We start from the raw sequence: 144,179 nt of genomic DNA on the forward strand, positions 1-144,179 counted from the left end.
TTGTCGCTATCTGCGCGCCATTATGTAATCCCGCGATACGTTTTGTTCAGCAGCGCCTGTGCGCGCCTAGCCATAAGATCGCTTTGTTGTCCGCCATCTGTCGACTGGTATCACCAAATTTTCTCAAGATTTGGTAAAGGGGTCAAGCTGAAACTTATGATACATACCATGGTCTATGGTTCCAGGTGGTGTAAAAGATTTAAGCATCTAAGCCAATGCGATCAAAAGATACGCCATTTATGTCACACATTTCGATACTAGCAAACTCACTCATCAGAAGCTACTGGGTACCCCCCGTTGACCTAGAATCGTAAAGTTTCGCAACAAGCAAAGTATCACAGAAGAAGTAAAGGAAAAAATCCGCAGATTGTCTGTCTATGCCCTTTGTCCTTCGTCTATCTATCTGTCCATCTGTTAAGAACTCTTTTTCTCAGGAACGGTTAGAGCTATCAAGATGAAATTCATGTTAGGTACTAGAGTCATCGGCCCCTTGACGGTGGAAAAATCAAAAGGTACGGCCATCTGTAAAGAAAACTTCTCAGAAATGTTAGAGGTATCACATTCAAATATATGTCAAATGCTAAGTTTAAGATTCCTTGCCAATGTAAATAAATTAAACTTCGAAGTCAATGCAATCGAAAGATATGCCCCATATATGTAGTATATTTTGATATGCACAAACTCATTCTCCAAAATCTGTTGATTAGGTACATGTATACATGTTGGACCTGGTGGTCAAGAGGTGCGCAGTTCCGCTTGGAGCGCCGAATAGGTCGGATGTGTTTACTGTTCTGCCCGTCTCAGCGTTTCGTGTCGTAGCAGTTGCTTGTTTACGTGGCGTTTTGTGAATTTTGTGAATGATTATTCGTCTTTGCATCGTCTCTTGTGTTAATTTAAGTGTGATTTTGGTAGAGGTTCCGACCGCTTCGTTGTCAACGTGTTGTTCAAGTTGATCCCACTTAAAGGCACTATTAGAGTTTTGCTTTTGCCAAGTCTGCGAGTAATATGGAGCCAAGTTCCCTCGAAATTCGCGGTTAGTTAGTGGAATGGTTTGGATTTATTTCAGATCGAGTTCACACCGCTTATTCTGTCACCGAGCTTTGTCTTCTTTATAAAATTCGTGAACTCCCTTCAAATAGATAGGTTGTTAGTTAAAAACGTCAATCAGATTTGTTTCCGTAATAGAGAGGGGTCAGTTAGTGTTTTATTACTTGCCAATAATGATGTTGAATATATCAATGTGTGAGTTTTCAACTTCCACCGGAAGTAAATGATCATTATCTTAAGGATGTTGTGCTCAAATTTGGTGATGTTAAGGACATTCGCTGGGACGATGGCCAAGTCAACACCGCATTCAGTATTATAGCGGTATACGTTTTGTCTAGATGTACATTAAACGGAACATTCCGTCACATCTTCAGATTTGTGGTTATCAGGTCCATGTTACTGGTAATGGTCAGTTTGGAACATGTTTCTTATGTAATGAGAGTGGTCAGTAACTCCTCAGCTGACCGAAGGAGATTTTTGTTCTCTGAGATTCTCTCGCAGTGACATAAACTGACAGTAGTAAACCTGGTGCTGATTCTAGTGGCAGTCCATAGCACGATTTGAGTTTATCCACGGGCAGTTTTGCCTCATTAAAACCGACGACGGATTCTGCGCCGTCGTCTACCCATGCTGAAGTTCAAGTGCTGCAACATAAGTGACCTCGTACCCAAGATACAGATGGTTCCTATGTGGGCTTCCCAGTTCCCAGTGTTGCCCTCTGCTGCAACAAGTAGTATCTTCGTGATACAAACTGGGTAGTAGCCTCCTGACTTCCAGTGGAGGCTGTGGGGGGGTGGGGGGGGGGGACTTTCGTTGGTTGCCTGGCGTGGATCTTATGGAGTCGCGTCAGTGATCAGGTGTGTCTGATCCGGCCCCCTCCCCCTTCCCGACCCTGACGCCCCCCCCCCCCCCCATAGAATCTGGGAGCGTGTGCTTGGGAAGACTGATGGTGGCTGGTGGCTGACTGTAGGAGCGTGTGGTCTCAAGGGTTGAAAGTATGGGACATATGGTGTTGTCTTGGTGCACTAAAGTCAGTTCATTGCCGTCCCTGGGTAGTTTGGAATGAGGCAGCTTCTCGGACTGTGTGTATATATTGCAAGCAACCCCCCCCCCCTGCCCACCCCCCCCCCCCCCCAAGGATCAGTGCGAGCTCTATCCGACCCTCTTGGACCGCGTGGGGTGATTGTCAGGAGCTGAACTGCATAGCAGGCCGGTGAAGGCCAGGAAAAAGCGGCTATCAAAATTAATATATTTGCAACTTATTTATTGGTTTTGCGCCGTGGTAGGGAGCTGTCATGCTCTCACCCAACAGGGGAGGGCAAGTGGTCAGTCATCCTGCAGCTAGAAACCATCTAGGTAGAGGTGGCTGCAGTATGTGCTGGCACTCTGCTGATGTCTGCGATCCGTGCCGGGTCCGCACCTATGTTGCGTGAGCCACAGCACAAACGTCAGTAGCGAGTCCTTGAATATCTTGCAGAGGTAGCCCATCTTCGGCGAATAACCACACCCAAATGACGGAGGCGATGCGGGCAGCAATAAAAGTACCCTCCGAATTGTCAGAAGGCTGCTGCTGTGTCCGGGGTGTGGCCGACTGCCTCCTGGAAGGAGTCTGGCTGCTGGTGAAGCATAATGACAGGCCCACAGCGCTACGGCACCAAGTCCGGTGGGCGGACTTACTGTAGCAAACAGGTACTCCGGTGAGGACTCGAGCCCATGGCCGCAGCTGGCAGCTCCATGTCGTCTGCTCATTCGGAATAGCCCCTGAGTCCTATTGGTACTGCAAGACTCCAAATCAACCTGCTACAAAATCAACAGTTATTTATACCATATAGCAGTGCACTTGTGCCAGCGCGCCACTCCTGGTCACGTACTCCTCAAAAAAAAAATGGTTCAAATGGCTCTGAGCACTATGGGACTTAACATCTGAGGTCATGAGTCCCCTAGAACTTCGAACTACTTAAACCTAACTAATCCGAGGACAACACACACATCTATGTCCGAGGCAGGATTCGAACCTGCGACCGTAGCGGTCACGCGGTTCCAGACTGAAGCACCTAGAACCGCTCGGCCGCACCAGCCGACGGTCACGTACTCTGTCACACCGTCAAAACCCTCATGATGATGGAGACATGGACTTGCCTGTGCCGTGCATTATCGCTGCACTGGCAACTTATGCCAAGCAAGTCTAGACCGTTTCACTCGGGTCCCGAGTTCGAGTCTCGGTCTGGCACACAGTTTTAATCTGCCAGGCAGTTTCATATCAGCGCACACTCCGCTGTAGAGTGAAAATTTCATTCTAGAAACATCCCCCAGGCTGTGGCTAAGCCATGTCTTCGCAATATCCCTTCTTTCAGGAGTGCTAGTTCTGCATGGTTCGCAAGAGAGCTTCTGTAAAGTTTGGAAGGTAGGAGACGAGGTACTGGCGGAATTAAAGCCGTGAGGACGGGGCATGAGTCGTGCTTGGGTAGCTCAGTCGGTAGAGCGCTTGCCCGCGAAGGGCATAGGTCCCGAGTTCGAGTCTCGGTCCGGCACACAGTTTTAATCTGCCAGGAAGTTTCAAAAAAGGATATTGTTTCTTTAGTAAACTGTGTTCCTGTAATCTTCAGATCCTTTAATATTGAAACACGGAGTGCAAATGTAGCGGTTTACACATACGGTGGTCGTTCAATAAGTAATGCCCCACATTTTTCTTTAAAAAAAAGTCATTAATATACAGAGACAAACGTCATTCTCGGTGCTTCAAATGGCTCTGAGCACTATTTGACTTAACATCGGAGGTCATCAGTCCCCTAGAACTTAGAACTACTTAAATCTAACTAACCTAAGGACATCACACACATCCATGCCCGAGGCAGGATTCGAACCTGCGACCGTAGCGGTAGCGCCTAGAACCTCTCGGCCACTCCTGCCGGCTTGGTGCTTCACATTTGATGTTTGTTCTGTGCGCCGGTGAAGTTTCGGACTGTTCTGGCACATGGCAGAGCCGTAATACAGCGTCAAAATAGCGTCTCCAAATGACTCACGTTACAAGCAGCGTGCTGTGTGCAGAAAGAAAAACCGTGGTGAATATCCGTAAACGTTTGTGTGCACTATGTGGCGGTGCTGCACTTGATAGGGGTACAGTTAGGCGATGGGTAAATAAAGTTATAACCTCAGTAAATGCAGAAACAGAGCTCCTCGATCAGCCAAGTTCGGGACGTCCTGTCGCAGCCACTGCTACAGACACGCTGTACCGTGCGGATGCCATTATTCGTGCCGACCGGCGCATCAGAACTCGACAATTCTCTCTATAGTTGTCGGTCAGCATTGCAAGTGCTTCTGCAATGAACGAGACTCTCGGATATTCAAAGAGGTGCTCGCGAAGGGTTCCACGAATGCTCACAGCGGACCACAAGATTCAAAGAAAGCTCATCTCATCTGTATTGCTGGAGCGTTTTGAAACCAACGGAAAAGCGTTTCTGTCTCGGATACTCAAAGACGTGCTCTCGATGGATTTCACGAATGATCACTGCGGACCACAAGACTGAAACAATGGCCATTTCATCTAAATTGCTGGAGCGTTTTGAGACCGACGGAGAGGCCTTTCTGTCACGGACGCAATGAAAACATGGCTACGCCTCCAGGGCAAGAGCTTTTACCAGGTGGGAATACGTGCTCTTCCACAACGCTGGCGCACGCCTTAGAGCGCGATTGAGACTACGTAGAAAAATAGAACATGGACAAGACATGTTGATGTATATTGTCACCAAATTCTGACTCTTAACAATAAACATGTTGTTAGAAAAAAATGTGGGGTGTTACTTATTGAACGACCCTCGCAAATTATGCTGATGTTTCGTAGAACAGACACGCATTCGTATTTTGATATCATTTTTGTTCTGTTTAGAGATGGGCTACTTTCCTTGTAAGGAATATTTCTCAACCTTTTTTATCTAGAGCATTTCTACAGGGGATGGACATAAACGTGAAAATACCGCAGACACAACACACTGTCATGCCTATATACGCTCTAGAAATAGCATTGGCATTCGAAACGGCTTCCAGTCGTCTCGTAATGTACAAACATGGCTTCTGTATGGTTTTCAGGGCAATGTTATAACATTCTTCCTTGACCCGTCAGGATAGCCGAGAGCGCTAACACGCTGCTTCCTGGACTCGGGTAGGCGCACTGGCCTCGGATCGAACGACGAAGGCCGGTGTGCCGGTCAGCCTGAATGTGGTTTTTAGGCGGTTTTCCACATCCCACTAGGTGAATACCGGGCTGGTCCCCACGTCCCGCCTCAGTTACACGACTCACAGACATTTGCAACACATTCACACTATTTCACGATTTACACTAGACGCAGACAGCTGGGGTACACTAATTCCGTCCCGGAGGGTATGGTGTGGGGAGGCGGCAGGAAGGGCATCCGGCCACCCCTTACAATTAACATGCGAATTCCGGTTGACCATGGCCGACCCTGCGTAGTCGCGGGACAAGGCGGAAGCGATACTTAGATCAATGGTTCAAATGGCTATGAGCACTATGGGACTTAACTTCTGAGGTCATCAGTCCCCTAAAACTTCGAACTACTTAAATCTAACTAACCTAAGGACATCACACACATCCATGCCCGAGGCAGGATTCGAACCTGCGACCGTAGCGGTCGCGCGGTTCCAGACGATACATAGATAGATAGTTATAATATTCTTCCTTCAAAATAGCGCCAAGTTCATGTAACGATAATGGTAGTGGATAGCGATCATGCACACTTCTCTCCAAAGTAGACAAGAAACGCTCAATAATATTGAGATCTGGTGACTGTGGTGGTCAGGGTAGATGTGAAGATTCATGCTTGTTGTAACAAAACGAGTCCTGTACGATGCGAGCTATCTGAACAGGCGCCCTTCGTCTAGGAACACAGTATCGCCATTGGGTAAAAAATATTGTACCAGGGGATTCACCTGACCGTCCAAAACGGTCACATAATCGTTGGCTTGAATGCGAGCTTACATAGTAACCATGGCGCGCGTGGAATTCTACGATAAGGCGCCCAGATCATCACCGAACTCCGACATGTTTCACTCTCGGGATGTAGACTCGGCCAGAAGTTGGAAACAGTGGGAACCAAGACTCCTGCGACAAAATTACTTCCTTCCATTGCTCCATAGTCCAGGTTTTATGGCTTCGGCAACATACACTATTGTCCATTAAATTTGCTACACCATGAAGATGACGTGCTACACAGGCGAAATTTAACCGACAGGAAGAAGATGCTGTGATATGCAAATGATTAGCTTTTCACAGCATTCACACAAGGTTGGCGCCGGTGGCGACACCTACAACGTGCTGACATGAGGAACGTTTCTAACCGATTTCTCATACACAAACAGCAGTTGACCGGCATTGCCTGGTGAAACGTTGTTGTGATGCCTCGTGTAAGGAGGAGTAATGCGTACCATCACGTTTCCGATTTTGATAAAGGTAGGATTGTAGCCTATCGCGATTGCGGTTTATCGTATCGCGACATTGTTGCTCGCGTTCCTCGAGAGCCAATGACTGTTAGCAGAATATGGAATCGGTGGGTTCAGGAGGGTAATACGGAACGCCGCGCTGGATCCCAACGGCCTCGTATCAATAGCAGTCGAGATGACAGGCATCTTATCCGCATGGCTGTAACGGATCGTGCAGCCACGTCTCGATCCCTGAGTCAACAGATGGGGACGTTTGCAAGACAACAACCATCTGCACGAACAGTTAGACGACGTTTGCAGCAGCATGGAGTATCAGCTCGCAGACCATGGCTGCGGTTACCACTGACGCTGCATCACAGACAGGAGCGCCTCCTGTGGTGTACTCAACGACGAACCTGGGTGCACGAATGGCACAACGTCATTTTTTTCGGATGAATTCAGGTTCTGTTTACAGCATCGTGATGGTCGCATCCGTGGTTGGCGACATCGAGGTGAACGCACATTGGAAGCGTGTATTCGTCATCGCCATACTGGCGTATCACCCAGCGTGATTGTATGGGGTGCCATTGGTTACACGTCTCGGTCACCTCTTGTTCGCATTGACGGCACTTTGAACAGTGGACGTCACACTTCAGATGTGTTACGACCCGTGGCTCTACCCTTCATTCGATCCCTGCAAAACCCTACATTTCAGCAGGATAATGCACGACCGCATGTTACAGGTCGTGTACGGGCCTTTCTGGATACAGAAAATGTTGAACTGCTTCCCTGGCCAGCACATTCTCCAGATCTCTCACCAACTGAAAACGTCTGGTCAATGGTGGCTGAGCAACTGGCTCGTCACAATACGCCAATCACTACTCTTGATGAACTGTGGTATCGTGTTGAAGCTGCATTGGCAGCTATACCTGTATACGCCATCCACGTTCTGTTTGACTCAATGCCCAGGTTTATCAAGGCCGTTATTACGGCCAGAGGTGGTTGTTCTGGGTACTAATTTCTCAGGATCTATGCACCCAAATTGCGTAAAATGTAATCACATGTCAGTTCTAGTATAATGTATTTGTCCAATGAATTCCCGTTTATCATCTGCATTTCTTCTTGGTGTAGCAGTTTTAATGGCCAGTAGTGTATTATCCTGTTACGGGTATTTGTATCGGCGACGAGTTGTTTATGGAGGTCCCTTCGTGTTCTTTTGCTGCTGACAGTGTTCGCCTGTGAGATATCCAATCTCACAGTGTCCTTTCCGGGGCGGCGCAGGGTGGCCGCGCAGTTCAGGGCACGCTGCCACGGTAGGTCAATGTGTTCGGTCAGAGTGTTAGCTGCCCTCTGTAACAAAAAGACTGAGTAAATGGATCACGATGAACTTGAACGGATGTCATGGGACTTCCACCCTGAACAAATGGAACCAACAATAACGATCCAAAATAGGGTTCGATTCCCGGCTGGGTCGGAGATTTTCTCTGCTCAGTGACTGGGCGTTTTGTTGTCTTCATCATCATTTCGTGCTCATCGACACTCAAGTAGCCGAAATGGCGTCACCTCAAAAAAAGACTTGCCCCATGCGACCGGTCTGCCCTACGGAAGGCCCTCGCCACACGACGTATCATTTCTTTTAGTTACAAGCTTGTTTGCAGTATAGAAAAAAGCGGTTCTTATGCACTAAGAATGATGGGAACTGAGCTTGTCTAATATCTTAGCCGGCACGGTAGCTCAGCGTGTTCGATCAGAGAGCTCGCTGGTCTCTGTAATAAAAAACTGAGCGAAGGAATCAACAACGAACTTCAACGGATGTCATGTGATGTCCGCGACGATCAAAATACAACAAACAATAACGAACAAAATGCAAAACAAAATGTCACGGACTGCGCAGCCCCTGCCGCCGGAGGTTCGAGTCCTTATAGTGTCCCTTTTGAAATATTCAAGTCGATATATTTGAAGTAAATAATATAAGGACTCTGAATAATATTATATGGACATAAAAGACAAATTAATTATGAAAATGTATTAAATTAGCTTCAAAGAAAGACTATATCGATTGCAATGTAATAAAAAGACATTATTTATATCAGATGGGATCGTAGTGCATAACGTTCTCGAAACTAACATTACTATCTTTGTCATTAAACATAAGAGAAAAAAGACATTTAAAATCACTTCGAGTCAGATCATTTCTTCTGCTGCGCATAAGGTACGCTTACTATTGTGAAGCGGCAATTGTTGTTCTATTTGTTCTCGTACTTAGCGAATAATTCAAGTGTGTATTCTGTACTTAGTGGAAATATATTTACAAAAAGTGAGTGCATTGTGCTACTTAAAGAAGCCATGCAAACAATTCTTCATGAATTAATAATTGCAAGAAGTTATTTAGCATTTTTTCAGTCTCTGCGAAGCGAGCAGCGGTGATCTTTTACTGGCAACAACTGGCCGCCATTATGCGGCGTATTTAAATTTATTTTTTTGTGTATCATATCACCACAGCCGGAGCAGAAAGAATCGTTTCAAGTTATTCAATTAACTAAAGTGCAAAGCTTCACTAATTTTATTTCGTCAAAAAATGCATACTTACAAAGAAACGATTATTCTAGGTCAGTGAACTTAGCCTGCATTACATTTTACCGAAAGCATTTTAAATAATTTGTAGGGAGTCTGGCATTCATTTGAAACATAATTTAAAATTTATCTTTGGCCACCTACAAGTCATATATATATATATATATATATATATATATATATATATATATATATATATAGGGTGTTACAAAAAGGTACGGCCAAACTTTCGTTGCGTAGACAAGAGCTTTCAAATGCCCCCATAAATGAAAGTCAAGAGGGTTGAGGTCAGGAGAGCGTGGAGGCCATGGGATTGGTCCGCCTCTACCAATTCATCGGTCACCGAATCTGTCGTTGAGAAGCGTACGAACACTTTGACTGAAATATGCAGGAGCTCCATCGCGCATGAACCACATGTTGTGTCGCACTTGTAAGGGCACATGATCTAGCAGCACAGGTAGAGTATCCCGTATGAAATCATGATAACGTGCTCCATTGAGCGTAGGTGGACGAAACTAAAATGAGCTCTAACATGGAAATTAAGCGTTTCCGGACACATGTCCACATAACATCTTTTCTTTATTTGTGTGTGAGGAATGTTTCCTGAAAGTTTGGCCTTACCTTTTTGTAACACCCTGTATATCCCTTTCATGTGTTTCACTTAATAATAATCATAATTAGTAACCACAGAAAGGAAGGGATAATATATCCTCCCTCGGGCATTGGTGTGTGCGTTGTTCTTAGCATAAGTTAGTTTAAGTAATGCGGAAGAAAAAAAAATGGTTCAAATGGCTCTGAGCACTATGGGACTTAACGTCTGAGGTCATCACCTAGAACTTAGAACTACTTAAACCTAACTAACCTATGGACATCACACACATCCATGCCCGAGGCAGAATTCGAACCTGCGACCGTAGCGGTCGCGCGGTTCCAGACTGTAGCGCCTAGAACCGCTCGGTCAGTTTAGCCGGCGCAATGCGGAAGACTAGCGATGGATGACCTCAGCAGTTTGGTCCCTTAGGAATTCACACATATTTGAGCATTTTTTTGTCCTTTCCGGCTGTTGTCTTATTTTTCGTCACAGTCCTCTTCAAGACCGTTCGTCACGATCACTCAACACACACTTTGGTCCGCATTGTCAGCGCGTGATGTTTCTCGACTTCCGTTGTATCCGATATAAATCTTCGATACAGTGCCTCTTGAAACACGAAACACTTCGGCTATCTTGATGATGGAAGTACCCACGAAACGACCACAAGCACTTAGCTACGACATAACCCACTCACCACTACACAGAACACTGTTGTGTTCACGACTGCCGCTTGCAAAGTATTGACGACATTGCACAGGAGCCGTTCGTAGTCAAACACGGGGTGTTCAAAAAGCCTCTCCGCAGTGCCGTATATTGTTAGCCGCTCGTGCCATATGCCGCAGTGAATATACCGAAATGAAATTCAGTGAAATACAAGTTATTAATTCATTGAATATTCATTTTTTAATTACTAATTTTCACATTAAATGTTGAAAGTGTCCCCCTGTTGTTGAACACACAATTCAATTCGTCTAATCATGTTTCCAAACACAAGCTGTAACATTTCTTCTGTGACGGATGCAGTGGAAGTGGGTATTGCAGTTTTCAATTCATCGATGGATTTTGGACGGTTTTTATAGACAGTTGCTTTCGCTGCAACCCAGAAGAAAAAGTCAGTTGGTGTCAGGTCAGGCGATCGTGAAGGCCAAAGTCCCTGTGAAATTATGCGATCACCAAAAACATCAGCAAGCAGTGACATTCGACCGCGACCTGTATGCGCGGTTCCACCATCTTGTTGTTCACTTAACACAAGTTATCTTATGAATGGGTACAGAATATCACTGCAATATCGTTGTGCGTATATCGTTTCGTTGAAAAATATGGGACCCCCAATCCGAGATCTAGAAACTGCAATCCAAGCTTCTATTTTCACAGAATGAAGTGGTTCCTCATGAATACACAATGGATTTGCAGTACTCCACATACGATAATTTTGCGAGTTCATGTATCCGGATAAATGAAATCACGCCTCATCAATGAAAAACGTTTCATTAAGAATATCCCTTCCATTTCGTTGAACGAAATTTTTGAACCATTGACAATAATGCAGTCTCTGGCCATGATCAGTATTTTTCAGTTCTTGCACGACTGTCACTTTGTATGGGAAAAGTTCTAATTTTTTCCCTACACCTATGTGGGCCGTTCCGACACTAACATCGATTTCCTGGGCGAGTTTTCTTACTGTCATGGTCGGACTCAAGGCCATTTTATGGGAAATATGGAGTAGTTTATCCTCAGAAAAAACGCTAGGACGACCACTTCTCGGTGCATCTGTCACTGAACCCGCACTTCGAAATTTGTTAATCAAATCTGGAACAGTATCGCGATGCGGGAGTGTTGTCTCCTGGAAAACTGAATTAAGTATTTGACGAACTGAAACTGTATATCTACCGCCAGCTTTGAACACGTGTTCGACTAAAAACACACGTCCTTCAATGGTTAGCATTTTAACAGTGACAAAAACGAAACAAACGAACAAAGGAAGCAAACTTAAAAGTTCACATCAACACGTAACGACACCAACGATACTACTGACGCTGGCTGAGATAAACGAAAGAGTGAAATGTTGGGAGAGTCCACTTGAAGGGAAGTAACCCAGGCAGGCGAACAATCATACGGCACGCGCGGCTAACAATCATACGGCACTGCGGAGAGACTTTATGAACACACCGTACAAAATCGCAACCTGCAGGCTTGGCTAGCATCTGCATTTATTTTCAAGCATCCTTTTCTCACATCTTTTCCATATCTTTGTCCAACCGCTGAATAAAGCTCTTAGAGCTTTCGTTGTGTCTCTTTCCTTCTTGTCAGTATGCCGTTCACTTATATATGCCATCTCTTTTACTCCCTAGGTTGAAGGTAAGACACGCCCACGTGTGCTGCACGTGACAATCTGGCTGTGGGCCCTGGCGGTCACATCCAATGGTGAGCGTAAGCCAGCTGGCAACTGTACTGCTGCTCCTGTAGACACGGGCCGACGACGGATTAATAGCGGAGCTGCCTCTGGTAGTGTCTTACATATGTTTTCATAAGGAACTCCGGTGACAAAGATTGCAGCCATCACGAGAATTTCTTTTGAGGTATACTTAATAAAATAACTTTGACAGACTGCAGTGACGAGAGACAGTGTTTCTGGCGCGTAGGCAGCCACTGTGGTCGATGCTCTAGATGTACAGTGGAACCTCGTTCACCGAGATTGGGTAGGGTCGTAGGTCCTGTCGATTATAGAAAATCTGGATAATACATAAATTCAGGAAAAAGTGTAATGACCTTAGTTAGATGCCTCGGTACTTTTATTTCCACGTAAACACACGAATTAGACGTAATGTTCACTAACATTTTCAGCAATAAAGAAAGGAAAAGAAACACAATGAGTTGTATACACTGACATGATCAGTAACTTTATTTCGAGCTAGTCTCATAGGCTGTTTATGTACAGCACGGGCACGCAGTCGTTTCATCTGCGGTAGGTCGAGCATAGCTCTTTCTATCTGGCGTTCCAAATAAATTATTATTTATCTTTTCTGGTGGGCCCGTAACATGCATTAAGCCAGTGAATGACGTAGCGTGTTTTTCGGTTTATGCTCCACAGTGGTTTTATATGCTCGTTATTTCGTGATATTATATGCTCGTTATTAACATACGACGACTATCGTTTCGGCTATTATGTCGTTTTCAAGCGATCTTTTTAGGAAAATGTCAATCTAACATAGGCGCAGATAAAAAAGAAGCACGATGTGTACAGTTCTGACAAAGACAGACAGCACAAAAATTAGGAAAACCTCTGAGTAAAACACTCCAGGGCGCCATATTACGACATCCAAAACGATCACTTGAAAATGGCGTAATAGCAGGGACGAAAATCGTCGTATGTAAATAACGAGCAAATGAGGTCAGTGCACAGGGAGACTGGAAAAATACATAATGTCATAAACTATTATTCTGTATAGCTATGTATTTGCGTATGTAAATGTCGCAACGTCTCCACATTTAGCGCCAATTTCGTCTTCTAATCCATCAACGCTGCCGTTGTTGTATGCAGTTGCCATTTTACCTCCGAAGATACCTCCCGCAGTCGTCGACAAAACGGCGGAAAACTATTTTGTATACTGAACGTGGCCTCTCAGCCCGCAAGTTTAAAAAGAAACAAACACCGGCTGTGAAAACCTGTATTATATGGCAATAGTTCAGTCATCAGAAATACTACTGTAAGCGTCGTTGGCGTTTCGCAGAAAGTTCAATGGCTCTAAGATCTGAGGTTATCAGTCCCCTAGACTTAGAGCTATGTAAACCTAACTAATATAAGGCCATAACACACATCCATGCCCGAGGCAGGATTCGAACCTGCGGTCGTAGCAGCAGCGCGGTTCCGGACTGAAGGGCCTAGAACCGCTCGACCACAGCGGCCGGCTCTCAGAAAGTAATTTACTTCATCAGCAGCCATATTTGAGCATTCTGGAACGCTCACAAATACTTCGGCGAACTTCCCTGTGTTGATGCTGTCACCATCTTCTTTACTCAGTGTGCAGACTGTGTTGGTGGGTTCAAAAATGGATGGCCGTAAGTTATTCTTATAGTCTGGCACCTCTCAAGTTCAAATCAAATACATCATCAACGATTTTCAACAACTCGTTTTTAACCAGTCCTATGCAGGTGCACCTCGCAACAGACGGGGCCAGTTCACTGCTGTACAACTCAGTGTTAACTAACTAACACCGTTCCAGGACCTGTGTACGCTGGTTAGCTGAATTTAAATTTAATGATCGTCGTCGTGGACTGTTATAGCCACAACTTCTGGAGTAAAGCATGCTGTACCGAAGAAAAGAAATCAATCTGGTTCAACCGGAGATCCGAGTTAATGAGGCGAGGATAAGCGAAGCCGCACTTCCACAGCGAGCTCGTGTTGCTCTAGGCACAATTACGGCTGCAGGCAGCTGGCGCATTTTGTGATGCCAACAGCGGCGGTTCATGAAAAATTTTACCAATATTGTACAATTTGGTGGGCTATAGCCTTTTGACATAAAAGGGTAGGGATAGTAGCTAAACTGAATACATTAATTTTACGATAAACAAAGTAAGTATATTGAAATTTTATAATTACTCATTTAACATTCCACAGAATAAAATAAAATGAAAGAAAAGGCGATAGTACCTATGGAAATAGCACCCGAGCCAATGAACTTTTTTTCCCTTGTTCCCTAGTACGGCAGGAAAGAACGGACGCAGTCAGCTTCGGGCTGGATGGAGACAAGGTCGGCAAGAGGTCGAATCCCGAGGTCTGGCCACGATGCCTAACCCCCCAACCTGGCCCCCTCCCCCCCCCCCCCGCCCTGCTGTCCCTGTTCCTGGTTCCTGTGATGGTCCCTTTTTTCCTATTTTATTTGCCTTGAAATCTTACAACATGCTTCTCAAAAACGAAAGAAACAAAATGGGAGTCAATCCTACATGGCTTCCGCCAATGAGAAAAGTAAAAAGTAAAAGAGTTCCAGTCTTTACCTTGTCTTTATTTATTTTTCATTAATTGTTGTTGTTGTTGTGGTCTTCAGTCCAGAGACTGGTTTGATGCAACTCTCCATGCTACTCTATCCTATGCAAGCTTCTTCATCTCCTATTACCTACTGCAACCTACACCCTTCTGAATCTGTTTAGTGTAGGCTATTCATCTCTTGGTCTCCCTCTATGATTTTTACCCTCCACGCTGCCCTCCAGTACTAAATTGGTGATCCCTTGATGCCTCAGAATATGTCCTACCAAACGATCCCTTCTTCTAGTCAAGTTGTGCCACAAATTTCTCTTCTCCCCAATTCTATTCAATACCTCCTCATTAGTTATGTGATCTACCCATCTAATTAATTAATTAATTTAAAAAAGACAAACAGCGCCACAGGAATTAAATACGCTGTGTAGCAATACACCTGAAAAGGGACCATGAGGCCGCGCGGGATTAGCCGAGCGGTCTGAGGCGCTGCAGTCATGGACTGTGCCGCTGGTCCCGACGGAGGTTCGAGTCCTCCCTCGGGCATGAGTGTGTGTGTTTGTCCTTAGGATAATTTAGGTTAAGTTGTGTGTAAGCTTAGGGACTTATGACCTTAGCAGTTAAGTCCCATAAGACTTCACACACATTTGAACATTTTTGAGGGACCATGAGGAAAATACGAGGACCCGTTGACGATTTTCGAAAACTCGCTCGATAGCGTGTCATCCTTTGCCACGTTCAGTGAGCCTAACAACTGATAAAAGGCACAAAGTGCGACAGTGTTAGCAAGCAAAACCGACAAACGGTTATCTATCGCCCATGCTACGATTTTGTAATCAAAGTTGAGTAGCGTTATCGATGGCACCTGATTCACGGACAGACGCTGCGTCTTTTTCGGAATTAAAACAATTTTTCCTGCCTTAAAGAAGGGCGGGATGTGTGCTCCCTGCACCACTTCATTCACCATAAATGTTATCGTATCTTCTATCGGAGGCCAAAAGCGAACATAAAATTCTTTGGGAACCATCCAAACGCGGCGATATGCGGGAAGGGGAGGGAACTACAGTGTCAGATAATCACAGTAGAAAGCTGCCAGAAACTTCTCATGGAGGGTCGGCGTAACAACACTATCAACTACTGAAGTAAAATCGGCAGACGGTACACCGCCTGATTCCGCTCCACTGTAAAGATAGGAAAAATACCGGAAAAGTTCATGCGTTAGGTCAGGTTGGGATCACCACTCACGTCCATCGATAGGACGAATGGGAGTGAGACACGTCCTTTGAGATCTCCTTCGATGCTTCATTAAATGACACAGAGACGCCAACTAATTCTGAAGAATCTAATGTGGTTGGGAACGCAGAGGAAGACCATCTTTTCAGTTGGAGCTGTCTCGCCTTCAAGGGGTGAAAATCCGTAAATCGTAATGGGACGTCGGACGTCTCCAGCACTATCATAAGGATCCATAAAAGACAACATAATAACATTCCCGACTCCTCATCATTTCAGCCTCTTTACCAACTTTAAAACGTAAGAGTGCAGGGCGAATCCGAATTTTGACAATGGCAACCCACCATTCAATAAATGATCGATAATGCACTTGGGAACGGCATGCCCGCCTCCGCGGGGCGGCGAAATCATCCAGAGACGGACGTGCCAGAGGTAAAACATTTAGTTTCCAAATGGGGAGAGGACGGTGGACTATCTGCGGGACGTGGTTAAAAGTAATCGAAACGGTCAGTGGTCAGTGAAGATGGCAAGAATAACATCAGCTGACGAAAGCTGGCTACGTAGAGAAGCATACAAATGAAAACGGCCCAGCCTACTACTCAGACCAGCTGTAAAGTATGTAATCCGCTCTAATGTCGGAAATACGCAGATCCAAGCACCCTGTACACTCAACGCCGCCACCGCGTCATTAAGTTCACAACAAGAATTACAACTGGGAGACTGCTCCAGAAGACGTAAGACGCAGTTAAAATCTGCAGCCATCAAAATTTTCAGCGGATTTTGACGAAGCAAATAAATGCTGTCTTCCTTATGAAAACGCGGGCCGTCATTTGTACGATCAGATCCAGATAGAGCATAAAGAAAAATTAAGGCAAAATCATAAGAACGGCAACCTATATCCCGACCATCGTCCAGTGCTTAAAAATCCGTCAACGGAATACCGTCGCTATAAAGCTCTGCCATGCCAGTAGAACTTTCCGGCGCGACATTAGAAAACGTAGAATACCCAGGGAACACACGACATCAGCTTTCGAATCACAAATAAACCATCGTAACGCAGTAAGCCATAATACTATTGGCCTCCCACACCAGTAAGTGAACTGGTTCTCAATAGTCCTCATACTCTACGTGTAAATCTTTAGCGAGCGTCTTACCTTTTTCTATGCCTCGCTCAGGCGAAATATTATACGAACTTCAAAGGGACATCTACCCGCTTCTACTCACATAGTTTGAGCAAAATTGGTGAGCACCGTACCACGCCCTATTGCTGTTAGATTAGTATTTGGAGTACGGACCTAGTGCTGTGAGCAATGTAACCCTCTTATTGCCAGAAGGGATGTCATCACACCAGAGCATGCACAGCAGGAAACAGACAGCTGCCTTCCTGCCCTGTGCTGGTTGTAGCGCAGTTGACCATCGTGTCAGTTCTTGACACTGGTCACTAGTTACCACAGAGAGAGCGCTACAGAACATGTCTTCGTCCATTTTATTTGCATATTAACACGCTTTCGAAAGGAAACGGCGTAAGTTTAATGAGATATTTACAGTGTGCTGTAGCACAGTAGCACATTATAACCAGCTGCCTCAAAGTTATTTTAATCGAATTATACGAATTGGTGGAATGTGCGTATCAACGTTCTTACCGACCGAACTATCCAGACACGATTGATGACGTGTCCTGACGGGTTTGTTTCCGTCAGCACCTCTGTCCTACCTTCCAACTTCACTCCATACCTCTCGCGACTATAGCCCGCTCGGTCAGGGGGAAAAACCATGTAGTCATAAATTGTTGTACAGTGCTGGAAGGCAGTGTCTTGAACAAGATACTAGAAATCCTCATCGGTGGGGTGTGAGCGTTTGGGTGTGGGTTGGTTTAAAGGTCACTTTTTTCAATTTTTTTCTCGAATAACTCCCAACCGTGTCTCCTAGCAAAAATGTTCCGCACTAAAAAATTAAACTACGTTAAACAGAAAAGATCCTATTTATTTTTCTCTAGGACTTCGCATTCAGTGGACGAAAAAATCCTAAATTATTAAAAATTATGTTCTGATGGCGTAAAATTAATGTTTATCTTGAAAAGAAGTAGGTTAAAAACAGATATTAAACGTGCAGCAGAGCCGTATTAAATGATATATTAACTCCCATGGGTGTAACAGGTTGCAGGGGGCAGATGTGTGTGGTAGAAGCACGAGGGAAGGTAGAACGCTGGATTGCGTTCATGCACTTTCCTCCTTCATAGACCTGCAAACTGGCGGTCGAGACAGGTTATTTCCGAATCTATCTACTCCAGTGTATCAGAAGAAACAACCAGAGGGTGTTTCACAGAACTATATATGCCCAACACCCCTTCCCCGCTCCCCCCCCCCCCCCCCCACCCCTTCCCAACCGCCTGACACACTGGCGATGCACTACGCACACGTGCCGGAGATGTGTTTATTTTGTACAAAATGCATTAGTACTACGTGGAACGCAGATGTCAGTTACAAATTACACTAGTGAAAGGAAGGTATATGAACAGAATCTACACTACAGGCCATTAAAATTGGTACACCACGAAGATGACGTGCTACAGACGCGAAATTTAACCTACAAGAAGAAGATGCTGTCATATGCAAATGATTAGCTTTTCAGAACATTCACACAAGGTTGGCGCCGGTGGTGACACCTACAACGTGCTCACATGAGGAAAGTTTCCAACCGATTTCTCATACACAAACAGCAGTTGACCGGCGATGCCTGGTGAAACGTTGTTGTGATGCCTCGTGCAAGGAGGAGAAAAGCGTACTATCACGTTTCCGACTTTGATAAAGGTCGGATTGTAGCCTATCGCGATTGCGGTTCATCGTATCGCGACATTGCTGCTCGCCTTGGCCGAGATCCAACGACTGTTAGCAGAATATGGAATCGCTGGGTTCAGGAGGGTAATACGTAATGCCGTGCTGGATCCCAACGGCCTTATATCACTAGCAGTCGAGATGACAGGAATCTTATCCGCACGGCTGTAACGGATCGTGCATCCAAGTCTCGATCCCTGAGTTAATAGATGGGCGCCGTGGCCGAGCGGTTCTAGGCGCTTCAGTTTGGAACCGCGCGACCGCTACGGTCGCAGGTTCAAATCCTGCCTCGGGCATGGATGTGTGTGATGTCCTTAGGTTAGTTAGGTTTAAGTAGTTCTAAGTTCTACGGGACTGATGCCCTCAGATGTTAAGTCCCATAGTGCTCAGAGCCATTTGAACCATTTTTTCAATAGATGGGGTCGTTTACAAGACAACAACCATCTGCACGAACAGTTCGACGACATTTGCAGCACCATGGACTATCAGCTCGGAGACCATGGCTGTAGTTACCCTTGATGCTGCATCACTGACAGGTGCGCCTGCGATATTGTACTCAACGACGAAACTGGGCACACGAATGGAAAAACGTCATTTTTTCGGATGAATCAAGGTTCTGTTTACAGCATCATGATGGTCGTATCCGTGTTTGGCGACATCGCGATGAACGCACATTGGAAGCGTGTATTCGTCATCGCCATTCTGGCGTGTCACCCGGCATGATGGTACGGGGTGCCATTGGTTACACGTCTCGGTCACCTCTTGTTCGCATTGACGGCACTTTGAACAGTGGACGTTACATTTCAGATGTGTTACGAGCCGTGGTTCTACCCTTCATTCGATCCCTGCGAAACCCTACATTTCAGCAGGATAATGCACGACCGCATGTTGCAGGTCCGGTACCGGCCTTTCTGGATACAGAAAACGTTCGACTGCTGCCCTGGCCAGTACATTCTCCAGATCTCTCACCAATTGAAAACGTCTGGTCGATGGTGGCCGAGCAACTGGCTCGTCACAATACGCCAGTCACTACTCTTGATGAACTGTGGTATCGTGTTGAAGCAGCATGGGCAGCTGTACCTGTACACGCCATCCAGGCTCTGTTTGACTCAATGCCCAGGCGTATCAAGGCCGTTATTACGGCCAGAGTAGGTTGTTCTGGATACTGATTTCTCAGGATCTATGCACCCAAATTTCGTGAAAATGTAATCACATGTCAGTCCTAGTATAATATATTTGTCCAATGAATGCCCGTTTATCATGTGCATTTCTTCTTGGTGTAGCAATTTTAATGGCCAGTTCTACACTGCTAGAGGTGAAACCGATTCTTCGTCATCCTGTACGGCAACTGCAGTGTTCTTCCAGGAAAGGCAACTTCACCCACCACGAGCACTTCTCTGTTTTCAGGTTACAGACAGCTGTGGGCGGCTCATATGACTTTGTGAATGACCTTGCAGTTGCTTCTTGCGATCCAGTGGAGCAGAGAGTGTGGGGTATCAGCCGCTCGACCTTCAGTTTGCAGACCTATGAAGTAGTAAAGTTCATTAAAAGAATCCGGGATCTTACCTACCCTCACACTCCACACATCTTCCCCCTGCAACCTGTTACACCCCTGGAACGCAATTTATTCCTTAATATGCCTGTACTGCACTTAGATGTGGTGCACGTATCTAATATCTGTTTTTAACCCGCTTCATTTTAAGACAAACGTTAATTTATACCGCTAGAACGGTTTTTTTAATAATCTATGATTGTGTCACGGCATGAACGTGGAAACTATTAGTCCTAGAGAAAAAAATGAGTAAGACCTTTTTTGTTTAATGTGGTGGGGGACGCTTTCGCTAGAAATCTCTGTTTTGGGGTGCTTCAAGTAAACTTAAAAACCTAAACGCTCACACGTCTCCGGTGAGAATACTATCTTGTTCATGACTCTCCCTCCTAGCACTGGGCAAAAATCTGCGACTAGGCCATTTTCCCGCTGATGTTCCTACATTGACTGGAGTACTAGCAATCCAGGAGTGATGCCGACCGCTGTCAGTCGAGCAGCGGTCATGTACCATATAGTTGTATATTGTGACGACAGGTTTACATATCTTATGGAAAAGAATGACCAGGAGAGCAGTTGTTTCTTAATTTTTGTGAGAATGATTTTATTTCAGCTGGTCTGCCTCATGTATCGTTATATCCAAGTGGTTTATAAACGTTAATCTACATTCAGATCCAATGATGGTACCTTTCATTAGTGTGTTGAAACCCTTTATCCAGTAAACAGTATTTAAGGGGAGGTTTGATATCTTTTGGTTCAAAAAAATCGATTTTTTTTTAATTACATTTTTGGATCCATAAAACTGTTTAAAATCCACCGCTGAAACGGTGTTTCCGAATAAGGAACGGAAATGTTTGTTATTCGCGGTTGAACAAAAAAATGAACCTCTTACATCAAGAGTGGGGCCTTTTTCACGCACCAGTTTTTTTGGGGAATTTCGACTTTGTAGCCGCGAAAAATTATTCTATGTGCTTTCCCTGACTAAAACTCGTAAAGTGATCAAGGAGCTTACGACGTACTACTGCTTGGAAATCCGACGGCATTCCAATTCGGTGGAGCAGATGAATAAGGCAATTTGGGCAACGTATTTCCACAAGTGTTCGACGGATGGCCAACCACAACACCAAAATTGTCCGGCTGGGGAAACTAGTTGGTGCAAGTGGAGCATTGCAGAGGCTACCGAATATCTGGACGAATATCAATACGACCAGCCGCTCTCCAAAGAAGTTCAGAAAGTGATTCATCCGATCTACGAGGCCCTTTCAGAGGACCAGTTATTGTACCGGTGCTTGGGAGGAAACACACAAAATTCAAATGAAAGTTTGAATGTGTGTGTTTGGAAGTTAGCCCCCAAGCATTTGCATTCTGGCGCGAAGACTGTGGAGATAGCGACTTTCCTGGCAGTGAGCAGCTTCAACGAAGGGTATTCAGCAATTCTGAAAACCATGACAATGATGGACGTCACCCTGGGACTCTATTCGACGCAGTTCGCTTAGCATTCGGACGACCACCGAATGCAAGCGCCCGAAAACCGCTTGTCACCGGCCGTACGAGCGGCTCTGGAGCAGCGCAGGATGGCCCAGATCGAACAGAACGCCCTCTATGAGGAAGAGGAAGAACTAGTTTATGGCCGTGGAATAGCAGATTCAAAGTAAGTTGCATAATATTGCATTTATACGTGGTCAAAACTTGAAACGCGTTTTTCTCGAAACAACTTTTTTTATGGCTCGGTATGGTAACTTCAAACCTACTGAACCGATTGGCATGATTCTCTGTCTCCGACGGAGCTAACTAAATTGTCTAGGAGATGTACCACTTTCATTCTGATCCATCAACTATAAATGTTTTTACAAGGCCGAAGAATTCGAAAAATCGATGAAAAAATCCCTATTTTTTTCAAATGGTACAACTCCTAAAGAATCTTACATACTTCGCTAACGTCAACTCAATTTTGATTTCAAACGAGCCGGCTGACCTGTGACATACCGCGCGTGGAGGTCTACATCGAAATTTTGCTTCGTTCCGACGGCACTTCCGCCTTTGCTCTTCGACATTTACGGTCAAAAAAATCCAGCTTGTAGAGGAAATATCAATAAACATTTTGACCAAATTTTACTTTGAAATCTATAATACATACTGAGAAAAAAATTCTGAAAGAACATGCTTTTTTCGGGCCAAAGATAGTAAACCTCCCCTTAAGCGATCTCGGCTTTTGAATTATTTCTACAACAGAGTGATCGCCCCAGTACGCACTATGTGTTTACTGCAAAAAGTTACATTATCCTTGGCAAACATCCGACTGCTTCTACTGCTTATCATTTAAGGAGAATATACCGTAAATTTCTGTGAACAGAGGCTGTTGGAGTTGGAAGACAGATTAAATAATATCCGATGGGACACAGCAAGTTTATAAGGACTGCAGCGAAAAAACAAAGGCCATATACAATTAAAATCAGGACATATGGAGTACTACAGAGAAATAGAGAAAACAGGAAATTCTGGTGGAACATAAAAACTAAAAACTATACCGAAGTTTAGTAGGAATCACAGACTGATTACCAAGTTTTGTTTTATATAAAAAAAAAGGCGCAAGATAACGGATGACTGAGAATAGAGTATAAAAACTCTAAAGAATATGACGATTCTATACCATTTTAGGAATTCCAAGCGATCATCGACTAAAAGTATCTACAAAGGAATAAAGAAATGAACACGTAGTCAGAAGGTGCGTAGTATTGCAGTTTATGACTGTATATATATATATATATATTCTTACTTGCAGTGTATGTTGTTGCTGCACTGTATGCGAGTTTACTTTTCTGCTGATGGAGCTGTTTTACTTCCAGCGCTACAAACAAATGTCAGCACTGCGTACAGACTGTATGTGCTCAATTCCACGATGTTGTTATCTTCGACAAGTTTGTTTGGGTGGCCATGATCCGCAGCAAGCACAGGAATATTCGCTTTGTAAACGAATTATTGGCTTTTGCTTGCTGTAGTGTTGCCAACTGCTGAATGTGATTTTGCGGGTGTTAGTTTATTTGGCAGCTATCTTGCAATGGGATGAAGTGAGATATCACTTGTGACGCAAATACACATCTAATTTTTTTAGGTGATCATCTTATTCTGCTAACCTTTTAATAGGACTCAGCGGGAATATATTATAATAGGTTCAATACAAAGCGGTGTTACTTTAGTCTTTCTTTTCACTATCATTTATCTCGTCTAGTGTGGTGTCTGTTTCTTGAGGAATTATATAATTTTTATTTTTTACTTAATTCTGGCACCGAACGCCTGACGCCACAGTCATCAAAAAACTTAAAGGGTGGGAAGTTGTGTGCGCCGTCTGCAAATCGTTAACCTTGTTCTGTGTGTTATCGTATTTTAACTGTTGTTGTAAAAAAATGTTCAAATGTGTGTGAAATCTTATGGGACTTAACTGCTAAGGTCATCAGTCCCTAAGCTTACACACTACTTAACCTAAACTATCCTAAGCACAAACACACACACCCATGCCCGAGGGAGGGCTCGAACCTCCGCCGGGACCAGCCGCACAGTCCATGACTGCAGCGCCTAAGACCGCTCGGCAAATTCCGCGCGGCACTGTTGTTGTATCACATTCTCTGATGCAGAATTTGGGAGCCAGTCCAACGTTTGCCTAAACGAGTATGGGAAACTACTTAAAAACCGCATGCAGGCTGGCCAGCGCTAGGGATGGCGATTATGTCTGAAACAACTGGTTTTCGTTTCTACCGGTTTTTGTTGTCACCAGTTTAACGTGATAAAACCACTCACAATAACCGGTTTCTGAAATAACCGATTTTCGGTTTTTTATTGAGGTTGTATTCAGCAATAAATGGTGACTTTGAACGAAGATTGAAAACCTCTAATGAAGGTGAAAGTGTTGTAGAACTTGATCGATATAAGGTTGAGGATGTGTCAGAAATCGGTCTCACTGCCCACAATATAGATGACGAAGGAGACAGGCCCGGTGACTGTGAGAGCGAAAGATTACAAGTTGACTTCCTTGAATCGTTAGTTTTGGATAATATAAATTTTTCACCCTTAAGCGGCCACAGAATTAAGGGTGAAGTTATTATGCAGCTTTTTTAGCACGCCAGTAAAATTACAGGTCTAGCGATCAAATTCGCCTTCCCTTCCAAGGACATTCTGGATAAATTGTTATATGACGTCGCAAGTTTGTTGTCCCTCGTCCCATTTATAATCATTTAGAGGAAATGGAGCATTGTACTTCATTGCTACCACACTTCGGAAAATACTTCCAAACTTTGCTATTGTGCTATACAACCGATGTTCGAGAGCGTCAGCGAGGAATTACCATGTAGATCGGGCCGAGGCAGGGCTTGCGCACTGCACGTATACACGTGTCATCTATTAAGCCGTGCCAGACGTCGACAGGTGCATTATTGTCTCTGCAGCGCCGTACCACTGCTTATGTCATGTGTTTGTTACTGCTTTGTAAGCGTCATTGTCAAAACTAGCACTGTTACTAAAATAGCTCTGATCGATTTCTGCATTTTCTATAATAACCCAATATTTGAAAGCAATGGAATTGTTGCAAATAAACTAAAATTGAAACAAATGAGCCCTCGGTCATAATTTTTTAGTCTTATTAAACAGGTTTCAACACTTCTAAGAGTGCCTTCGTCAGAATTTAGACATTTAAGGGGGGTAGGACGTCAAAGGGGCCGACTTGGAGCAGGAGAGGCACCACACGACGTTTTAATTTCGACTGTCTTTACTTTTACAAATAAATTCATAAAACCTTGTCAACATGACCAGGAAGGATTCAGGATTCACACTCATAGCAATGGAAGTTCAAAAACATAAGAAAATAAATTTTTTTACGTGTGAAACTTTATCATTTTTCCACTTACTATTAGCAGCATTTGTTGCTATAGGTACACTTTTCTTCATAAGTAAGAGAGATTCTTCGATGAATTTTGCACAGCATACAAACCATACTTACAGGTGTATGAAACTCTAGAATTTATTTAATTAATGAAAAAATGAATGAGCTGTTACATTTTAAACTTCATGTTCAGAAAAATCTCAAGGTTTATAGTTAATTATCTCAGTTTTTACCATAGTTTTTAATAGATGTGGAAAATTCTAGACTTTCATACACCTGTAAGTATGGTTTGTATCTGTGCAAAATTAATCGAAGAATCTCTCTTGCTTACGAAGAAATCTGTACCTATAACAACAAATGCAGCCAATAGTAAGTGAAAAAATGATGACATTTCACATGTAAAAAAAAATTATTTTATTATGTTTTTGAACTTCCACTGCTACGAGCGTGAATCCTGAATCCTTCCTAGTCATGATGACAAAGTTTTATGAATTTATTTGTAAAAGTATAGACAGTGGAAATTAAAATGTCATGTGGTGCCTCTCCTGCTCCAAGTCAGCTTGTTTGACGTCCTACCCCCCTTAAAGTGGCCTATAACATAATTACGAATTTGTGAGAAGAAAAAACTTTTTTGTATAAACCTGTGGCTGTACAGGTATGAGCAGCCCTTAGAGGCTCGCCTTCACACATTCCTTTTAAATATTTTGTGACTGAAGTCCTTCTGTCCTGTTAGTTATTTTACACGTGACATGTAAGTACTGTCTCTATATTGCGTCGTTAGTCAGTACTTATACTTTTTTATATAAATTTTTTTTTCTTCCCACAAATTTGTAACTATCTTATAGACCACTTTAAATGTCTAAATTCTAATGAAGGCACTCTTAGAAGTGTTGAAACCTCGTTAATAAGAGTAAAAATTGTGACCGAGGGCTCATTTGTTTCAATTTTAATTCATAAACGGCCACTCAATCATGCAACCATGTTCAAAACTTTGCAAATAAACATTAATCGTTTGTAAAAAGAAGTTTCATTAAAAACGAAAAAAATATTTTCTCTGCTGCTGTGGCAAATTCATATGAGGGTTTTTAACCAGTTATTAGAAAAAAAATGAAAAACCTGTTATAACCGAGACCAAACAAATATGCAAGGTGGCAACCTATATCGGCCATGCACTGGGACTGCAAGGTCCACAACAAATGCAACTTTGCTTTTATGAATAATTACTTAGGGTAGCAATGGGAAGTAGCAGCAATGCTGTGAACAAATTGTTCATCGTGCTGCGCTAACAGCTGCGGCCAAGTGATGAGCAATTGGATTGTGTTAAGTGCAAATAATTTTTGCAGACATAGTTTAGTGCGGGCCTTTACTCGTGCAGCCCGAGGCATGAAGCCAGCAGCGCGTTAGCCGGAAGGTCGAATTTTACAACCTGCAGCAACCCTGGAGGTGCTGGCCCCGTCAGGCCGGCCTCCAGAGGCAGGACTTTTATGCAGCCCGACGGCAGGCGGACCTTCCGCCAGAGCACTGCGAGGCTAGCAGAATGTCTCCCCAAAGTGAATAACACACGGAGACGCTGCTTCCCCCTCGGCCCTGTCCCCCTGGGCTCACAAAATCGTCGCGGGCGACATTGCCAGCAAGGAATGAACGTCTACCAATCCCCCGCTGCATATTTCTTGAGCGTGGGACGGCAGAGCGGAATGTGTCATTTCAGACACTCGCGCCAAGGAAGCGTCTGGGAAGTTCTTAAGACGAACGGCGACTCCAACAGGCTACCACGATTGGCCAGATCGATGTGACGTAAGCAGTGTTTCCCGTGCACTCATAATCGAGCACGAGCAGCGCTCATTGGTGAAAAATTTGTTAAAACGTTGTGAGTGGACAGACACAGGGCGAGAGTGGCAAGCCGTACTAGATTTTAGTGGAAATCAGACCCTCGTGTTTCAGCGCCTGTCCGCTAAGGACGCAGTATTCTATACCGGGCGGTATGGAGGAATTGCGGAGAAGTTGCGTACCCTACCAGGAACTCCGAATAATTTCGCACAATTGTGTGGTATACGCGCGGCACTGTGGTTGCGGTGACATCATACCTGATCGGCGAAACACCACGATGAGGAAAGCCGGCTGGGGACCGTGTCCTGGAGTAAAAGAGTAGAATAGGTAATATACGCAGCTCCGGCCACAGCAATATCAGCCTTGCAGTTCATAGAAGTTACACTACTGGCCATTAAAATTGCTGCACCACGAAGATGACGTGCTACAGTCGCGAAATTTAACCGGCAGGAAGAAGATGCTGCGATAAGCAAATGATTAGCTTTTCAGAGCATTCACACAAGGTTGGCGCCGGTGGCGACACCTCCAACGTGCTGACATGAGGAAAGTTTCCAACCGATTTCTCATACACAAACAGCAGTTGACCGGCGTTGCCTGGTGAAACGTTGTTGTGATGCCTCGTGTAAGGAGGAGAAATGCGTACCATCACGTTTCAGACTTTGATAAAGGTCGGATTGTAGCCTATCGCGATTGCGGTTTATCGTATCGCGACATTACTGCTCGCGTTGGTCGAGATCCAATGACTGTTTGCAGAATATAGAATCGGTTGGTTCAGGAGGGTAATACGGAACGCCGTGCTGGATCACAACGGCCTCGTATCACTAGCAGTCGATATGGCAGGCATCTTATCCGCATGGCTGTAACGGATCGTGCAACCACGTCTCGATCCCCGATTCAACAGGTGAGAAAGTTTGCAAGACAACAACCATCTGCACGAACAGTTCGGCGATGTTTGCAGCAGCATGGGCTATCAGCTCGGAGACCATGGCTGCGGTTACCCTTGACGCTGCAACACAGACAGGAGCGCCTGCGATGGTGTACTCAACGACGATCTGGGTGCACGAATGGCAAAACGTCATTTTTCCGGATGAATCCAGGTTCTGTTTACAGCATCATGATGGTCGCATCCGTGTTTGGCGACATCGCGGTGAACGCACATTGGAAGCGTATATTCTTCATCGCCATACTGGCGTATCACCCGGCGTGATGGTATGGCGTGCCATTGGTTACACGTCTCGGTCACCTCTTGTTCACATTGACGGCAATTTGAACAGTGGACGTTACATTTCAGATGTGTTACGACCCGTGGCTCTACCCTTCATTCGATCCCTGCGAAACACTACGTTTCAGCAGGATAATGCACGACCGCATGTTGTAGGTCCTGTGCGGGCCTTTCTGGATACAGAAAATGTTCGACTGCTGCCCTGGCCGGCACATTCTCCAGATCTCTCAGCAATTGCAAACGTCTGGTCAATGGTGGACGAGCAACTGGCTCGTCACAAAACGCAAGTCACTATTCTTGATGAACTGTGGTATCGTGTTGAAGCTGCATGTGCAGCTGTACCTGTACACGCCATCCAAGCTCTGTTTGACCCAATGCCCAGGCGTATCAAGGCCTTTATTACGGCCAGAGGTGGTTGTTCTGGGTACTGATTTCTCAGGATATATGCACCCAAATTGCGTAATGTAATCACATGTCAGTTCTAGTATAATATATTTGTTCAATGAATACCCGTTACTCATCTGCATTTCTTCTTGGTGTTGCAATTTTAATGGCCAGTAGTGTAAATGCGTGAGCTTTGATCCATTGAGTATCGCAGCACATTCGCTCATTGTTTCAGTGACTATACTGATGGAAAGCACGCGACCTAGAATCTTATGCTCTCGTTCAGTTAATGATAAGGGCCAATCCGATTTGCTAGGTTTTATAGTTGTAGATATGTGTTCTACTCCTTTCTCTTTCTTAAGATACTAACCTATCCACATTCGAGAGGTATCACCTCATTTATGCGATTTGTGAGTATAAATAGTCAAATGCAATAAATCTGATTATGTTTCCCGATATTTCAGATAACACATTTTGACACACTAACCCTGTCCTACAACCTAGTCAAAAATTGCGGTGGATTGAACCAGATGTTAACAGTTTACAGCATCACTACTTTCTTTGGGGCAAGCGACCTCACCCAATCCGATTCCTTAGCAGAGGCCTGTGCTGCATAGTCAGATGTCATTAAGCGCATAAGAATCGCATTGGGGGAATTTATAATAGAACTCCGAATTCAGTGAATACTTCATTTGATATGGTCTCACGGTAGCAAAGGAAACTCGTAGGTCGCTTCCCAAATGCATGGTATCCACAACTAAAATATCGGTGTCGGTTTTAATCGGTCCTCTTCTTCCCGTCCCTAGTCGACGCACTGCTCACTGTTGGTAATCCGCAGCGCAGAACTCATTCGTTTGTGGTTCGTCTAACAGTACCATAAGATAGCGCAGGTAACTTTACTACACTGCGGAAAAAAATTTCGGAAGCTCGTAATTGTATTCCATTTCGACGCGGTCGTTTGAAATTTCGCTCAAAGGTGCCTCCACCTTTCCTATGCAATGGTGCAAAAGCGTGGCACAAGATCACGTGAGGTGTAACGTGGGTGAATGCTGTCACATTCTCACCAAATTTCACCACATTTGTGCTCAACGCCACAGTGGTAGGGGCCGGCCGTTGTGGCCGAGCGGTTCTAGACGCTTGAGTCCGGTACCACGCGGCTGCTACGGTCGCAGGTTCGAATCCCGCCTGGGGAATGGATGTGTGTGACGTCCTTAGGTTAGTTAGGTTTAAGTAATTCTAAGTCTAGGGGACTGATGACCACAGATGTTAAGTCCCATAATGCTTACAGCCATTTGAATTGTGGAAGCGTCACCGATGGGAAGTTCATAACACCTCCTGTAACGCACATTTCGGCCTTTTTTTACGCCTCTCGGATGGAAGTCAGAACTGCGACGTCCAGCTTTTAAAGCAAGCGGTTTTCGTCTGAGAGGCCTAGGAAAACATTTCAGACAGACCGCCGCTCAGAATAGACACGAAAAGCCCCCAGGGGGTGGCGTAAAGGGAGTCAATGAAACCATCCTTCCGTCTGGTGCGTTGACTCTCTCGCATTTCGCGGTCACCAACGACAGTTCGAAGTGCAATGAGCTACAGCACGACGTTCTTAACAGTTTTTTTAAGGGATATCATAATTGCCGTTGACTGTAGAAATTATTTATTTCACTATTTGCAATTTTGGCTTTTCGGCCATTTTAAAGTGGTACTGCATAAGATTTTGCTTCAGCACATGTCAGACTTTATCATCCTGCTGCGTGTGCTGAAACAAAATCTTTTCCAGTACCACTTGAAAATGGCCCAAAAGCCGAAACTGCAGTAGTGAAATAATTTCTACAGTCAACGGCAAATATACATATACAGGGTGTAAATTTTAAGTAGACAAACCAGAATAACTCGAAAAATAAGCTTCACACGAAAAAAGTGTAGAATCCAAAGTTGATTATTTTCGAGGGGGACATCTGCTGGTGCTGAAATTAGCCCGCCACCCCAGCACCTTGGAAGTGGGGCGGGAGGCACTTTAAAATTTCAAGTGGGAACCCCCATTATTTATTGCAGAATCAGATTCTACATAAAAAAATACGTACATTTTGTCTTAGACATATGTTTTGATTCTTGGTAGTTGTCTCTGAAATTCAAGAAAATGTAAACGACATAAGAGTCACGATATTCCGAGGTTGACTTCTTAGGGCTGCGCGGGATTAGCCGAGCGGTCTGAGGCGTTGCAGTCATGGACTGTGCAGGTAGTCCCGGCGGAGGTTCAAGTCCTCCCTCGGGCATGGGTGTGTGTCTTTGTCCTTTTTAGGTTTGTAAGCATAGGGACTGATGACCTTATCAGTTAAGCCCCATAAGATTTCACACACATTTGAACGTATATGACTTGTTAGGGCGTCACGCTTTTGCAACATTACAGACGAAGCTTGTAAGGGCATTTGAGCCAAATTTCAAACTTCTCCCTCTCAATAGCGAACACTTGCGGTGTTTCGAAAAAGTGACGCTGTAATTGAGTTGCGCTGTCTAGTTACGCCAAATACCACTGATTGCAGCCGGCCGCTGTGGCCAAGCGGTTCTAGGCGCTTCGGTCTGGAACCGCGCGACCGCTACGATCGCAGGTTCGATCCTGCCTCCGGCATGGATGTGTGTGCTGTCCTCAGGTTAGTTAGGTTTAAGTAGTTCTAAGTTCTAGCGGACCTCAGCTGTTAAGTCCCATAGTGCTCAGAGCCATTTGAACCATTTGAACTGATTGCTACCTAAGATACTACAGACAACCCTTCTAACAAGGCAAGTGATATGATGTCGCATGATTACCACGGAACCGATAGAAACACTCGTTTAAAAAAGTAGCTGCAAGCTTCTCCGTAGGATCCCTCTCAGTGGAGCGATTTTTTTGGCTTGCAAATAAGTAGCACTAAATATTAAAACCGCCGACACGTTCATAACTGCTTCCAGAGCTGTGCGACTGGAAATGATATTTCCAGTGAGTCGTTGTCAACCATAGCAACTCTCTCAGAACAATACAGCGCTCTCGAGCGGCCGGAAATTATAGAGTGACGTAAAAGAAAAAAAGAGATAGCGTGAACATCGCACAGTCTCCGTAATCCTTCATCCCTCCGGCCTCGACACATCCTTTAATCCGACAATCCGCACAGTAGCAGAACGATTTTACTGTACGTGCTTTTCCACACTGATGAGTAATCTAATTAATACTATAATCCAACGTTTGTACAAGATGGATTTATTCTTGTAAAACAGTGTTAGTTTTGTGTTGGCCTGAATCACTTAAAAACTGGAACAGGTAAATATATACTATCATGCATTTCGCGCGTTTGTTGAATTACTGTAGTCTATCTAATACTTTTCACCCTGATATTACCACGTAAACAACAAGAGGTCTAACCCTCTCCACGAGGGAGAGAAGAAACTATTTAATTCCTGATCCGAAAATCTTTCTGTAGTCAGAAATGCATCTCCAGCAAAAGCGCTTCCCGCTCCATGTTTGTTTTTGCCCCTCCATTTCGCACGTTGTAGACACATAAACGCCCTTGTGTAAGGCCTTGCCACGTAGTGCGAGGATAGCCCAGAAAGTATTACACCGCATTTCGTTTCTCAGCTGAAAACAAATGCGAAACGTTACGTATGTAATGGTGGTTATGGCGACATGGGAGAAAAAAAAAACAAAATAGAACCCAAGTAGTATAACTCAATACATCCCCTGAAATAATTAAGACAACCACGCTTAACGTGGAACCGTAATACAGTCGGAAATACTTAGGTTCCCGCGCTTAACGCGGATATTAGCAATAAGTCGAATTATATAAGCTTCGTGCCTAACGCGAAATTGAGTGAACAGCTAGGTAACTCATGAAATAATTAAGGAGCGGGCCTAACCCTCTCTACCAATAAAATAGTGAAATACTTAAGTCTCGGGTAGACCAGAATTTGTGTATAGATGTAAGCTTCAACTTAAAATTGTAATGTTTGATTTGTATAACTTGAAATATTTTTATTAAATTTATACTACGTAATTATGTAACTAAGAATTATCTCGATAAATATTTGAAGTCTCCTGAGTGAGCGCGCCAAGTTTCCGTCACTTTCGACAGACAGCGTAGCTGCAAGACAGTTTCAAAATCGCGTCTGTAGAGGATGTTCGTTACAAGCAACGTGCCATCATTGAATTTATCATTCCAGAGAAAGAAACTGTGGGGAATATTGACAAATGCTTGTGCAAAGTCTATGGAGCATTTGCTGTCGACAGATGCACAGTTAGTCGATGGGCACGGAGAAGGCGTTTCGGCGGAGCTCCACGATTTGCAGCGCAGGGGAGACCATCCACGGCTGTCACACCTGATACACGTGAACTAGGCCCCTCGGACTTCCACTTGTTTGGGCCATAAAGGATGCCAATCACGGAAGACATTTTGAGGACGACGAGGAGGTGATTCACACCGTGAAGCACTGGCTACGCCACCAGGATAAGGATACCGACATGTCATACACGCCCTTCTTTCGCGCAGGAGGAAGGCCATACAACTGGATGGAGATTACGTGGAAAAACAGGTTGTGTAGATAAAACACCATTCTTTCGTGTGTGTAATTCTCACTATGTTCTATAAAGAACTGTTGAAGAAAAAAATGCGCTGCATTACTTTCTGGGAAACCCTCGTACAAACAATGTGAATAATTTAAAAGACCTCACAAAAGGCATGTTAACTTTCTTCTGCGGCGCTCAAATTGAAATACGAATTCTTCACTAATGACAGGCACGAAGCAAATAAATTTAGAAATTTTTTGTGTTGATTTTCTTGATGTTGTTATTTATTATGCAAACATATACCAAACACTTCCCAAACTCTCTTCAGCCTTTTGACAAAATAATATGTCTGCCAGCCATCTACTGTCCATAGACGTCACCAAGAGCCAAGAGCCACAACCAAACACAGACTCTGCAACCCTCTTTGGCTTAAGATACAACTATCAAGACGGATATTCATCGAATCTTTAAATAACGTCCTCATACTATCAAAATGTCGATTCCTCTTCGACTCGTCTGCCTACTTTGGTATTCATTAGCGCTGGATGCACAGCTTTAGAGAACTTCAAACGCACCTCATCATTCCTCAGTACTTAAGTAGGGATGACATGGTCACCTTGAAGATAATGGCGATTCAGTGTTTCACAGTACGTAAAAATCAAACGCTATGATAGCTGCTTCATTCGGTGACCGATTTCGATTGTCATGCTCATCATCATGCTGATCTGGCCCCTAGAAGTTAATAAAAGAGGCAAATAAAATTTGTAGCCGTGACTGGCACCGTCACTTATTAGGAAAGCACGATAAAAATGTAATAAACACTCATGGCCTATGACGCAGGTGCAACCGTGCGGTTTCTATGTGCTCATCCTACTGAAATAATGTTTACTTAGCTTGGCATGATTTCCTCTTCTGCATTCTGGTCCATATGTCTCCCCTATTAGTAGAAATAGTAGCATTATGCGAACCCAACAGCTGCAACAAATGTTTTCAGCATCAGGTTAATTGAGCGATTGATTGAAAGGTTGTTTGTGAGTGAAAACTTTGATATATTTGCACTTTTTTTATATAAAAACGCTGCCAAGCCTGCGAAAAACCTAAGTTATAGTTTCAACACTCACACATAATCACAGTTACTTACTCGAAATACCTTGCTTATGGTAACTAGCCGAATCCGTTACCAAAAGGATTACCAAATGGATTACCTGTGACAGAATGTGTGCTCAGACATTCCACAACTTGATCACTGGGAACGTTCAGTTTGCGTTCACCACTTGTATAACCTGCCATGCTAATTTTGGTTATTCAAAATTCACAGTTTACATATTAAAGCCTGAATTCCACGTGTTCGTTTTCTCTCACTCGTTCGTTCTGCAAAATTATCACAGCTATTCACAGCTCCTTATATCCGCATCCGAACATGATGAACTGCAGGCTTCACAAAGCGGTTATTTAGCCCACAAAATTCGCGTGAACGTACTGTCCTCTGATTGGCTGATACACATCACAGCCCATCCAATATTAGTATTAAACCACGCTATCCATCGTCTTTTACATTTGACCAATCATAACTTAACAGCTATTATGAACAATTTACTAAACAAAAAAAGGTTAAAATGGCTCTGAGCACTACGGGACTTAACATCTGAGGTCATCAGTCTCCTAGAACTCAAAACTACTTAAACCCAATTAACCTAAGGACATCACACACATTCATGTCCAAGGCAGGATTCGAACCTGCGACCGTAGCGCTCGCGCAGTTCCAGACTGAAGCGCCTAGAACTGCTAGGCCACAACGGCCCGCAGTTTACTAAAGGAACAAATTTAAAAACTCCAAAAATATCAAAATAACTCCCTCTTTAAATAACGCAATTATTGTAAAATGTTTTTTGTTTCACCAGGCACTTAAATGGGCTAGTTGTACATTACAAAATTCCCCTGAGAATATGATTCACTTTCCTGTACAGTCTCAGTTCTCACGCTGACGTGTTCTCAGTTGATAGACATAACAAAATTCATTTAATATCTTGCTTTCCATTCACATCATCACTCACAGTAGTAAACAAATTATCAGTAATTAATGAGTCATAATACTCGCGATAACTACAGTTTCGTTTCCAAAATACGTTTTAACTACTAGACATATAGCGGAGATACTGAGTCGCAGATAGGCACAACAATAACACCGTCAAACAAAGCTTTCGGCCAAACAGATCTTCATCAGAATTAGACAACACACGCACGCACTCACGCAAACACAACACACACACAAAAGACCACAGCATCTGGTCGCCAAGGCAGTCTTGGCAGACTGGTGAGTTGCGCACGCGCGCATGCGTTGTATGTGTGTGTGTGTGTGTGTGTGTGTGTGTGTGTGTGTGTAAGACTTCGTAAGTAACAGTATGTTGTTCTCAACGGCGAGTGTTCATCAGAGACGAGGGTATCGTCCGGAGTGCCCCAGGGAAGTGTGACAGGACCGCTGTTGTTCTCTATGCACATAAACGATGTGGTAGACAGGATGGGCAGCAATGTGCGGTTGTTTGCTGATGATGCTATGGTGTATGGTAAGGTGTCGAAGTTGAGTGACTGTAGGAAGATACAAGGCGACTTAGACAAAATTTCTAATCAGTGTGATGAATGTCAACTAGCTCTAAATGTAGAAAAATGTAAGTTAATGCGGGTGGGTGGGAAGAACAGACCTGTAATGGTCGAGTACAACATTAGTAGTGTCCCGCTTGACAGTCAAGTCGTTTAAATATCCGGGCGTAAAGCTGCAAAGCAATATGAAATGGAACCAGCGTGTGAGAACTATGGTCGCCTTTGGTTTATTGGGAGAATTTTAGGATAGAGTGGCTCACACATAAAGGATACCGCATATAGGTCGCTGGTGCGACCTACTCTTGAGTACTGATCGAGTGTCTGGGATCCGTACCAGGTCGGATTGAAGAAAGACATCGAAGCAATTCAGAGGTGGGCTGCTAGATTTGTTACTGGTAGGTTCGAACAACACGTAAGTGTTACAGCGACGCGTCGGGAACTCAAATGGGAATCCATGGAGGGAAGGCGACGTTGTTTTCGAGAAACAGTATTGGAAAAACTTAGAGAACCGTCATTTGAAGCCGACTGCTGAACGATTCTGCTGCCGCCAACAAACATTGCTCGTAGCGACCGAGAAAATGTTGTTGTTGTTGTTGTTGTTGTTGTGGTCTTCAGTCCTGAGACTGGTTTGATGCAGCTCTCCATGCTACTCTATCCTGTGCAAGCTTCTTCATCTCCCAGTACCTACTGCAACCTACATCCTTCTGAATCTGCTTAGTGTATTGATCTCTTGGTCTCCCTCTACGATTTTTACCCTCCACGCTGCCCTGCAATGCTAAATTTGTGATCCCTTGATGCCTCAAAACATGTCCTACCAACCGATCCCTTCTTCTAGTCAAGTTGTGCCACAAACTTCTCTTCTCCCCAATCCTATTCAATACCTCCTCATTAGTTACGTGATCTACCCACCGTATCTTCAGCATTCTTCTGTAGCACCACATTAAGAAATCTTCTATTCTCTTCTTGTCCATACTAGTTATCGTCCATGTTTCACTTCCATACATGGCTACACTCCATACAAATACTTTCAGAAACGACTTCCTGACACTTAAATCTATACTCGATGTTAACAAATTTCTCTTCTTGAGAAACGATTTCCTTGCCATTTCCAGTGTACATTTTATATCCTCTCTACTTCAACCATCATCAGTTATTTTGCTCCCCAAATAGCAAAACTCCTTTACTACTTTAAATGTCTCATTTCCTAATCTAATTCTCTCAGCATCACCCGATTTAATTTGACTACATTCCATTATCCTCGTTTTGCTTTTGTTGATGTTCATCTTATATCCTCCTTTCAAGACACTGTCCATTCCGTTCAACTGCTCTTCCAAGTCCTTTGCTGTCTCTGACAGAATTACAATGTCATCGGCGAACGTCAAAGTTTTTACTTCTTCTCCATGAATTTTAATACCTACTCCGAATTTTTCTTTTGTTTCCTTTACTGCTTGCTCAATGTACAGATTGAATAACATCGGGGAGAGGCTACAACCCTGTCTCACTCCTTTCCCAACCACTGCTTCCCTTTCATGCCCCTCGACTCTTATAACTGCCATCTGGTTTCTGTACAAATTGTAAATAGCGTTTCGCTCCCTGTATTTTACCCCTGCCACCTTCAGAATTTGAAAGAGAGTATTCCAGTTAACGTTGTCAAAAGCTTTCTCTAAGTCTACAAATGCTAGAAACGTAGGTTTGCCTTTCCTTAATCTTTCTTCTAAGATAAGTCGTAAGGTTAGAAAATAAGATACGATAAATCAGGGCTCATACAACGCATATAGAAAGTAGTTTTTCCCTCTCTCTATTTGTGAGTGGAACAGGAGAGGGAATGATAGTAGTGGTATATGGTACCCTCCGCCACATCTTGCGGAGTATCTATGTAGATGTTGACGTAGATGTAGACTGAGCATCTCCGCTGTATGGTGAGTAGCAACTATCATTTTCATAATATTGTCATTATTCCATGCTGGATTTTCCACTGTTTAAATTTAACTACTAAATAATTTCATGGTCCGTTAGGAGCTGATACCTGTAGGCCACTGTTTTAACTACTTGCAGCTAGGTACTGGATCAGAGCGCATCTACCACGCAATAACAAATGACTCATTGTCTGAAACTGTGTGCCCGCTACCGTCTGTCACTTAGCATAAGCGCGATATGAAGCGCTACGCCTCACAGGGCCGTAGTTGGCGCACAGTGTGGGATCGGACTAAGCCAGGGTGCTACTGGTATATTGGTGGCGGTTGCAGCCCTATCCTCCCGCTGTCAAATGCCAAGTAATGTAACTCGAGCTGCAGGGCGTCTGATAGGAAATGGAGGTTCTCCGCTCAATCGGCGAGAAGAGGAACAGGTGGCAAACATTAACAACAGGAAGGGACAGGATGTTAAGACTCCAAAGAATAACGTGGATGGTACCTGAGGGATGTGAAGGGGAAGACAGAGATTGAATGGCATCCAACAACAGTAACTGAGGACGTAGGTTGCAAGTGCTACTCTGAGATGAAGAGGTTGGAAGAGGAGAGGAAGTCGTGACGAGCCGCATCAAGCCATTCAGAAGACTGATGAACCTCCCAAAATTAAAAAAAGAGTGGAACACCGCAGATGATTTGTTGTTAATGAAGATATCCTTATTAGTCTGTCGTTTGGAAGCTGAATAGACTACACGCCTTCAGTTTAATGAACTTTCCAATGACAATGTTTTGTCTGGTTCCATAATTTGCGTGAAATAACGTTAAAGTTACTTAACTGTGTAGCAGAAAATATCACTACGAACAATTTTCAAATGACTGTTGTAACACCTTTGTCACGTGCTTAAACTTTACGTATAATATAAACCTAATTTGTGTCGAAAAAGGTTTGCCTAGTGCTGGTTTTCAATATTGCTGTACTGTTTGTTTCGAGGGTATGAATGGACACTTAAATGAACACTTGAGGCTTTTGAAGGGTTTCATCTTATTGTTAAATTTGTCACTAGTTCGTTGCTGCCATAGTGTCATTTGAAGCACCATCTGATGATAAAAGAAATGTGTACTAATGCTGTGTACCAATAGTTGCCAAAAGTACATGGTTCCTCATAAGTACCTCTGTGGTCTCAGAAGACGACTGTGGGAAACATACAATATGTGGTTCTGAGTAGAGAAGACGGGTTCCTAGCCCAACTGCTTGGATCTGAAGATGATCCAGAGTGATCGAAACATGTAATCTAATTAAAAATGTGCAACTGAGACGGACGAATAAATGAGAGCTATCTTAATTATCTAAGCAATTGCTGAATCTCTCAAGATGATTACGTCGACTTTAGCAGACTAAAGTAGTAACATTTAATTTCACTGGAAGGCGGCTAATGTTACAGTCTTGTATATTTGGGCTGTAGGTAGATTTTGTAAATGGGGTCTGTGACTTTGGTGGTTTTCTTATCAAAGGCGGATAACTATGATGTAACACTCATGACGATCGCCACGCGGGATTAGCCGAGCGGTCTCGGCGCTGCAGTCATGGTCTGTGCGGCTGGTCCCGGCGGAGGTTCGAGTCCTCCCTCGGGCTTGGGTGTGTGTGTTTGTCCTTAGTATAATTTAGGTTAAGTAGTGTTTAAGCTTAGGGACTGATGACCTTAGCAGTTAAGTCCCATAAGATTTCACACACATTTGAACATTTTTGAACTCATGACGATCAACAGCGTTGTTCACAAGTATCACTGGGTTCCAAATGGCGACTGCGCGAACTACAAAACATACAAATAAATGACACATACCAGTGGATAAAGCATCTTTCCACATTTTTAACTCACATTGCAAGTACTTGGTACGCATATCGTCTGTTATGCGACAAACGTCAATAAGCGTGTGCAATTCATTGGAATCGCTGACACGAATTGTCTGTGAAGGTACAACAGCGGCAGACCCTCGAAAGCTGTGCATTCGTTTGCCTAGCCACAGATGGGAACTGATTTGATACGACGATGCGGATCGGATGATTTGTCTAAGAATTCTGACGCGCCTGCAGAGGTGATCTATCCATCATGCATGATATATGAATGAAGAAGCGCATATAGAAGAGGTTGAGAGTGCCAGATTCTTCAGATTACAATTTGATAATAACTGCTGAAACACATATAAAATCCATAATTGCAATGCGAATGTTATCAGACATAAGTGACATAAAAATAAGAAAGCTGCTGTATTTTGCTTACTTTCTTTCCGTAATTTCATGTGGTACTCTTCAAGTAAGAAGTTTTCCAAGCCAAAAAGTGGGTAACATGCCTTATTTGCGTGTGTATTCACGAACATCGTATAAAAGTGTGTTCAAGGAACTGGATATACTGACTCTTGCTTCTCAGTATATTTATCCCTCAGCAGAATTTGTTGTAACCAATATATGCCTTCAGAATGAGATTTTCACTCTGCAGTGGAGTGTGCACTGCTGTGAAACTTCCTGGCAGATTAAAGCTGTGTGCCAGACCGAGTCTCGAACTCGAGGCCTTTGCCTTTCGCGGGCAAATGCTCTATCAACTGAGCTATCCAAGCATGACTCACGACCCCTCCTCACAGCCTTACTTCTTCCAGTAACTCGTCTCCTGCCTTCCAAACTTCATAGAAGCACTCCTGCGAACCTTCAGAACTAGCACTAATGGAAGAAAGGATATTGCGGAGACATGGCTTAGCCAGAGCCTGCGAGATCTTTCCAGATAGAGAATTTCACTCTGCGGCGGAGTGTGCGCTGATATGAAACTTCCTGGCGCATTAAAACTGTGTATCGGACCGAGACTCGCCTCGAGACCTTTGCCTTTCACGGGCAAGTGCTCTACCATCGGAGCTACACAAGCGTGCCCCGCTCTCACAGCGCCACTTCTTGGCAAAAGAGCTTCTTCAAATAAACATCTCAGTTCACATTGACACCGTAACCCAGAGAGCTCTCCAGATATTAAATGACCTCATCTCAATAGGTCATAAAAGATTCCATCTCCCACCACATCTGATTAAACTCTATCACAATAGCATTCTAACCTCAGTTGTGGGTTACGGCTCGGGATTCTGGGCGCACAGGCTCACGAGGGTTGTGCCCGCCATGACAGTGAGAAGGGTCCAGAGAAGCATGATATTAAGATCTGTGGGGGCCTACAGAAAATCTCCAGGGGGGGGGGGGGGGCCCTATTAGTCACAATGGAGCTCTGCCCTCTGGACATCAAAATAAGAGAACAAGCGGCTTGTTACTGGGCTAAAAAGGGAAATTATGAGAAGATTGCAGACATCATGGGTATAAGGGTGGGGGATAAAAGGGAAATACGGAAAAGAGGGGAGGAACTGTGGCAGGAGTCTTGGGGGGGGGGGGGGTAGAAGAGGCTGGACGTAGAACTTTCCAGTTCATATCTGATGTAAGGGAACGCCTGGAATTGAAATACTTTGAGCCCACACAAGGACTGATCCATTTTCTCACTGGCCATGGACCCTACCTGACATACTTATTCCGATTTGGGAAGAGGGCTACACCAGCGTGTGACTGTGGCGATCCGGAGGGTACGCCCGACCATGTAGTTTACGAACGTCCCCTCTTCAATGATGTTGCGAACACACTACGACACAGACTACCAAACTATGACACATATCAACATGTCATACGAGAGGAAACTTTCCAGATCTTGGCTATCGAGGTATCGCGAAAAGTTTTAACTGAATACTCGAGAGAGGTAAACTAAATAACCAAGACAACAACCACTGATTGTGTCCAGAGCCCTATTCCCATGCCGCCTGTGCGTGGACTGGCCGACTTTTCATCTTAGTTGGAATCCGCCACGCTCAGGATTAGGGGGAGTAGGGGTCAACACCACCGATAATGTCACGCACCTGAAATGACGTAGGATAAGGTAGTTTGTAGGACTTAGTTTTTAGGAAACTACGTTAGGAACTGCAGCGAATTAACATCGAGGCCTGCCCAGTGCCAGGGGCACGCTCTTCGGGATTAGTTCGAAGAGTAAGGGTATTTAAAGGAGGTTTATATCTGTCACTGGCACACATGTGACGTTGCAGACGTTAGGAATTAGTTATAGGAATTAGATATAAACTGTAGATATTAGAAATTGGATGCCCATTGTAAAATTAACTGTAGCTCACTCAAAAACTGTAACTAGCTGCAAACTAAGTATAAAATGTAAAAGTATTATGACCCACTAATTGAAATAAGGAAGGGGTTAACTTTGTATAATTATAATGGTTTTGTCAATAAAGAATTTAAAAAAATAAAAAATCTCAGTTCGTATGGGGCGGGTGCAAGCTCGCAGTTCCTCGGTCGCTTGACGGTGCGCTTGGTGCGGGCCAGCCCCTCACCGGCGCGCCGTAAGGCACCTAGTCTCGCACTAGGGCGTATCGCTTCTGGTCGGGCGTGCCCACGGCAGACGTAGGATGGGGAAGTGATGCGCCATACACAGCCTCTCTTTCCCAAGTATTTCTTTCCGTCTTCCTATGGTGCCAGACGTCAAGCTCGATATTTCTCAGGCCCACTCAGATGTTGCCTTGCGTCAAAAGGGAGAGCTGTGACACAACCCGATGCGAAATACACTCCTGGAAATGGAAAAAAGAACACATTGACACCGGTGTGTCAGACCCACCATACTTGCTCCGGACACTGCGAGAGGGCTGTACAAGCAATGATCACACGCACGGCACAGCGGACACACCAGGAACCGCGGTGTTGGCCGTCGAATGGCGCTAGCTGCGCAGCATTTGTGCACCGCCGCCGTCAGTGTCAGCCAGTTTGCCGTGGCATACGGAGCTCCATCGCAGTCTTTAACACTGGTAGCATGCCGCGACAGCGTGGACGTGAACCGTATGTGCAGTTGACGGACTTTGAGCGAGGGCGTATAGTGGGCATGCGGGAGGCCGGGTGGACGTACCGCCGAATTGCTCAACACGTGGGGCGTGAGGTCTCCACAGTACATCGATGTTGTCGCCAGTGGTCGGCGGAAGGTGCACGTGCCCGTCGACCTGGGACCGGACCGCAGCGACGCACGGATGCACGCCAAGACCGTAGGATCCTACGCAGTGCCGTAGGGGACCGCACCGCCACTTCCCAGCAAATTAGGGACACTGTTGCTCCTGGGGTATCGGCGAGGACCATTCGCAACCGTCTCCATGAAGCTGGGCTACGGTCCCGCACACCGTTAGGCCGTCTTCCGCTCACGCCCCAACATCGTGCAGCCCGCCTCCAGTGGTGTCGCGACAGGCGTGAATGGAGGGACGAATGGAGACGTGTCGTCTTCAGCGATGAGAGTCGCTTCTGCCTTGGTGCCAATGATGGTCGTATGCGTGTTTGGCGCCGTGCAGGTGAGCGCCACAATCAGGACTGCATACGACCGAGGCACACAGAGCCAACAACTGGCATCATGGTGTGGGGAGCGATCTCCTACACTGGCCGTACACCACTGGTGATCGTCGAGGGGACACTGAATAGTGCACGGTACATCCAAACCGTCATCGAACCCATCGTTCTACCATTCCTAGACCGGCAAGGGAACTTGCTGTTCCAACAGGACAATGCACGTCCGCATGTATCCCGTGCCACCCAACGTGCTCTAGAAGGTGTAAGTCAACTACCCTGGCCAGCAAGATCTCCGGATCTGTCCCCCATTGAGCATGTTTGGGACTGGATGAAGCGTCGTCTCACGCGGTCTGCACGTCCAGCACGAACGCTGGTCCAACTGAGGCGCCAGGTGGAAATGGCATGGCAAGCCGTTCCACAGGACTACATCCAGCATCTCTACGATCGTCTCCATGGGAGAATAGCAGCCTGCATTGCTGCGAAAGGTGGATATACACTGTACTAGTGCCGACATTGTGCATGCTCTGTTGCCTGTGTCTATGTGCCTGTGGTTCTGTCAGTGTGATCATGTGATGTATCTGACCCCAGGAATGTGTCAATAAAGTTTCCCCTTCCTGGGACAATGAATTCACGGTGTTCTTATTTCAATTTCCAGGAGTGTAGAAGGGTGCATGGCACAGGGGGAGCTATGTCCAGGGACCGAAGATCTGTCCCTTGTGGGCGAGGTTTGAGTGGGGCTGCTAGGCCGCGGGGTGTGTTGCTCACTATGTGTGCGACTCCGCTGCGCTGGGCGGCTGCTGCTCCTCTCCCTCTCTGTGCAGAGCACAGAACACCAGTTGCTCTGCATGCCGGCGACCTCGTTTGCCGGTGTGGGATCTCGGCGCGAGTCGGCAAGGACGCTTCGCTGCGCCCGTGGGTAACCGGGGCGTGTTCTGCCAAACCCAGGAGGTGATGGCATCGTCTGGGCCCCAATTCTATTCAATACCTCCTCGTTAGTTATGTGATCTACCCATCTAATCTTCAGCATTCTTCTATAGCCCCACATTTCGAAAGCTTCTATTCTCTTCTTGTCTAAACTATTTATCGTCCGTGTTTCACTTCCCTACATGGCTACACTCCATACAAATACTTTCAGAAACGACTTCCTAACATTTAAATCTATACTCGATGTTAACAAATTTCTCTTCATCAGAAACGCTTTCCTTGCCATTGCCAGTCTACATTTTATATCCTCTCTACTTCGACGATCATCAGTATTTTGCTCCCCAAATAGCAAAACTCCTTTACTACTTTAAGTGTCTCATTTCCTAGTCTAATTCCCTCAGCATCACCCGACTTAATTCGACTACATTCCATTATCCTCGTTTTGCTTTTGTTGATGTTCATCTTATATCCTCCTTTCAAGACACTGTCCATTCCATTCAACTGCTCTTCCAAGTCCTTTGCTGTCTCTGACAGAATCACAATGTCATCGGCGAACCTCAAAGTTTTTATTTCTTCTCCATGGATTTTAATACCTAGTCCGAATTTTTCTTTTGTTTCCTTTACTGCTCGCTCAATGTACAGATTGAATAACATCGGGGAGAGGCTACAACCCTGTCTCACTCCCTTCCCGACCGCTGCTTCCCTTTCATGTCCCTCGACTCATAACTGCCATCTGGTTTCTGTACAAATTGTAAATAGCCTTTCGCTCCCTGTATTTAACCATTGCCACCTTTAGAATTTGAAAGAGAGTATTCCAGTCAACATTGTCAAAAGCTTTCTCTAAGTCTGCAAATGCTAGAACCGTAGGTTTGCCTTTCCTTAATCTATTTTCTAAGGTCAGTATTGCCTCACGTGTTCCAATATTTCTACGGAATGTCTTAGACAGCAAAAATTCCCTAAGATCTGAAAAGTTGCAAATGTTGTAATCATTAAAAAAGATACTGATAAAGACCCGGTTGAAACTAAATAATACAGACTGATCTGCTCGTTCGACTTGTTTGCAGAATTACTAGAGAAACTGTTGGCTGACAGAATGACTGCGCATCGAGTGCTGTGCAGGATGAGTGGCAGACAGATCGGCTTTAGGCCTGTGCGTCGGCATCTCACGCGATCTTGCTGGCGGCCGGGGTCTATGACTCAGCCCCGTGAACTGGGGATTTTTGATTTGAGAGGTCTGTAACGCAGTTCGAGAAGGGTATGTTTCGCCCCGAGTCCCGTCTTCAGGAGCGTGGCCGACAGACTGAGCCCGCTCCGGGCCTGCCCCACGGCGAGACGCTTTGCTTCGCCAACCGGCGGAGCGCCCGCAGCCGACGCCCCCGCCGTTCCGCTATTCTGGGCTGGCTGGCTGCGCAACCTTGTATACAGGTGACCAGAGCCAGGCCCAGACGGGCGGTGTCAGTGGCGCTTATAGCGAAGCCTCAGGCAGATGGCGACCACGAAGGGTAGGTTTACTGGGGACCTGAAAAAAAAGTAACTACCAGCGACGATTGTAAAAATCATAGCACCAACATCAGTAAAAGTGATTGGAGTGAACTTTATGACCGAAGCTAGCTTCTTGGTTGTACGTTGTATGTGCACCAACGATTGTGAAAAATTCATTTGCAGAAAGGTATAGGTGAAGTCGAAAACTTTGTACTATACAGGGTCAGTCACGAAGATATGCGCCGGCCGCAGTGGCCGAGCGGTTCTAGGCGCCACAGTCTGGAACCGCGCGGCCGCTACGGTCGCAGGTTCGAATCCTGTCTCGGCCATGGATGTGTGTGATAGGTTAGTTAGGAGACTGATGACCTCAGCAGGTAAGTCTCATAGTGCTCAGAGCCATTTCAACCATTTTGAACAAAGATATGCAAATATTTTAATATGTTATTCTACAAGTAAAACTAAAGAAAAAAGTTCAGATAAACATAGGTCCGCAAATGTTTAGTTACGGAGTTACGGCTAATAAAAGATTTTGGTTGAAATTTAGCAACTTCGCTAATATGAAGCCAACGCAAAACTGTACGAGGTTAAGCTAAAGCACGATTTCCATTTATTTTGTTATTATTGATCTGGTGAATCCAACAAAACATGTCCCAGACGTGTATCTGCAGTAGTTTTCCAGAACATCCAAGTTTTCCAGAAAATGTAGTCCATCAACAAAGGAGGTGACTTACAAAACACTCGTTCGACCTATACTTGGGTATTGCTCATCAGCGTGGGATTCGTACCAGGTCGCGTTGACAGAGGAGATAGAGAAGATCCAAAGAAGAGCGGCGCGTTTCGTCACAGGGTTATTTGGTAAGCGTGATAGCGTTACGGAGATGTTTAGCAAACTCAAGTGGCAGACTCTGCAAGAGAGGTGCTCTGCATCGCGGTGTAGCTTGCTGTCCAGGTTTCGAGAGGGTGCGTTTCTGGATGAGGTATCGAATATATTGCTTCCCCCTACTTATACCTCCCGAGGAGATCACGAATGTAAAATTAGAGAGATTCGAGCGCGCAGGGAGGCTTTCCCGCAGTCGTTCTTCCCGCGAACCATACGCGACTGGAACAGGAAATGGAGGTAATGACAGTGGCACGTAAAGTGTCCTCCGCCACACACCGTTGGGTGACTTGCGGAGTATAAATGTAGATGTAGATGTAGATGTAGAAGCAAAGAAAGATTTCGTAAAAATTTTAATTTATTAACAACTTTGCCCAATTCGTTTTTTAAATTCCAGAGAACTGCACCAAGTTTTCAACAGGAGTTATAGAAAATTTAATTTCGGAAAAGTTATTGTAATAACGTTAACGGAAATGTATGAATGTGTCAGATAACCCGCTCTTATTAATACCATAGCACACGTGAATTCATGTTAAACCGGAGAAAACAAAGCTCACTGTTAAGGAAGTTGTACAGTGGACATACAATACAGAAAACTAAGTCGTTTCAAGGTTAGGAGACGACTGAAAGAACTCACTAACGGTTGCCAACAATGACATAAACGTTTCTACATTCTTAATGGAAAGTAAACAAATCGACTTTTACAATAATCTTCGCTTCTCTGCATGTTCTGGAAAACTACTGCAGATACACGTCTTGGACATATTTTATTAAATTTACCAGAACAATAACAACAAAATAAATGGAAATCGTGCTTTAATTTAACCTCGTACAGTTTTGCGATGGCTTCATATTAGTGAAGTTGCTAAATTTCGGGCAAAATCTTTTGCTAGCCGTAACTAAACATTTTCGGACTTGTGTTTATATGAACTTTTTTCTTTAGTTTTACTTGTAGAATAACATTTGCATATCTTCGTGAATCACCCTGCATATTAGCTTCATGACTGTACACAGATAAATGAATCTCATGTCGTGTGAAGCGCTTGCTGTTTGATACAACTTCGGCACCTTGTGTATGAGTCTCAAAACTTACTGTCACCGGGATTCACAATTGGCCTCAACAAATTTACAAAAGGAATCTAAGTTGGTTATCGAGAACTGAACCTGGAGTTTCTGTTAAATTACAAGAATACACGTTGAGTATGATTATGGAACTGGCCATTATCTCTAATTTCAAGAATCCAGTGTGGTACGAAATCCAGTCCGTTTAAATTTGGAGTCGACCAGAACGCTGCTTGGTAAAAAAAGGTGAAGCACCCAGAACACATGATCGGATGTGAGTGAAATTTGGTACTTATTCTCACCGTCAGTGGGCATGTGGAGTCGCAGTTCTCTGTGACAGATAGAATGTCCACCAGCATTAAGGTTGTTCGTGTTTAAGATTGTTACCAGGGGTAGTATTGTGCTTAATGATCACTGTGAAAAACACAGCACTCATATGATGTATCATCATCAGCACCTACCTGTTTGAAACGGGGCTGATTGTCGGTTTCCACTTGGCCAGCAAGTCGAATTGTCCAGTATACTAGTTTATGTATAATCAGATATGAGAGTGCCCCGATGGTGGATTGCATGGAAACTTGAGGCCAGGCATACTTGTCGACAAAGTTCTGGTAGCTCAGGACTGACCACTACACGAGTGGACCGCCGTGTAGCGCACCAAGCACAACGCAATCCCTTCACATCCGCGTCTTGCGTCCAAGAGCGAGACGTAATGTACTACTTTCAACATTCTGTGTCATACCGCATCTCTGATCAGAGACGGGCAGCAGCCGGACTAGGGAATTAACTGCCACGCATAGGCTGCCGTTAACAACACAACACAACACAAACGGCTGTGTTTGGAGTGATCCTGTGACTGGGAAGCATAGACTGCTGATCAACAGTGTCGCACTGTGTTCAGCGAAGAATCGTGGTTCTGCACTCCCCAGAATGACTATCGTCAGCGAATATGGTGGCATCCTGGGAGAAATTCTGTTATTCGATGTTTTTGTGAGGCAACAGCAGCGTTACTCCTGTTGTCAAACTGTGGGGAACCATCAAGTGTGACTACAGGCCATGGCTGGTAATGACTGACGGAACTGCTGCCACAACAGAACGTCACAGACATCCAGCGTCCTTTTGTGTTACCTCTTATGTCATATTATAGCAGCGACATTTTTCAGCTTGAGAATGATCATCCACACATGTTTACGAACTGTCTAAATAACAGTCAGCCAACAGCATGTGACGATAACACCGATCGCCTTCAAACGGCAATCGATCCTAACGTTATACCTCTGCGAGGAATTTTTGAAACGTTGACCGTGAGAAAACCTAATGGAAACAGAACAATCAGACCGGGATTCGTTTCCGAAACGCTACAGCAAAGTATAACAGTAAACAGGTGTGTCAGGAACAGTCATTCTCCCAGCACTAAATCCAGTTGTAACATTACATATTAAAACCTGTCGCCAGTCTAATTATACATTTTTGTGTCAAGCAAAATGATAAAGCAGAAGGCAGTGCTACGGCTAACCTAACCTTCCTTGAAACAAACAGAGTAAACTGTTTCCTTATATCTTAACCTAACATTGCAGATAAATGTGCGATTAACATACAAATGGCCAATGAGATAGTAAAAGTAACATACACTTCTCAACAACACGTACTTTAAATGAACTAGGCGTAACAGTTTATAAAACCAGTTATCGATACACATGAAACTAGTAGCTATATTGAACAGTGAAAAGCTTGAAATGATTCTGAATTTAAATCAGGGGGTCTGCTAATCATCATAATCTATAACTTGATTGGTTAGTTGTAACGCCGGAAATGCATATCCTCCTATTTCCATCTATTGTACTATAATTTTTTTTCCTTATTTTTGCTACCTGAATATATGATATTTCTGTGTCTTTACATATTGTAATTGTTTTACTATTTACATTTACATTTACATTTATGCATTTATGTCGATGTATAATTGGTTTGTTGTGTAAAGATTATTTGTATTTTTACGCTGGGTCTTGCCTAGAGAAAACTGCTATCGAACGATTACATCGATGGGTCGTGTGAAGAATCAAAGTGTGTAGGATCTTTGGTAGTGTTAACTCTGTGCGTGCAGCGCGGGCAGAGGAGAGAGAGTCTGGGTGGAGTAGCGAGTGGAGCAGGTGTTGTGTGACGCTCCCGCGAGTTGCCGCGCTTTCGGGGTTTGGCAGCATGTAATTGCGCTCGACTTGCGATGATAGTTTCTGACATGGTGTCGCGGACGGGAAGCATTAGCTGGCGCACATCAAGAGCCCGTTTCGTCTGGTGACCGTGTCGAGAAGAAGGCGCGCCAACATCCAGCTTCTGCAACAGCGACGGCCGACAATGAGTGACTGTCGCCATATCCTCGATCGACGGCTTCAAACCTTCAATCAACCAACAAGGAAGACTGGAAGCACGTAAAGTTTTAGAACTGTATGGCAGACCTCAGCTTTTCAAACTTTTAAAATTGTTGTATCACAAAATTACAGCTACTTAGCATGAACCTTTGTTGCTCATTGTCCCAAGTGCATTACCAAGCAGGGTCCCTTCATTTTCCGAAATGAACCCGAGTGTCGTTGAAATTCAAACGCCAGCATTAAAATAATATAATTCAATTTCACTGCTTTAATCTCAAAGTTCAGTTTAAGTATTCATAGCACAAATTAAGAGTGCGAGTTTTGTTACCGTATTTTAGCTTACCTGTGACTGCAGCTCAGCTTGGTACGTATTAAATCTTACTATTGTTAATTGTTCAGAATCATTTAATTCAAGTTCAAAGCTAAATCACTTATTTCTAAATTGCGTAGATTCAAGTAGCTTTTGAAATGATTGTTGAGGTAGTCCAAGACTAACCGTATTTCACTGAATTTCGATGTGCTTAAGAAAGAAAGCTTCTTATTAACTAAATTAACTTTCGATTTTCCGGTTTTATTAATTCTTTTGCTAAATGAAGTGTAGCGAAATTTATTACTTCTGGCAAACTTTCAGTTTTCACACTACACGTGTCAACCTTCAGTTGCCACGCTTCTAGTGCTAATTATATGTGTAATTACCTTTCTTTTTCAGTTACTATAGTAATTGTCCTTAGGACTGGCGACCGTAATTTTCCCCAAATCTCAAATATCTAATTACCGCTAGTTAATTGTTAACGTAACGGCCGCACATTTACTTTCTTCATTAACTTTACCCCCTTTCAAAATTAATTTCCACCAGTTTCTTTTGCATTTTTCCTTTCATTTAGATGTAACCCTTTCCTCCCTCTTTACCGACAGATTAACTTCGGTGACGATTGCTTTTTCCCAAATTTCCATTAGGTACACGCGGTTTAATTTTTCACTGTCATTAAGGTCGATAAGTGAGGGGGAGGTTACATAGTACAGGGTCTCTATGCCTGTGCATTAACCAACTTGCGTTAGAATAGATAACACTGTAAACAGTTCTTTGTTTATGCCATGTGAAGCTACTAAACAGAATGCAAATCTAACTACACTAGCTCTGATGGAGCCTTTGCACTGCTTCATTAACTGACTAGCCTAGTACATGAGGGCCCTTAAACTTTCATGGTTTGAAGAATCATACTCATTAACAAAAGTACACCAGTTTGTATGAGAAATGGTAGCTATTCTTATCATTATCACCTAAGTAAGGCAAAACAAACTATAATTCTTTGAATAACTAATGTGCTTTCATAAGCAGTCTTTTGACCTACTCGAAAGTGATAATTGGCTGTTCAAATGACAACACAACTTTAAATTCAAGTCCAGCCACTTTCTTTTAGTAATTTAGGACAGTAGGAATTAAATTCCCTGGTTTGTCAATTAGAGGTGGGACTCCTTCACCTCCAAAGCTCCGAGGCATTTTGCTCTGATTGTTGCCAGCATCATATTTAAAGTACCAGGGAAGCAAGTTGCTAGCCTTACTTGCCCCGGGTCCCATTGAGTTTTACCCCTAACGGTCGAGGGACTAATCGGTGGTTTGGTAACCATTGCCGTCTGAGCACAAAGGTGACCACGACTCAGAATATGTCCGAGATGCCCAGCCTTATTCCAAAGTAAATCAAAGAAAAACTGGGAATGAACTCTATAGATGTAGCAGTCAGGGCGAACAGGCTTAGATGGTGGGGTCATGTTACACGCATGGGAGAAGCAAGGTTACCCAAGAGACTCATGGGTTCAGCAGTAGAGGGTAGGAGGAGTCGGGGTAGACCAAGGACAAGGTACCTGGATTCGGTTAAGAATAATTTTGAAGTAATAGGCTTAACATCAGAAGAGGCACCAATGTTAGCACTGAATAGGGGATCATGGAGGAATTTTGTAAGGGGGACTATGCTCCAGGCTGAACGCTGAAACCGAGCGAGGTGGCGTACTGGTTAGCACACTGGACTCGCATTCGGGAGGACGACGGTTCAATCCCAAGACGGGCCATCCTGATTTAGGTTTTCCGTGATTTCCCTAAATCGCTCCAGGCAAATGCCGGGATGGTTCCTCTGAAAGGGCACGGCCGACTTCCTTCCCCGCCCTTCCTTAATCTGATGAGACCGATAACCTCGCTGTTTGGTCTCTTCCCCTAAACAACCCAACCCTGAACGCTGAAAGGGATAATCAGTCTTAAATGATGATGATGAAGAGATGGGATTCCCGTCCATGTTTGTGATTTGGGATAATCGCGGCTATAAGGTAGAGTTTTTAGTAACATCATGATTATTATTAAAATCAAGCGATTTTCACGAATACCTGGTCCATTTACAGAGTGCCAAAGACAAAACAATTTAGTGGAAGGCTGGTGGAGCAGTTTGCAATGGCTATTAACCTGGCGGCGATGCGGTCATGACAGCACTGTTGGCTTGGCCCTGTTACATACCTTCTTCGCGTCGGAATTATATTTACAGGGCCAAAAACCATGTCGTGATAATGGTATCACGAAATGAAGCATCCGAGGGCCATAAATACTGCCCTTAAGCTCTTCTGGCCTCATAACTCCAGGAATATGACCCGCTACTTCTAGCGAGGTGTTAACCACAGCACTGCTCAGCCCAGACTCCTTACCGCTCATGAAGGACGAGTTGCCACTTGCGCGTCAGCCACTCCTTTTCCACTCGTGCAGGCTTCTTCCGTAGCTGTCGGGCTTTCCCACATCTTTTACATTCAACCCTATGTTCCCTAACTATGGACTTAATCATTTACAGTACATTATGTAACAATCATTTAAATAGTTATTTAAATTCACAAGCATATTTTAAACACATACCTGAAGCATATACAGGGTGGTCCGTTGATCGTGACCAGGCCAAATATCTCACGAAATAAGCGTCAAACGAAAAACTACAATGAACGAAACTAGTATAGCTTGAAGGGGGAAACCAGACGGCGCTATGGTTGGCCCGCTAGATGGCACTGCCATAGGTCAAACGGATATCAACTGCGTTTTTTAAAATAGGAACCCCCATTTTTTACTAAATATTCGTGTAGTACGTAAGGAAATATGAATGTTTTAGTTGGACCACTTTTTTCGCTTTGTGATAGATGACGCTGTAATAGTCATAAACATATGGTTCACAATTTTAGACGAACAGTTGGTAACAGGTAGGTTTTTTAAATTAAAATACAGAACGTAGGTACGTTTGAACATTTTATTTCGGTTGTTCCAATGTGATACTTGTAACACTGTAAACTTATCATTTCTGAGAACGCATGCTGTTACAGCGTGATTACCTGTAAATACCACATTAATGCAATAAATGCTCAAATGATCTCATTTGGCAATACGTGTAACGACATTCCTCTCAACAGCGAGCAGTTCGCCTTCCGTAATGTTCGCACATGCACTGACAATGCGCTGACGCACGTTGTCAGACGTTGTCGGTGGATAACGACAGCAAATATCCTTCAACTTTCCTCACAAAAAGATATCCGGGGACGTCAGATCCGGTGAACGTGCGGGCCATGGTATGGTGCTTCGACGACCAATCCACCTGTCATGAAATATGCAATTCAATACCGCTTCAACCGCACGCGAGATATGTGCCGGACATCCTTCATGTTGGAAGTACATCGCCATTTTGTCATGCAGTGAAACATCTTGTAGTAACATCGATAGAACAGTACGTAGGAAACCAGCATACATTGCACCATTTAGATTGCCATCGATAGAATGGGGGCTAGTTATCCTTCCTCCTGTAATGCCGCACCATACATTAACCCGCCAGGGTTGCTGATGTTCCACTTGTCGCAGCCATCGTCGATTTTCCGTTGCCCTATAGCGCATATTATGCCGGTTTACGTTACCGCTGTTGGTGAATGACGCTTCGTCGCTAAATAGAACGCGTGCAAAAAATCTGTCATCGTCCCGTAATTTCTCTAGTGCCCAGTGGCATAACTGTACACGACGTTCAAAGTCGTCGCCAAGTAATTCCTGGTGCATAGAAATATGGTACGGGTGCAATCGATGTTGATGTAGCATTCTCAACACCGACGTTTTTGAGATTCCCGATTCTCGCGCAATTTGTCTGCTGCTGATGTGCGGATTAGCCGCGACAGCAGCTAAAACAACTACTCGGGCATCATCATTTGTTGCAGGTAGTGGTTGACGTTTCACATGTGGCTGAACACTTCCTGTTTCCGGATACTTGGATGATGTCGTCCAGGATACCGAGCAGCATACATTGCACACGCCCGTTGGGTATTTTGATCACAATAGCCACACATCAACACGATATCGACCTTTTCGGCAATTGGTAAACGGTCCATTTTAACACGGGTAATGTATCACGAAGCAAATACTGTCCGCACTGGCGGAATGTTACATGATACCACGTACTTATACAGTTGTAAGTATTACAGCGCCATCTATCACAAAGCGAAAAAAGTGGTCCAACTAAAACATTCATATTTCTTTACGTACTACATGAATATGTAGTAAAAAATGGGGGTTGCTATTTTAAAAAGTACGCAGTTGATATCCGTTTGACCCATGGTAGCGCCATCTAGCGGGCCAACCAATGCGCCTTCTGGTTTCCCCTTTCAAGCTAGACGAGTTTCGTTCTTTGTAGTTTTTTCGTTTGATACTTATTTCGTGAGATATTTGGCCCGGTCACTATCAATGGACCACCCTGCATGCGTAGTCAAAGAATTTCCATGAGAGATACAACATTATAAATAAGTAATGCTACAAATCGACATAGAAATATCGATAAAGATACAAAATAATTAAAAATAGGTGTTACAAGCCTTGCCACAGTGGTGACACCGGTTCCCGTCAGATCACAGAAGTTCAGCATTGTTGGTGTTGGCTAGCACTTGGATGGGCCGCCGTGCGGGTCTTCCGAGTGCTGTTGGAAAGCGAGGTGCGGTCGTCCCTTGTGAGGGGGCAATTAAGGAGATATTTGATTGAGAAGTAGAGGCACCGGTCACGAAAACTGACACCAGTAGGGAGTGTGGTCCGCTGGCTACATTGCCCCTCCATATCCGCATTCGGTGTCGCCTAGGGGCTGAGGATGACACGGCGGCCGGTTCTGTTGGGCCTTCAGGCCTGTTCGGAGGGCAAGAATTTCAAGTCAGTCCCCGCGTACATGAATGTGACCAACATGGGCGTCAACTCCTTCCTGTTCCAGTATCCGAGATAACAAGTTCCAGATCCAATAATCGTGTGCTAGATTGCCTCTGGAATGAGTACAGCGTCTTTATGACCCTTTGCAACAAAATCAGTACGTGCATCCGAGCCGGAGCGTGTGTAAAGTTCACATCTAGCTCCATCTACTATCTACACTCTGCAGACGTCACACCTCAAATGGTGTGCTAAATAAACTGACTCATAATTTCAGACAAGACTGCTTTCATGGATTATGTAATGATATTTACGTCAAACCGTAGTACTAGACTCAGCGCTTTAGTTATTAGTGGCCTCATGTTCATGTTTTACCATGATTTCTTCTGAATACGGATATCTCACGCTCTTTTTCTTACCTGCAGTGTGGATTACGTTTCTATGCAATGCAAGATGGAGGTCCGTTTCTCTAAGCGCGTTTCTATGCAATGCAAGATGGAGGTCCGTTTCACTAAGCGGATCAAAGCTATTCCTATAAGACGAAAAAAAAGTCTTTTTATTTCTGAGAGGCGTTCCCCTCCGGTTGTAGCAGCTCCATACTTACGCAGCCAGATAGCGATGTTTCTTTAACTAGGCAGTGGTTGCGTCTAGCAGGTGGCTGCAGCCAGCTCGGACCAGTACGCACCGGCGCTCCGCGCATGCGCACTAGGCGCCAGCTGCGAATAGCGCAGCCGCAGGGCAGCCTTCGGTAGCGCTACGTCACACGCTGAGGTGGCGGAGTGAGGCACGTGCCAAAAGTACATAGTTCAGTACCTTCATTCCTCATCTGTGTGCTCTACGACCTCTGAAAGTGCCGGCCGAGGTGGCGCTACAGTCTGGAACCGCGCGACCGCTACGGTCGCAGGTTCGAATCCTGCCTCGGGCATGGATGTGTGTGATGTCCTCAGGTTAGTTAGGTTTAAGTAGTTCTAAGTTCTAGGGGACTGATGACCTCACCTGTTAAGTCCCATAGAGCCATTTGAACCTCTGAAAGTGAACCTGTTCCCTATCATCTCTCTGTCGACACAAACACAGGACTTGCTCAAATTATCTTGGGATTCTAAGCGTCACTTTTAAATGTGTGGAGGTTGATTGGAGGGTGGACAGGACGCTGAGTGAGGATGTGAAGTGGATGGGGACATACAAGTCACAGGCGACTGAGAGGCATTAATACAATGAAAACATTATCTACTGTTGTTTTTGCTATGATTCTGTTTTTGTTAGGACATTCCAGGAAAGACGAAGCTGCACCGAATGCCATGCTCATAGACAACAGGAATGGTTGGCAAAAGTTAAAATAAACATTTCAAAAATCCACATCTTTAATTCAGTTAGATATACATAGTGTCGAGGCTAGAGGTACACAAAAACATTTGTTTTTATTTCTGTACCTATTAACTTTATTTGCCCAACATCGCACACAGGAGCTCAAACATTTTTATGCATGTTGGTACAGCTCAATGTGGGCACCATTTGTTCTCGCCACATGATCATAAGCATGATACGTGTTACCGATTCTACTGTGGCGTAATCCGTTATCTCAAATCTACCAGATCTCAAACCTTTGTTCTGTAAAATGTCCCTGAGAAACCCCCACGGCAGGGAAATCCAGCGCAGTCAGAAAGCCAGATCGGGAGACCGAGGGGGTGAGGTGATGGGAGCCCCCTTCCGATCCAACGCTCAGGAAACGTCTCTTGAAGATACGTGGTAATATATCACGTCTTGGAGAGCGTCTCTATCTATTGCGTATTTACCCAACAACATAAAATGTCGAGTTCATTCTTTATAAGGATTTGTTTGTGTATACTTCTAGCCCAGACCCCCTGTAGAGTATCGTGTTTGTTTTTTTGTTTTTTCTTTTTTTTGTGTAAAACGTTCAGCAGCTCTCAGAGTTCCTTTTTTCTGTTATGCCAGAATTCCGATGTGTGCCCCACATGTTGATCGTTGAACATCAAGATGATATTCAAGTTCTGCCCATGTGGAGGTCAGCACGGCAGTATCAACAGTTCTGACTAATTGATTCATGTGGTGGAAATGTCACTGTCTGATGTTGTTTACAAGCGATCCTGTTAACATAATCCCACTAAAAGCAATATAATGGTGTGACATCGGCAGAGCGTCGGGAAGGGGGTGGGGGGGGGGGGGAGGGGGGTAATGCGTTGGGGCATCACGGCCCATTCACCTTTCAGGAAGTGTGTCTCAACACATCCCTCATGTTCAAATGGTTCAAATGGCTCTGAGCAGTATGGGACTTATGTTCTGAGGTACTCAGTCCCCTAGAACTTAGAACTACTTAAACCTAACTAACCTAAGGACATCACATACATCCATGCCCGAGGCAGGATTCGAACCTGCGACCGTAGCGGTCGCGCGGTTCCAGACTGTAGCGCCTAGAGCCGCTCGGCCACTCCGGCCGGCTCCCGCGTGTTCAAACTCCATTGTGGGGTTGCAACATCCCGCTGGAAGATGATGGACTGTTGTAGCTTTTTGATCTGCGGTAGCGGAATGTATAGATAAACATTTCCCGTTTACGGTCTGACTCACATCATTACGGTTGTTTTAATGGTGGCGCCTCCCTATACTTGCTTCGATAATTTCGTAGTACCATTTTCATAAATTTAGATTCTGCGTAGCAGATGACACACTGCCTTCTCCTGGTCTGTCGTCACTGATGCAACTAAGGCTAAAGGAAAAAATGGTAGGTGCTCACACCACGATTCTCTATCTCTAACAGTTTCCTATTTATTATTTTTTGAAATGACAGCGGGACACGTGCATCTTGCATTTGAAACGAACAATGGTATTTCAGGGCGAATGCGGAATAATAGACAGTAGCCAGTTAAAAAGGAGGCAAAACCAACTGACTGGAGAGACGAAGGCGCTGGCGTGAAGCCAGATCACGAGAGAAAGGCACACAGACGTCTGCTCCCTAACAGAAGCAATAAGCAAAGAGCAATATTCACAAATGCGTCTAACAACCAGACATGCGAAGCAGTCACATGATCTTTCTCCCACTCTTCCTGATACTGGGCTGTGCTATTTCTTCATACGGACACTATTCTGCCCTTGCACTTTGGTCCACCAATTCGGCACTTATGCAGCGGCGCATGTACTGGCTATAACGCCTGCGTATGAAGATAAACGAAATAATAATAATTATACATTTGTAGGGAACTGCTTAGAGGCTGGCAACTGGGGTGCACATGAAGTTAAATTACAGAGAGAGCCAACAACATCTGCGAAAACCATGTCATAGCAAAAGTGATATACAGCGTGATTCAAAAAGAATACCACAACTTTAAAACTGTGTATTTAATGAAAGAAACATAATATAACCTTCTGTTATACATCATTACAAAGAGAATTTAAAAAGGTTTATTTCACTCAAAAACAAGTTCAGAGATGTTCAATATGGCCCCCTCCAGACACACGAGCAATATCAACCCGATACTCCAACTCGTTCCACACTCTCTGTAGCATATCAGACGTAACAGTTTGGATAGCTGCTGTTATTTCTCGTTCCAAATCATCAATGGTGGCTGGGAGAGGTGGCCGAAACACCATATCCTTAACATACCCCCATAAGAAAAAATCGCAGGGGGTAAGATCAGGGCTTCTTGGAGGCCAGTGATGACGTGCTCTGTCACGGGCTGCCTGGCGGCCGATCCATCGCCTCGGGTACTTGACGTTCAGGTAGTTACGGACAGATAAGTGCCAATGTGGTGGCGCTCCATCCTGCTGAAATATGAATTGTTGTGCTTCTTGTTCGAGCTGAGGGAACAGCCAATTCTCTAACATCTCCAGATACTGTAGTCCAGTTACAGTAGCACCTTCGAAGAAAAAGGGACCTAAAACTTTATTGGCTGAAATGGCGAACAAATGCACAACTAAATGAAACTTTATAGCTCCCTTAATTCGCCGACAGATAGGGCTTAGCTCTGCCGTTTGTCGTTGCAGAGTTTTAAATTCCTAAAGTTGTGGTATTCTTTTTGAATCACTCTGTATATATAAGTTCGTATTAAGCATTCCGTCTAGAACTTTAACCAGGAGAGGAGTCTGCCTCGGTAGCTGAGTGGTCAGTGCAAAGGGGCCCAGTTTCGAATCCTGGCTGAGTTGGAGATTTTCTCCGCTCAGGAATTGGGTGTTGTGTTGTCTTCATCATCATCATCATCATCATATCATCCCCATCGACATGCAAGCCGCCGAACTGGCGTCAACTAAAAAGACTTGCACCAGGCGACCAGTGTACCCGACGGGAGACCCTAGCCACACGACAACCGGGAGTGGAGCCGGGCACTTTGCTAAAAACAGTGCCATGGGCAACTTTTGGCGAAACCATTTGCTGGGCAGTTCTGATTTTTTACAGACTTGCGGAGAGCAGAAGGAGAACATTTTGCTCAGGAAAAACACTTAGGCTTCTGCTGCAGGTAAGGATACTTTTGTCCAAAAAAACAATTAGCCTTCAGCTTCAAGAGAGACTACTTGGTGTTTGGCTGCAGACAAGAAGCTTCTGACAACAGAGGAAGTCTGTTTCTGCTTCCGCAACGTCCAGCGGCTGATGTGCAGCTGTGGGGAATCAACCATGCCATGCATGCAGCCCACACTCTGCGAATAAATTATGGCGAGGACTCGCAACATCGGCCACTCAGAAATGGGAGTCGGTAGCCGGCGATAGCCGCGTCGTATGGGCAGGTCAAATGGTTCAAATGGCTCTGAGCACTATGGGACTTAACATCTGAGGTCATCAGTCCCCTAGAACTTAGAACTACTTAAACCTAACTAACCTAAGGACATCACACATATCCATGCCCGAGGCAGGATTCGAACCTGCGACCGTAGCAGTCGCGCGGTTCCGGACTGAAGCGCCTAGAACCGCTCGGCCACCACGGCCGGCGGGTAGGTCAGGTTCAAGATTTCTACGTGTAGTTTAGTTGAAGCTGGTCTCATCAGTGACCGAGCTATTTGTATTATTTGCATGTAGTTATCATACACCCTTCTGGCAACATCGTTGCAATCACTGTGCGGTCCTTGCGCTCATGTTTTCTTATGAATGACTTGTGAGTAGGGTCTCAAAACTACCTTAGGCTCACGTAGACTATCTTAAGTAAGTGTGGACTACGATAGTTTCCTAGTAGTCTTGACCAGTTAAGGTCGTAACCGCTTTACATATTGTAACGTTCCGTGGCAGCACACACACTATTAATAAACTAAAATTTAATTGTACTATATACGCCGCTATGAAGCAATTCGTATATACTGTAATTGTTTAACAAAAAATATTATTTAATTTTGTATAAAGGACGTTGGTTATTATTGTAGTATTTTCTGTAATAATATTCTCGATGTATTTATGATTGTAATATTTCTATACTCATAATGTAATTACGAAATATGTTAATATCTGCGAAGAAAAAAATGTAAAACACAGCCACAGAGGAAAATAATGTTGTAAGATTACAAAGAGACATTCACAATCAGCAATAGTATAAATAGGAATACATAATGTGCATTCTTTGTCGTCTTCCTCGAGAGCTGAGAAAGAGAGAGGAACCTGTGACGTAGCATTATATGAATGGGTAGATTTCTTTTGTCTGTATCTATCTTTAGCCGCCATTAGAGGAGAAATTATAAAGGTGTGTAATTTTAATTATTGTTATGGTCTAAATACATTATAATTTATCAAAATTTTGTATTACTAATGTAAATTAGCTTGCCCATGTCATCTATAATATTTCTTTAAAGAATTTTCAGCATTCTTAGCGATTATCGTTGGTGTTGCTGGGCTGTGCCGCGACCGAACGATTTGCAGCGGCGGCACATTTAAAAAATTGTTCCACTATAAAATTAACCAAACCCGTAAATCGGGAGCAGGTAAAATTAGCAGTGAATTACGAAATATTTTTCTTTTACAGCGATCCTGAGACTGACTGAATTTATTACTGGTTTTACATTCGTGCATTCATAGGCGGATAATTAACGTTGAAGTTGTTAATCTGTTGGTTCTTTCAACTTCTAAAGCAAATAACTTAAACGTATAGTGAAGTGTGTTTTGTCAATCATGATTAAACGTTCAGGTCGGCTTGGCAGTATTTAACCATTTTATGCTAACAGAGACAGTCTTGTGTTCCATAGCTAACGCCGGGAAAGAAATCAGTAAATATTTAAAAACCCACTGCATCTAGAAAATGTGTGCCAAGGCCGAGATACGTAAAAAATTTAATTTAAATAATTTTCAAAGTTATAAATATTATTAATCGGTTAGTTTGAATTTATCAGGAGGAGAGGGTTGCTAAGGTTCACGTAATTTTAAATGTGCTTAATTCTGTCTAAATGAATTTTTATTACCACACGTAAATAAGAGGTTCTACAACAAAGTTCGTACTGAAAGAGTAAATAACAAAAATATTTAAAGCCATTTCTTCCCCATTTTCATCCAATGATTTTTTACATAATAAAATTTTTTTTCTCATTAAAATATTCATTATGCGTGTTGCATACTTTTCAGGTTTTACCACATTTCGGTCACTTTTTAGTGTACACGATCAGTGCCTTAGTAGACTCCCATAAAGACTGTAAGCGGTGAACCGCCTAGAAACTGAGTGAAGGTATATAAATGGCCACGTAACCTACGTAACATTTGTTTTTAATCTCAACCACTGATCGAAGCTTAAGCGACCAAAGACACTACTAGCTAGCACAGAACCACCCATGTAGAGCTAACATACACTTACAAGTTACAACATCGGCAAGCCCCTGCAAATCAGCAACATTGACTGGATAGGCTAGCTGCTATTAAAGCCGACCAACAGGCTACAGCAGGGAAGCCGACAAGCTCGCACACTAACGCACAAACAAACCGCCAACACTACCCTACACTGTGCATCCGATATACGACCTATCGGACACTAAACGATGATGAACCCAACGTTACAGGCATGCTGGTGCTGACCGAGAAGCCAACACCGGTACCCAGCTGCAGCTGCCGAGTAACACTGCTACATAACGTCAAAGGTATACGCCTGCATGATACCCACTACTGCAAAGACCTGTCGCAGGCAGCAAGAAAACCGCCACTGCTCTTACAACCCACCCAACTATCGCAGAACTTTTTTCACTGGGCTCTTCTCTTGGCGCCTTTTTTCCCCTTTGCCCTTCAAACCGCCACCCTTCACTCAACTTTCGATCCAATATATCTCCAGATGAGCGCGTATTAATAGTTAATCATAACCAGACGTACCCAAACATCGCAGTACCCACATTCTACGAGACCTCACTTAGTGAAAACTAACCAAATGCAGAGATGGCAGTAGACCTATTGTGTTGGCCATCATGTCGGTGTGGGAGCGGAGGGACTGCATCCGTAATTTTTTTCTTTTTTTTTATGGCACGTTTTAGTTCTACATAGTTATCCTCCTGTTAGTTGCTTAAAAATAAACAGCATTTACGACGAAATTGAAATTGGCAATCTTACATTCTGGTTTTATTCGTAAATTGCTGATTTATGACGTAAAACAGGGGTACCTTGCATTTCAAATAAAAAAATATAGATTTATCATATACAGCTAGAAAATGCAATTTCCCTATGGAAGGCAATACAAATCAAACAAGTTTTGCCTCCCCCCCCCCCCCCCCCCAGTCCCCAGAACTCCTCAAGACAGATGTTGACTGTGGATATTGTATCACAAACACAGTCCCTTTGACTGTTCAGAGACGTCACTAAACCCGCCCAAAGATGTAAACAACTATGCGTGAGCAGCGCCTATTAGACGAAGTGGGTCCGACAGCCGATCAGTTCCAGTCATTCCAGCAGAAAGGAGGTACACGGCTCTTGTTGCCTGTGGTTCAACCACGCCTAGACGGTCAATACTGCGGTTTGATCGCGTCCGCATTGTTACTTTATGCCAGGCAGGTCTCTCAACAAAGAAAGTGTTCAGGCGTCTCGGAGTGAACCAAAGCGATGTTGTTCGGTCACGGAGGAGATACAGAGAGACAGGAAATGTCGATTACATGCCTCGCTCAGGCCGCCCAAGGGATGACCGCTACGTACGGATTATGGCTCGGAGGAATCCTGACAACAACGCCACCATATTCAATAATGCTTTTCGTACAGCCACGGGACGTCGTGCTACGACTCAAAATGTGCGCAGTAGGCTGCATGATGCTCAGCTTCACTCCCGCCGTCCACGGTAAGGTCCGTCTTTGCAACCACGACACCATGCGGAACGGTACAGATGGGCCCAAACATGCCGAACGGACCGCTCAGGGTTGGCATCACGTTCTCTTCACCGATGAGTTTCGCATATGCCTTCAACCAGACAACCGTCGGAGACGTGTTTGGAGGCAACCCGGTCCCGCTGAACGCCTTCGACACACTGTCCAGCGAATGCAGCAAAGTTGAGGTTCCCTGCTGTTTTGGGGTGGAATTATGTGGGGCCGACGTACATCGCTGATGGTCATGGAAGGCGCCGTAACGGCTGTACGATACGTGAATGCCATCCTCCGACCGATAGTGCAACCATATCCGCAGCATATTGGCGAGGCATTCGTCTTCACGGACGACAATTCGCGGCCCCATCGTGCACATCTTGTTATTCACTTACTTCAGGATAACGACATCAAAAAAAAAAAAAAAAAAAGGTTCAAATGGCTCTGAGCACTATGGGACTCAACTGCTGAGGTCATTAGTCCCCTAGAACTTAGAACTAGTTAAACCTAACTAACCTAAGGACATCACACACATCCATGCCTGAGGCAGGATTCGAACCTGCGACCGTAACGGTCTCGCGGTTCCAGACTGCAGCGCCAAAACCGCGCGGCCACTTCGGCCGGCGATAACGACATCACTCGACTAGAGTGGCCAGAATGTTCATCAGACACGAACTCTATCGAACATGCCTGCGATAGATTGAAAAGGGCTGTTTATGGACGACGTGACCCACATAGCAATCTGAAGGATCTACGCCGAATCGCCATTGAGAAATGGGACAATATGGGCCAACAGTGCCTTGATGAACTTGTGGATAGTATGCCACGACGAATACAGACACGCATCAATGCAAGAGGACGTGCTACTGGGTATTAGAGGTACCTGTGTGTACAGCAATCTAGACCACCACCTCCGAAGGTCTCGCTGTATGGTGGTACAAGATGCAATGTGCGGTTTTCATGAGCAATAAAATGGGCGGAAATGATGCTTATGTTGATCTCTATTCCAATTTTCTGTACAGGTTCCCGAATTTTTGGAACGAGGTGATGCAAAAGTTTTTTTTTGATGTGCGTATTGAAAAAACTGCAAAAGAAAACATCAAACATTGCTTTAATACGTCAACGAGCTTACATGAAACGTGTTCCTGTTCTCCGTAAACAACTTTCCCACTTATCAATACTAAGAGAAAACTCTTGCCTTTGATCATGATGAAGAACGTGCCATTGAGGACAAAATAACAACAATAATTGCAAACTTTTTTTTAGTGTTTGTTCATGTTAACTGTTCTTATATTGCAAGTAATTGTTTTGTTTAGCCGGCCGGAGTGGCCGAGTGGTTCTAGGCGCTACAGTCTGGAACCGCGTGACCGCTACGATCGCAGGTTCGAATCCTACCTCGGGCATGGATTCGTGTGATGTCCTTAGGTTAGTTAGGTTTAAGTAGTTCTAAATTCTAGGGGACTGATGACCTCAGAAGTTAAGTCCCATAGTGTTCAGAGCCATTTGAACCATTTTTTTAAATTGTTTTGTTTACATAAAAGCTAAGAAGTTAGACGATAAACTAATTTTTATTACTTATAAACTGGAATTCACGTTTTGTAAGGATATAAAATACGCAAAGTACTAATAGTGAATGACGTGCGATTATAATCATATGCGATACAAACAAACAAAGAGAAGTCGTCGGCTCCCAGCTTTTCTCTCACATATTCATTTATGTTTCTTCCCCTACCAATGCTATCGGTAATCCTACCATTTACTCGTCATTTATGTACTGTACCAAAACTACAGAACCGTGACTTCGGTAAAGCGCCGCTCTTGTTATGAGACTGGGGTCAGTTGGATCGATATTTCATTTCGACAGTTAGCCGATTTCCTATCTATCAGTTCCCTAACGTTTTTTGATAGAACCAGCTGCCAGGATTCACTTACTACTTCCACCCATTCCGTTGCGCGACAGTTTCGTTACAGCATTTGAGCCCGTGGTGAGCGCTCTGCCTCTCCGTTGGCCGAGCCCATGCAAATCATTGTGACATCCAAGTGATATATCGAGCAGGATTGGCGTCTTTCAAAGTTTACTTAGGGACAATAAACTAAATAACATTTGAAACCAAATATAGGTCAAAGCAGTTGAAAGTTCATTGTTCGATTCCAAGAGAGGTGACGCCATAGTGGAAGATGGGTAGATGCTGTTATACTGGTGAGCACAACTTAAGAGCGAAAGTTACATTCGCATGATGTGTCACTGTTAAGTGACATATTTCGATAACAAATGGTTCAAATAGCTCTGAGCACTGTGGGACTTAACTTCTGAGGTCATCAAATGGTTCAAATGGCTCTGAGCACTATGGGACTCAACTGCTGAGGTCATTAGTCCCCTAGAACTTAGAACTAGTTAAACCTAACTAACCTAAGGACATCACAAACATCCATGCCCGAGGCAGGATTCGAACCTGCGACCGTAGCGGTCTTGCGGTTCCAGACTGCAGCGCCTTTAACCGCACGGCCACTTCGGCCGGCTCTGAGGTCATCAGTCCCCTAGAACTTAGAACTACTTAAACGTAACTAACCTAAGAACATCACACACATCCATGCCCGAGGCAGGATTCGAACCTGCGACCGTAGCGATCGCGCGGTTCCAGACTGTAGCACCTAGAACCGCTCGGCTAACCCGGCCGGCCTATTTCGACAACACTTGGACCATACATAGAAAGAACTGCTACAGTAGAGCGCAGAAAGTAACTGAAAGTACGGAATCAGACGAACAGAAAGACACTTTTATTCAGGGTAAGTAATTACACAGAAGTTACCACTGTTCATGATGGCCCCGGTACGTTACAAAAGGTGGGAAATGGTTCTTACGAGGGCAGTTCAATAAGTAATGCAACACATTTTTTTTCTCGGCCAGTTTTGGTTGAAAAAACCGGAAATTTCTTGTGGAATATTTTCAAACATTCCCGCTTCGTCTCATATAGTTTCATTGACTTCCGACAGGTGGCAGCGCTGTACGGAGCTGTTAAAATGGCGTCTGTAACGGATGTGCGTTGCAAACAACGGGCAGTGACCGAGTTTCTTTTGGCGGAAAACCAGGGCATCTCAGATATTCATAGGCGCTTGCAGAATGTCTACGGTGATCTGGCAGTGGACAAAAGCACGGTGAGTCGTTGGGGAAAGCGTGTGTCATCATCGCCGCAAGGTCAAGCAAGACTGTCTGATCTCCCGCGTGCGGGCCGGCCGTGCACAGCTGTGACTCCTGCAATGGCGGAGCGTGCGAACACACTCGTTCGAGATGATCGACGGATCACCATCAAACAACTCAGTGCTCAACTTGACATCTCTGTTGGTAGTGCTGTCACAATTGTTCACCAGTTGGGATATTCAAAGGTTTGTTCCCGCTGGGTCCCTCGTTGTCTAACCGAACACCATAAAGAGCAAAGGAGAACCATCTGTGCGGAATTGCTTGCTCGTCATGTGGCTGAGGCTGACAATTTCTTGTCAAAGATTGTTACAGGCGATGAAACATGGGTTCATCACTTCGAACCTGAAACAAAACGGCAATCAATGGAGTGGCGCCACACCGACTCCCCTACCAAGAAAAAGTTTAAAGCCATACCCTCAGCCGGTAAAGTCATGGTTACAGTCTTCTGGGACGCTGAAGGGGTTATTCTGTTCGATGTCCTTCCCCATGGTCAAACGATTACTCTTCAGAAATTGAAGAAACGACTTCAGCGTGTTCGTAGGCACAAAAATCTGAACGAACTTCTCCTTCTTCATGACAACGCAAGACCTCACACAAGTCTTCGCACCCGAGAAGAGCTCACAAAACTTCAGTGGACTGTTCTTCCTCATGCACCCTACAGCCCCGATCTCGCACCGTCGGACTTCCATATGTTTGGACCAATGAAGGATGCAATCCGTGGGAGGCACTACGCGGATGACGAAGAAGTTATTGATGCAGTACGACATTGGCTCCGACATCGACCAGTGGAATGGTACCGTGCAGGCATACAGGCCCTCATTTCAAGGTGGCATAAGGCCGTAGCATTGAATGGAGATTACGTTGAAAAATAGTGTTGTGTAGCTAAAAGATTGGGGAATAACCTGGTGTATTTCAATGCTGAATAAAACAACCCCTGTTTCAGAAAAAAATGTGTTGCATTACTTATTGAACTGCCCTCGTAATAGGGTGTGCCACCATCACGTACGGCACTGCATGCTCTACAACGCGCTCCCACGATAGCTGTAAGTTTAGTAAGGAGTTGTGGTAGGCCGTTCTATTCCTCCACCAGGGCGTTTGACAGCTGCTGGATGGTCGATGGTGGATGTGGACGTGCAGCAATGCGTCTGCTAATGCAAGCCACACGTTATCAATGGAATTTAAGTCGAGTGAACGGGCAGGCCAATACATCCGTCGAATACACTCTCGTTCCGAGAGCTACTCCACCTGCGTAGTTGGATGCGCTCGCGCATTTTCATACGTAAAAGAAGTAACGATCGAATGCACCGATGAAAAGAAGCACATCGGGGAGGAGTACCGTGTCACACTAACGATCCCGGTGACAGTGCTGTGTTCAAAGATTCGGATTATGCCTCCCCACACAGTAACGCCTGGATGACAAAAACGATCGTCTTCGACAGTGCCAGACGGACCCCCACATGGCGATGTGTAGGAACACGTAATGCACACAGGAACATTGTCCAACATCAGCGCAGTGCAGGTGGAGAGCTCTTGGAACGAGAGGATATTCGGCGAATTGACTTGCCTGCCCCTTTCCCTGGAGTTAAGTCCCATCGAGCACGTGTGGAAAGAGTTAATCCGTCGGAACACGGACCGTGCTGTCGAACGTTAACGTTGAGCGTGCCGAGTTCAACGTGCTGCTGAACGTTGAGGAACGATGCCACTTGTTCATACGATACGTGGGCCCCAACGTGCTATACGCGATCGCGACGCACTCCAGCGGCAGTTGTGGGGTGTTTCTAGTTCGTAAATCGCACTGTTTACTCAACAGGTGCTCGTAAAAATTCCTACGTTAGCTCTATTAAAACGCACATTTCCTCCATTGTTCATATCCTAGACATGTTGTTCTATATGTAATATTCACAAATAAAAACTTCAATGTCGATGTACATGTTTAAAGACAAAAAGTATAGTACCACGTCCAATCAATAAGGACACAGGCTTATAAAAGTTCCATTACAAACAATGCGACGCAAATTTGAAATAGTTCTCCGCATAAGATAAACACTATTTTATCTTTCCCGCATTTTAGTAAAACACTAAGGTCATTCTTACTTGGTCGGCCGCTGTGGCCGAACGGTTCTAGGCGCTTCAGTCTGGTACCGCGCGACCGCTACGGTCGCAGGTTCAAATCCTGCCTCGGACATGGATGTCTGTGATGTCCTTAGGTTAGTTAGGTTTAAGTAGTTCTATGTTCTAGGGGACTGATGACCTCAGCAGGTAAGTCCCATAGTGCTCAGAGCCATTTGAACCATTCTTACTTGATCACTGTTCCTACCCACTAGCAGAATCTTTACAACATGTGAATTGCAAAACTTAAAAGGAAAGGGAACAAAATATCTTTATACAAGTAGCGCAAGCTGTCCTGTAGATTAAGCCAATCGAACAAACTCACTCAAAAAAAAACTTATATTTACATAACATCAAATATTGTAGTATATACTTACATTAAACTAATAATAAAGCATCAGAACCCATTACGTACGAGAATGTTAGCAACAAAATATTAAGGCTTCGCGAGACGTGAACCATCATCAGCACTATACACTACGCTAAAGTGACAACAATTCGGTTATGGCCAATTCTAAGATGTTGCCACTTGCTAAATGCTTTAATCGTAGCTATGTTATTAACTGAATTTTAATTATAACAAATTCTACCTAGAACATGTGTTTTTGGTGGATCCTCAGTGTGTCTCTACCTTCACATGACATACTCTCATAATACGCAAGTTACAATAATTCTTTTGCCACGAATATGATGTCTCTCATTATTTTATTGCAACGAATCACGCAGTCAGCAACGGGTTTTCGAGTGATTCTCAATTTGATGGCGCTCAGAAACGATACATATACGTATAGGCTTGAACTGAATGCCAATATGGTGCCTCACAGCTCAATGCTCAAGAGAGATGGCGTGCATTTGACGTAGGTGGCGTTCTGCCATCTGATTGGTCAACGCTCAGAGGCACGCTCAGAATATCTGACATGCTAGATATTGCTCTGCACGTTCGGAAAGACTCCCGAACGCGCTATTCCACGCTATGGCGTCAGAAACTCGGCACGTTCAACGCTCAACGTTCGGATGCACGGTCCGTGTGCCGACGGCTTTAGGGAGGCGTACAACAGCACGTTGCGCCAACAACCATCCAATAGTTGTCAACCGTACTGGTGGAGGAATGAAGACCATACCACAAGAAATCGTTACCAACATTGTCTAGAGCTTGGGAGCAACTTGCAGACCCTGCACTACCGTCAGTGGTGATCTCACACCATATTAACAACCATGTCCGACCTTTTGTAATGTCACGAATCGCGGTGGCTTCAGTGTAATTATTGACTTTCAATGAAAGATTCATTTCTGTTCGTCTTATTGCGAATTTCTATTGTACTATACTGCAGCATTCCTTTCTATGTATGGCCCAAGTTTCGTCGAGCTATGTGCTTGGTAACGACGCATCGTGTGGAAACTACTTGCGTCCTTAACTCTGCACAACCGTGTATAAAATGCGCACGAAACAGAGTCGTGATGATGTGGTAGAAGTGGTTTAGAGTGACAGGACAAGAACGGCAATTACCTTGATATTGAAATTAGGAGACGGAATAAAAGGAAGTAGGATGACGTTAGATGGATTGTTGGAAGGGGGCAGGGGAGGGGATCATCAAAGTTCTGACTAATTTGAAGCAGTCCGTCACCGCTTCTGGTCCTGGACCAGTTGCTTCATATCAGAGTAGCACTTGCAATTTACGTCTTCAATTATTTGCCGGATGTATTTCAATCTCTGTCTTCCTCTACGGCTTTTACCTTATACAGCTTCCTCAAGTACCACGGACGTTGTTCCTTGATGTCTTAACACATACATGTCTAATCTTCCTACACCTTCTTCTAGTCAGTATCTTCCATATGTTCCTCTCCTCGCGTATTCTCTGCAGAACTGGACGGAAATTATATGTGAGCCACTTGAACTGTGAAGATGAATAAAATGGAAACATTTGAAAGGCGCTGACGAAGGTTTTCAAAAGACGTGTGGGCGCAGGTTAGCAAAACAGCCGTTTCCCTGTGGATGATGCCACTTCGAGGAAAGCGGCGAGCAATTGATATTCGCTTCACGTCCGTGGTAGGAAATCCGTTTATCTGACAGAAGGAAAAATGCATCCCTCCAATTCGGAGAATCCACTCTGTAATCGTTTGTCAGAAAGGCAACTTACTCACCTACGCTAAGGATCCACTGCGTCGTTAACGTGTTCTTCCTATTGTTTCGTCCTCGCCAGTGGTCGAAACTATCTGGAGCAGGGATCATTTGAGCTGTGACGTCGCGGGTGCCCGGCGAATGTGAGGTCATCATCGCTGGCCGTCCGCCAGAAGAGAGTGGACCACTGTACTCGGGGATGGCGTTGATTGGATAATGGATGCTCTGCAGGTTCCGCCTTTGTCGTCACCATATGTGCTAGTTGCCTCTTCATCTGAGGACACGGTTCAAACAGCTAGCACGACACTGTATTAAAATGAGTTACTGCAGACTTCCTGGATTCCTTTAATCTCCCTTTGCTGCCCCAGTTTGAAACACGCATTTTTCATTTCATGTGATGCTGCTAGGAGTGTTTTTTGTTTTACTGTCCTGAACTATGTACTTGCCTGCGCTGTCCTTGTCTCAACAGACGTTTACAATGTTGTTGGATGCATTGTAATCTAGCTACATACAGAGTGCGTGGTTAGAGTTCACGAAGGAGCACGTTGGAGTTAAGAATGGCAAGTATTCTCTCTACGCCTTTACATTTATTGTACTGTTTCCAGGCCCGAGCAGAAAAAGAGGAACGTTCAAACTATGGGAGTCCTTAATACCCAAAGCGCATAAATTGACATGGATTTCTCTCTCTCCTACTTTAGATGGCGCTGGTGGAAATTAAACTGCAATATGACCGATGGAAGCAAGGAAATTAATAAAGTTTAACAGCTCTTTGTGCGTTGCCAGACCACAGAACTTTTCAACTCTGCGTGCTGGAGGATACGGGCTGAACCAGCCCCCGGGAAAAGAATGTGAAGACGCTACACTATCCCTTGGATTTTTTGGTGAAGGCAATCGCCAAAATTAGTCCTGCTATTGCATATCACTCCTGCGTCCAAAACTTAGTCCGCCAGTGTACCAAAGTCTTGGACTCGTAGTCCGACCATACAACTAAATGAAAGGCTGTATTGTGCCAGGCGTAGGATATTTCGCTTCTCTTTATTTATGAAGCACAGACTTACATAATGGTTCCACATGTTGTTGTTGTGGTCTTCAGTCCTGAGACTGGTTTGATGCAGCTCTCCATGCTACTCTATCCTGTGCAAGCTTTTTCATCTCCCAGTACCTACTGCAACCTACATCCTTCTGAATCTGCTTAGTGTATTCATCTCTTGGTCTCCCCCTACGATTTTTACCCTCCACGCTGCCCTCCAATACTAAATTGGTGATCCCTTGATGCCTCAGAACATGTCCTGCCAACCGATCCCTTCTTCTGGTCAAGTTGCGCCACAAACTTCTCTTCTCCCCAATCCTATTCAATACTTCTTCATTAGTTATGTGATCTACCCATCTAATCTTCAGCATTCTTCTGTAGCACCACATTTCGAAAGTTTCTATTCTCTTCTTGTCCAAACTATTTATCGTCCATGTTTCACTTCCATACATGGCTACACTCCATACGAATACTTTCAGAAATGACTTCCTGACACTTAAATCAATACTGGATGTTAACAAATTTCTCTTCTTCACAAACGCTTTCCTTGCCATTGCCAGCCTACATTTTATATCCCCTCTACTTCGACCATCATCAGTGATTTTGCTCCCCAAATAGCAAAACTCCTTTACTACTTTAAGTGCCTCATTTCCTAATCTAATTCCCTCAGCATCACCCGACTTAATTAGACTACATTCCATTATCCTTGTTTTGCTTTTGTTGATGTTCATCTTATATCCTCCTTTCAAGACACTGTCCATTCCGTTCAACTGCTCTTCCAAGTCCTTTGCTGTCTCTGACAGAATTACAATGTCATCGGCGAACCTTAAAGTTTTTATTTCTTCTCCATGAATTTTAATACCTACTCCGAATTTTTCTTTTGTTTCCTTTACTGCTTGCTCAATATACAGATTGAACAACATCGGGGACAGGCTACAACCCTGTCTTACTCCCTTCCCAACCACTGCTTCCCTTTCATGTCCCTCAACTCTTATAACTGATATCTGGTTTCTGTACAAATTGTAAATAGCCTTTCGCTCCCTGTATTTTACCCCGGCCACCTTTAGAATTTGAAAGAGAGTATTACAGTCAACATTGTCAAAAGCTTTCTCTAAGTCTACAAATGCTAGAAACGTAGGTTTGCCTTTCCTTAATCTTTCTTCTAAGATAAGTCGTAAGGTCAGTATTGCCTCACGTGTTCCAGTGTTTCTACGGAATCCAAACTGGTCTTCCCCGAGGTTCCACATAAGTTACTATATTAGCTTTTTTGTTACTATATTCTCGTGACATAACAAATAGTTTTTTGAAGCGCAAGTTTCGTAAGGTTAAACTACTACGTACGGTTTTGTGTTTTATTATTCCATACGTGTCGTTATGAAGTTGCACTTGCTCGGCTTGTATAAAGCAGGATGGCCGATTACTGGCGTTTCTGAATGCACTTCACATTCAATATGTGTCGGTTATTTACTTCTTTATTCATTCGCACCAGATGCAAACAATGACAAAAATGCGAACTGCGTTACCTATCATACATCATACACATTTACAAAAAATGTGAATATGTTCCTGCTTATTTAAAAGACTGTAACTGAAAAGTAGGGTACCAGATGCCCAGCTGCCTCATTCAACCGTACTCAGCACCATCAAAAACTTTCCCAAAAATTTATTCCCGCTTTTTTTAACGAGCAACGCATCTCAAACTCCCACTTCCATACATGGCTACATTGCAGACAAATACCTTCAGAAAATACTTAAATCTCTATCTGATGTTAACAAATTTCCCTTCTTCAGAAATGCTGTTTTTGCCATTGTCAATCTACGCTCTCTATCCTCCTCTCTACTTCGGCCATCACCAGTTATTTTGCTGCTCATATAGCCTCTGCACTTCGGTCACCGTCAGTTATTTTGTTGCTCAAATAGCAAAACTCATTTACTATTTTAAGCCTCTCATTTCCTAATCTAATCTCCTAATCATCACCTGATTTAATTCGACTACATTCCATTATCCTTGTTTAGCTTCTGTTGATGTTCAGCTTATATCCTCCTTTCAAGACACTGTCCTCTCCGCTGAACTGCTCTTCCAAGTCCATTGCTGTCTCTGACAGAATTACAATGTCATTGCCAAACCTTATAGGTTTTATCGCTTCTCCCTGAATTTTAATTTCTGCTCCAAATTTTTCTGTTGTTTCCTTTACTGCTTGTTCAATGTAAAGATTGAACAACATCGTGGATAAGCTACAACCCTCTCATACTCCCGTCTCAACCACCGCTTCTCTTTAATATCCCTTGACTCTTGTAACTATCATCTGGTTGCTGTTAAAGTTATAAATAGCCTTCCGCGCCCTATATTTTACCCCTGCTACCTTGAGAATTTAAAAGAGATTATTAGATAGTTTTGTATTATATGTTAACCGGGGACGTAGAAACGATGGAGAGGCTCCGTCCCCGCCGCAGCCGCAGTGGTCCACAACCCCACGACGACTACCGCAGTCCACTTCACCCCTCCACCGCGCCACATCGAACCCAGGGTTATTGTGCAGTTCGGCCCCCGATGGAGCCCCCCCCCCCCCCCCCCCCCCAGGGAACGTCTCACACCAGACGAGTGTAACCCCGATGTTTGCGTGGTAGAGTAATGGTGGTGTACACGTACGTGGAAAACTTTGCGCAGCAATCGCCGACATAGTGTAACTGAGGCAGAATAAGGGGAACCAGCCCGCATTCGCCGAGGCAGATGGAAAACCGCCTAAAAACCATCCACAGACTGGCTGTTTCACTGGACCTCGACACAAATCTGCCGGGTGGATCCGTGCCGGGGACCAGCCGCTCCTTCCCAGTCCGGAGAGCCGTGCGTTAGACGGCACGGCCAATTAGATAGTTTACTAACGTGAAACTAAAATAACGCAAAACAAATTTTACCCCTGAGCCTGAATTTTTTTTTGCAAAAATATTTTGCATGTGCTTCGGTACTACAACATGGGGTTCCCAGATGATAACGAACACATTTTACAGCATACGTCTCCTTGATACGTAACTTTATAAACTACGTTTTGATCTCACACCGGATTTTATGTAAGTATTTTACTTGAACAAGTAGGGTACCATTGAAATTCTGTATCTCAGATACGGACAAAGATATTAAGGTTCAAATGGCTCTGAGCACTATGGGACTTAACAGCTGCGGTCATCAGTCCCCTAGAACTTAGAACTTCTTTAACCTAACTAACCTAAGGACGTGACACACATCCATGCCCGAGGCAGGATTCGAACCTGCGACCGTAGCAAGATATGAAGGAAATTTTCACATTTGTTCCAGGTCGTACTCTTCGGAATACATCATAAAAATTACAATTTTAATAAACATTTTTGGAACAGTGATTAAAATTTTTAAATTTTTTTGTTTTGTTTTTAAAATTCAGTCTTAATCACACCACGTATGTTACAAGAACGCAGGTGACCGGTTTCGGTCATATCACATGACCATCATCAGACTTATAATTTAATTTAGAAAGTAATAGAAACCTTACTAGATTTACAATAAAATAAGAAAAAATGCTTATAAGGAACAGTACCTTAGGACAATACGTAAATATTTATATCACAATTTTAAACTTCCAACTAGAAATATTACGAAATATGACTCCATTTTTAATAAATCATTTTTATGACATTTTAATAAAAGACAGACAGACTGAATCTAGCATAGATGTATACTTGCAGTCGAGTCACAACTCACATATCGATATGATGCCGCAATGCCAAAGACCTCCACAACATTGTTAACTTTGAAACCATTGTGGTAATACCACCTTAGCCCATAGAGGGTACACTGACTATACATCGTCTGCACAGTTGTTTTAAAGCTTTTAATTGATATTTTATACAACATTTAAGTAATTCCATGGTCGTAAAGCGATATTATGCATAACTGTTTTTATGTTATTATTGTACTTTGCTTTTTTTTACGTTTTGACGATTATGTGATACCATTTTTATACTGATTGGTTGATGTGAGGTGTAGGGAGAAGAGGTAGATGGAGCATCTTCGTACTTAAGCGTATGCTCGTCACTTGCTGGCACCAGTTGACATCACAGCAGCTGAGATGAGTGCTCCACCTACCATTTCCGAAGGATGCCATAGGTATAACACGTCTTATTGTATTTTATCCTTATAAGCATTTTGTCTTATTTTATTGTAAATCTAGTAAGGTTTCTGTTACTTTCTAAATTAAATTACAGGTCTGATGATGGTGATGTGATATGACCGGAACCGCTCACCTATGTTCTTGTAACATACGTGGTGTGATTAAGACTGAATTTAAAAAAAAAATTATAAAATTTACCGATATTTACTGTGCATGGGCACCCCGGAATCCGCGGCTGGGTTTTGGTAACGAAAAAACAAGTTTTTGGGTTGTTACTCCATAAAAACTTTTGAAAACAGCAAGACGGCTGTTCTAGATTTCTAGATAAACGCCTAGAAAATAGACTGTTAAAATTTGAGCAATTTGCTGTTCTTATTCATTATTTAGATTTTGCCTGATACCGGATTTCACGTGTAGGAGTAGCGTAACTTTGAACCTCTGTATCTAGGAAACGGATAAAGATATCAAGAAAATTTTCAAGATAGTTCGACATTGGGATCTTAGGAGTATACCGTAAAAATTTCAGCTGTTTGCTGTGCATACCTGTCCTGGAATCCTTGGCTGGTTTTGGTCCGCTGATAAAGGAGAAAATATAATAAAAAAACTCTCTTTTGGGGTTTTCGGTGGAACAACCCATGAATTACCGGTGCATCCGTAAGTCCCATCACTCTCACCGTAGTCCAAATCAAAAAGAAACGACGGATTTGCTCCATTGACTAAGCAGGAAGTTTATGATGTTCATATTTTGACCGTGTACTGTAGGATAGTGACACTAAGATGATCCTTCTGTTGGCTATACAAGTGGTCACTAGCCCTACGGCTATCCAGGACACTTGGACCTACCGTTTTATCACCAACAGAACTCAAGGTATGAGCACGAGCACCAGAAAATCTTGTTCTTATGCGCAGCGTTTTGGAATATGCTGTCGCATACATACCGGTAAGAACACCAAATAGTGTCAGCCCAGAATTTTGCCAACTCATGAGCATGTCGTGGCCATCAGGTCCTCCATTCTGCATATCAAAGGACACTTACTGCAGTTCATGAATTGGGCTGCGGTTCGATTTTTGCCACATTCGCAGAGCCTAGATGGGCTGGGGGAGCCCCATTTCATCTTACTAATTACAACACCGGAAGGAAGCCTATTTAGCGATGTTAGAACCATATATTAATACCTTCAGCTGATGACAGGCGTTGATATATATCAACGGGCACAGGTGAAAATGTGTGCCCCGACCGGGACACGAACCGAGGATCTCCTGCTTGCATGGCAGACGCTCTATCCATCTGAGCCAGCGAGGGCACAATGGATAGAGCGACTGCAGGGACTATCTCGCGCACGCCTTCCGTGAGACCCACATTCTCACCTTATATGTCCACATACTACATTCGTAGTGTCGCTATCCAACACACTCATTACTCGTGGAAGACATTCTTATCAAGTCCCGTAAGAGTTCGGGTAATATGTGTGCATCCGCACAGAAGAAGAAGGTCATGGCCGGTATTACCAGAACTATATACTTATATGGACATGGTGTCTATTCTTTCGGACATGCCCGAAAGAACAGACACCATTAATGACCTGCAGCCGTCTAGAACGAAATTAGAATTATACAGGGTGAGGCACCTAACATTACCACTGGATATATTTCGTAAACCACATCAAATACTGACGAATCGATTCCACAGACCGAACGTGAGGAGAGGGGCTAGTGTAATTGGTTAATACAAACCATAAAAAAAATGCACGGAAGTATGTTTTTTAACACAAACCTACGTTTTTTAAATGAAACCCCGTTAGTTTTGATAGCACATCTGAACATATAAACAAATACGTAATCAGTGCCGTTTGTTGCATTGTAAAATGTTAATTGCATCCGGAGATATTGTAACGTAAAGTTGACACTTGAGTACCACTCCTCCACTGTTCGGTCGTGTGTATCGGAGAGCACCGAATTACGTAGGGACCCAAAGGGAACGGTGATGGACCTTAGGTAAAGAAGAGACTGGAACAGCACATTACGTCCACATGCTAACACCTTTTTATTGGTCTTTTTCACTGACGCACATGTACATACCATGAGGGGTGAGGTACACGTACACACGTGGTTTCCGTTTTCAATTATGGAGTGGAATAGAGTGTGTCCCGACATGTCAGGCCAATAGATGTTCAATGTGGTGGCCATCATTTGCTGCACACAATTGCAATCTCTGGCGTAATGAATGTAGTACACGCCGCAGGACATCTGGTGTAATGCCGCCGCAGGCTGCCACAATACGTTGTTTCATATCCTGTGGGGATGTAGGCACATCACGGTACACATTCTCCTTTAACGTACCCCACAGAAAGAAGTCCAGAGGTGTAAGATCAGGAGAACGGGCTGGCCAATTTATGCGTCCTCCACGTCCTATGAAACGCCCGTCGAACATCCTGTCAAGGTCAGCCTAGTGTTAATTGTGGAATGTGCAGGTGCACCATCATGCTGATACCACATACGTCGACGCGTTTCCAGTGGGACATTTTCGAGCAACGTTGGCAGATCATTCTGTAGAAACGCGATGTATGTTGCAGCTGTTTGGGCCCCTGAAATGAAGTGAGGACCAATGAGGTGGCCGCCAATGATTCCGCACCATACATTTACAGTCCACGGTCGCTGTCGCTCTACCTGTCTGAGCCAGCGAGGATTGTCCACGGACCAGTAATGCATGTTCCGTAGATTCACTGCCCCGTGGTTTGTGAAACCCGCTTCATCGGTAAACAGGTAGAACTGCAACGCATTCTCTGTAATGCCCATTGACAGAATTGCACTCGATGATTAAAGTCATCACCATCGAATTGCTGATGTAGCGACACATGAAACGGGTGAAAGCAGTGACGATGCAGTATGCGCATGACACTACTTTGACTCAGTCCACCGGCTCTCGCAATGTCCCGTGTACTCATGTGTGGGTTCATGGCAACAGCAGCTAACACACCAACTGCACCCGCTTCTCCTGTGACGGGCCTGTTACGGACCCGTTTGCGTGCTACGACCATACCTGTTGTATACAGTTGGCGGTAGATGTTTTGCAATGTACGGCACGTTGGATGCTCTCTGTCCGGGTACCGTTCTGCATACACCCTGGAGGCTTCAGCTGCATTTCGTCGACACTCGCCATAGATGAGTATCGTCTCGGCCTTTTCAGAGTTCGAATACACCATGGTCACAGTTCCTACAACACTACACTATCACAGACGTCTGGTAACACGGTGTACTACAGTTGGTCTGCGTGCGGAGACGAATGCAGAATAACAATAGCAGCAAGCGCTACATGCGGACACTGCGACAGCTAGACCAAACCACAACAGTGCACTACAGCCACACTCGTAAACACGGGCGTCATCGTAAACATGTCCCTGCAGATGCTGCTCGCCGACCGTGGCCCGTGTTTGTTACAACACGCAACTGAACGTCGGAGGTTTCAAGCGTCAACTTTAGGTTACAATATCTCCGGATGTAATTAACATTTTACAATGCAACAAACGGCACTGAGTACACATTTGTTTATATGTTCAGATGTGCTATGAAAACTAACGTGGTTCCATGTAAAAAAAAGGTAGGTTTGTGTTAAAAAACATACTTCCGTGCATTTTTTTATGGTTTGTATTAAACAATTACACTAGCCCCTCTCCTCGCATTCGGTCTGTGGAATCGGTTCGTCAGTATTTGATGTGATTTACGAAATATATCCAGCGGTAACGTTAGGTGACTCACCCTGTATATTAATACCTTCAGCTGCTGACGGGCGTTGATATGTATCAACGAGGACACCATATCCATATATATAAAAAAAAACCTATTTAGCGATTCTCAGGTCCACCAATGCTCCTCGTATCCTGCAGGAGATGTTCGGTTGGTAGCATCCAGCCAGCTAGGTGAGTGTTTGTCGTCCTCCAAAATCTTAACCTAGCAGTCTGAGGAGGTTCTGAAACTTCTTTATTTAAATGTGTGTATCTGTACTTAAATTGCTGACTGACTAAGAAGATGAAACTTCTACGTTATTTGATTCTGAAACAGCTGAGTAAAACTGAACGTACTGATCCTACTTTCTCTTTACTTTCTCTTAACATGTTAACACTGACCCATTGTATTCTAGCGCAACGCAATCTGACTGCTCAAAAAAATTACAACCTGACTTCAAATAATTAATTCAAAAGAATGGCCCTGACTAAAAAGAAATCTTAACAATAACCTATATATTTCATTAAGCACTTACCTCACAAAAATCTTCATTACGCGAACTACTGCAATACAGCGAGCGTCAGTACTGCCAGCTAAATAAAAGATTCTAACTGCTAAAGCTACTAACTACAAATGGGCATGTGGTTGGCAAAGGAAAGATTTTGGTGCAAACCAAACAATGTATTTTTTTCCTTAATAATGTGACATCCAGTTCAAACACGAATATAAATCGTCATTGACATCGGGTACAAAGATATATAATCATGAATAATTTTCAATCTCCAAGTCGGATACTTGCAGATAGTTATCCTACGCTAACACTTCAGACCTCTACCCTCCATCAATACTAACTTCTCACATTTAACATCCATCACTGCTGGCTGTTCACCTCCAACTGCCCAACGGTACTTCCATCACTGCTGGCGACTACTTCCAACTGCCCAACACTACTGGGGATTAACTTCCAACAACGAGTCCGACCAGCCACAGGGTCTCTTACAAAGTGCAGTCGGAGATCCAATGCAAAGCGCTACACGGCGCTGCCAACACAGAAGCAGCCCACTTACAGTTCGTTTAGGTTTTCGGTTATAAGGAGGAAACTCTACATAGACCTCAGTCGTTAGTGGGCAGGTTGATACACGTATCCACACAACGGGTGCGCGTATGAGGCAAGTAATTCAGTGCTCTCGTCTCTGGATGCAACTTCTAATATCTGGTGGAGCGATTCCTGCCAGACGGTAAACTTTATCACGTGCTGTTGCAAAATTCTGTTGCCTTCAAAATGGCGTCTATAACAGAGGTGCGAGAGGGGTCACTGAGTATCTTTTGGTGGAAAATCAGAACACCGCAGATATTCACAGGCGCCTGCAGAATGTCTACGGAGATCTGGCGCGGTGAGTCGTAGACCAAGGCGTCTGTCATCATCGCAAAAAGGACGCCGTTTGCCGGCCGCTCGTTGGAAGTGCAGACACTCACATTCGATGTGATAAATGGATCGCAGTGAAGATACCTCACTGCAGAACTGGACGTCTCTGGTGGTAGTGCTGACAGAAGAGCGTAAAGAGCCACGAAGGACAATCTGTGAGGAACTGCTTGCACGTTACGAGACTGACCGTGACGACGATTGGGAGGTTATTGACGCAATTGTGTGATTATATTGAAGAGTTCCTAGAGAACAGAACGCAGCATGTCATTCTCAATGGAGAGAAGTCTTCCCAATTAAGAGTGATTTCAGGTGTGCTGCAGGGGAGTGTCATAGGACCGTTGCTATTCACACTATACATAAATGACCTTGTGGATGATATCGGAAATTCACTGAGGCTTTTTGCAGACGATGCTGTGGTGTATCGAGAGGTTGTAACAATGGAAAATTGTACTGAAATGCAGGAGGATCTGCAGCGAGTTGACGCATGGTGCAGGGAATGGCAATTGAATCTCAATGTAGACAAGTGTAATGTGCTGCGAATACATAGGAAGATAGATCCCTTATCATTTAGCTACAAAATAGTAGGTCAGCTACTGGAAGCAGTTAATTCCATAAATTATCTGGGAGTAGCCCTTAGGAGTGATTTAAAACGGAATTATCATATAAAGTTGATCGTCGGTAAAGCAGATGCCAGACTGAGATTCATTGGAAGAATCCTAAGGAAATGCAATCCGAAAACAAAGGAAGTAGGTTACAGTACGCTTGTTTGCCCACTGCTTGGATACTGCTCAGCAGTGTGGGATCCGTACCAGATTGGGTTGATAGAAGAGATAGAGAAGATCCAACGGAGAGCAGCGCGCTTCGTTACAGGATCATTTAGTAATCGCGAAAGCGTTACAGAGATGATAGATAAACTCCAGTGGAAGACTCTGCAGGAGAGACGCTCAGTAGCTTGGTACGGGCTTTTGTTAAAGTTTCGAGAACATACTTTCACCGAAGAGTCAAGCAGTATATTGCTCCCTCCTACGTATATCTCGTGAAGAGACCATGAGGATAAAATCAGACAGATTAGAGCCCACACAGAAGCATACCGACAATTCTTCTTTCCACGAACAATACGAGACTGGAATAGAAGCGAGAACCGATAGAGGTACTCAAGGTACCCTCCGCCACACACCGTCAGGTGGCTTGCGGAGTATGGATGTAGATGTAGATGAACAAGACGTTGGTAGTTACCGTGAGGGCATATAGGCCCTCCCCAGTAAGATGGGGTAAGGCCATCACACTGACTGGAGATTATGTTGAAAGTCAGGTTTTTGTAGCCACAAATAATATGGCAAATAATATGGTGTACTGGATTCATGAGTAAAACCAATCTGCTTGCAGAAAAAAAACGTGTAGCATTACTGATTTAACGCCCCTCCTAGTACTGAAAAGTCAGAAACGAGACTGAAATTCATCGGAGGAATGCTAAAATATTTTATTCCCCCCCTCTAAGGAACATGTCATGCAAAGACTCTTTCGGACAAGTACTGTACGTCAGTTTGAAATCCTTAACCCGTAGGACTAACATAAGATACAGAGAAGACCCCAAAAATAGTTGCACATTTTGAAATAGTTCTGTTTAATAAGCAAGAGATCATCCCGAAGATAAGGTTAAATACGCCTGATAAAATGGTGCATCTATATCTACACGTACACAAATAATCCAAAGCCCGTGTGAAGTTCGTGGAAAGGAGTTTCCTGGTTCCACATATTAGGCTTCTTCACGTATCAATCGCGTAAGGAGTGCGGGAAGAGTACTGCTTAACTCTTTGACTCACGACTTACACGGAGAGGAGACTGATAGATCCACAGCTTTTTTTCTTTTTTTTTAAAAAAAAAATGTTGTTTATCTTCTTTTTTGCAAAGTAAGTTACAGTACTGTTCCACTTTTATATGTCTTTCTCCTCACACATTCTATATCGACATGACTGCTCTGCTGTCCACACCGAAGTGTCTGGCAGAAGTTTCGTTGAACCGATTTCTCGACCCTTCTAATTCAACTAGCACTTGGTAACAATGAACATCTGAGTCTTACGAAACTGATTTCTCTTACTTTACTACGATGTTCATTTACCTCAATGTAGGTATGAGCCACAAAAATATTTTTGCAGTCACAGGGGAAAGTTGGAACTTGAAATTTCGTGAAAAGATCTCGCCGCGAAGCAACAAGCCTTTGATTTAACGATTGCAAGACAATCTCGCGTATCATATCCGTGACACTCTCTCCCCTATTTCACGATAGTACATAAATGAGCCCCCCCCCCCCCCCCATGAACCATAGACCTTGCCGTTGGTGGGGAGGCTTGCGTGCCTCAACGATACAGATGGCCGTACCGTAGGTGCAACCACAACGGAGGGGTATCTGTTGAGAGGCCAGACAAACGTGTGGTTCCTGAAGAGGGGCAGCAGCCTTTTCAGTAGTTGCAGGGGCAACAGTCTGGATGATTGACTGATCTGGCCTTGTACACCTACATCTACATCTACATGATTACTCTGCAATTCATATTTAAGTGCATTGCAGAGGGTTCATCGAAACCACAATCATACTATCTCTCTACCATTCCACTCCCGAACAGCGAGTGGGAAAAACGTACACCTAAACCTTTCTGTTCGAGCTCCGATTTCTCTTATTTTATTTTGATGATCATTCCTGCCTATGTACGTTGGGCTCAACAAAATATTTTCGCATTCGTAGATACACTCCTGGAAATTGAAATAAGAACACTGTGAATTCATTGTCCCAGGAAGGGGAAACTTTATTGACACATTCCTGGGGTCAGATACATCACATGATCACACTGACAGAACCACAGGCACATAGACACAGGCAACAGAGCATGCACAATGTCGGCACTAGTACAGTGTATATCCACCTTTCGCAGCAATGCAGGCTGCTATTCTCCCATGGAGACGATCGTAGAGATGCTGGATGTAGTCCTGTGGAACGGCTTGCCATGCCATTTCCACCTGGCGCCTCAGTTGGACCAGCGTTCGTGCTGGACGTGCAGACCGCGTGAGACGACGCTTCATCCAGTCCCAAACATGCTCAATGGGGGACAGATCCGGAGATCTTGCTGGCCAGGGTAGTTGACTTACACCTTCTAGAGCACGTTGGGTGGCACGGGATACACGCGGACGTGCATTGTCCTGTTGGAACAGCAAGTTCCCTTGCCGGTCTAGGAATGGTAGAACGATGGGTTCGATGACGGTTTGGATGTACCGTGCACTATTCAGTGTCCCCTCGACGATCACCAGTGGTGTACGGCCAGTGTAGGAGATCGCTCCCCACACCATGATGCCGGGTGTTGGCCCTGTGTGCCTCTGTCGTATGCAGTCCTGATTGTGGCGCTCACCTGCACGGCGCCAAACACGCATACGACCATCATTGGCACCAAGGCAGAAGCTACTCTCATCGCTGAAGACGACACGTCTCCATTCGTCCCTCCATTGACGCCTGTCGCGACACCACTGGAGGCGGGCTGCACAATGTTGGGGCGTGAGCGGAAGACGGCCTAAGGGTGTGCGGGACCGTAGCCCAGCTTCATGGAGACGGTTGCGGATGGTCCTCGCCGATACCCCAGGAGCAACAGTGTCCCTAATTTGCTGGGAAGTGGCGGTGCGGTCCCCTACGGCACTGCGTAGGATCCTACGGTCTTGGCGTGCATCCGTGCGTCGCTGCGGTCCGGTCCCTGGTCGACGGGCACGTGCAGCTTCCGCCGACCACTGGCGACAACATCGATGTACTGTGGAGACCTCACGCCCCACGTGTTGAGCAATTCGGCGGTACGTCCACCCGGCCTCCCGCATGCCCACTATACGCCCTCGCTCAAAGTCCGTCAACTGCACATACGGTTCACGTCCACGCTGTCGCGGCATGATACCAGTGTTAAAGACTGCGATGGAGCTCCGTATGCCACGGCAAACTGGCTGACACTGACGGCGGCGGTACACAAATGCTGCGCAGCTAGCGCCATTCGACGGCCAACACCGTGGTTCCTGGTGTGTCCGCTGTGCCGTGCGTGTGATCATTGCTTGTACAGCCCTCTCGCAGTGTCCGGAGCAAGTATGGTGGGTCTGACACACCGGTGTCAATGTGTTCTTTTTTCCATTTCCAGGAGTGTAGATCTCGTCGTGACGAAAAACGTCTTTGCTTTAATGACTTCCATCTCAACTCGCGTATCATATCTGCCACACTCTCTCCCCTATTACGTGATAATACAAAATGAGTTGCCCTTTTTTTTGCACCCTTTCGATGTCCTCCCTCAATCCCACCTGGTAAGGATCCCACACCACACAGCAATATTCTAACAGAGGACGAACGAGTGTAGTGTAAGCCGTCTCTTTAGTGGACTTGTTGCATCTTCTAAGTGTCCTGCCAATGAAACACAACCTTTGGCTCGCCTTCCCCACAATATTATCTATGTGGTTTTTCCAACTGAAGTTGTTCGTAATTTTGACACCCAGGTACTTAGTTGAATTGACAGCCTTGAGAATTGTACTATCTATCGAGTAATCGAATTTCAACGGATTTCTTTTGGAGCTCATGTGGATCACCTCACACTTTTCGTTATTTAGCCTCAACTGCCACGTGCCACACCATACAGCAATCTTTTCAAAATCGTTTTGCAACTGATACTGGTCTTCGGATGACCTTACTAGACGGTAAATTACATCATCATCTGCGAACAACCTAAGAGAACTGTTCAGATTGTCACCCAGGTCATTTATATAGATCAGGAACAGGAGAGGTCCCAGGATGCTTCCCTGGGGACACCTGATATCACTTCAGTTTTACTCGATGATTTGCCGTCTATTACTAAGTACTGCGATCTTCCTGACAGGAAATCACTAATCCAGTCGCACAACTGAGACGACACTCCATAGGCCCGCAGCTTTATTAGAAGTCGCTTGTGAGGAACGGTGTCAAAAGCCTTCCGGAAATCCAGAAACACGGAATCAACTTTAGATCCCTTGTCGATAGCGGCCATTACTTCGTGCGAATAAAGAGCTAGCTGCGTTGCACTAACCAAAACGGCCTTGCTGTGCTGGTAGTGCGAACGGCTGAAAGAAAGGGGAAACTAAAGCCGTAATTTTTCCCGAGGGCATGCAGCTTTAGTGCAGAACTGAAGACCACAACAACAACAACAACATCAACATAAATGAGTAGTTGATGTTTGAACTTGCAAATGGTGCGCGGGACGGGGGACATTGGTAATGTCCCCCATCCCGCGCACCATTTGCATTACTTTTCCTTCAGGTGTAACCATTTTTATTCACACAGCATGATATACAAGCACCTTTCCTCCTTCCATACCTCGAATGGCTTAAGCCGAAGGCTTAACCATAGACCAGGAATATCTATGGAGTGAGCATAATGTACTGCACATTTCGCCAATATCAAACTGAACTGTCACGTAACTCCTATATAAAGATATTTATTTACGTTTTTTGTTAAGACCAAAACTTTAATATCCCATGTACTGGTCCAGTTGTTATTGAGTTATTTATTTGTAGCAGCAATGATAAACAACCGTTGGCGCTACGGATGGAAATCGAAGCACAGTAAAGGAGGAAAAGTTACTTTTGATATGAAAACAGTGCAAAAGTTTAATTATGGTTATCCTGCTAGTAAGAGATGCTTTATGTGTTGATAAATATAGACACTATGTAACAGAGAGTTCAATCCTTACGGACAATTGATTCAACAGCAAATACAGACACAGTGTATTAAATTGTTGATTCCTTACAGACAATTAATGTAATTGCATAAAAATATACAGACGCAGTGTAATACATTATTGATCGCTTAAGGCCAATTAACGTAACGACACGGCCATGTACGAGGGCCTTTCAGAAAGTAACCTCCGGTTGATTTAAAAAAATACACCAATTTAAACAAAAATATTTTAATATATACATCTTACAACTACATCTTTGCACTATTTTTCTACATAGTCTCCATAGCGATTGAAGCACTTATCGTATCTCTTCACAAGCTTTGAAATTCCTTCTGCATAAAAATCACCCGCTTGTGCCTGGAGCCAGCCTGTGACCGCATCTTTGAGTTCTTCGTCGTCATCAAACCCCTGTGACCCGAGCCATTTCTTCAAATGCATGAAGAGGTGATAATCACTTGGCGCCAGGTCTGGGCTGTAGGGTGGATGGTTGATAACGTCCCACTTGAAGGACTCAAGAAGGGCCGTTGTTTTGCGAGCAAAGTGAGAACGGGCGTTATCGTGCAAAAAAACGATACTGGAAGTCAGCATACCATAGCGTTTGTTCTGTATAGCCCGTCGTAACTTTTTTATTGTTTCACAGTACACGTCTTGATTAATGGCCGTACCACGTTCCATGAATTCAACCAACAACACCCCTTTGGCATCCCAAAACACCGTTGCCATCAGTTTTCTGGCAGAAAAATCTTGCGAGGCTTTTCTTGGTTTGGTAGGCGAATTTGAATGTGCCCACATCTTTGACTGTTCTTTTGTCTCAGGGTTCACGTACTTAATCCAGGTTTCGTCACCGGTCACGATTCTGTTTAACAATGGTTCTCCTTCGTCCTCATAACGTGACAGAAAGTCTAATGCAGAGGCCATTCTTTGAGTTTTGTGGTGGTCGGTAAGAATTTTGGGCACCCATCGTGCACAGAACTTACGGTAACCCAATCTTGCTGTCACTATCTCGGACAAGAGCGTCTTAGAAATCTGTGGAAAACCAGTAGACAACTCCGACATTGAGAAACGTCGATTTTCACGAACTTTTGCATCAACTGTCTGAACGAGTTCGTCAGTCACCAATGATGGTCTACCACTCCTCTCTTCATCATGAACGTTTTCTCGTCCACTTTTAAATAAACGTACCCATTCACGGACAACTCCTTCACTCATAACTCTTGGTCCGTACACGGCACAAAGCTCACGATGAATAGCTGCTGCAGAATATCCTTTGGCTGTAAAAAACCTTATGACAGCACGCACTTCACATTTGGCGGGGTTTTCTATTGTAGCACACATTTCAAACTGCCACAAAAACTAAACTAGCGTAGGTACGACGTTCACTCGACCACGGCTTGATGCCGACTGACCTGTTGAGTGCGTGAACGCACAGATGGCGTCGCTACTCCCCCCACAACCCGCACTGTGACCAATCGGAGGTTACTTTCTGAACCGCCCTCGTATTTACAAGTGCTAGATAAATTCCGCAACGAGCGATTGTGCTGCGAATCACTCCCTTGAATGTATACACATTTGAGTAATATTCACCTGCAGGTACGATTTATGTATCACAACTTGAGTCATTTCCTTCGGATTATAGAGACATCCAAGTTATTATGCTTATTTTTTTGTAGTAGCAATAAGAAACTGTACAACTCGTACGTATGACATGGAGCAGTCGCAGTAAGAAACTGTACTACTCATATGTATGATATAGAGAATGTTTGTGTGAGACTGATATTTTAGTTTTCCTAAGACTGAACAAAGACTAAAACTATATCAAAAAGTAAAAATTGCAGGATTTCGTCCTTAAGAATATCTGCAAACCTGATAAAACCCTGATCTACTGCCTGTCATAGTTCCAAATACGAAGTTTTTCGGGACACTTTCCTTTTGGTTAATCAGAAAGCGATTTCACAAGCCCGATGTAGAATAACTGATTACAGCAGATACTAGAAAATCCGATAATGTGCAGTACACAACCTATTTTATTGCAAACAGGTGAAATGCACTTCCGCTTATCTTTTCAAAACTGTGAAGCAAGTTTATTCTAGATATCGAATGCAATTGTCAATATGCCCATTAACCGCGAGTTCAAAATCGATGGTACCTTCTTTCTGGGTGTATGTACTGACCTTTAAAATTTGCAGAGCGCCTACGGGCGATCCTTAACCACACCATTGTTACCTGACTGTGGAGGCAAGCCGGCCGCGGTGGCCGAGCGGTTCTAGGCGCTTCAGCCCTGAACCGCTCGACTGCTGCGGTCGCAGGTTCGAATCCTGCCTAGGGCATGGATGTGTGTGATGTCCTTAGGTTAGTTAGGTTTAAGTAGTTCTAAGTTCTAGGGGACTGATGACCTCAGATGTTAAGTCCCATAGTGCTCAGAGCCATTTGAACCAATTTTTTTTGTGGAGGCAACATGTATTGGCGACAGAAACTCTGTTCTTCGCATAGAGTATGTGTTTGTATGCAGTGAGCATAGTGTATTGCGCATGTTCTCAACATCAAACAGAGCTAGTCGCATGATTTTGGGACGCCGCTGCTTGCCTGCAATTTACGGCAATAGCGAAACTTGAATATTACACGTATTCGCCTTGTTTTGTAAACATTTCTGCAAGTTTAAGTAACAGCTATAGTGCAGTATTGTCGTTGCTACGAATGTAAAGAGAAGCATGTGAAATGAGGACCAGTCACTTTTTATAGGTATATACAACAAATGTGTAATACTGATATGAGGCACTTTGTATGTTGAAAAGTATCGAGACACAGTATTATAAAGTCTTATACTGAGCCCCTAAGGGGATGAAATAGGGGATGGGATTTCTTATGAAAATATTTTATTCTGAAAGCATTTTTAAAACTAAATATATGAAAATTTAAATTTTGATTCTCAGTTTGAAATAAAAAAATTGGCATGTCACTGTTTTTGGAAATTCAAGCTCTATGGAGGTGAAACGGTGGATAAAAGTTTTTTTGGAAATACTTCAATGTGCAAGCATTTTTGAAGCTACATCTATGAAAATTTGTATTTAGCTTCTCTGTTTGAAATAAAATTTTCGCATGTCACTGTTTTCGGAAATTCAGCCCGTAAGAGGGTGAAATAGGGGGTGAAACGTTTAATGAAAATATTTCATTGTGAAAGCACTTTAAAGCTAAATCTTTGAAAACTGATGTTTGACTGCTCGGTTAGAGATGAAAAAAATACATGTTTCACTGTTTTTGCAAATTCAACCCCTAAGGGTGTGAAACAGGATCAGACTGATTCACTGACACATCATCGACCAACCCAAGTTGCTAAGGATAGGAATTTGAGGTTTAGAGAGGGTGCGAATCTTATACTGTAGGTATCGCTTAAAATGGGAGTGTCCGAAATTCCACTCGTAAGAGGGTGAATTTGTTGGCGAAAGGGTTTTTGAAAGAACGTTACTGTTAAGAGAATTTTGAAGCTAGAAGTACGAAACCTGGTATATCGTTTCTCAGTCAGAAAATAAAAAAATACTTGTTTTTAGTATTTTTGGAAATCCAAACACAAACTGAGTACAATAGTCGGTGATAAGTTCTTTGGAAAAGAGTACTTACGGAAGAACTACTAAAGGATTTTTGTGGTTACATCTATGATAATTGGTGTTTGGCTTCTCGATTAGAAACTAAAAAATACGTGTGTCAGTGTTTCTGGGAATTCAGTTCCTAAGGGAGTACAATAATGGAAGAAAATATTTCATTACATTAAAAAAATTCTAAAGCTAAATTAATGAAAATTGGTATTTTCATCACGGTTAGCTATAAAGAAATATTTGTTAGGGAATGAAAGTGGTTATGGATGTCTCCACAAGAACGCAAAAGGCATGATTAACAAAAAGTTTGGACTCCAGGTACCAGAATCACTTTTTGGTCAGAAGAGCATTCGGACAAATTACATGCTTATATGGCCTTAATTAGCATGAAAATCTTGAAAGATGTTGCAACTTGTGAACAACAAAAAAATTCGATTAAATAAGAACAAAGCAAATCTCTGCAGGCCATACAGAGTCTACACGAGCGAAGCAGCGAGCGCTCAGCTAGTCATCATCATCATCATCATGATCATCATCATCATCATCATCAGCCAGTTCAATCATTAAATGATGTGGCCTCTTCGAGTCGTTGATTCAGGTATGCTTTCGGCAGTCTTCTCCAAGTGGGACGGTCTTGGGCAGTTCTCTGCCAGGTGTTACCAGCGATCTTCTTGATGTCTCTGTCCCATCTGTCTGGTAGTTTTCCTCTAGGCCTCTGGTGCTCTCTCGGACTCCACTCCAGTACTAGCTTCGTCCATCTGTTGTCTCTAGTAGTCTATAAAAAGTAGAAGGGTGAATAAAGAAAAGTTGAAAATAACAATCGACAAGCAGGTGATGCAAATCTCTTACCGTATTAACTGTAAAAATTCATAGTTCCAAACCCTTCGTTTTTTCGTGACACAACGACACCATCTGCAGTGCCGGCCGAAGTGGCCGAGCGGTTCTAGGCGCTACAGTCTGGAACCACGCGACAGCTACGGTCGCAGGTTCGAATCCTGCCTCGGGCATGGATGTGTGTGATGTCCTTAGGTTAGTTAGGTTTAAGTAGTTCTAAGTTCTTGGGGACTGATGACGTCAGATGTTAAGTCCGATAGTCCTCAGAGCCATTTGAACCATTTGAACCATCTGCAGTGTCACTGTAACGTAACTAATTACAACAGAGATTCGACAACATGAATTCGTGCAACAGAAAACGCAAGAAAAAGTATTGTTGTTTGTCACTTCCTATCCAATTACCGAAAAAAACGTAAAAGAAGTGGAATTTGTCCTTTGATGCAGTGGCACAATACCATAGCTATTCACAAATTGGAGTCAGCTTCAGCTCCTGATAAACGAGTGTTAAGATATTTTTGAAACACGTACAAAAAGTTTTACGGTACTTCTGAAGGTGCTCTATCTGTAGCAGTGAATTAATAACACTCAAAATACGCGAAGTGTTATACAGGCCAAAATGTGCCGTCCCAAAATCAAGTGACTTGAGCTGCGGTATATGTTGTGGACAGAATGCTCGTTCTGCGCATCCAAATGCCCACTCCATAGATGTTTGTGCTCTGGAGATCCGTGTATATGAATTTCGATAGGGCTGTTGATAAAATATCGATGTATCGATATTTTTTGAAAGTTATCTGTGTGTGTCGGCGGCGTTTTCTCAACGATATATCGGTATAGATACGACAACATCAAGTGCAGAGATTTTTATTTTATATTATACTTTTTTCTCAATTTGCTATAAATACTTGAAGTTGTTCTTTCGAAATTGTAGTAGAATATAATTTTACCTTCACTCTGTGAAGGAGTCTTAGTACTTTTTGACCTTTCCTCACGTCCACTCTTTGACAGTGTGAAGCAAGTATAGATGGCACAAAGAAGAAGTCCGATTCACTGTGTATGGAATAACAATATCTCCGATGTGAAGAAATAGCGCACCAGTTGCGCTAAAAACAATTTAATGCAACTATTCTGCTACTTCTTCACATCGGCATTCTTAAAAACAGGGCTCAACTCAAGCTCAGGAGCAAAAATCTAAATGACAGGATGGGTCTTTGTAGTGGGTGGAGACGAGCGAGGGGAAACGCTGACGTAATCGGTGCTCAGTGCTACCAACAGAAACTGCAACGTCAACTCCACCACACAGTTTTGACACTACAACTGCTAGGTCGCTGGCATTTGCATAAATTAAAGAAACCGGGAAGTCGGTATGAAGTACTCCAGACAAATCCGATATGTGACGAAACCAAACGACGGATCTATCGGACACCCTTTATTGTGCCACTTACCTGCAGTTACCATTGTTAGAAAAGTGCATAGTTTTCAATTCTTGCTCTAGGAGGGATAAGGAGGCTGCCAGCTAGTTAATAACAAATCAATACTTAAATATTCAGCTCTAAAACTGGCGTTATAATTACAACGTGCAGCTGACATATTTTTTTAATTTTTGGCAAATACATCGACCTCTCTACTGTCGATATATCGATAATTCTTTAGATGTATCGACGGCCGATAACGATGTTTTTAGATATCGATATATCGGATCCCGACATTTTTAAAGGTATCAACCGTCCTAATACTCACTCCAAAGATATCCCCCCCCCCTTATGTGTGTGGCGCGTGCAGTAGCGAGGTCTGCGGCCGGGTCGCCCTGGCTGCGTGGTGAACTGTGCTGCGCATCCTGCCTGTGTTTACTGCAGCGCGGCGAGATGTGGGCCACGCGAACTGCTTCCTCATTCCCTGACGCCTCGGCCGCACGGCTCGTTGAACTCGCACTGCAGTTCACACGCAGAGCCAGCCTCGGAGCCTCTTTCTTTAGAACTGCTCTCCTTACTAGCACCGCATCACCATTAGTAAGACAATACGAGCAGAAAGTGGCACAGATAGAGGTAACGATGCTTTCAGGTCTTTGTGCACTTCTACTAATGGTATCCCTTTCAATAATCGAGAGCAGTTTTCAGTTAACGACTTTACGCTAGCTGTGACGTCACGTACCGCATCGCGTAGTTTCCTAGACAGTGACGATGTTGTGAGAATATGAGTAAGAGTCTCCTGGGTCGTGAATAATGGGCCTGTGTACAAACCTTGGGACTGTATTATTATTAAGCTTTGTCCAACTGTAATTGATCATTTCATCATAACCATTGTGGATGATGAAATATGAAAAAAGTCGATTTTTTTAGTTTTTTTGATACGTTTTGTTCAACCATAAACATGTTTTCAAGTCACCGCATGCGGACACCAAACTTGGAGGAGAATGTAACGCTGTGGAAGGCGACAGCTGTGTCAGTACCAGTCAGCTTGCCCGCCAGTACAGTACCGAGTAAAACATTATCCGTGACGATTGTTACCACAGTTATCACTCACAGCGAGTGCAGAGCTTACTAGCGACAGACTTTCCACATCGGGAGCAGTTTTGTCTCTGGTTTCTTCAACAGGCAAACACGATTTCGAGATTTGTGTCATTCATCCTGCTCACAGAAGAGGCTACATTTACGTGGAGTGGCATATTCAACTTTCGTGACAGTTATTAGTGGGGCAGTATGCAGAGCCCTCATGATGTGGTCACAGCGAATCATCAGCATCGGTGCAGCCGGAATGTGTGGGCCGCGATAACTGGCGACTGTATTTTGGGACCAGTCTTCGTTCCACGCGCCTAACAGGTCAGAACTATCGGCATTTCTTGCGGATGATTTTGCCTCCCCTGTTGGAAGAAGTGCCATTGATGATTCTGAGGGTTATGTGGCTGCTACATGATGGTGCTCTAGTCCACTTCGCCTTTAACATCTCAGTCGTGTCTTCCCTGGTCGATGGATCAAACGAGGGGGTCCAGTTGCATAGCCTGCTCGTTTACCGGATCTCAAGCCGTTCGATTTGTCATTATGGGGCCATCTCAAAGGTATCTACATCCACATCTACATGATAACTCTGCAATTCACATTTAAGTGCCTGGCAGAGGGTTCATCGAACCACAATCATACCATCTCCCTACCATTCCACTCCCGAACAGCGCGCGGGAGAAACGAACACCTAAACCTTTCTGTTCGAGCTCTGATTTCTCTTATTTTATTTTGATGATCATTCCTACCTATGTAGGTTGGGCTCAACAAAATATTTTCGCATTCGGAAGAGACAGTTGGTGACTGAAATTTCGTAAATAGATCTCGCCGCAACGACAAACGTCTTTGCTTTAATGACTTCCATCCCAACTCGCGTATCATATCTGCCACACTCTCTCCCCTATTACGCGATAATACAAAACGAGCTGCCCTTTTTTGCACCCTTTCGATGTCCTCCGTTAATCCCACCTGGTAAGGATCCCACACCGCGCAGCAATATTCTAACAGAGGACGAACGAGTGTAGTGTAAGCTCTCTCTTTAGTGGACTTGCTGCATCTTCTAAGTGTCTTACCAATGAAACGAAACCTTTGGCTCGCCTTCCCCACAATATTATCTATGTGGTCTTTCCAACTGAAGTTGTTCGTAATTTTTACACCCAGGTACTTAGTTGAATTGACAGCATTGAGAAATGTACTGTTTATCGAGTAATCGAATTCCAACGGATTTCTTTTGGAACTCACGTGGATCACCTCACACTTTTCGTTATTTAGCGTCAACTGCCACCTGCCACACCATACAGCAATCTTTTCTAAATCGTTTTGCAACTGATACTGGTCTTTGGATGACCTTACTAGACGGTAAATTACAGCATCATCTGCGAACAACCTAAGAGAACTGCTCAGATTGTCACCCAGGTCATTTATATAGATCAGGAACCCAGGTCCCAGGACGCCTCCCTGGGGAACACCTGATATCACTTCAGTTTTACTCGATGATTTGCCGTCTATTACTACGAACTGCGACCTTCCTGACAGGAAATCACGAATCCAGTCGCACAACTGAGACGATACCCCATAGGCCCGCAGCTTGATAGAAGTCGCTTGTGAGGAACGGTGTCAAAAGCTTTCCAGAAATCTAGAAATACGGAATCAACTTGAGATCCCCTGTCGACAGCGGCCATTAAGTCGTGCGAATAAAGTGCTAGCTGCGTTGCACAAGAACGATGTTTTCTGAATCCATGCTGATTACGTATCAATAGATCGTTCCCTTCGAGGTTATTCATAATGTTTGAATACAGTATATGCTCAAAATCCCTACTGCAAACCGACGTCAATGATGTAGGTCTGTAGTTCGATGGATTACTCCTACTACCCTTCTTAAACACTGGTGCGACCTGCGCAATTTTCCAATCTGTAAGTACAGTTCTATCGGTGAGCGAGCGGTTGTATATGATTTCTAAGTAGGGAGCTATCGTATCAGCGTAATCTGAAAGGAACCTAATCGGTATACAATCTGGACCTGAAGACTTGCCCATATCAAGCGATTTGAGTTGCTAAGATATCTACTTCTAAGGAACTCATGCTAGCAGCAGTTCGTGTTTCAAATTCTTGAATATTCCATTCGTCTTCCCTGGTGAAGGAATTTCGGAAAACTGCGTTTAATAACTCCGCTTTAGCGGCGAAGTCGTCGGTAACACTACCATCGGCACTGCGCAGCGAAGGTATTGACTGCGTCTTGCCGCTTGTGTACTTTACATATGACCAGAATTTCTTCTGATTTTGTACCAAATTTTGCGTGGTTTCTGTTTGTTCTAAGTCGTGTCTCCCTACCACTTTCATACTATCTCTCTACCATTCCACTCCCGAACAGCGCACGGGAAAAACGAACAACTAAACCTTTCTGTTCGAGCTCCGATTTCTCTTATTTTATTTTGATGATCATTCCTACCGATGTAGGTTGGGCTCAAAAAAATATTTTCGCATTCGGAAGAGAAAGTTGGTGACTGAAATTTCGTAAATAGATCTCGCCGCGACGAAAAGCGTCTTTGCTTTAATGACTTCCATCTCAACTCGCGTATCATATCTGCCACACTCTCTCCCCTATTACGTGATAATACAAAACGAGCTGCCCTTTTTTGCACCCTTTCGATGTCCTCCGTCAATCCCACCTGGTAAGGATCCCACACCGCGCAGCAATATTCTAACAGAGGACGAACGAGTGTAGTGTAAGCTGTCTCTTTAGTGGACTTGTTGCATCTTCTAAGTGTCCTGCCAATGAAACGGTACTTAGTTGAATTGACAGCCTTTAGAATTGTACTATTTATCGAGTAATCGAATTTCAAAGGATTTCTTTTGGAAGTCATGTGGATCACCTCACACTTTTCGTTATTTAGCGTCAACTGCCACCTGCCTCACCATACATCAATCTTTTCTAAATCGCTTTGCAACTGATATTGGTCTTCGGATGACCTTACTAGACGTTAAATTACAGCATCATCTGCGAACAACCTAAGAGAACTGCTCAGATTGTCACCCAGGCCATTTATATAGCTCAGGAACAGCAGAGGTCCCAGGACGCTTCCCTGGGGAACACCTGATATCACTTCAGTTTGAAAGGTCTCTGTTGGATTCCTTTCATGTTTGATTTCTTAAATCTGTTGTCATTTATGGAATAAATTCCTCTTCTAAATTTACTGTGGCGTTTCTGACTATCTGGGAGGAGACTGAGTAGTGGAACGTGTTACCTTTACACGTAGACAAGAACGATCTGCACACTACTACACTTTAAAGCACAGTTTATATGTAATTCTTATATGTAATTCATGTCACACAGTCTCATACGGAACCTACATCCGCTTTCTGTTATATACTGTATATGATAAGATACTGTCATCCCCCTTCCCTTTTGTGTGAGAGGATGAATGAGCATATGTATTTCTAGTTGCATGCTTGAGGGTAGCAGACAAGGCTGTCTGCTAGAGAACAGTAGGACCAACGTCGGAACAGGTAGCTACGCTTTCTTAAAGCAGAGAGGTTTCTATCCTTAGTATGGTTCTGTCCGTCCGTTGTCATGTTGGTATAGGAAGCTGCCCCTCTGGCCCCTTCCGTTTTGTCTTTGTGAGCCACCCTCAGGAAACACGCTCGGCAGTGGGCAGTTGCAGTGTGGCCGTGGCGAGCGTCTGAAGTGGTAAGATCTCCGGCTAAGCGCGTGTCTGCTAAGTCCATAGGACAATGGATTTGTTAAGTTCAGCCTAACTGAAAATTTAATCATCTTTATTTCGGTTTTAGCTCTAAAATATCTAAGGTTATCTTAAATTGCAGCGTAGTGTAATTCTCGTGTGAAGTTCAGATTATTTTGGGGTAGTTACTTGGGTTGTATGCAGTCTCCCAATCTTGGCTCCATATTTGATGTGTTCCGTAAGATTTTCACAATCCTAAATAAGGCACCAGCTTGTTACGAGTAGAATTTAATATGCTAAAATTTCAGTGACCAATCTTAAAAATAAATTTCCAAATATAAACTGATTTCTTTCTTGTTATTTAAATTCTCCTTTTTATATATATATTACCGGTTGTGGTATGACTATTAAAAGATTATCATTAATGTTAGTCTGTTTGGGAATTTGGTAAACTTAGACTAGATACCTGATGAAACAGTTGCTTAGTAATACAAGATTAACCTCCCCAGACAGCTCACAGCTTTTAACCCGCTTTTATTCTACTATTAGCACCCGATCTCAGCATAGCACAATTCATGTAGCAATATTACACATGAATTGTGCTATGCTGAGATCGGGTGCTAATAGTAGAATAAAAGCGGGTTAAAAGCTGTGAGCTGTCTGGGGAGGTTAATCTTGTATTACTAAGCAACTGTTTCATCAGGTATCTAGTCTAAGTTTACCAAATTCCCAAACAGACTAACATTAATGATAATCTTTTAATAGTCATACCACAACCGGTAATATATATATAAAAAGGAGAATTTAAATAACAAGAAAGAAATCAGTTTATATTTGGAAATTTATTTTTAAGATTGGTCACTGAAATTTTAGCATATTAAATTCTACTCGTAACAAGCTGGTGCCTTATTTAGGATTGTGAAAATCTTACGGAACACATCAAATATGGAGCCAAGATTGGGAGACTGCATACAACCCAAGTAACTACCCCAAAATAATCTGAACTTCACACGAGAATTACACTACGCTGCAATTTAAGATAACCTTAGATATTTTAGAGCTAAAACCGAAATAAAGATGATTAAATTTTCAGTTAGGCTGAACTTAACAAATCCATTGTCCTATGGACTTAGCAGACACGCGCTTAGCCGGAGATCTTACCACTTCAGACGCTCGCCACGGCCACACTGCAACTGCCCACTGCCGAGCGTGTTTCCTGAGGGTGGCTCACAAAGACAAAACGGAAGGGGCCAGAGGGGCAGCTTCCTATACCAACATGACAACGGACGGACAGAACCATACTAAGGATAGAAACCTCTCTGCTTTAAGAAAGCGTAGCTACCTGTTCCGACGTTGGTCCTACTGTTCTCTAGCAGACAGCCTTGTCTGCTACCCTCAAGCATGCAACTAGAAATACATATGCTCATTCATCCTCTCACACAAAAGGGAAGGGGGATGACAGTATCTTATCATATACAGTATATAACAGAAAGCGGATGTAGGTTCCGTATGAGACTGTGTGACATGAATTACATATAAGAATTACATATAAACTGTGCTTTAAAGTGTAGTAGTGTGCAGATCGTTCTTGTCTACGTGTAAAGGTAACACGTTCCACTACTCAGTCTCCTCCCAGATAGTCAGAAACGCCACAGTAAATTTAGAAGAGGAATTTATTCCATAAATGACAACAGATTTAAGAAATCAAACATGAAAGGAATCCAACAGAGACCTTTCAAGTTTTACTCGATGGTTTGCCGTCCATTACTACGAACTGCGACCTTCCTGACAGGAAATCACGAGTCCAGTCGCACAATTGAGACGATACCCCATAGGCCCGCAGCTTGATTAGAAGTGTATGCAGAGCCCATTCCAGATGTGGAGACGCTGGAGCAGCGTATCCACGCTGCCTTTGTCACTGTTCGGATGCAGCCTGGCCGATGTGAACGTACGAGACAGAACGTGCTACATACTGTAACTGTGGCTACATTGTTGTTCAGCACGTATTAGACCGCAGTCTCAGTTGAATAAATGGTCTCCAGCATGGAAACGATGCATTTCCGGACACAAGTTTATTAGACTTTTTCTGTTCCGTATCGTCTCATCGATCAGTCCCTAAAGTTTGTACGCGGTGGAAAAAAATCGTCCCCTGTTTGCTTTATTTCAGTTTATTCGCAAAAGTTGGTTATGTTTCTGTTTCGTATGGAGTTGAAATCTTGACCAGGATCTATCGTCTTTCTTAGCTGAGGTGGAGAATTGCAGTGCCGGTCAGCTGTTACCAGCAAATAGAGTCGAAGAGCGGTATGGTCAAGAACCTTGTTGCGCTTGAAGGTAACCATTAAAACTATAACGTAAAAGTTTTGTAATTGTACCATATAATTCACATCAAGAAAATGTTCATCTTCATCTATCGAAGGAAATTAGTGCGTGACTGTCGCAGCGTACAGTTCACGTCACCGCAGTAATGATGCCTTGATGCTGACTTGTTGAAACAACCATTATCTACAACTAAAGGATGAATACGCTTTGATCCAAGGAGGAACTTGTTCAAAGCAACAAGGGATTTAGATTAAAGCGTGTTCAAATTTTAAAACGCCTGAGACTGGATAATTGCTACATATTTTTATAAATGCAAGGAAAGTAGTCATTGTATTGTGACGCAAATAGGATACAATGGTAGATTTCGTTTTTTGTGTTTCTTGTGTGTGTGTGTGTGTGTGTGTGTGTGTGTGTGTGTGTGTGCGTGTGTGTGTGTGTGTGTGATCGGTCTTCTGATTGTTTTATGCGGCTCGCCACGAATCCCTCTCGTGAGGAAACTTCATCTTAGAATAGCTCTTGCAAACTACAGTTTCTACCCTGTACATCTCCTTCTAATACCTTGGACGTTATCCGTGACGTCTTAACAAAACCCTATCATCTTGTCCGTTCTTCTTGTCCATGAGTTCCACATTTGCCCTTCCCTGCCGATTATGCAGAGAACCTCCTCATTTCTTACCTAATCAGTAAACCTAACTTTCAACATCCATCTACAGCACCATGCTTCTATTTCCTTTTTTTTTTTTTTTTTCAGTGTTTCCACAGTTCATCTTACACTTCCATGCAGTGCTGCATTCTAAACGTACATTCTCTGAAATTTCTTCCTCGGATTAAGCCCGATATTTGATACTAAGAGATTCTCTTAGAAAGGAATGCCCTCTTCGCTTCTTCCAGTCTTTTCATGTCCTTGCTCCGTCCGTCACGCGCTCTTTTTGCTTCGAAGGTCGCAGAATTCCTATACTCCGACTCCTTCGTTGCCGACAGTTTTGATAAGTTTTTCGCTGATATGATTTCTGCTACTCCTCATTGTTTTTGTCTTCCTTCTGTTAATTCTCAGTCAATAGTGTGTGCTCATTCTCGTTCGTTACATTCAACAGGTCTTGCAAATTTTCCTCAGATAGCAGTGCCATCAGCGAATCTTATCATGCATATCATGCCACCCCGAATTTTAATACCATTCCTGAAGCTTTCATTTATTTCTGTCATTGCTTCTTCGATGCGCAGTTTGAACAGTAGGAGTGAAAAACTGAATTCCTGTCTTACAACCTTTCTACTGCGACCACTTCGATTTCCATTTTTATTTCCCCTCTTTGGGTCTTGCGCATACTGTGTATTACCGGCCTTTCTCTGTAATATACCTCTGCAGCGTATCTGGACCACTGTGCAGTGGTTTCCACGCCGTCTCTGCCATGTATTTAGGTCAGCTGCATCCACATTATATTCAAGTATATTAACTCAAATCAACGGAAAATATCGCGTGGGACAACTAGGTATATAATCAGTGAACCCAATCTTTATGATTTATAACTGGTAAGTGTTCAAGCAGCGCAGTAATTTAGTGCTGAACCTATTATAGGGTGTTTCATAATTAATAGCGTAAACGTATACAGTTGAAAGTACACGATACTAGAAGTAAGAAAGTGTCACTAAACATGGGCTATAAAACGCGTACCTTAAGAGATGTGAGCACTTCATGTTCGATACTGCGAAACAAATCAGTTTTACACTTCTTTGCGTTCGGTGTTTTGGAAAGATAGTAGAGAGCAAAACAAGAAAAAATGTTCAATAAACGTGGGCTCTAACGTGCATACCATAAGAAGCTATGAGCAATTGTTCAGTAGAAGAGATATGTTACACAGTAGCGAAAATGAAATTGTATTTTACCAAGAGTCATTAAGCCTGAAGACACCAGACTTATTCAGATATGATACGTGTCTGCAATCACGTCTCGTGCAGAACTTTATCGAAGAGTGGACACCAATCTGATGTGACTGTTAATTGCGATGTCTTCCTTGCTCTTGTACTAGGCGTAAGGCTGAGTGATAATTCTCAGTATATGAATAGTAGAGCGTAATGTAAATACAGTCTAGCAAACACTGTGAAAGTAATATTAGGGGTAAAACACCACCATCCATTTCCTGCCCCATGCAGTTCTTCTGAATTCATAATTACAGGGTATTCCTGACAAGGACAAAACAGTAGACAAGTTTACTTCCATATCTCCTTAAGCTGGCTTCTCCAAACACAGTTTCCCTACCTCAAATTGTTCAGTGGAGTATCCTCTACGTTCCGTTACATATTTGCACATTCTTGCGGAAACACTCGGTGTATGAGGATGCGTGTGCACCCCAAGGCTGTCCCTGCACTGACATTAGAAAAGGTAAGTGAAGCGCAGCGATACTCAGCTCTTCTCGTTCGAGCGTAGCAGGTCAAAATTTTACTATTATACACCCCATCATTTCAGAGAGAATCCATAGAAATCCTAGAATACGGTACGGATTAGTGTCATAAGTACCCACTTCAACGTATGGAAAATATTGCATAAAGAAGACCTCGAGGGAATTTTCTTCCTTCCATTGTAAAAGTATATAAAAACTATGTTCCAAGATTTTTAAAAAAAAATAAAATAGGCATTATCGAACGCTATTACGTCTTCATTAGCATAGTATATGGCAAGTGCGTCAAAATATTGAAACTGAACTGTAATGGTGGACACTGGTGAAGTCAAAATCTGGCGGTCGTCGTGTTTACTTCTGGTGTTGACACTTGATTGGTGGGCATATGCACCGCGGCTTTGGCCGCCATACACACTGCGAGGTCACCGTTGCTGCATCTCGGTCTATCCGATAACAGATACAGCCTCTATGACAGGCGACTGCGAGCGGATAAGCATCTCTGGACTCAACAATGAGTTTTACGATCGCTTGTTTTTGAACGCGCGCCAGCGCTGTCCTCGTTAATAGTAATTTCGCGTGTATCAGTGGCCTAGTGGAAGTCTTTGAACTGGAAGCGACTTCGGGGACTTTCGTGTCCCTAACCTACCCCAAATATCCAACTGGCTAAAAGGAACCTAGAGATTAACGTGGAACTCGAACCAAGCACGAACGTTCGCAGAAATTTTCCCAACATGGGAGCAAGCTTCATAACTTATAACTGATTAGGTGAATTTGAAAATGTGTCTTGCCTCAATTAGATAACTACAAAATACCTACTATGTCTCAAAAGACTGATAGCTATGTACTTAGTATTTTGCAGGTAATTACCTTGGTACCTAAACGGTAAGCATATCTCAGTAATACATCTTTTCGTGTTATTAATATGAATATGGATGCCATCTCCTTGAGTCAACAATCTGAAATGACGTAATCACGTATTTTAACCTAGGTACAAGGAAGGTAACTGCGAAGAAACCATGAGTACCACAAGAAATACTTCAGTTGAGCGAGGAAAGAAGGAAGTACAAAAATGTGCAGATAAATTCATGAATACACAAATACACGTCGCTTAGGAACGAAATAAATAGGAAGTGCAACGAAGCTAAGGCCTGCACGAAAAATGTGAAGAAATAGAAGAAGAAATGGTTGTCGAACAGACTGATTCATCATATAGAAAAGCCTAAACAACCTTCCCTGAAACTAAAAGCAAGAGCGGTAATGCTAAGAGTGCAATGGGAGTGTCTCTGTTAAACGGAGAGGAGAGAGCCGATAGGTGGGAAGAGTACTCTGAAAGCCTCTATGAGGGACGCGATTTGTCTGATGACGTGATAGCAGAAGAAACAGGAGTCATCGTTTCGGGAATAAACGGCTTTCATCTGTATATGAACTTTTACAGGAACACGACCACTTTCGAGATGTCGAATGACATCTTCAGGTGTGTATCTACGTACAATCGACATTACGATCAAAACAGATACCTATCCTAATAATCTATACTCTATGAAAACGAATATTAAATACTCACACTTCAGTGAAACATTTCAAGAAGGAGGGGGACCCAACCTCCTCAAAATAAAATGCTGTTACTTGCAACAAGTAGGGCACTGTAGTTCAAACTGACCAGTTGATAAAACTGTATTCCAGCGCCGATTAAAAAAATCAAAGACGTCCAGATAGTTATTAAATAAAGGTGAAAATTTTCCAGGGAAGTGCTCTATGAGAAATTACCGCCGCACATCAAGAAAAATGCCGCGTTTGAACCCTCAAATTGGAGGAAATTTTTTAAAAAGGCGTGTTCAACTTTGACATCATCAGCAATATTTTGTTGGCTTCCGAAACTTCCCATCAGTTTACGTTGACGAATTTATTGCATTACTTCCATAATTTCGATTTTTTTTAGTGTCGACTTGCATAAGTGAAGCTGAGAAAAATGTATTTAGGAAGCTACTTTTTTTGAACTCTTTGATTAAGTGCAGCACAGGGCCGGCATACGACTAGATGAATTTTGGAAAACCTCCCAAAAGAATCCTCAAACTGGCCAGCAGAATTAGCTTTTAGTAGCCAAGGTAAGCTTCGCCCCTCCAGTTTATCACATTATTGTGCAGCATGACAATTGGAATGCAGAATCGCAACTTCGTCTTGCAACCATAGGTTTGAGAAGGACCCAGTCCTAGACAGCACATTATTTCGACCTTAAAATTCCACACTTTTTTTCTATCTCTTCTGGAACAGAAAAAGGTATTTGCTTCTTTCGGCTGATGTGCTCGCGATTAAATATACAGTAGATGCACACACTTACAATATAGCTTAGCTATGTGCTTCACGATAGCTCTGTTGTGTAAAACTCAATGCCGAATCAGCAAGTCGTCGAAGGTTTTCTTCTTCCAAGGACACACACGTAAACTACTGATGTGATTACGTTGTGCATCAATGGAGGGGGTGTTCTTATGGAGACTGGAGGTCGAGTGAGGGCACTTACCCTGCTGCCATGTTTACGCGTCAGGAATCTTCGTCGGAATCCTTAAGCCAGGGTGCTGGAAGCTCCTTTTTGTAGCTCGGTAAGGGCCGAACAAGGAAGCGATAAAAAACGACCGAAGGTATTATTTCGGCCGGGTCTGGTAGGGGTTTCGTGTCCATCCTGAATGCAGATCAGCGCTGAAACCGTAGCCGGACCAAGGACTTGGCATAATTTTCCGTGAACAGAATGAAACAGAGTGAACCGTAGCTATATACAGGATGAGTCACTAACTATTGCCACCAAGAATAACTCCGAAAGTATTATAGGAGCTGAAAAGTTTGTGGGACAAAAGTTGCATGGGATAACGGGGACCATAATATGGAGTTGGTTTTTCGTTGCTAGGTGGGGCCGCTTCAGAGATATGAAAGTCAATTTTTTTTAATGGGATGCTGTAGTTTGGTACTTATTTTCTCATAGCGGCTATCGAGACGAATCCAATGATGTGTAACAGTAAGGTCTTTGAAGGTCAACGAAGGTCACAAAGGTGGCATGAACGTCCATTTACAGAAGGTGTTCGAAGTGATGGCCACTGGTATCAATGCAGTGCTGCAATCTTCTTATCATGGATTGAGTGGTATTCCTTATCACTTCGGTATTTATCGAAGCACATGCTTTGACAATTCTCCCTCGTATATCTTCAGTTGTAGTTAGAATGCCTTTATAAACAATGTCTGCCGACCGTTGGTGGACGAGCGGTTCTAAGCGCTTTAGTCTGGAACCGCGCGACCGCTACGGTCGCAGGTTCGAATCATGCCTCGGGCATGGATGTGTGTGATGTCCTCAGTTAGGTTTAAGTAGTTCTAAGTTCTAGGGGACTGATGACCTGAGATGTTAAGTACCATAGTGCTCAGAGCCATTTGAACCATTTTTTAAAACAATGTCTTTTACGAATCCCACAAGAAAAAATCCAGAGGCGTCAAGTCTGACGAACGAGCCGGCCACGACACATCTCCTCCGCGTCTAATCCAACGATATGGGAATTGTCTGTGCAACTCATTTCTAGGCATCAGCGAAAAAATGTGCCGGACACCCTTCGTGTTGTTAGCACATTCTGTTCCTTGTTCCTAAAGGTATTTCTTACAATAACAGACTTAATGTTTCTTGCAAAAATGTGATGTACTTCCTACCATTAAGATTTCCTTCGATAAAAAAGGGGCCTATAATTCTGTCCCCCCAAACCCCACACCATACATTCACCGACCACGGTTTTTGGTCTGCAACTTGCCGCAGCCAACATGGATTTTCAGTTACCCAATAAGCATGTTATGCAAATTAACATTTCCATGGTTCGTCAGTAAATAATAAATGTGTGATCCCTCTGAATCTTATGTTGAACCCATCGGCAGAATTCAATGCGACGTATACAATGCGTACCAGTTAATTCTTGGTGGAGACTGATATGGCAAGGATGATATTTACGGCGATGCAGAACGCGAACAACACTGCTCTGGCTCATGTCAGATTTCCTTGCGCGTTGACGCGAACTGACAGGAGGCTCTTGAACCACAGTGGCAAGACTAACAATTTCCGTTTCCTCGTTAGTAACTCTCTTTTGCCGGATATGTTTCCGATGCATGAAAGACCCAGTTCTTCCTCAATTTTACACATACTTAAATGTACGACGTGCAGGGCGAGTACGTTGAGGATATCTTTCAGCGTATAAGTCTCTATCTCTCACTGAATTTCCTTGGCGTTCTCCGTAAATGAGAAGCATATCGACTTGTTCTTCGAAGGAATACATCATTCACATTCACTTGATTCGACGATACTAGTCTTACCGTTCCTATTAGTGTTGTATTGCGAAACCGTCGAATGGCGTTTACAAGTCAGTGGCACGTTAGATGGTTACGCCGTATTCGGCGAATATTTACTATTTGCACGATATTCGAGAGAGAACTGTCACAGAATGTACTTCGATAAGTGCCGAAGTGATAAGGAATACCACTCAATCCATGATAAGAAGATTGCAGCACTGCGCTGACACCAATGGTCATCACTTCGAACACCTTCTGTAAATGGACGTTCATGCCACCTTTGTGACCTTAACTGACCTTCAAAGACCTTACTTTTACACATCATTGGATTCGTCTCGATAGCCGCTATCAGAAAATAAGTACCAAACTATAGCATCCCATTAAAAAAAATAACGAAATTGACTTTCATATCTCTGAAGCGGCATCACCTAGCAACAAAAAACCGTCATATTATGGCCCCCGTTGTCCCATGCAACGCATGTGCCACAAGCTTTTCAGCTACTATCATACTTTCGGAGTTATTATAGGTGGCAATAGTTAGTGATTCACTCTGTATAGTGATTGATAAAGCTGCAATGCCGCGCGGCGTAGCCGTGCGGTTTAAGGCACTCTGTCACGGTCCTTGCGGCTCCCCCCATCGGAGGTTCGAGCCCTCCCTCTGGCTTGGGTGTGTGTGTTGTCCACAGCGTAAGTTAGTTTCAGTTAGATTAAGTAGTGTGCAGGCTTAGGGACCGATGACCTGAGTACTTTGGTCCTATAAGACCTTACCACAAATTCCAAAAATTCCAAAGCCGCAATATTCCTCGTCGCTGCCGGCAATGTTAAATCTGAAGTTTAGTGGAGTTGCAACAGTGATTGCTAGGAATTGAAGAGAAATCTGTAATGAATAAAACACCTGTACCCATATTCCAGGAGGAGACAAGTGGAGAAATGACAATTTTATTCATTGACAATAATTACACTGTAGTCGTCGCGATTGATGATGATTGCCTGGGTGTCATAAAATAGGGTGTGTGAGCGTCACGGACAGTAGTGCATACTCTGCAACGTGCGACCATGTACCACTAGGCTGGTAAGGAATTTTTGTGGTAGGCCTTTCCATTCCTCCATCAGCACGGCTAACAAGGGCTGGATGGTCTTTGGACATGTGGACATGCTGCAATACGTGTTCCCAAGGCATCCGATACGTGCTCTATGGGATTTAAGTCGGAGGGACGGGCAGGCCAGTTCATTCGCTGAATATCCTCTCATTTCCAGAGTTCTTCCACCTACGGCGTTCGATGCGGTCGCACTTTGTCGTCCATAAAAATGAAGTCAGGACCAAATTTATCCCTGAAAAGACGCGCATGGTGAAGGAGCACAGTGTCGCAATAACATTGTCCGGTGAGTGCACAGTGTTCAAACGTTCGGGGGTCACTACATCCATCCAACGTTATGCCTCCCTTCACTATCATACCCGGTCCACCGATCATGTTCGACAATGTTCCTGGTTGCATTACGTATTACCACCTCTCACCGTATGATGGTACGTGCAGAAAAAGTAATTGGACTGAATATGCTCTTGCCCGAGAAGAGTACGCAACTCATCTCCTCATTGGTTCATTACCTAAGCTCTTGGCACCATCGTAAACGGTGTCGCCCATGTGCTGGTGCCTGCAGAACACAACTTTCTGGTCGTCGGGCATGCCTTCGCCGTGCCACTGGGAAGCGTGAGATTGCATGCATTGCAATCTACTTAAATTTGGGTTGCAACTGCACTCGCAGTTTGACGTGGATCAGTTCTGGCCTGTTCCACAGTGTAGTGATCATCAGTTACTGTCTTTGACCGTGGCCCACCACCTCCGCTCCTTCGGGCAGTAGTGCCTTTGTTCGGAATGCTCCCCATGCACGTGAAACATTGCTGTGAACAATATCTAAGACCTGGCCTACACTGCTCTTACTTTCTCCTTATTACAGTTTCCCGATGATTCTTATCTTTGTGAAGTCATCCTGATTTTGTCCTCGGGTCATGTCGTAATGAAGACCTCCACCACAATGCGCAATAACCGCTCTCTGATTGACGCGCAGTGTCTTTTCTCGTGCCTGCAACTGCCTTTTGTCGCGGGACCAGCCCCATTTGAAGCCATAGTGACTCTGACCTCACGCCTTGTGACGTCCGACTCTCTGTGTACAACTGGAAGACCTCTGGCAACATGCTGCTGCACTTTCCTTCATTTCCCCTTCGTAGTTAATCGGTATGCGTGCGACGGCATACGTACGTGACATGTTCCAAAACGTCGCGCTTAACAAAGGGGTTTTCCCGTGCTCATATCTGGGGTTCTATTGGTGATAAAAAAGGTAGGGTCAAGTAATTTGCGTAGCCATTGGGCTAGGGACCCTTTGTACACCCAACAGAAGAATCGTCTCAGTGTCGCATCTACAGTACAGAGTCGAAGTATGAATATTACACACTTCCTCCTACTTAGGCAAGTGGAGGAAATGGGTTGGTTCTTTTCTAATTTGATGTGGTCTACTGTCGACTTCATGTTACTTGTGGAGGTACCATTAGTACATACGTATTTCCTCGAAAAACCCCAAAAACAGTTTTTCTTTTTGCTGCATTTTCTTCGACACCAGCGGACCAAACACAGCCGACGATTTCGATGTGTTCCTGAGAACCCGATCTCGAACAACCTTGAAAATCTTTTTCAAACCCTATAACTGTTTCAGAGGTTCAAAGTCATACAACTTGTACGCGTAAAATACGGTGTGAGGCTAAGACCTAGTTTATAAAGTGACGTAGCGCGGAGAAATATGCTATAAAGTGTCTCCGTTATTATCTGGGAACGGCTCTGAAGTATGTGCAAAATTTTTTTGCACGTAAAATACGATCTGACCTGTAGTATAACTTTCGTAGTATTTCAGTTTCACATAATACATTTCTTTTCATATGAGTTACATGCCCTGCTACAGAAGGGAAAAGAATGGAACCAGTGGAAAAATGCTCCTATCAGAGCGCAAAAAAGTACGAATATGTTCTCTTTTGTTTAAGAGACTCTGACAAAAGTGTGATACCAGCTGCCTCGTTCTACCTGTCTCGGTACCCTTAAAATTTTCCCAAAAGTTTTGACATGAGAACATACTTACGCTCTTTTAACAATGCGACAGAAGAGAGTTGAAGTGGAAAAGTAATAAATATTGCAAGGCAGTTGTGCTGTAGAAAGAGCGATAGAGAGAGTGGTAGAGTGAGAGAAAGAAAGACGCACAGTAGCAGTGGAACATGGTTGACAGTGACAGTGTAAGTAGGCTGTTTAGGTTTTTATATTGGTAACGCCATGTAGCACTCTATATGAAAATCACTGACTGTGCTGTGTGCAGTCTGTGGCTGGTTTGCATTGTTGCAATTTGCTACTGTAGTGTTGGGCAGTTGGGTGTGAACAGCGCGTAGCGTTGCGCAGTTGGAGGTGAGCCGCCAGCAGTGGTGGATGTGGGAAGGAGATGGCAGAATCTTGAGAGCGGACGATCTGGACGTGTGTCCATCAGAAAGAGTAAATTTGTAATATTGGATATCATGAACTGATATATATATATATATATATATACGATGACTTTTGAACATTATTAAGGTAAACGCGTTGTTTGTTCTCTATCAAAATCATTTTCTAACTATGCCTATCAGTAGTTAGTGCCTTCAGTAGTTAGAATCTTTCATTTAGCTGACAGTACTGGCTTCGAGTAACAGAGATTTTTGCGAGGTAAGTGATTCATAAAAGGGATAGGTTATTGTTAGTCAGGGCCATTTTTTTGTAAGGATTATTGAAAGTCAGATTGCGTTGCGCTAAAAATATTGTGTGTCAGTTTAGTGTTGATCAGAATAAGTAAAGAGCGAAATGTCTGAGTACGTTCAGTTCTGCTCAGCTGTTTGAAAATCAAATAAAGTATGGGGTTTTCCAGCACAGTAATTCATTAATTTTTCTAAGCGGATGTTTCATAACAGAAACAGTGCTAGGAAAAGAGTGAAGGAGATCTTGCCAGGGGGTGCGGGATGGAATTAAGAGAAAGAGAAAGTGAAAATGGCTGAGAGCCAGTGGTAACGAGAGACAGAGGATATGACAATGACAACGAGGAAGAGAGAAATAGTGACAATGAGAAGAGAGAACAGAAGTAAGAACGAAGGAACGAGATACTAGAAGTAAGACAGAGCAAGAGAGTGACAGTGACAGAAGACCGTAGTAGTAGGACAGAACAAGGGGGACTGTAGCTGTGACACAGCAGAGAATGACAGAGAGACACAAAGAGATAATGACAATTAGTTGGGCTGAATAACGAACGTGGAAAGGAAACTGGGATTGGATAGCTATGAGCGACTTACAGCGATGAACTAGTGGGTGTGAGTGAGTTACAGTCAGTGGAGCTTGTGGGAGTCTGAGATAAGGTACACGTTAAGAAAACTCGCATGCCAAATTTTTTTGCAAAATTTTGAAAAGTGATGAGGAAAGTAGAATGAGGCAGCTGGTACCCTACTTTCCAGTCAATTTTTTCAATAAACGCATCTTTTGTACTCCGATAGAAGCATTTTTGCGCTGGTATGCTATGTTGCTTTATCTTGCTCGTCCTTGAGTTTTTAGATCCGTGTACTAGGCGAATACAACAATCCTCCTACCACAAAATACGGTAACTGCGCCATGATTCATAATTTTATAGAAGCGTATGCTGTTCAAACGCGCATATTTATCTGAGTTAAACAAGGGGGCAGGGAGGGTGTTACGATGGACATACATACACTATTGGCCATTAAAATTGCTACACCACAAAGATGACGTGCTACAGACGCGAAATTTAACCGACAGGAAGACAATGCTGTGATAGGCAAATGATTAGCTTTTCAGAGCATTCACACAAGGTTGGCGCCGCCGGCCGAAGTGGCCGTGCGGTTAAAGGCGCTGCAGTCTGCAACCGCAGGACCGCTACGGTCGCAGGTTCGAATCCTACTTTGGGCATGGATGTTTGTGATGTCCTTAGGTTAGTTAGGTTTAACTAGTTCTAAGTTCTAGGGGACTAATGACCTCAGCAGTTGAGTCCCATAGTGCTCAGAGCCATTTGAACCAACCAAGGTTGGCGCCGGTGACGACACCTACAACGTGCTGATATGAGGGAAGTTTCCAACCGATTTCTCATACACAAACAGCAGTTGACCAGCGTTGCCTGGCGAAACGTTGTTGTGATGCCTCGTGTAAGGAGGAGAAATGCGTTCCATCACGTTTCCGACTTTGATAAAGATCGGAATGTAGCCTACCGCGATTGCGGTTTATCGTATCGCGACATTGCTGCTTGCGTTGGTCGAGAGCCAATGACTGTTAGCAGAATATGGAATCGGTGGGTTCAGGAGGGTATTACGGAACGCCGTGCTGGATCCCAACGGCCTCGTATCACTAGCAGTCGAGATGACAGGCATCTTATCCGCATGGCTGTAATCGATCGTGCAGCCACGTGTCGATCCCTGAGTCAACAGATGGGGACGTTTGTAAGACAACAACCATCTGCACGAACAGTTCGACGACGTTTGCAGCAGCATGGACTATCAGCTCGGAGACCATGGCTGCGGTTACCCTTGACGCTGCATCACAGACAAAGAGCGCCTGCGATGATGTACTCAACGACGAACCTGGGTGCACGAATGGCAAAACGTCATTTTTTCGTATGAATCCAGGTTCTGTTTACAGCATCATGATGGTCGCACCCGTGTGTGGCGACATCGTGGTGAACGCACATTGGAAGCGTGTATTCGTTATCGCCATAGTGGCGTATCACCTGGCGTGATGGTATGGGGTACCATATGTTACACGTCTCGGTCACATCTTGTTCGCATTGACGGCACTTTGAACAGTGAACGTTACATTTCAGAAGTGTTACTACCCGTTTCTCTACCCTCCATTCGATCCCTGCGAAACCCTACATTTCAGCAGGATAATGCAGGACCGCATATTGCAGGTCCTGTACAGGCCTTTCTGGATACAGAAAACGTTCGACTGCTGCCCTGGCTAGGACATTCTCCAGATCGTCTGGTCAATGGTGGCCGAGCAACTGATGAACTGTGGTATAGTGTTGAAGCTGCATGGGCAGCTCTGCCTGTAAAAGCCATCCAAGCTCTGTTTGACTCATTGCCCAGGCGTATCAAGGCCGTTATTACGGCCAGTGGTGGTTGTTCTGGGTACTGATTTCTCAGGGTCTGTGCACCCAAATTGCGTGAAAATGTAATCACATGTCAGTTCTAGTAAAATATATTTGTCCAATGAATACCCGTTTATCATCTGCATTTCTTCTTGGTGTAGCAATTTTAATGGGCAGTAGTGTATCTGAGCTAAACACAGGGGAAGTGAGGGTGTTACGACAGACATACAAATCTGTGTTGTTATATAAAATTGGGCACTGACCTTGCGACGTGCCAGTGCCTCGTGGATGAGAGCCACAACTAAACGAAGAAAGTAGTGTGAAGCGGCCGCTTTGCAGAGCTAGCTACCGCGATGCAGCGCACAGGAAATGCGTGGACACTTCTTTTGGGGCATTGTCCGGCCACGCACTTGCTCAACAGCGGGCCTCGCTGCGCGGTGGTAAACACGCGTGTGCCAGCCAGGTCGACGACCGACCCGCTTGGCGCGCTTTTAGAAGCCGCTGCGCCGCGCCGCGCCGCGCCGGGCTTCCAGAAAGGTCGCCGCGACTTTAGTCTGCGCCGTCCGTCCTCTTTAAGCCGCGCCTCTCCTCTTTAAGCGACCTCCGCATCCAATTACTCTGGCGCTGCTACACCTCTCTGCGCGGCGTGGCGTCTGTCAACCAACAGCGGAAGCGATGAATGGACGCTGCGTGCTTCCTCATCACTCCCTAACGAGGCCGTTCAATTCGTTCACTCAGCTGGGTGTTACTGCAGACACAATGATTCACACAAGTGCGCCGTATATGTCGTTATACTGTAAACGCGCTTGGGTTATTCATACTGGTTACTCATGCCGCAAGTAACCACACAAGATAGTCATCACCCAGCAGTTGTTGTTGTGGTCTTCAGTCCTGAGACTGGTTTGATGCAGCTCTCCATGCTACTCTATCCTGTGCCAGCTTCTTCATCTCCCAGTACCTACTGCAACCTACATCCTTCTGAATCTGCTTAGTGTATTCATCTCTTGGTCTCCCTCTACGATTTTTACCCTCCACACTGCCCTCCAATACTAAATTTGTGATCCTTTGATGCCTCAGGTCATGTCCTACCAACCGATCCCTTCTTCTAGTCAAGTTGTGCCACAAACTCCTCTTCTTCCCAGTTCAATTCAATACCTCCTCATTAGTTATGTGATCTACCCATCTAATCTTCAGCATTCTTCTGTAGCACCACATTTCGAAACCTTCTATTCTTTTTTTGTCCAAACTATTTATTGTCCATGTTTCACTTCAATACATGGCACCACTACATACAAATACTTTCAGGAACAACTTCCTGACACTTAAATCAATACTTTCGTAAACAAATTTCTCTTCTTCAGAAACGCTTTCCTTGCCATTGCCAGTCTACATTTTATATCCTCTCTACTTCGACCACCATCAGTTATTTTGCTCCCCAAATAGCAAAAGTCCTTTACTACTTTAAGTGTCTCATTTCCTAATCTAATTCCCTCAGCATCACCTGATTTAATTAGACTACATTCCATGATCCTCGTTTTGCTTTTGTTGATGTTCATCTTATACCCATCTTTCAAGACACTGTCCATTCCGTTCAACTGCTCTTCCAAGTCCTTTGCTGTCTCTGATAGAATTACAATGTCATCGGCGAACCTCAAAGTTTTTACTTCTTCTCCATGGATTTTAATACCTACTCCGAATTTTTCTTTTGTTTCCTTTACTGCTTGCTCAATATGCAGATTGAATAACATTGGGGAGAGGCTACAATCCTGTCTCTCTCCCTTCCCAACCACTGCTTCTCTTTCATGCCTCTCGCCTCTTAAAACTGCCATCTGGTTTCTGTGCAAATTGTAAATAGCCTTTCGCTCCCTGTATTTTACCCCTGCCACCATCAGAATTTGAAAGAGATTATTCTAGTCAACATTGTCAAAAGCTTTCTCTAAGTCTACAAATGCTGGAAACATAGGTTTGCCTTTCCTTAATCTTTCTTCTAAGATAAGGCGTAAGGTCAGTACTGCCTCACGCGTTCCAACATTTCTACAGAATCCAAATTGATCTTCCCCGAGGTCGACTTCTACCAGTTTTACCATTCGTCTGTAAAGAATTCGCGTTAGTATTTTGCAGCTGTGACTTATTAAACTGATAGTTCGGTAATTTTCACATCTGTCAACAAATGCTTTCTTTGGGATTGGAATTATTATATTCTTCTTGAAGTCTGAGGGTATTTCGCCTGTCTCATACATCTTGCTCACCAGATGGTAGAGTTTTGTCATGACTGGGTCTCCCAAGGCCGTCAGTAGTTCTAATGGAATGTTGTCTACTCCCAGCAGACATAACGCTAATACCGCGTAATACCGTCTGCAGCCTTGATAATGTCCCAGATTCTGCGAGCAATAGAGTCTAAGAGTTTCTTCATGAATGCAGGAATTTGTACTAAATACCTCAACCAGTGTAAGCAGGCGGGATTCTTCTGATTGGAGAGAAATCACTTATGGGGTTCCACAAGGCTCAGTTTTAAGTCCACTATTGTTTCTCTTATACGAGGGTGTCCCCAAAATAAACCGAACTAATTGTTTGGTGGGCAGAGCTTTTGTAGTATCGCATTTTGTCGTTAGGAGCGTATAGAGCGATCGTTCCAGAGTCAGTAAGCCGAGTGCCTTCGCTGAAGAAGGTCAGGATTAGTTTCGACAGCTGTTTTGTGTGATTGTCGTTTTCACAATGCTTGATTTTCGTGAACAGCGTGCGGCGGTGAAATTCTGCTTTTTGCTCGGAAAAAGTGGAACAGAAACAATTGAATGTTAAAAACGGGGAACAAGGACGATTCTATGGGGAAAACTCAAGTGTTCAAAAAATGGTTCAAATGGCTCTGAGCACTATGGGACTTAACATCTTAGGTCATCAGTCCCCTAGAACTTAGAACTACTTAGACCTAACTAACCTAAGGACACCACACAACACCCAGCCTCACGAGGCAAAGAAAATCCCTGACCCCGCCGGGAATCGAACCCGGGAACTCAAGTGTTTGAGACCTCGTTGTGGTCGTCCTTCCACGGCCCGAACACATGAAAATATTGAAAACATTCGTGCAGTCATCAATGAAGATCACTGAATGACCATTGAAGAAATTGTGTGGTTGTCGGGAGTGATTTGCAGTTAGGTGCAGCGAATTGTTCCAGAAGATTTGGGAATGGAAAGGGTGACTGCCAAATTCGTGCCACGACTGCTGACTGCTGAATAAAAACAAGGTCGCATGGAAGTATGCTGTTTTTTTGAAAGAAGACTTCCGAAATGGTAAAAAAAAAATTCAAAAATTATCACAGGTATTAAACTAGGTGCTATACTTTAGCTCCTGAATCAGTGCAACAATCAAGCCAGTGGAAGACTTTAAGTTCGCCTCGCCCCAAGTCGTCAGGTAAAACCAAACGTTAAAACAATGCTGATTTGTGTTTTCGATGTGAGAGGAGACGTCCATTCAGAGTTCGTTCCGCAGGGTCAGACAGTTAAACAGTTTTCTGCTTGGAAGTTTTGAAAATATTGCGCAACAATGTGCGACGGAAACGGACTGATCTGTGGTCGTAGGGTGACAGGTTTTTCCATCATGACAATACCCATACTCACACAGCTGTCTGTACGACAATTCTTGATCAAAAATTGTATGACCTCTGCTCCTCACCCCCCTCCCCCCATTCTCAGCCGACCTTACCCCGTGCGACTGTTTTGTTTCCTAGAATTAATATAGACATGAAAGGAAAGCGTTTTGCTGATGTTGCTGAGGTGAAACAATAAACGACGGAAGCGCTGTCAAGCATCACAAAAGATAATTTTAAACAATGTTTTGAACAGCGGAATAAAAGATTAGACAAGTGGATTAGTGGAAGCGGAGAGTACTCTGAAGGTGACTGAATGTTTGTGCTTAAAATGTGAATAAATAAGTTTCAAAAAATAAGATCTGTTTCTTTTGGGTATCCCTTCATACGTACAAGACCTTCCATCTAACATACAATACCAGAACCAGTTTTTCTTTTGCGGATGGCAGTAATATCGTAATCAATCAGAACACACAAACAATAACAGAATAAATAGGAAATGATGTCGTTAAAAGTATTATTACCTGTTTTTTTGCGAATACTTCCACTTCAATTTCGTGAAGACACAACATATTCATTTCAGCACATCTACAGGTACTGCACCAATGACACTTGTAACTCTTGGTGAGGAAACAATAAACAGGATGGAAAGTTCAAACTTTTATATGTTGCTATTGATGACATTATAAACGAAAAAAAGTTTTGGAAATCCTGAAACATATTAGTTCAGCCATATTTACACTTAGAATCATTGCAAATTTTGTGGAGAAACAAATCCGGAAGTTGACATATTATGCATATTTCCACACAGTAACTGCATATGGCACAATGTTCTTGTGTAACATCTTCAAGGAAGAAAGTCGTCATTGCTCAAAGACGTTCGGTACGAATAATACATGACGCTCACCGACTATCACCTTGTACACATCTGTTTATGACTGTTTGACTTCTGCTTCAAAAAAATGGTTCATATGGCTCTGAGCACTATGGGACTTAACATCTGAGGTCATTAGTCCCCTAGATCTTAGAACTACACAAACCTAACTAACCTAAGGGCATCACACACATCCATGCCTGAGGCAGGATTCGAACCTGCGACCGTAGCGGTAGCGCGGTTCCGGACTGAAGCGCTTAGAACTGCTCGGCTACAGTGACCGGCTCTTCTACTTCACAGGAAATTTATTTCCTCATGAATATCGATGTAAAAGAATACACTGCAGTTCAGAAGGAACAATGATGTTCATAACTACAATACCAGAAGAAAAACTGACATTTATTACTCATCGTTAGCACAAAAGGGATGCACAATGCTGTCACCAATGCTGTCTGACAGACAGAAAAGTTAAATATGAAAATAAACTGAAAAATATTTCCCTTGGCAACTTCTTCTACTCTATAGAAGAATTTCTATTTTGGTAATGTGTAAAAAGTGGTGAATAGGAATACCTGTCTTAAAAAAAATACAAAGAAAACAAGAAACATACATTCTTAAATTGTCAGCATGTATCCATACACACGTGAATATGTTATATGAATGTAAAATGACTCGTTCCACGTCATTATGATCAAGTGTGTAAATGATCCATGGATCATGAAGCTAACAAAGTAACTGAACTGCTGCAGGCCACATGCAGCCATACTTCGCTGAATCCACTCCGCAGACTTCCAGATTTTGGGGACGATGACTGCTACGTTTCACCAACTGTTCTAAACATTCGCACACATTTTCTATGGGACTTTACGTTTACTGCCTCCCAGGGCATGGACCCTACTCCGTAACCTGGGAGGCAGTAAACGTAAAATAAAAGACACCCACCCGATAACCCCTAACAATGTGGCCGCACAAATAGTTAGAACCTCAAGAGCACCAAGGGACAGAACACACACCACGACCGTCAAACGCGAATTAAGATCTTTAAAACAAAGGGCATCGCCTACCTCCGAATTTTCCCAGCCTATCACAGCGGTAGAAGTTGCAGCAGCCTTGTCAAAAATCAAAAGTGGCAAGGCTCCCGGCTTCGATGGCATCCACCCGGAATTCCTACTTCACTGTGGAAAATATACTAGAGCATAGCTCGCAAACTTCTTAACAGATATTTTAGAATTGGGTAATATCCCACACCAGCTTAAACGAGCAAAGATTATAGCGATACTAAAGCCAGGCAAACCTAATGACATGCCCCAAAACTACCGCCCTATCGCTCTGCTGAACTGTGTCTATAAGCTGTTGGAACGTATCATCTACAATAGAATAAGCGGAAAAATTCTTGAAGTGGTACCGATTGAACAGGCAGGTTTTCGACCCAACCGCAGTTGCACCGACCAGATCCTCTCCCTAGCAACTCATATAGAGGCGAGCTTTCAGAAAAAACTCAAAACATCAGTAGCCTTTATTGACCTATCAGCCGCTTATGATACCGTTTGGCGACAAGGCCTGATATTTAAGTTGCTGTGGGTCATACCATGTAATAAGCTGGCCAACCTCATTGATAACATGCTCACAGATAGAAGTTTCAGAGTCATAATGGGCGACTTAAAAAGTGACCAAATGAAGCTCAACAATGGTTTACCACAAGGTTCCGTTCTGGCGCCATTGATGTTTAACCTCTACATATCTGACTTACCTGAAACCACTTCTCAAAAATTCGGATATGCCGACGACTGGGCAATAGCTGCAAGAGGCAGATCAATGGACGCAACGGAAAACACATTAACTGCGGATCTAACAAAGCTGGGAGATTACTTCCGAAGGTGGAGATTACGGCCAAACGCGACAAAAACGGAGGTGACATGCTTTCACCTCGACAATGCCCAAGCAAAAAGAAAGCTCAACATTCATTTCGAAAACAGGCAGCTAAACCATAATAATTACCCCAGATATCTAGGCGTCACCTTTGACAGAACCCTAACATTCGAGGAACACCTACGTAATACAGCCGCAAAACTCAAAACTCGAAATAATATCATACAGAAGCTATGTGGGACCACGTGGGGCTCTTCCGCGGCTGTACTGAGATCTTCGGCTCTGGGACTTGTCTACACAACAGCAGAATATGCCGCACCGGTATGGCTAAACAGTAAACACACAGGCTTGATCGATGCTCAAACTACAGAATGAGGATGATATCAGGAACAATAAAGCCAACGCCTTTACACTGGCTACCTATACTGAGCAACATTCCCCCACCGGACCTGCGCAGAGAGAACGCTCTCTTACGCGAGTATGGAAAAGTGCTGAACAACGAGAAACTGCCAATCCATAAGGATGTTCTTGCCCTGGAGATGAACAGATTGCGCTCAAGACACCCCGCTTTAAAAAAGGCAAAAAATACGCATCCTCTCAACCCGGATTATGGCAACCTCTGGAAAATGTGGTGGAGAGAATCTGTGCCCCAAAACCTGCAGAATATGCCATGCATCAATGTCCAACCACCAGGATTCAATTTGCCAAGGAAAACTTGGACGACCCTGAATCGAATTCGGACAAATAACGGCAGATGTGCAGACAGCCTCCACAGGTGGGGTAAAATCACCACCCCGAGATGTGACTGCGGTGTGGACCGGCAGACGATTCGTCACATCGTGGAAGATTGCCCTCTGAGACGTTTTGCAGGAGACCCCAATGAGTTTCTGACCGCGACTGAAAGTGCAATAGACTATGTCACAAATCTGGATGTTTGTTTGTGAACTTTTGTTTGTTACATACACTATTTTTAAACACTTTTATATCTACAGCTATATGTTACACACTGTGACTACTCTTTATTTCTGTGTCTTATGATTTTTATGTCTTTTCTATATGATGTGTTATATGCCATAAGCTAAATAAATAAATAAATAAATCTATGGGACTCATGTCGGATGACTTAGGGGGACCAACCGACTTGCGGTAGAGTTCTTGAGTGTTCGTCAAACGAAGAATTTATGCGTGCAGCCCTCTAAACACGATTGTTCCCACCTTAGAAGACGAGAGTGTCCACATCACACTCATCATGAAGGTATAGAAGAAAATGTAACACTTAAATCGCAGAGAAGAATTTAATATCCTCTCTTCTTCTTCACAGCAACCTGAGAAAGGGCGCTCCAAGTTAAGGGCAGAAAAACATCACAGAACCACTTCCCGTCTGAACTACACGATCCAGTCCCATAAATGTATCCACGGTCTATGTTCTCGAAATAACAAATCACACTCGGCAGATGGCAGCACTATCAGGGGGGGGGGGGTATAGAGAGTTTCAAGTGGAAAAATGTGCAGTTGACGTCATAATGCGGAAGCGGAACGATTTATCTGTGCCCAGTTATGGAGCCTTTTCCGAAAGGCCTAAGTTCGCGTGGCTCCGTGGTTAAAGTATACAGACGACAGGCGCGAACGACGGCTGTGGGAATGTGTACCGAAGAATAGACACGCAACTTTTGAACAACTCACCGCGCAAATAGACCAAGAGACTACCAGTAATGTCTCCTTAAAGGCCGTTCAGCGAACGTGGCCACATATGGACCTCATAGCAGGTGCCTGGCTCATACATCCGTGCTGGCCGCTGTTCGTCGGCGACGAGAATTGGAATTTGCACGCCATTTGCGTGACTGGATGTCCACTGAGTGGCGACAGGTAGTCTTTTAGGATTAATCACGTATCATGCTCCATCGGCAGCTGGCCATTGGCGTGTACGGCGTGAAACACATTGCAACACAAGTGTCCAGGCCGAAGGAGGGAGAGTTATGGACTGGGGAATGTTTTTGTGGCATTCCCTGGCTAATCTCGTGATTCTGGAAGGCACGACGGTTCAATCCTTTGGAACCATGTCCACACGTACAAGTAGATTTTTTTTTCCCCCACACGATGACATCTACCGGCAGGACAACGTAGTCTGTCACACAGCTCGCAAAGTACCTGCGTGATTCGAAGAGCCCCAAGACGATTTTACTTCACTCCACGGATTTAAAGCTCCCCGTATTTAAAACCAATCGAAAACCTATTGGACCACTTCGATCGAGCTGTTCTCGGCTTGGATCCTCAGTCGAGAAAACCTGGCGCAGCTGACTACGGCGCTGGAATCGGCATGGCTCAACATCCCTATTATCTTGCAGAACCTCACTGACAAATCTGCCTGAATTTTCTACCAAGGAATAAAACTGTACAATAAATTACCGAAAGAGATGAAATAAATTGCAAAAATACACTTATTTAAAAAGGCAGCTAAAAAGTACCTGTCATGCAATACATTTTATGCATTGAAGGATTACTTAGATAAATCAGAGTAGGGGTTTGATAGAAAATGTTATACGAATAAATAATAATGATAATAACGATTATAAAATATCCAACATTCCACTTAACACTTTCACTTTATGTTTTTTTCCTTCTTTTTTTTTCCTTTCTAGAAAAACTTACCCCCAAGCTACGCATGGCGCAATATTAACACGTCTTCCTCTTTCTGAGCTCATCTCACTCATTGTGGAGGGATGTGTGTGTGTGTGTGTGTGTGTGTGTGTGTGTGTGTGTGTAGTGAGTGAAGTGTTATGAAACACTGTGTGTATAGTGTGTGTAGTGACTGATAGTGAGGCATGAGTGAACAATGTGGCATTACATTATTTAATAAATAATTTGTAAAAAAAAAAAGTATTGTGTACCAGGGTGAAGCTAATGATTGTCTCTAACTAGAAGTCTGTAAATATATGTGTATACGAATTAGCTTATTTTAAATTGATCGAAATTTGTAAATATTTTGACATGTCCTATATCCTTGCAAAAACAGATCTACGGATGAATAAAGCTACTATTACTGCTGCTACTAGTTCTCTCAGCGGTCCGCGCTGCGAAAGATGATTATTCAGGCTTCTGGTAGGTGTTCACATTAATGCGACTGGACAGCGCACTGGACGGACTATCATAAAACAAGTAATCTTCAAGGTCAACTGCCAGCCAAAGCACGAAGAGGTGAACCTCTAAAATTCTACCTGCCAATCGCGAAACTTTCCTTCGTGTTCAGACTTCGTTACACGCAAGAGCGAAAAGATTCACTGACCTTCCGACCTTACTGAACCGAAAATACGTGTGTATATAGAGGATGAATCATCTAAAGCTTAGACAGCAGATACTGCGGGAATGGAAAATGCTAGCAAACTAAAAGTAGGGTAAATTAAAATGTCAGTGGTGTTTATTACAGGATTCCAGTCGAGTCGTTTACGAGGTATCATATTTTGAAAAGTTTCCACACCGACACTTGTTTGTGCCACTCATCCTGCGTAGTTGCTAGGTACGATGTCGTTATGTTAGTTTACAGCGTGCTTTTGTGTCCCTTCAGTGCATTGCGACTTGCTATTCAGTTAGTGCGTGACAGTCCAAGCAGTAGGATGTGAGTGGACGATGGCATTTAGCAATGGAGAAAAATCCAACATGCTGATGGTGTCTGGAGAGTGTAGGAAAAATGAAGTTTGTTCTCGTACGGTGTACTTCCGAAGTAAGAGTGAATTCAGGTGTGCCGCAGGGCAGTGTTGTAGGACCGTTGCTATTCACAATATACATAAATGACCTTGTGGATAACATCGGAAGTTCACTGAGGCTTTTTGTGGATGATGCTGTGGTATATCGAGAGGTTGTAACAATGGAAAATTGTACTGAAATGCAGGAGGATCTGCAGCGAATTGACGCATGGTGCAAATGGCAATTGGATCTCAATGTAGACAAGTGTAATGTGCTGCGAATACATAGCAAGAAAGATCCCTTATCATTTAGCTACAATATAGCAGGTCAGAAATTGGAAGCAGTTAATTCCATAAATTATCTGGGAGTACGCATTAGGAGTGATTTAACATGGAATGATCATATAAAGTTGATCGTCGGTAAAGCAGATGCCAGACTGAGATTCATTGGAAGAATCCTAAGGAAATGCAATCCGAAAACAAAAGAAGTAGGTTACAGTACGCTTGTTCGCCCACTGCTTGAATACTGCTCAGCAGCGTGGGATCCGTACCAGATAGGGTTGATAGAATAGATAGAGAAGATCCAACGGAGAGCAGCGCGCTTCGTTACACGATCATTTAGTAATCGCGAAAGCGTTACGGAGATGATAGATAAACTCCAGTGGAAGACTCTGCAGGAGAGACGCTCAGTAGCTCGGTACGGGCTTTTGTTGAAGTTTCGAGAACATACCTTCATCGAATAGTCAAGCAGTACATTGCTCCCTGCTACGTATATCTCGCGAAGAGACCATGAGGATAAAATCAGAGATATTAGAGCCCACACAGGCATACCGACAATCCTTCTTTCCACGAACAATACGAGACTGGAATAGAAGGGAGAACCGATAGAGGTACTCAGGGTACCCTCCGCCACACACCGTCAGGTGGCTTGCGAAGGATGGATGTAGATGTAGACGTAGATGTATGTGGCAAGATATCACAATAGAAGTCGACCATCTCAGCAGCTATTTATCATCCTCTTCAACCAATTACGTGAAAGTGCTAGTGACATAGCAGAAGGAAACAAGTGGTAACAGAGGAGCGGGAAATTAACGTTCTCTTTCTGCTGATCTTCACGTTAGCTCCCCCCCCCCCCCCTCCCTGCACTCGCACGAGGATTTGACACGAGCCAGGTAAGTGTCCTACGCATTCTATATCCACATTGGTGCCATCTCTACCACATCTCTCTCCATTAAGGCTGCATGGAAATCATTATGAGAACTGTGTTAACTTCTGTACATGGTCATTAAGACAGGATACTCCTGATCTATCACGTATCTCGTTTACTTATGAAGCCACATTTACGAATCATGGCTAGGTAAGCCACCGAAACGTGCACTAATGGTCTGTTGACAATCCTTGTTGGCTTCGTTAGGTGGAACCTCACCGTCCATGAAGTATAAACGTATGGTGTGGGATAGTGAACCACCAGCTCACAGGCCTGTTTTTCATAGACGCAGGCTCCTAACAGATCATCTTTCACGGATGCTAGAAGAGTTCCTCTGCAGACTAGGAGGAAACTGTAGTACTAACGTGATAGCTCTCCAGCCCACAGTTCACGAAGTACTACAGCATGTCTTCACGAATTGCCTCCATATCGTTGCATTGGACGCAGGGGACCAGTACCTTAGTTGGCCCGTACCCCGGATTTGACGCCTGTAGACTTTTTTCTAGAGAGGAGGAGGGGGGAGGGGGGGAGCCGAAAGACGTTGTCTACAAGGACATACCAACTACACACCATGATATGCAACGACGTATTACTGCACCGTGCTCGGACATCTCCGTTGAAATGCTCACACGAGGTAATTCTGAGCACAACCTCTGATGATTGTCGCATCAAAACACCTTTCAGCCGTCTAATTTTCAGTTGTTATTTTATCGAGCAACCAATTTCGGCGATATATTACACCATCTTCAGGACCCCTGTCCGACTTGTAGGAAGATTCCCACCTCTGGTCCAATCAAAATAGGGCTAGTATTCAATGACTGGTATCCGTATATTTTTGACACAGCGATCCCTTCGAACACCACTTGCCGACTGGTGACGGTCAATTGTCTCCTTACTGGTAAGAATTCACGTAACAATGTGTATGGCTCTGGCTCTGAGCACTGTAGGACTTAACTTCTGAGGTCATCAGTCCCCTAGAACTTAGAACTACTGAAACCTAACTAACCTAAGGACATCACACACATCCATGCCCGAGGCAGGATTCGAACCTGCGACCGTAGCGGTCCCGCGGTTCCAGACTGTAGTGCCTAGAACCGCACGGCCACCGCAGCCGGCTACCAATGTGTATGATTTTGGCTGTTATTTAGTATGTGCTACCACAGGTGTTGTACAAGTGTTGGTGTGAGAGCTTTCAAAATATGATATCTCATAAACGATTCGCACTAGAATCCTTTACTAAACACCACTGGCGCTTTTCCATTTAAAAAAAAGTGTGCGTTTGCAGAAATAATACACTTTCTAAGTATTGTTACAATCTGGTAATTGGCTAACAGTAAGAGCCCTTCACTACCAATCCATCCAGTGAAATTGCACATCAATAGTACTTTTCATTTTCGCAATATTTACGGTGCGCGTTTTAGGAGATTCACCCTGTATAATCTTTTCCTCGGCAGGATGGCAGTGAAATGATAGCTTTCAAAAGATCTCATTGTTGCCTTCGACTGTCAGAATAGGTTATTTATAAAGTCTAGTATTGACGTTTCGGCCACTGGCCAATTTCAAGTGGAACACTGGGTAAATTTTGTGTTTTAGCGCGTGTCAGAATTTTAAAAAATTGCAGTTCGTGTCGAGATGGGCCAAATGACGGTGACATATAAACACTGTCGAACATTTTAAAATTTTGACATGTGCTAAACCACTAAATATTCATGGTGTGCCCGCATCTCGTGGTCGTGCGGTAGCGTTCTCGCTTCCCACGCCCGGGTTCCCGGGTTCGATTCCCGGCGGGGTCAGGGATTTTCTCTGCCTCGTGATGGCTGGGTGTTGTGTGCTGTCCTTAGGTTAGTTAGGTTTAAGTAGTTCTATGTTCTAGGGGACTGATGACCATAGATGTAAAGTCCCATAGTGCTCAGAGCCATTTGAACCATTCATGGTGTTTCTCTTGACAGCTGCCAATGACCGATGTTATAATGGTAGCATTTACAAATAAATAATATTTCGAAGGCGAGACTTATGCTGTTGTCAACTGAGAACTCTTAGTGATATCTTACATAAAATAACATGCAGAATATTAATTACATTTAAATGCGAACCTTTTAGATTAGGCTTTACCGTGACTATTAATGAAATCAAATGAAATACGAAGTTTAGTGTTACTAGTCACTGTTTATCTTCACGTCGCGTTTCGAATATTTTAACCTCCATCGTCAGGTGGATTTACATTTGTTAGTGTGACATATGTGTAACGTGCTACGACAGTGAAAGGATCTTGTGATTACTGGAGACAGTGCAACAAGTTCCCCCAAAAATTGTAACACAATACACAAATGTAAATCCACCTGATGGTGGAGATTCGAAACGCGTCGTGGAGATTAATAAACAGTGACCTCATAACATTATACGTCAACAGAACAAATAGTCCAGCTGCGGAAAAAGCCACATGTAGGACTATTATACGGTGAACTTTGCCTATATTATACAGCTGTCGTATAATGTTATCCCTTTTACATTATTTGACCGTAATGTATGGCTAATGGATTTGGAAACCAGACTAGCAGTTCTTTTCCTAAGAGTATTCTAGCTCCCGGAATGAGATTTTCACTCTGCAGCGGAGTGTGCACTGATATGAAACTTCCTGGCAGATTAAAACTGTGTGCCGGACCGAGACTCGAACTCGGGACCTTTGCGTTTCGCGGGCAAGTGCTCTACCATCTGAGCTACCTAAGCACGACTCACGCCCCGCCCTCACAGCCTCACTTCTGCCAGTAGCTTGTCTCCTACCTTCCAAACTTTACAGAAGCTCTTCTGCCAACCTGCCCGCGAAAGGCAAAGGTCTCGAGTTCGAGTCTCGGTCCGGCACACAGTTTTAATCTGCCAGGAAGTTTCAGTATTTTAGCTGTTAGAAAGAAACGCATTAAAAATGGAATAATACTGAATCTAGGACCTTTCTGAACCAAGTTCATTAAGTGGTTTGTCTAATGGATTTATGATCGCCAGCCTATCTAGGAAAAGAAATGGTAAAGATTCAGAAAAGCAGAAGAAGTAAATTGGGCCTTCTTTACTGTTGTTGCAGAATATAACTTCACAAATAAATATAACTTTTCAGGATATGATTCTCAGAAACACACAGGAATCTTTTAGCTACTACGTTCACAGACGTAAATAGTTTTGATCTAGAAAGGCTGCGAATTTTTAAACATCGAAACCCTACTTCAGTGTTACTGAGCAACACAAGCAATTTTCTATCTATAACTCACTGCACTTCACAGAATTTAATTTATAATTGAAAGAATTTTATCTGTACTTTACTCAGAACTTATTTACTCACTTTCACTTTACTTATTTGCACGAGGAGAGTAAAAACATTAAAATCGTTAAATTTGTCTATAAACGTCTACTCCAGTACTTAAGCAACATTTCACTTGAGCACTTCTACACGTAAATCATACAACACTTTTACCTGTACTTTAAAAGTTATTCCAAAATAATTATTTTCAACCATTTATTCAAAGACAAAAATTAGTGTTTGTAGATACTGAATAAGGCACTTCAAATGTTTTTTCCAACAGGTTTACTCGGAATAATCAAACACGAGGAAAGGACGCTATATAGGTGAATGATTAGCAGTAAAAGGGCGAACCAAATTTTATGTTTAATTCAATAATTATCCAGAAAAGTTAATTTTGAATTAATGGTTCCTGCTTTTACAATTCTAATTATACCGTTCGTAACCTGTTGGCTGTAGGCGTTGGGTGCGGCGGATTAGTAATGGCGGATACACTAACCGTGGTACGGCGTACAAGTTGTAAGCGTATTGTCTTGGAGTATCTTTGCGGGCAGCCGCGTCTGTATTGAGTCGAGCACGGAACACAGTACTGTTATGTTGTGTAGTGTGTAGCTCTGCATGTAAGAAGCATTGTTAGTATTCAGGTTGAAGTGTTACTACATGTGCTGTTACAGTAAAGTGATCAAACATGGAAGTGATTCAGAGGAAAGTGTGTCAAGAAGTAATGAAAAAATGAGCAGTGCCTTCGGTAACGTATTTGTGTATCCTCTCGTTGCGTGTCGTACACTATCGATCATCCGCACCGTGTTCGGCCTCTCAGAATGAACTGATGTGAATCAGTAGAAATTAGTTACCATAAACGAGTGCAGTCAAGTACCAGTGTCTTGTAGCGAGCGCGAGGACGTGCGTTCCATCATCGCGTTTCCGCATTATCAACAATCAGCCGGGCCGCGACGGTTACGCGCACGCTCGTACAAGTGAGAGCTGGAAACTGAAAAAGTAACTTTACGAACAGTGTTATATCATTACTAGTGTCACGGAGAACTGGTACCAGATACCTGTATGTGTGACGATCGTAAGAACTTTCGTTCGATCATTCGGCATCCACATCATCAACAATCACCCGCGTCGTGTCGGTTACGCGTACACTCGTCCGAATGATATATTGGACTGTTAATCGTCAAGATTGTTGATTGGGATAACATTTACGATTTAGAGTGTAAACAGTGCAACCTGTGGTTTCCATATCATCTCGAAATATAGATGTTCATACCAGACATAGCACAGTGTTGTGTTTTAACATTGAGTGGCTCCCTTAAACCCGCTTGCATATTTCGATAAATAATTTCAGGCAAGCCAGCAGCAGTGTGGAGCAGAACAATACGACCGCCGCGGGATTACCAGGTACGTGGTGTGGACAGGGCGCACGGTCAAGAAAAGCAACGGTCACGAAACAGTAACAGTATAAAGGAAACAGTATAAAGAAAACAGTATAAAGGACCCCACCCATTCGTACTCCCGGGCGTGTTACAAAGTTTCTTGAATTGTGGACTAATTAATTCTTCTTGGCGTCGTTTTCAAAATGGGTAAAATGGCTCTGAGCACTATGGGACTCAACTGCTGAGGTCATTAGTCCCCTAGAACTTAGAACTAGTTAAACCTAACTAACCTAAGGACATCACAAACATCCATGCCCGAGGCAGGATTCGAACCTGCGACCGTAGCGGTCTTGCGGTTCCAGACTGTAGCGCCTTTAACCGCACAGCCACTTCGGCCGGCCGGCGTCGTTTTAACCTCCATAATAGAGCCCAACAACTAATATCAAAGCCGTGATAATTCAGCAGTCGATATCAGAGGCTACTGTGCGACAGTTTCCGGGCGAGGCATCGGCTGCTTTGTCCGAGTGTAGCCTCTTTCACTGCTGCCTACGGACTGTGTTGTCTTCTAGTTCCCGCTCGTTCTACAGGCAGCGCGCCACTAACCCAAGTCACCTTTTACGTTTCCCACTGTAACTTCCGTACAGTACAAAAACACTCCGTCTTTTACATAACATAACCTACACATTGTCCCTCAGCGTGTACCATGCTATACAAATGACAACTTGCACAAAGCACGAACATTTTAATTTCATTAACCCATGAAAAAAAATATATTTCACATGTTTTTTTCTCGTAAGCTAGAAACATACATTAGCAAAGCACTCTAATATCACGTATCTCACACTTTTCAAATAGTCTTTGCGTATCACAGTTATATTAAAACACACTTCCGAAATGCCTTCACAAAAGGAGACGAAGTAAATATTCCAGAATTCGAATCGAGAACAGCTGCCAACATGAGTAACGTAGAAGTAAATATCCTCGGAGTAGTGAATCAACTTAAATCACTTAATAAAAGCAACTCTTCTGGTCCAGACTGTATACCAATTAGGTGCCTTTCGGAGTATGCTGATGCATTAGCTGCGTACTTATACAACCGTTCGCTCGACGAAAGATCCGTACCCAAAGACTGGAAAGTTGCACAGGTCACACCAATATTCAAGAAAGATAGTAGGAGTAATCCACTAAATTACAGGCTCATATCGTCAACGTCGATATGCAGCAGGATTTTAGAACATATATTGTGTTCGAACATTATGAGTTACCTCGAAGGAAACGGTCTATTGACATACAGTCAACATGGGTTTAAAAAACATAGTTCCTGTGAAACACAACTAGCTCTTTATTCACACGAAGTGTTGAGTGCTATTAACAAGGGATTTCAAATTCATTACAAAATTATGGATTTCCGGAAGGCCATTGATACTGTGCCACACAAGCGGCTTGCAGTGAAATTGCGTGCTTATGGAATATCGTCTCAGTTATGTGACTGGATTTGTGATTTCCTGTCAGAGAGGTCACAATTCGTAGTAATTGACGGAAAGTCATCTACTAAAACAGAAGTGATTTCTGGCGTGCCCCAAGGTAGTGTTATAGGCCCATTGCTGATCCTTATCTATATAAATGATTTGGGAGACAATCTGAGCAGCCGTCTTAGGTTGTTTGCAGATGACGCTGTCGTTTATCGACTAATAAAGTCATCATAAGATCAAAACAAACTGCAAAAGATGTCTAAAAAATATCTGAATGGTGCGAAAAGTGGTAGTTGACCCTAAATAACGAAAAGTGTGAGGTCATCCACATGAGTGCTAAAAGGAACTCGTTAAACTTCGCTTACACGATAAATCAGTCTAATCTAAAAGCCGTAAATTCAACTAAATACCTAAGTATTACAATTACTAACAACTTAAATTGGAAGGAACACATAGAAAATGTTGTGGCGAAGGCTAACCAAAGACTGCGTTTTATTGGTAGGACCCTTAGGAAATGTAGCAGACCTACTAAGGAGACTGCCTACACTACGCTTGTCCGTCCTCTTTTAGAATAGTGTTGCGGAGTGTGGGATCCTTACCAGATAGGACTGACGGAGTACATCGAAAAAGTTCAAAGAAAGGCAACACGTTTTGCATTATCGCGAAATATGAGAGAGAGTGTCACAGAAATAATACAGGATTTGGGCTGGAAATCATTAAACGAAAGGCGATTTCCGTTCGACGGAATCGTCTCACGGAAATTCCAATCACCAACTTTCTCCTCTGAATGCGAAAATATTTTGTTGACACCTACATAGGGAGGAACGATCACCACGATAAAATAAGGGAAATCAGAGCTCCTTCATTCCTTCCGCGCGCTATACCAGGTTGGAATAATAGAGAATTGTGAAGGTGGTTCGATGAACCCTCTGCCAGGCACTTAAATGTGATTTGCAGAGTATCCATGTAGATGTAGATGTAAAAAACTTTTATAAATTAGATGACTGACTGGATAGTGTTATAACTGGTACCAGTAAACTTGTTTCATTCGATTGATTATACTGCCCCACGTTGGCGTCAAAATGTAGTAAATCATCCAAAACTCTGTGATAGGACATAGCGTGCAATATACTAACGAGATTGCCCCATAATGGTAGCCAATAAGTTAGCGACATCAATAATTAAGTGATGTCGAACACATAATAACATAAGATTAGGGGAATCATAAGCAAATGGAACAGATTGTTTAGGTAATTAAAACATGACATATTATCTTTTATTACAGTACTTTTTATGCATAAAATTACAAATCACAGGGCTGATTTGCTTGGCGTTGACACGAGTTAAGGGGAAAGGGAGGAGGGAGGGGGAATGAACTATCTCACCATTCGTCGTGGTCATTCTTTATGCGGTGATATCAGCGTTAGGAGCCGTGTAGGTACAGCGTGTCGCCTTGGAGCTGTGCGGTGGCGAATCATTTGCAGTCTCCGGTGGACTGCTGCTGTGCAGCGGAGGTTCGGAGTGGTGACCCCGTGCTGCCGAAGCCGAAACAGCGTTATCGAGGAAGGCAGATGCTGGCGGTGCATGGAAGATCCCCCATGCCCTCTTGTTTCCGCGCTGCCTCACCGACTGCTCCTTCATCCCTTAATCATCTCTACGTTCAACGACTCCCTGCAATTTTCCTCCTCTCGATGTTGTCATTGGTGGACTAAATCTGCAATGCCGCCCTAATAACTGATAACCGTTTCATGACCACTCCTTCGAATGCAGGGTGTAAATTCTGCGAGGGTCGTTCAATAAGTAATGCCCCACAGTTTTTTACATCTACATCTACCTCTAAATCTACATGGTTACTCTGCAACTCACACTTAAGTGCCTGGCAGAGGGTTCATCGAACCATTTTCATACTACTTCTCTTCCACTCTCGAAAGGCGCGTGGGAAAAAGGAACACCTAAATCTTGCCGTTCGAGCTCTGATTTCTCTTATCTTATTATGATGATCATTTCTCCCTACGTCGGTAGGTGTCAACAAAACATTTTCGCATTCGGAAGAGAAAGTTGGTGATTGAAATTTCGTAAATAGATCTCGCCGCAAAGAAAACCGCCTTTGCTGCAGTAACTGCCACCCCAACTCGCGTATCATATCAGTGACACTCCCACCCCTATTGCGCGATAACACGAAACGAGCTGCCCTTCTTTGCACTTTTTCGATGTTCTCCGCCAATCCTACCTGGTAAGGATCCCACATCGCTCAGCAATATTCCAGCAGAGGACGGGCAAGTGTAATGTAGGCTGTCTCTTTAGTGGGTTTGTCGCATCTTCTAAGAGTTGTGCCAACAAAGCGCAGTCTTTGCTTCGCCTTCCCCACAATATTATCTATGTGGTCTATCCAATTTAAGTTGCTCGCAGTTGTAATTCCTAGGTATTTAGTCGAATTGACAGCCCTTAGATTTGTGCGATTTATCGTATACCCGAAATATATCGGATTTCTTTTAGTACCCATGTGGATGACCTCGCACTTTTCTTTGTTTAGTGCCAATTGCCACTTTTCGCACCATACAAAAATTTTCTCTAGATCATTTGGCAATTGGAATTGATCGTCTGATGATTTTACTAGACGGTAAATTACAGCGTCATCTGCAAACAATCTAAGGGGACTGCTCAGATTATCACCTACATCATTTCTGAAAATCAGGAACAATAATGGTTCAAATGGCTATGAGCACTATGGTCATCAGTCCCCTAGAACTTAGAACCACTTAAACCTAACTAACCTAAGGACATCACACAACACCCAGTCATCACGAGGCAGAGAAAATCCCTGACCCCGCCGGGAATCGAACCCTGGAACCCGGGCGCGGGAAGCGAGAACGCTACCGCACGACCACGAGCTGCGGACAAAATCAGGAACAGCAGAGGGCCTATGACACTACCTTGCGAAACGCCAGATATCACTCCTGTTCTACTCGATGATTTACCGTCTATCCCCACGAACTACCTCTCTGAGAGGAATTCACGAATCCAGTTCCTCAACCGAGACGATACTCCATATGCACGCAATTTGATTAATAATTGCTTGTGAGGAACGATATCAAAAGTCTTCTGGAAATCTAGGAATATAGAATCGATCTGAGATCTTTTGTCGACAGCACTAATTACTCATGGGAATAAAGAGCGAGCTGTGTTGCACAAGAACGATATATTCTGAATCCTTGTTGGTCATTTATCCATAAGTCATTTTATTCAACGTGATTCATAATGTTCGAGTACAGTATATGCTCCAAAATCCTACTGGAAATTGAGGTCAGTGATATGGGTATGTAATTCAGAGGGTTACTCCTATTTCTTTTCTTGAATATTGGTGTGATCTGTACTACTTTCCAGTCTTTAGGAACAGATCTTTCGTCAAGTGAGGGGTTGTATATAAAAAACCATTAATATACGTAGACAAACAGCCCTGTTGGTGCTTCACATTTGATGTTTGTCCTGTGCGCCGGTGAAGTTTCGAACTGTTCTGGCAGATGGCAAAGCCGTAGTACTGCGTCAAAATGGCGTCTACATAAGACTCACGTTACAAGCAGTGTGCTGTTATTGAATTCTTGTGTGCAGAAAAAGAAACCGTGGTCAACTGCCATAAACGTTTGTGTGCAGTGTATGGCGATGCTGCAGTTGATAGAAGTACAATTGGACGATGGGTGAAGAAATTTACAGCCTCAGGAAATGCAGAAATGAAGCTCCATGATCAGCCACGCTCGGGACGTCCTGTCACAGCCACTGCTGCAGACATGCTGAATAGTGCGGATGCCATTATTCGTGCCGACCGGCCCATCACAACTTGACAATTGATTCTACTGTTGTCGATCAGCATTTGAAGTGCGTCTGCAATGATCGAGACTCTCGGATACTCAAAGAGGTGCTCACGAAGGGTTCCACGAATGCTCACAGCGGACCACAAGATTCAAAGAAAGCTCATATCATCTGAATTGCTGGAGCGATTTGAAACCAACGGAGAGGCGTTTCTGTCACGGATCGTTACGGTGGACGAAAGCTGGTTGCACCACTTTGCGCCGGAAACAAAAAGGCAATCCATGGAGTGGCATCATCCTCATTCACCGCAAAAGAACAAATTCAAGACAACCCCCTCCGCCGGAAAAGTCTCGGTGACAGTCTTCTTGGATTGTGATGGCGTCATTCTCATGGATGTGATGCCAAGAGGCTCAACCATCAATTCAGAGGCATACGTGAAGACTTTTGAATAAACTCAAGAGCCGTTTACCACTTGTTCAGTCGGACAGGAATCCAGAAGAAATATTGCTCCAGCACGATGATGCATGCCTGCACAAGTCGGAGAACCCGGGAACACATTGCCAACTAGGTTGGACATCACTGCCTCATTCACCCTACAGTCCAGATCTGGCACCCTCGGACTTCCATCTCTATGGGCCGCTTAAAGATTCTCTGCGGGGAACACACTTTGAATATGACGAGAGTGTCAGTCATGCAGTGAAAACGTGGCTACCCTTTCAGGACAAGAGCTTTTACCAGCAGGCAATACATGATCTTCCACAACGTTAGCGTACGGCCATAGAACGTGATGGGGACTACGTAGGAAAAATAGGACATGGACAAGACATGTTGATGTATATTGTCACTAAATTATGACTCTTAACCTTATATATGTTCTAAGAAAAACAATGTGGGTCATTACTTATTGAACGAACCTTGTATATCTTGCATGGGCAGGTCTGTGACTCGGAAATTGGCGTCTTTATCACGACTTCACTGTCAAGAGTGTTTCCAGCGTTGGTCGCACATTGTTCGGATATTTTTCTTTAGTTGCTGTAAAAGCAGCCACACAACACTTCTTTGTAACTGCTATCTCACCGTCAGGCCCGGACATTCCCACGACTGTTCTTCGCCTAAGCATCTACTGGAAATCATGATTTGTAAGCGACCTCCTTATTGCCCAGCAAACTTCTTCTTTTTTTAACAAGGCTGACTTCTTCCACAGTTCTTTAGTATCACACGCCCCCTGTGTGAAATATTGGCGATTTTTGACTAGGATCTGTCCCACTGCCTGCAGGGGTCCATGACACGTTTCTAGCTTTTTTAAGGCAGTCCTAAACGGCTGCTGCCAGCCAGAAGATTCACACTCTTCCAAGAGTGCTTTATTGACTCTTTTGCGTCTGTGCTCCAACCAAGTGGGTGCAAGGGTCCGTCAACTTCCGTCATCCTTCTTATTGTCAGTCAGACTCTTCACAAGATGTCAATTCTAAAGCGAGGCGAGGACATCCGCCTTGCTACCACCTGAGTGTTTGCAGAATGTCTGGAGCTCGCTATATGGGGTCCGATTTTCCCCTCGTACTGGGCCGGGGCGCTGTGGGTCTGCGAAAGGGGCCACCGGTGGAAGTATAACAACGGTAAACAGCCAATAAAATGTCTAGAGTGCGCATGATAATAATGAGTACCCTGTGTTTTATTTGGCAAAAAGTCTGTAATACAATAGCAAACCTGACGAGAACCAGAATAACCTTAACCCACTGTTTCCGCGATCCCATGGACGAATGAAGCGAGTGTATGACGTCCATCGTCATGAAATAGGTCGTAAGGAGAAAGTATAAAACTCATTCATCGAATATATGTCAGCAAAATACGCTAATTCGCTTATTGAAAGTGGGGACAAGCTGCAGATTTTTTTTCGTTCGTTCTTTTTGAAACATTAGGACCCCATTGTTCTTCTAGAGATTTACAATTTAAATTCTTCCAGTAGTGGAGTACATTTTTCACATCGAATCGTAAGGTTTGCTTTTCCTCTCTTCTGTTAGTCGAGTTTAATTGATTAATTTCTTCGCGAACATGTACCTCAGTTTTGCCATTTCGGCATCCGTGTGGTGACTGAATGGAGGTAGCATTGTCCACGCAGTAATACAATATCGTTCGATGAAACTCAGTATTTCGATCCTCAATTTCCATTAAAATATAGCGGCTTAGATTGCTTTGAACCGTTTACTGTCTTATAAGACCAGAATTAAGTCCTGTTTTTCCTCAGATCAAGAAAGACAATTTTAGTATTGAGTACACTGAAGACCTCTCGTGTTGCTTCTCCTGGCACCCGCTTCACCTTCCTTCAACTTACGTCAATCCGCGAGAATTTGACTTGTAAACTACAGCCTGGTTTTAGTGATGTACTGTAACTTCTTTATTTAAATGAGTGTGGCTGTGCTTAAATTGCTGAATGCCTGAGACCCGCAATATCCTAGCGCAACGCAATCGACTTCCCCCCCCCCCCCCCCCCCAAAAAAAAAAAAAAAAAAAACTGGCTTCAAATAATTAATTCAAAAGAATGGCCTTGACAGAAAGAAATTCTTCATTACGCGAACTACTGTAATACAGCAAAAGTCAGTACTGCCAGCTAAATAAAATATCCTAACTACTATAGCCACTAACTGCAAATACGCATGTGGTTAGCAAAGAACAGAATTTGTTGCAATCCAAATAATGTATCTTTTTACCTTAATAATGTGACATCCAGTTCAGACACGAATATCAATCGCCATTGAAATCTAGTACAAAGGTATATAATCATGAATAATTTCACTCTCCAAGTCTAACATGTACAGATCGTTAGCCTACGCTAACACTTCAGACCTCTACCCTCCATGCCGGCCGAGGTGGCCGAGCGGTTCTAGGCGCTACAGTCTGGAACCGCGTGACCGCTACGGTCACAGGTACGAATCCTGCCTCGGGCATGGATGTATGTGATGTCCTTAGGTTAGTTAGGTTTAAGTAGTTCTAAGTTATAGGGGGCTGATGACCTTAGCAGTTAAGTCCCATAGTGCTCAGAGCCATTTGAACCATTTTTGATTAACTTTCAACAACGAGTCCAACCAGCCACAGAGTCTCTTACAAAGAAAGCACAGTCAGAGATCCAACGTAAAGCGCTACACAGTACTGCCAACACAGAAGCAGCCCACGTGCAGTACGTGTTCTCTACGTCACATACTGAAGCTAAGAAGTAAATAAATCAGGGGCCGCATCATGTCTCACTCAAGATTAGCTGTAGCCTTTACGATTTCGTTTTACTTTGCCATTGTATACTAAAGCAAAAAGAATCGCGACATCAAGAAGGACTAGTACAACATGAACGAAAGTTGGTAGGCGTGTTTCTACATCTGAAAGATAATGTCTATTCAGTTTTCATACCAATTGTGTAAGATGGCGCTAGTTGTGCCACTGTGAGGATGCAAATCATGTCGTCAGCGTTAGTCACCTTTGAGACTGGACGTGGTGGGTTGATGTCAGTCAAGAATGTCTTTAAGGCAGCAAAGACTCCACTATCAACATTCACTTAATTTGAATGGGGTTGTGTAAAGGGGCTACGAGAAGCTGGACGTCCTTTCTGCGATACTGCAGAAAGACTTGGCAGGAATGTAGCCACTGTACTGTACTGTAAGTGGATCGAAACAGCATATCCAGACACTCTGGGATGATAATGGAATTGAAACAGAGCATGACACGCGTAAAGCTGAAATACTAAACACTTTTTTCCAAAGCTGTTTCACAGAGGGAGACCGCACTGCAGTTCCTTCTCTAAATCCTCGGACGAACGAAAAAATGGCTGACATCGAAATAAGTGTCCAAGGAATAGAAAAGCAACTGAAATCACTCAGCAGAGAAAAGTCCACTGGACCTGACGGGATACAAATTCGATTCTACACCGAGTAAACGAAAGAACTTGCCCCCCTTCTAACAGCCGTGTACCGTAAGTCTCTAGAGGAACGGAAGGTTCCAAATGACTGGAAAAGAGCACAGGTAGTGGCAGTTTTCAAGAAGGGTCGTCGAGCACATGCGCAAAATTATAGGCCTATATCTCTGACATCGATCTGTTGTAGAATTTTAGAACATGTTTTTTGCTCACGTATCATGTCATTTCTGGAAAACCAGAATCTACTCTGTAGGAATCAACATGCATTCCGAAAGCAGCGATCGTGTGAGACCCAACTCGCTTTATTTGCTCATGAGGCCCAGAAAATATTAGATACAGGCTCACAGGTAGACGCCATTTTCCTTGACTTACGGAGGGCATTCGATACAGTTCCGCACTGTCGCCTGATAAACAAAGTAAGAGCCTACGGAATATCAGACCACCTGTGTGGCTGGATTTAAGAGGTTTTAGCAAACAGAACACAGCATGTTGTTGTCAATGGAGAGACGTCTACAGACGTTAAAGTAACCTATGGCGTGCCACAGCGGAGTGTTATGGGACCATTGCTTTTCACAATATATATAAATGACCTAGTAGATAGTGTCGGAAGTTCCATGCGGCTTTTTGCGGATGATGCTGTAGTATACAGAGAAGTTGCAGCATTAGAAAATTGCAGCAAAATGCAGGCAGATCTGCAACGGATAGGCACTTGATGCAGGGAGTGGCAACTGACCCATAACATAGACAAATGTAATGTATTGCGAATACATAGAAAGAAGGATCCTTTATTGTATGATTATATGATAGCAGAACAAACACTGGTAGCAGTTACTTTGTCCGCAGCTCGTGGTCGTGCTGTAGCGTTCTCGCTTCCCAAGCCCGGGTTCCCGGGTTCGATTCCCGGCGGGGTCAGGGATTTTCTCTGCCTCGAGATGACTGGGTGTTTGTGCTGTCCTTAGGATAGTTAGGTTTAAGTAGTTCTAAGTTCTAGGGGACTGACGACCATAGATGTTAAGTCCCATAGTGCTCAGAGCCACTTTTTTTAGCAGTTACTTCTGTAAAATATCTGGAAGTATGCGTACGGAACGATTTGAAGTGGAATGATCATACAAAATTAATTGTTGGTAAGGCGGGTGCCAGCTTGAGATTCATTGGGAGGGTCCTTAGAAAATGTAGTCCATCAACAAAGGAGGTGGCTTATAAAACACTCGTTCGACCTATACTTGAGTATTGCTCATCAGTGTGGGATCCGTACCAGGTCGGGTTGACAGAGGAGGTAGAAAGATCCAAAGGAGAGCGGCGCGTTTCGTCACAGGGTTATTTGGTAAGCGTGATAGCATTACGGAGATGTTTAGCAAAGTCAAGTGGCAGACTCTGCAAGAGAGGCGTTCTGCATCGCGGTGTAGCTTGCTGTTCAAGGTTTCGAGAGGGTGCGTTTCTGGATGAGGTACCGAATATACTTCTTCCCTTTACTTATACCTCCCGAGGAGATCACGAATATAAAATTAGAGAGATTCGAGCGCCCACGGAGGCTTTCCGGCAGTCTTACTTCCCGCGAACCATACGCGACTGGAACAGGAATGGGAGGTAATGACAGTGGCACGTAAAGTGGCCTCTGCCACACTCCGTTGGGTGGCTTGCGGAGTATAAATGTGGATGTAGATTCCTGGCAGCTGTGGTCACGAGAATGTACGTCGCAAGAAGACCGAGTTTCGGATAGCCACACGGCACTGTCGAGAGGGAAGACCACTGTGTTCCACGCATGCCTCTGTCGCATCGTACTGCATCTGCTACAGCAATCTGAGCAGCAGTCGGCCCCACAGTGACACAACGATCTGTTACAGATCGGTTACTTGAGCGACAGCTCCGAGGAAGACACACTGTAGCGTGCATTTCACTGACCCCAAACCACCGCAATTTGCGGCTTCACTTGTGTCAAGGCAGAGCTCATTGAAGATCAGAGTGGAGGTGTTTTGTGGTTTTCTGATGTAAGCTCGTTCAGCCTCGGTGCCAGTGATGGCCGTGCGTTGGTTACGAGGAGGCCAGTGTAGGGCCTGCAGCCGAATAGTCTGCGTGCTGGACCCACTGGACCTACACCTGGAGTTGTGGTCTGTGGTGCGATTTTCTATGACAGCAGGAGCACTCGCGTGATTATCTGTACCTCAGTCTACCTATCTGATCTTTTGCGGTGTCACTGATGAACAGCTTGAGAGATTGCAGGGCACTCTCACTTCTGATTCGGTGTTATGCTGCTTCAGGATCTTTATTGCAATTTTGGCTTCACACAGCATGGAGATGGTGGGCAGTAGTTTACGCTCCTGCTTGCGTGCTCTAGGGAAGGAATAATGGTAAGCTTTACTTGGGTTCAAAGGAATAGGGTGCCGATTTAAACGACTCCAGTAAAAGCACACGGGGACGGTGGGCTGAGGGAAGGGCGATTTTTCTGTGGAACCTGGGGGAGAGATTTCCAGATGGCCGAGTTCTGCCGTCTCATTGTGCAGGCGCGTTGGTTGGCGCTGATTGGGAGGCAGCCACGTCCACGTAGACTGACTAGCGCCGAGAAGCCGCCGCTGCAATGGCCAGCGAATTGTAGACTGGCAATAAAGCAGAGGATGGGCCTTTGTTAGAGAAGAAGCTGACAAAACAACTGTGAGCATTCTGCGAATTTCCATGGGACAGGGCCACTGGCGCCCAGATTTCCAGACTCTGTTACAAATATTTCTACATCTACATCTACATCCATCTTCCGCAAGCCACATGACGGTGTGTGGCGGAGGGTACCTTGAGTACCTCTATCGGTTCTCCCTCGTATTGTTCGTGGAAAGAAGGATTGTCGGTATGCTTCTGTGTGGGCTCTAATCTCTCAGATTTTATCCTCATGGTCTCTTCGCGAGATATACGTAGGAGGGAGCAATATACTGCTTGACTCCTCGGTGAAGGTATGTTCTCGAAACTTTAACAAAAGCCCGTACCGAGCTACTGAGCGTCTCTCCTGCAGAGTCTTCCACTAGAGTTTATCTATCATCTTCATAACGCTTTCGCGATTACTAAATGATCCTGTAACGAAGCGCTCTGCTCTCCGTTGGATCTTCTCTATCTTTTCTATCAACCCTATCTGGTACGGATCCCACACTGCTGAGCAGTATTCAAGCAGTGGGCGAACAAGCGTACTGTAACTTACTTCTTTTGTTTTCGGATTGCATTTCCTTAGGATTCTTCCAATGAATCTCAGTCTGGCATCTGCTTTACCGACGATCAACTTTATATGATCATTCCATGTTAAATCACTCCTAATGCGTACTCCCAGATAATTTATGGAATTAACTGCTTCCAGTTGCTGACCTGCTATTTTCTAGCTAAATGATAAGGGAACTATCTTTCTATGTATTCGCAGCACATTACACTTGTCTACATTGAGATTCAATTGTCATTCCCTGCACCATGCGTCAATTTGCTGCAGATCCTCCTTAATTTCAGTACAATTTTCTATTGTTACAACCTCTCGATACACCACAGCATCATCTGCAAAAAGCCTCAGTGAACTTCCGATGTCATCCACAAGGTCATTTATATATATTGTGAACAGCAACGGTCCAATGACACTCCCCTGCGGCACACCTGAAATCACTCTTACTTCGGAACATATTGATGAAAGCACGAGGCTTTTAGTGAGTTTATGGCCATTCTTTGGAAACTATGAAATGGACGCAACAGGAGAGATAACAAGCTTTTATGGAGGGATGTTGTTCCATCCTGGTCGTGTTAGCAAAAGACACAGCAAGAGGCCGCGGAGCTGAATCTTTTTTTCTTTTCTCCCAATTAACTTTAAAGTCTCTGATTGGTCAAATTGGTGTATGCAGAGCAAAGGCCACTCTCCCAGCTTCGGATGCCGGGCTCCAGCTCGTGGTTGTGGCGGAAGTCTAAGATGTAAATCTGCTTTGCCACCGAACTGAGGAGGAAGCTGACAGAAAGAGAAGAGATCTCACTCTTGTACTGGTGCTTCGCTAGTAAAGAACTGCAGGTCTCTACCTAAACAGTGAGACTTATGTGTCCTTTGCTAGTGTGCCTGTACCAGTCACCTTCTGAACCATCAGAGGTTCTTCATGCACACAACAAGTGATGCGTGGGTGTACTTATTTGTCTTGAGTAGGCCGTCTAAACATTTGACATATTCCGTCACGTATAGTCATGGCACGGAGTCAAACTGGTTTGGCCGACCAGCAAACGGGTCCAACTGCACACTGGAAACCACCGGGGTTTCAGAGGCTCTTAGGAAAGTACATGCGTTCCATGTTAACCGAACGTGAGACCGCGTACTTGCATTTTTCGGGTGCGCGCCATTGATAACAGATTGTGGCCGTCCATGACTTCAGTCGCCGAACGCATCGTGGTGTGCCGCCCTGACCAGCAGGAGGGTAAGGTATTCGCTGCTACGGCGTAGGGCTCCAATATATGTTTCTCAGCACCCTGTTCTTTCCAACCATATTTTTCTTTTTTTTAATTGTAGAGTATAGTTGCTTGATGGTGGCGTAGTTTTTGTGCCATAACCCGGATTCACGTGTATGAAGTCAGATAAAGAGATTAGTTTTCTGGTTAGCGTCGTGTGTCAATCCCCAGCTGATCACTTTGTCCACTATAGACCCCATGTTAGTGAAAGCGTTTGGCAAATAAAAATGTCTGTGTGACATTTCTTTAGTCATGTTTTGTCTTGTGCAATTCAAATTGAATAAATCTATTGTCATTAAGAGCACAACTTCACCCTGAGTTCTGATTCACAGTACCTTCCCATTTTATTATTAAAGTCTAGATTTGAAACGTAAGTAGAAGGCTTTCAAGCTTTCCTGGGGATGTTTTCCAGTAGGATAACGCTCGCCCACATTTCGTTGTTGAAATCCAGTATACTCTATGGAGTGTCGACATTTTGCCTCGGCCTGCTCGATCACCTGATCTCTCTTCAGTGGGACACATATGAGACGTCAGCGGACGACACCTCCGGCGTCATCCACAAAAAGCATTAATCCTATCTGTATTGACTAACCAAAAGCAACAGTCAATGGAACTCCATCCCACAAACTGGCATGCCGCATCTGTGCAACACAATGCAAGCACTTTTGCATGCTTCATTCAACATTCCAGCGGTTACACCGCTTATTAATGTACCAGAATTTCACGTTTGCACAATGGTTTATATCGTACCTACATTAACCTGTGGCCTTTCAACGTTAATCACTTAAATACACTACTGGCCATTAAAATTGCTAACCGATTTCTCATACACAAACAGCAGCTGACCGACGTTGCCTGGTGAAACGTTGTTGTGATGCCTCCATTAAGGAGGAGAAATGCGTAACATCACGTTTCCGACTTTGATAAAGGTCGGATTCTAGCCTATCGCGATTGCGGTTTATCGTATCGCGACATTGCTTCTCGCGTTGGTCGAGATCCAATGATTGTTAGCAGAATATGGAATCGGTGGGTTCAGGAGGGTATTACGGAACGCCGTGCTGGATCCCAACGTCTCGGTCCCTGAGTCAACAAATGGCGACGTTTGCAAGACAACAACCATCTGCACGAACAGTTCGACGACGTCTGCAGCAGCATGGACTATCAGCTCGGAGACCATGGCTGCGGTTACCCTTGACGCTGCATCATAGACAGGAGCACCTGCGGTGGTGTAGTCAACGACACACCTGGGTGCACGAATGGCAAAACGTCTTTTTTTCGGATGAATCCACATTCTGTTTACAGCATCATGATGGTCACATCCGTGTTTGGCGACGTCGCGGTGAACGCACGTTGGAATCGTGTATTCGTCGTCGCCATACTGGCGTATCACCCGGCGTGATGGTATGGCGTGCCATTGGTTTACACGCCTCGGTCACCTCTTGTTTGCATTAACGGCACTTTGAACAGTGGACGTTACATTTCAGATGTGTTACGACCCGTGGCTCTACCCTTCATTCGATCCCTGCGAAACCCTACATTTCAGCAGGATAAGGCACGACCGCATGTTGCAGGTCCTGTACGGGCCTTTCTGGATACAGAAAATGTTCGACTGCTGCCCTGGCCAACACATTCTCCAGATGTCTCACACAACTGAAAACGTCTGGTCAATGGCGGCCGAGCAACTGGCGCGCCATAATACGCCAGTCACTACTCTTCATGAACTGTGGTATCGTGTTGAAGCAGCATGGGCAGCTGTACCTGTACACGCCATCCAAGCTCTGTTTGACTCAATACCCAGGCGTATCAAGGCCGTTATTACGGCCAGAGGTGGTTGTTCTGGGTACTGATTTCTCAGGATCTATGCACCCAAACTGCGTGAAAATGTAATCACATGTCAGTTCTACTATATTTGTCCAGTGAACACCCGTTTATCATCTGCATTTCTTCTTGGTGTAGCAATTTTAATGGCCAGTAGTGAATGTTACCTAGACAAATGTATTGCCGAATTTTCGTTACGCTACCTTAATATTTTCTGGAGTTGCGATTTTTTCCCGTCAGTGTGTTTGATATTTCTAAGTCGTAAAAGTGTCTTCCACTTACGTTAATTTCTCAGTTAATATTGTACGGTATAACAAGGTCAATGTTTCTAATGTTTCATGTACAACATTTAAATACTTTTAGTACCGTTGTAACTCGACGCAAAGGAGTACTGACGTAACAGAGTGCTTCCATCATTCACGAGGCATTTTCTCTGCGCTCAGAACAATGATTTCTAAATAGAGACACAAGCATTGTGTGTAACGTGGGAATGTTGGAAGCTAGAAGCGAC

This window comes from Schistocerca serialis, chromosome 2 (genome assembly GCF_023864345.2).
Source record: "Schistocerca serialis cubense isolate TAMUIC-IGC-003099 chromosome 2, iqSchSeri2.2, whole genome shotgun sequence".
NCBI lineage: Eukaryota > Metazoa > Arthropoda > Insecta > Orthoptera > Acrididae > Schistocerca > Schistocerca serialis.